This window comes from Chionomys nivalis, chromosome 17 (genome assembly GCF_950005125.1).
Source record: "Chionomys nivalis chromosome 17, mChiNiv1.1, whole genome shotgun sequence".
Lineage (NCBI taxonomy): Eukaryota > Metazoa > Chordata > Mammalia > Rodentia > Cricetidae > Chionomys > Chionomys nivalis.
The window spans coordinates 19030551-19174729 of record NC_080102.1 but is presented as its reverse complement, the minus strand read 5'-3'; the positions used below and the strand labels follow the sequence as shown (position 1 = coordinate 19174729).

Sequence of the window (144179 nt, the reverse complement as noted above, 5' to 3'; positions counted from 1 at the left end):
CTGAACAGGAGAGGAGAGGGTGAATTTGACCGAGAGTGTGGCGCATACCCTGAGAACCAAATGCTTTCTGCTTTTTCTGACCTTGGCCTCCCAAACTGGTTTATCAGGAAGCTAATGGTGTATTCCGGGGAGAGCTTTCATGGCTAGGGAAGGAAAAAGACACTTATCTGCAGTTCTCTGGTACTCTTGGAAACAGAAAGGAAAGTCTGTGGCAGTGTGGGGAGAAAGCAATCTGCAGAGGAGACAGGATTGCCCACAGTGCATCTCTGGGGAGAGTCATCCAGGTCTGCATGTGTGTTTATTTCCTTCCTGGAAAGAGGCAGAATAGGTTAGTGATAGGTTCTGCTCTGGAGTTATTATGGGTAAAATTACAGGCCTATAAACCCAGGGATTGAGGGGTGGGACTCGGGTATCCTCCTAAAAGAGATGTCAGGAATTTGTATTGAAAGTGATAGTCATAGTGTCTTGCTGGAGCCTTTGCTGTTTGCTGTTCAGGAGGAGAGGTGACCCTGTAGAAGAACCTAGTGTGCAGCTTCCCCTGTGAACACAGCCTCAGAGAAACAGAGGCCAGCATGGCCTATGGCCTTAGTTAGACTATAAAAACTTGAAGTTAATAAAAGCCCTTTTCTGGCCTTTTTTCTGTTGTTATGACATTAGCTTACATAGGGAGCTTTATGTGAATGTTAATTTATTACTTCTCTTGCTTTACTATTATGCTTTTTGTCCTCACCCTGGGAGGCAGGCAAGGCAGGCAGTGGTTGAAGTTGGTCATTTTATGGCTAATGGAAAGAAACCTGAGAGATTAAGTTGCTCAATGCATGCAGGAAAGCAAACAGCAGAGGCCGGAGGAGCCAAATATCGTACACCTGTTCTCATGCATGACTTCCTTTGGCACCTAGGAACCCTGCTGGTCACACAGACACAGGGCAGTGCTCATGAGCAAGGCTCTTTGTGGGTGGGGTGGGAGGGGTTGAGGAGTAGGGTCTCAAGGATGCTGTGAAGTTATGATCCTCCTGCCTCCACCGCCAGAGCACTAGATTTTGGGTGTGCACCTCCATGCCTGATTCATACAGTGCTCAGGACACGCAAGCACTCTGCCAGTTGAACTACACTCTCAGCCCCAATAAAGCTATTTATCCAGAGCTTGAAGTGGGTCTGAATTCGGATCCAAACATTTGCTCACCTTATAACCTGGAGCTGGTTTAGACAGGGGCACTTTGTGCTATAATTTACAGGAACACATTGGTACTTCGTTCCACTGGAAGGAGTCTGCACATGTGTACTAAGCCACGGTTTGTGTGTTGTGAGTTAACTACATGTTATCCAGAGGGCAGCTCAAGAGGAAAGTGAGACTCGGTGGCCTTGGGGTATGGGAGTCCTCCCCCTGCTACTACAACAACAATGACAATGACAACGACAACACCAACAATAAGGGAAAGAAAAATCTCAGAGAAAACCCACTTGACCGGAACAGAATATGAAATATATACCTTTTCTATCAAAGATCGTTAGCCCCCCCAAGCCAATATTCCAAAACCTCCTCCATTTCAAAATGTTTGTGTATGTGTCTGTTTGCCTAACCCTTAGGCATTTCTGAGATCTGACCATCGCACCCCGCCCTTCCTCCCCAATTATGAATTAGAAGCATTCAGATCACGAAGTTGGGCTCCCACCAGGGGGATGAGACACAGTTACCACCCGTATCAAAATAAAAGCTATATACCTCTTGCTTGTTAGCTCAATTTGGGTAGTGACACACTCTTTTTGCAAAAAGAAATTGCCTTTCCAGATTTGTTTGTGCATTTCTGTTTTTCTTTAAATTTATTCATTTTCATTTTGTGTGCACGGGTGTTTTGCCTGCATGTTTGTCTGTGTGAGGGTGTCAGAACCTCTGGAACTGGAGTTATAGACAGTTGTGAGCTGCCATGTGGGTGCTGGGAATGGAACCTTGGGTCCTCTAGAAGAGTAGTCAGTGTTCTTAACCACTGAGCCATCTCTCCAGCCCCTTGTGCATTTCTTTGTATGACACACCAAGAGCATCCTTTCCAACAAGAGGTACTAATCTTTGAATTGGTATATTGCATTTGTTGTCAGGGAAACATTTTTGACCACTATCTCATCTTCCATTATAAGAATGCACAACATTTTGTGTAACCAAAGTGTTATTCTTGGAAACCATTTTGTTTCAGCATCTTTGCTCCTCTAAACTTTTGTAGTAAATGTCCTTTTAGTTAAATCATTGAAAATACTTTTACTAGGATGGACTGAAAAGTAGAATGGTTGGTCAAAAACAACATAATTGCTTTCCTAAGCTATATGGTTCTTGTAGACAAATTATTCTTCTGTTTACCTCTTAGTGAATGCTTGTACAAATTTCTTGGCATTAGGGAGCCTTTTTAAAGGTTTACTTTATGTATACGTCTATATGTATATGTTGGTGCCTGCAGAGGCCGGAAGAAGGCTTTGGATTCCCTGGAACTGGGTTGTAGAAGGTTGTGAATTGCCATGTGGATGCCAGGAGCTGAAGCCAGGTCCTCTGCTAGAGCAGCAGATGATCTTAACCCATGAGTCATCTCTCCAGACCCCATAATTTTTCCTCCATGTGTGCACAATATTTTACTTATAAAGAGTTTAAGAACAAGTTGTAGAAACGATGCTTTCTTATCCTACACCTTCAGTATATACTTTCTAAAATAAAGACAGTTCTCTTACAGAATCACAGCAGGTTATTCATCTGTGAAAATTAAAATGAAATTACTTACATTTTTTATTTATCTACTTTCTATCAACTGTCATCTATCATCCATCATATTTTCATTAATTCTTCTACCATGCCCTTAATAGAAAGAGTAAAAAAATCTTGGGCCATTTGTTGCATTTGGCTGTCTCATGTCTTTGGATTCCTAGGATTTTTTAACATGTTTTTTGAGACAGGGTTTCTCTGTGTAGCCCTGGCTATCCTGAAATTTGCACTGTAGACCAAACTGGTTTTGAACTGAAAGATCCACCTGCCTCTGCCTCTGCCTGTCGAGCGCTGGCATTAAAAGTGTGTGCCACCACTGCCTGGGGCTTCTTGAGTTTTGAGTAGTTCTAGTTCTTTGCCATTCCTGACACTGACATTTTTGAAGAGTATGGGTCATTTAGCATAATGCCTCATTGCGGAATTGGTTTGGCTGGCATTTCCCCATGATTAGATTCAGGTTATAGATTTCTGGCAGAAATACAACAAAGGTACGTTGTGTTCTTTTTGGTGAATGAGTTTGAGAGGTACATCATCTCTCTCTATTTCTGTGATGCTAACCTTGGTCAAGGTAGACAACTCTTCCCATCAGAAGTTACAGTCCCCTTTGTAATTCATGATTATTTTTAGTGGACAGCTCTTTGAGACTATATCAAAACCTTCTTGCTCATCATTTTTTAAAATTTTTTGCTCATTTGGGTTTAACATTCAAATCAATAGACATTTAGGTAAATTATGAGAGTTGCAGATGATAGTTTTATAATTCCATCCATCATTAGTTGATTTTATAATTTAATTGAGATTTTTTTTCTGCCCAACTTATTTGTTTGGATTGTTGTGATGCTCAGACTGTCCCAGGTTCTCAGACTCCCAGATGGGAGCATCAGAGAAGCCACTTCTTGTATTTCTTACCAATTCCCCCTCATCTTCATCACAAGACAGGGTGTTCTAGAACATTTGAGCTAGGTGTCCACGATGGGACTTAAAGTTTCTGACTTTTCATCCAGCCCTCTGGATCATGCAGACCCCTGGATCCACAGAGCAGGGGACTTCCCTAACTCTCACCCCATCTGCTGGACCCCCAAGGCCGACAGTTTGCCTTTCTGTGAATCTATTTCCTCTGAGAGCGTCACATTCCCCAGCCAAATGTGTAGTGGGGCGGGGAGCTGCTAAGCAGCCACTCTGCATAAGACGGCCCTCGCAACACAGAATATTCTAGCTCTAAAACTGTTAGTGCTGAGTTCTTTCTATTGACTTTTGTCCAAATGCTACATTTTCCCACTAAAATGCAGAGTGAGAGAAGCAGGAAGGTGGCCTGACTCAGCCCTAGCCAATCCTCTAGGGACATCCACCTCGGAATGGATACCCTAGCACATTTTTTTTTCATCCGATAATCTCCCACAGGTGTCTCTCATTGATCACACTTCAGTAGCTGCTCAAGGACAGGCAGTTAGCTAAAGTAGCCTTTAGGAGCCAGCTTCCTGGGGTACAGAGTGAGCAGAAGAAACAGGGACAGCAAATTTGGAGGAGGACGTGGGTTACCCTTCTATCTTCACCACTGAGGACAGTGCTATTGGTTCATTTATTTGTTTGTTTGTTTGTTTGTTTTTCAAGACAGGGTTTCTCTGTAGCTTTGGAGCCTGTCCTAGAACTAGCTTTTGTAGACCAAGCTGGTCTTGAACTCACAGAGATCCGCCTGCCTCTGCCTCCTAAGTGCTGGAATTAAAGGTGTGCGCCACCACCGCCCCGCTTCATTCATTTCTTCATCAGTTGCTTGGCTTCAAAGCTATCTTCTCTTAGGAGCCTTCCCCATGCTTACAGTTCACAGGTTCAGTCCATTATCATTATGGTGGGACATGACAGAATGTAGGCAGGCATGGTGCTGGAGAAGGAGCTGAGAGTGGAGAAGGAGTTACGTCTTGATTCACAGGCAGCAGGAAGTGATCTGACACATTGGGCATAGCTTGAGCAGAGGAGACCTCAAAGCCCACATTCACAGTGACATACTTCCTCCAACAAGGCCACACCTCCTAATAATGTCACTCTCTATGATGTTATGGGAACACACACACACACACACACAGAGAGAGAGAGAGAGAAAGAGAGAGAGAGAGAGAGAGAGAGAGAGAGAGAAAGAGAGAGATCAGAATCAGAATTCATAAAGCTGTATATTCTGTTCCATCCCCAAGCCATCATGTTAGTGAAGCCTGCCATCCTTACGTCCCTCCCAAAACCCCGTGACTGCTTCCTTTCCTCCAACTCATCTCCCACACAGTACCCAGGTGAACCCTTGAAAATGCAAATCACTTTCTCCTTTTAAGGAGAGCATCTCTGCAGAGTAATGCTCCAACTCTTAATCTGCCTTGATCTCTAGGTCCTGAGTGATCTGACCCTGAATTCTTGGTTTCTGTGTGGGTCACCTCCCTTCCTGTCTATCCCCTGGGCTCCCTATACACAGCCCCATGCAATTCCTCTCTGGCCTTTTGCATAGATTGTCCCCACTGCCTGGACAATTTTCTTCTGCTCTCTGAATAACTCAGACTCCAGAAAGTGTCTGATACTCTAGAAATACTCCAGAAAGTATTCTGATTGGATACAACTTCCTTCAGGAAGTTGAACAGTCTCCATAGTGAGGTTTCCCACATCCTTGCACTGTCTTGTGGGCACCTTGTATTTTATCTGCTTACTGCTTCCCCTCCTCTGACGGACTATGAGCCCTAGGAAGATAACCCCTGCCCTATCACGAGCACCTTGTGTGGAGCACACAGGGCTGTGTTCCTGTTGGGATCATTGTTTGGGTAGAAGAATGGAGAATGGTGGACTGTCGGTTTCATGTGACCTGGTGACTTGTCTTCAGAGACTCTTGCTGCCACCCGCCTTAGGGAGTAAAGAGGAGAAATGATGGGTGAGAAGAGAAGAAACAAGAGGGAAAATTACAGACAACATTAGCTACCAGAGCTTCCTGTATTCCGGCCTTGGGGACTTACTGCTGCCTTCAGTGAAGTTTTCCTGGCCCAGTCAGCCTTAGGCCAGCAGGCACTGTCCCCAAACAGGCAGAGTTGAGGTGGCATAGGGCAGTGGGAGAGTATGGAGCTCAGTTAGCATTAAATTAAGCAGAGTTTTGATGATCTTTAAACAGGCTGTGTCCAATGGGATCTGGACGAGCTATAGATGGCAAGTGGATGCAGACACCAGTTTCCTTGGAAACCGCAGATTGGGGTAGATGAGGAATGTTGTGTCTAGGAGTCCTTTGTCTGGAACTATTGCTTGGCTGGACAGCAAGATGGCCTTTTTGAAGTCAACATGATTGAGAGCTTCTGGGTGAGAGACAGATATTTCAATCTTCCTGGTCTCATCTCAGACTGTTGTTCTTAAGAGTCTCTCCGTAAGTGGGAAAGCAGCCGTCATAATGAGGGGTGTGTGTGGTACTGTGACTCACCTCAGCCAGCCACCCTGGGAGTCACTGCAGTCCTCAGTGCTGGCCATCTGTCTTATCTACTTGTCTGTCTGGCATGATGAAGGGCCAAGAACATTTTTGCTTTCTCGTTTAAGACCGAGTTTCCTTTTCTTGGGATACATGAGTGCCCTACCTGTCTGTCATTTCTGTAACAAGCTACCTCAAAATGGATGCCTTCAAAGGGGAAAATGCAGAGTTTCGCAGTTGTAGAAGCCAAGACTCAAAAGCCTGCTGAGGTCTCTGAGGAAGGGTCCAGACCTGCCTCTCTTCGAGATTTTGCTTACTGTCCACAGCTTTTGATGTTGGTTGCCTTGTAGACCTAAGCTGACCATCACAATTATCATTTTTTTTAAAAAGATGGATCTTGTGAAATTCAGGCTGGCCCAGAACTCACTCTGCAATCAGGACCAGCTTGACTTTCTGATCTTTCTGATTCTACCCCCTGAGTGTGTGTGGGCAGGACTTTATGTGTTTATTCTCATGCTGGTTTATGCTGTGGTGGGGATTGAACCCAGAGCTTCATGCAAGCACCCTACCACTGAGCTGTCTTCAGCCCCTTGGTCTTCATCTTGACGTGTTCTTTCTGTGCTTATCTCTTTACAGGAAGGTCTTCCTGTAAGGACATGGCTCTATTGGGTGAAAGACACACACTATTCCAGTATGGGCTCAGATCACGTTAGTCAATTATACCTCTAACAACAGGATTGCCAAGTGAGAGTAAGTAACTAGAACCTCAACCTGCCTTTCATGGAAGACACGATTCAACCGTGAAGAACAGAACAAATTTATTCCTAAGTTCCCGCCTTATGAGGATCAGGGCCTCCGTGCTACCCAGACTGGGAGGGGGATTTGTTTGGGAGTATCTCAGGAGTGCATTGGGATCTATGTTTCAGTTTCAACACTGTCCTCACTTGACTTTGCATGGAGAAACATACGGCACAGAGCACAAGCTCACCGCACACGCTAAGTCCTGGGTCTGCAAGATCACGTTGGAACTCCCAGATCTGGATTTGCTTGAGGCAGCAATTAGAATCCCAATCGGCAGCTGTTCCCTAAATACGTACCCAAAGCAGCAGCGACTCTAAGGATGGGAAGGAGTCAACCTGGGGGATGGGTTTGTGGAGGCTGATGAGCTGAAGGTTTAGTCCTGGCTGCTGTGGAAACAAGAATGCTGAATCCATCCACCACAGCTGTGTTTATAATGTACAGGGCTAGATGTGCACAGCACATAAACCCTGTAGGCTTTCCTCATCTGTGAAGTGGAGCTAATGTCTCCTATACCATTGACTGGTAGGAGAATTAAGGTTAAAACTGTGCCTAAGGGATTGAGGAAGGCAGTTGGCATGCATCAGGGCAGAATGAATAGTGACCAGAGAGGACACAGGCCCAACCTCTGAGAAGGAAGCTCTGACGGGAAGACAGTCCCTCCTGTCATCTGTTCTTTTCAGTATGGAGTCCCCATTAGGTGGGAGTATGGACAGAAGTAGGTACCCTAGTGGCTCATGATCAAGTGGAGGAGACAGTAAGGCAGGTTTCAAGGTACTGCCAATCTCATCTAGATCAAGAGCTAATCTTAGGGTGGACCCAGGTACCGAATGGAGCAGTCTAGACCCCCAGCTTGCTCTAAGTAGGCTAAGTCCATCCCCCACCACATGATGTCATGCTCCCAGGCTCCTTTCTCAGTGTTTTGTTGGAAAGAAAGCAGATGAGAGCCTGTGGGGGCCAGGTTTTATACATCACCCCTCTGTTGTAGAATTTTTTTTTTTTTTTTTTTTTTTGGTTTTTCGAGACAGGGTTTCTCTGTGGTTTTGGAGCCTGTCCTGGAACTAGCTCTTGTAGACCAGGCTGGTCTCGAACTCACAGACATCCGCCTGCCTCTGCCTCCCAAGTGCTGGGATTAAAGGCGTGCGCCACCACCGCCCGGCACTGTTGTAGAATATTAAAGATGTGTTACATCAGTTTATACTATGGAACTTTTGTTTAATGTTGCAAAGATGTGTTCTTTTATGTTGCGTTTGTTTAACTCTGTGAAACTGTGTTACTTTGCCTGTCTAAAACACCTGATTGGTCTAATAAAGAAGAGATGAACTTCTGATAGCAGGGCAGGAGAAAGGATGGCCGGGTTGGCACACAGAGAGAATAAGTAGTAGAAATCTGGGAAGAGAAGATCAAGGAAGAGGACTTCAGGGGCCAGCCACTCAACTACACAGCAAGCCACCGAGTAAGGAGTAAAGAAAGGTATACAGGATAAAGATAAAAGCCCAGACGCAAAACATAGATAGGATAACTTTAAAAAAAAAAAAAGCTGGCAAGAAACAAGCCCAACTAAGGCTGGGCATTCATAAGAAAGAATAAACTTCCATGTGATTTATTGGACAGCTGTGGGGTGGGTCCCCCAAAGAGTCAAAGCATAAAAGAGTAACCAACAACATCCCTCACCCAACCACCACTGGTAACAAGGCACTGTCTTTCTAGAGACCTTAACAGTTTGTGAAGTACTGTGTTAAATACCATGACCAGATGACCTCATTTCAGTTTGCAGTCAAACCCTTAGGGCTAGGCCAACTCTGATACAAGCAAGGCCAGAACACTGGGCTGCCCAGTGAAGACACTGACCAGCTCAACCTTCCTTCCTTATAGACGTAACAGTGATGGGTTCCTCCACAGTGCCCAGCTCACAGTGACACCAGCGTCTGGGGAGCCAAATATTCACAGTGCCAGCAGCCAAGACCTTCAGCTGTTTTTCTTTTTGGGGTGTGGGGGAGATACCCAGTGTGACCCCAGCTTTGAAAGAGACACCCCCAAGTACTACAGAACCACACACATTGCCATTTTTTTAAACATTTATTCCGATGCCACTTTGAATGGCGCAGTGACCTGCGCTGATGGAGAGACATGACACCACATGAAAATGACGTGGGCACCAGCTTCTGGCTCATCCTGATCCTGGGCTTTGGGAACAATGGAATCTCCAAAAACATTTGCCTCCCATCTTCTTTCCCACTCCTACACACTCTCGAGCGCAGGGCCTGGGAAAGAATAGGGGCGAGGAAGAGGGTGGCTCAAGCTGTGATAAAAGCAACAGAAAGACTTCTCATTATCTCACCCCAGATTTCATCATAGAACTTCTTTTTTGGATAATTATAGTTTGTTTTCTGCCTTTTCCCCGCCCCACGGCACAATGGGGGCTCATAAATAACAATGTGCTGGGCTTTCTGCGGGATCTCCGGCACCCTGTACTGTGCCTGGCACTCGGGAGTTCATGCTGAGTAAATGGAATTGAATGAATGACTGATTGACAGCCGTGGTTGTTTAAATCCTGACAGCGCCGAGGCTTATGATCCAAGCTTCTAGATTCTCTCCTGGAAGTTCTATTCACAAAGTCTGGCCTCAAGCCCAAGAAAGGGCATCTAGAAATCTCCATGCCTCTGGAAGGAGCTATAAGAAATGAATCACTTTGGTGCATGTGTGGGAGGGGGGTTGGCAGTTGGTGGCCACAGATAAGATAGGGACTTTTAACAGAGTACATTTTTTCATGACTTTTATTGTGAGTGGGGCATTATGTGCTCATAGAGGAAGAACAGTTTTAATTGAATATCACAAAAAAAGTTAAAGCCCAGTAATTTTGATTTGAGCCAGGATTGAAATCACCCCTGGAAACCAATTATTTCAAAAGAGTCCAAGTCCCAGACAATTTCCTAGCTTCGTAGTGATCCTTGGGATGGTTTCTTGTTTAGCCAGTGGAGGGAAGGAGGGAGGTCTTCGGGGTTCTCAGACACACAAATGTGGGGTTTTCTGCTCTTTTTAACTGTGTTTGTCTGGGCCATTGAAGGGTGATGAGTTCCTCCCAGATTCTAGTACCAGTGTGTTAGGCTAGAATTGCTCCACCATGGCGACTTCCCCTCCACATTAGTATGCTCTGGACTGTGTGGACAGAAACAACCACACGGTAACTAATTCTACAAGTGCTTATTCATTTACCCCATGTGGGGAGGCAGAGCAAGGGGGCCGGCACCCCGAAGGTATTCAGATCAGCTCTGACTCACATGTGTCTGGCTGGGCTCAGATCTTGTCTACTTACTGTGTGAACAGAGTAAATCTGTCTTAGAGCCCCAGCTTCTTAAGCAGAAAACTGGTGATTGTAACAGTATATACCATTTAGAGATGCAAATCTCAAGTTTGAGGAAGCATTTTCTCTTTTTTTTTGGTTGTTTCTGGCAGGGTAATATTTACAACAAACAAACAAATCTGTATGCGTCGTTTGAAACCCTCCTCAAAAATTGCTAGTGTTGGTGAGATGACTCAGTGGGTAAAGGTGCTGACAACCCGGGTTCAATCCCTAGGACCCACATGGTGGAAGGAGAGAACTGACTCATAGAAGCTGTCCTTTGATCTGCATCCGTGTCGTGTGGCCAGTGCATGCTCTCTCTCTCTCTCTCTGGAAACTTTTGGGTTGGAGAGTACAGTGAAGCCGAACACCTCTCTTCCAGAAATGATCATGCTCGGTTCCAAGGCTGGGCAGCTTCAGGATACAGCCATAGGTGGAGCACCAAAGTGGCCGGCCTTGCAGAAGCAGGAATCAGAAACTCTTGTCACATCTGGACGCTTGATGTGGTCAGCAAATGGTGCCGATGTCTGGAAACCCTCACTGTCCACTGTGACAGCACCGCCAGAGCAGCATGGAGAGCTAGCTGCTGGAGGTGGTTGTCATGTGATCACATCTTCTCCAGGGTGGCACTGAAGGCGTGTGAACAGTGGAGCAGAATTAGGGTTTGAGACAGCCAGAAGCAGCATGTAAATCTACTGCAGATGCCAGCATTGTGGCATTGGAAGTCTGTATTGCTGTCATTATACCCAAACAAATGGAAGAATTCTCCTGTCAGGACTCAATCCTTTAAGTCATGTATAAAATTACAAATGCAAAACTGTTCTTTTTATGAAAATTGGACAAAACGCAATTTATGAAAGTGTGTGTTTTTCAAAGCCAAGGGAGTAGTGCCTGTAATATCTCATGGTTTATGCCTCTCAGGGGACCAGACTGGTTCTCAGTGTGTGTGACACAGCATGTCCTGATGAAATCTAAGGACATCAGATGCTGTAGCCTGAAGAAAACAGTGCACACCAAAGACACAAGGCCCTAGCTATTCTGAGAAGTCCCCTAGCTACAGAATAGGTATCCATCCCCTTTATACCAGAGTCTAGATAGCTAAAGTTAATAAAATAGGAAATAGTATATATCAGTCAGCAAAGTGAAACACAGCAGAAATGAGAGACCGTCACTAGGTCAGATTGAAGGGATTGGCTGTCCTTAGAGTCCCTGACTTAAGGACTGGAATAAAATACCCTTTGGAGATGAATGCAAATTATTATTATTATTATTATTATTATTATTATTATTATTATTATTATATGAGCTTGCCTAGTTGTTATGAAGAAAATGTCCAAAGACAAAGGTTATATTTATATATAAGAGGAAGGATAAAAATGCTAGGAAGAACTCTCTCTCCTCTCCTTCCTCCTCTCTTCTCCTGTCCTCCCTCTTAGGTTCAGCCCTCATCATCTTGCACTCACCCTACATGACTGTCCCTAGGACCCAACTGCAATGCGAGCTAATTATAATTTCCTAGTGACTAATTATAGCAAGGGACAGAAGACCAGAGGGAATTTCAGACTAGAGCTCTGTGCGAGTGTGCACGTCTGTGCCTGTCCACACGTGCAGGTGCACTCGATTTTGTGCTTAAGGAGATTAGTTAAAGTGCAACTATAAGAATGCTTTTAATTCACTCTCTGCGGTGACCAGTATCCATTCTTGATGGGCAAGAGACACTTGGCTTTTAAAAGAGACACTTTGTTATTAAAAGAGACACTTTGTTGTTAAAACAGACACTTTGTTATTAAAAGCGCCCCCATCCCAATCCAGAAGAGTGAGAGGCTTCGTGAATAGTAGCAGAACCCTGGTGGCAGAGAGACATGAGAGGTGCTCCCACCGCCCTACCTCTGTCTCTGTCTGTCAGACTAGGCACTCCAAGTTCGGGCCACCACACCTGTCACCTCAGGTACCCCTCCCAGCCTTCAATTTTAGCCTTTGTTGTCTTCCTTCTCCAGGAAACTCATGACCATGATAAAACCACTTCACAGTGATGTCTCTTACAAGGAACCATGCGAAGGTTAATTTTTTGAAAATGATATACAATGTTTATGTCTCTAGACTATCAACTGGAAAAATTACACTGACATCGAAGGCACAGATTGCTGCTAGTCTTGCATCATTTTCTATAATATTTCTGGATCTCTGAGAAGCGGCTGGCTGCATTTTTAGAAGCTTTACTGTATCTACCCTTTTATAGTAGCTGTGTGTGTCTGGAAACTGAGCCTAAAGAAATAAGATGACAGAGGCTGCGGAGATGGTCCAGTGGGGAAAGGTGCTCGCTGTGCGCATGCAGATCTCAGGTTGACTCCCTAGACCCCACAGAAAACTGCACATGGTTGTGTGTCTGTAACCCCATTGTTCCTGCAGCATGGTGGGGAACCAGAGACAGGAGGCTCCTGGAAGCTCAGGGTTAGCCAGCCTGGTCCACGTAGGTCAAACAACAACAACAACAACAAAAAACAAAGCAAAGAAGCAAAACAAATGCTGTCTCAAATAAGAGGGAGGGAATGTGAGGCCTGACTTCTGAAGTTGCCCTCTGACCGCCACACATGTTTTCACACACAAATTCAGCAAATAATGTAACAGGGACTGGGTGTGTAACTCAGCAGCAAAGCCTACCTGGCATATTCAAGGCCTTGGATTCCATCCTCTGCCCTGAAAAGACCATGATAAATGCTTAGCCACTTAAGCTACTTAATTCCATGCATTCATAGAAGAAATCTGTGGGAAAATACTAGGAGGATCTTGTTCCTCTAACACAGATAATTGGTTTAGTCAAGGCAGTGTATATAGGTATGATGGAATACTATATAGCCATTAAAACTGATGTAATCTATATTTATTTGCAAGAGACAAACATTCCTTTGAAAGCAGATTATGAAACAAGATGGCAGAGTTTTGCATCTGGGAAGACAGCACAGAAATGATCTTTTAAAATTATTATTATTGCTTTTTCTGCTACTCTCCTACTGAGTCAAACCAAGACTCTGCCCATGGTACACAAAGCCAATGAAGGAGACCGAATGGAGAAAGCTGACAGGCTGCAGATGGACTCAGGACTTAAAGGGCGGTTTCGCCATGATGCCCCTGTTGTTTTCCTCGTGTTGTCTTGATGCTGATTTGGTTTTTCCTCATATTTGTCAAAACTGAAGTAATGAAGCAGCAACCCATAAGCCCCACAGGCAAAGGTATCACAACTGTAGGAAGACCTTTCTCATTTTCTCCACAAGGCATCCCAGCGGGACAGAACACTTTCGCACCATGTCTTCCCTCCAAGGCCAGATGTCACAGCACAAACTGTAACAGCAAAGGGAGGGTCTGAGGCCACACCCTCCAGTTCTGTTCAGTTGTGCCCCAAACCCCCCAAAGACAGTGTCAGAAAAGACCAAGGAGGAGGCTTTGTTCCCATTTTATCCTTAAGGATGCCGAGTCCCCCAGAACATGAAGACGTTTGGCGTAGTCTCGTGGCTGGTACAGTTTCTGTGCTGCTCAGCTGCTTAACTCGGTGCCCTTCAGAGAAGCCTCTGCTATTACCACCAGCCTTGTTCTGGGTTATTTAAGGGACAGGAGAAAAATCCTCAGTCCTGGCCATAGGGTGGGGCTGCAGAAAGGCCTCACACATGTCGGTAGCTCCCCGGCAGCATACACAGATGGTCCCTTCATGTTCACAGAGTCCTTCTCCATTAGAAGGGGCTGTAATCAGAAAGGCAGCCACCATCAGTCCTTTACCTTCTGCGTTAGGAGGAGCTGCTAACAGAAAAACAGCCACCACCAGTCCCTTAGCCCTGTGTGTCTGTCACTGAGTTCTCTTATCTATGGCCTTTGCAATGGAGCTGTATTCTTATGTTAGGGGTGGCTATGCACTCCATCTACCCACAGATGGACAGAGGGAGGAGGTACTTCTTAAGCTTTGTAGAAACACTTGTTTCTAGGTTGTCTGGGTCCAAGAGACTAGCTGCCAGTTGAGTACAGAGGCCACCGTGTTGGGCGGAAAGAAAGCTGGCCCAGACTTAGCAAGGAAGAAATCATACTCCCTTCAGGGAGAAAGTGACAATGTTGGCAGTTCCTGCTGAATTTACAGGTGTAACTAACTCCTTGCCAAGTAAGACTCTTACTTCTTTTTAAGTTCATTCACCTAAGAGTTAAAGACAGACACCTATGAGAGATAACTCCATTTTTTTAAAAAAAGTTTTTATTTCAATGAATACAATAAAACTCTTTGTTAAAAGTCAAACAGTGGATTTCCAGTGTACTAAATTAGAAATGTCAGATCGTAGAAGAAGTCATAGATCAAATTCTGACAACCAAATCGCAAAGCTGAGCATCAGTGTCTTTGATCAGGATTGCCAGGGATGAATGAATGTCACAAATTTTTAAAAGCTTTGGAAGATTCTGATCCCCACAATGACAGATACTAGTAGTTAGAGTAATTCCTAATTGAATTGACACGCAACATCACACCGAAGGTCCTATCTCACTCAATGCATCGTGTTTAGCTTTCAGCAAAACACCATGCAACATGTCAAAAGTCAAGGAAAAGCAGCCTGATAAGATGAACATTAGAACCGGACTCAGCGACGATGGTTCAGATGTCGGGATGATCAGGCCTACAGCACAAGACTAAGTGTGAATAATGCTGCGAATGCTGATGGGAGAAGCAAGACAATGCGGGAGAACAAGTGGAGGGTGTGAAGAAGATGGCTCGGTGGGGGGGAAGGGGGCACATGAGAGGGAAGGGAGAAACTGTGCAGTTATACTGTAATGTCAAAGAAAAAGAGAAAAAAATGAAATGTAAGAAACTCCACTTTGATAGAAACAAACAGCAGCTTTGACAGACTCATCTGTGGATTGGATGTAGTGTGGGAAGGAACCAGGGAAGACTGGTCAATTCAAACTTTTCAAGCTTAAATACAGTAAGGAAAAATGGGGCAAGAAACACAGAATAATGACAAAGTTAGGATAAAATAATTTGAAAATCAGAATTACACAATGGACTAGGAGGGATAACTGAGCTAGCAATAGCAGGGACTTTTCAATGCTATGCCCAGACACCAAATCACAGATCCAGGAAGTTCAGAGAGCAGCAAGCAGAATGAAGCAAGAAAGCGTTGTGTAGTTTATCATCCTCAAACTACAGAGAATTAAAGATGAAGAGGAATCTTTGGACCAAACCTGAGGATGTTAAAATATGCCTTGTATATAAAATACTAGGAATAAATATCAAAAATTTATATATAATAATTGCAACAAAATTCCCATCAGAACCCTTGCATACCAGAAAAGAACAGTGTTATACAGTGAGAGAGCTATAAGACAAACCCACCAGTGCAGAATTCTTACCCAGTGAGAACTTGGGGGAGCAGAGACTTTCTCAGCAAGTCAAACAAAAATGTATAAAATTCATTACCAATAAAAATTTCCTGCAAGAAACAGTATAACAGACTTCACAAACAGTTGAAAAAAATGTTGTATCGTTAACTAGAAAGGGAGAGAACCAGAGAAAGAAAAAGCAAAGGTAAAAGAAAATATTTTATTGACATTTAAGTTTTATTTTTAGTTATGTGGGTATGTGTCTGTCCCTGCGTGGGTATGTGCGCCTGAGTCCAGTGCTGGAGGAGGCCAGAAGAGAGCGTTAGATCCCCAGAGCTGCAGTTACGGGCAGTTGTGAGCCACCTGCTGTGGGTGCTGGGGGCCAAACTCTGGTCCTCTGGAAGAGCAGTACATGCTCTTAACCACCAAGGCGTCTCTCAAGCTCCTCCAACGAAAGTATTTTATTTTTCTTATTTTTAATTTATCTTGAAATAACTGCTCGTTTAAAGAACTAATAGCAATAGTATATAAGATGATTATAGCATATGGATAAGTAAAATAAGTAACAACTGTATCTTAAGGAATGGAAAAAATTCTTTATTATAAGGTATAATAAGGGGGCTGGTGAGATGGCTCTGCAGGTAAAGGCCTTGGCGCACAAGGCCTCAAAACCTGAATTCAACCCCCAGAACCCACATAAAGGTGGAAGGAGAGCACCGACTTCGCGAAGTTGTCCTGACCTCTGCACCTGTGTCATGGCGCAAACCTGCTCCTCCACGAAAGTTTAACATTTTTTAAAGGTGCCCACAATGCATAGGAAGTGACATAGCATAAGCTGAAGGTGGATGCAGAGTATAGAGTCGTTTTGAAAAGTATAGGGTCAACATTGCATTGTACAATGTTAAACAATAGAATGGCACGGAATAAGAACCGAGCATCGCTTCTCCTGCATCTCACTGCGCGGTTTCTGGAGAGCAGCCATCGCTAGCAATCTACCGCGCACCTGCACGCAGCGTGGAGCAGCTCACTCCGTGCTTTTTTTTGTGTGTGTGTGCCTTATTTTTCTTCACTCGACATTTTTAGGGACATTCTTCTTTGCATATTTAATAGAAGGATACCAAGTCATGCTGGGAAATCTCTCGGTTGTGGATGGTACAGCCAGAGAAAAACAAAGCACGGAGAAGACAGCCGCCAGGTGGGGTACCCTTGTTGAGGGTGTGAGTGAAGGAGGCTGGGGTCTGAGCGAAGTTTCTAAACACCTGCTTTAGGATTTGTTAATTCACCTCTCTTATCTCACTCAGTTGGCTTTTGTCTCTCAAAGCTCAAAGCTTTGCGCTACTTGAACTGGCTTTTTGGAGCTCATTCTCTTACTCAGCCTAGATATAGCGGGCAGGGCCTTGGTCCTACCTTGAAGCCGAAGCTGTGTGTGATAGACTGTTGACTCCCCATAGGAAGCCTTACCCTCTCTGAGGAGTGGATGGAGGTGTGTGGGGGAAGGTGAAGGGAGCAGGAGAAGGAGAGGGAGTGGGAACTGGGATTGGTATGTAAAATTTCAATTACACAATTTTTAAAAAGTTTTGTAATGTTTTAGTGAAGCCCTTTGTGTGTGGTGATCCGCTAGGAGTCTCTCACCTCTGCTGGAGTTACAGTTAGAGGCAGTGCAGACCTCCTCCATGGGAATTCCTTGGGAGGACTCTAGTATTGCTGGAGGTCGGAGTTCTGGATGGAAAGTGGGAGGGACAGAGGATACAAAGTCTCCAGCTGTCAAAGCAAGGAGCAGCAAGAATACCTGGAATTCAAGGGCAGGATGGAGGGCTGAAGCTGAGCAGCAAGACAGTGGGGTCTCTTCAGCAAATAAAGGAGCCACCCAAGCCCTTAGGGCTGGATGTGTGGAAACAGCTGCTCTGCGGGGCCCTCTGATGTCCTAAAGTCCCCCCCCCTTCAGAGAGGCATTGTTTTCCATGGGCGTCAGCCAAATTACAGTGGGGTTGACAATGGTTGTGCTTCTATGACGTTGCCAGGAACAAAACAAAACGCTCAGCTCTCTGTGCAGGGAAACCTCACCGCCCACCACGTCACAGAGGGGCAGGGCACTCGCACACCACATAGAAAAGGCATATATGCAAACACAGCTTGGGTAATTAGTAGCTTCAGGTTTCCTGGAAAGCACATGGTTTTCGATTTAGTGGGTTGACAGGAAATAGTCTAAATCACTCTTTGCCAAGCAGAGGGGTGGTAGAACAGAATTAGCCAGCTAATTCTGTATTTTCCCAAAGAACTGATAGAGCCAGATTTTTTTTTTCAGGGGGGATTTCCAATTCAACTTTCAATTTGTGTTTTAGACTTTCCACACACGGATCTGCAGAACAGTTGTATTCACTCTGGAGAAAGTAAAGGAGCCTTAAACCCACAATGTACTCTCTCATTTTAATTTTAACATTGGAACATCACCAAAGCCGGTGATTGTACCAACCCTGGGATATTTTTGAAGACTATCTAGCTTCTAGAGCATGTAGTTTTACTTGTGACATCATGAAAAAAATGCTGAATAATTAACAAGGGTTGGGTTTTGGGAAATCTAAATGGGCTGACCACAAGGCATCTGTAGGAAAGAATTCCGCTGCCTTTTTGAACAAGGGTCTGCTGGGACTTCCTGTAGTGTCTTCTCATGCCGGGTGGAAAGAGAGAGGGGAGTGGTAGTGTCACATGACAGCAATCTATTGAACACCTGCTGGACACCACCCACTCGAGATTGATCTCTTCTGTCTTCTGTGGTTTTAGAGGGGGCCTTTTGGGACTGGGCTTTACTCAGGTGCTGACTATTGGAAGAGGCCCCCACAAGGATGATATCACCACAGTGAAGACGAGCTTGCCCTGTGTGTCCCTCTCCTTTCCTGGTATGAAATCTGGAAGATAGAACAAACTAATTACAGAGAACGGGTCCGCCCCCTTCTAGCCTCTTCCCAGTGGGATGGCTACAGTCATGGGCTGAGCAAGGACTGGCCTTCCTTTTACCTCCACCCAGTTCTCCTGCTGTGTCTCTGATCCTGCTGGCCTGGCACAGTGGCTATAGATCAGAAGAAGGCACACAGGGACGGAAGCCTGGCGTCCTCAGTGTCTCTTCCCTGAACACGCCTGAGTGTGCCGAGGGGGATGACCTATGTCCTGAGTCTCGTTTTTGTTTTGGTTTCCGTTTCGGTGTATGTTGGATTGACACATCATAGATGCATTTATTTATGGGATGCGGCATGATTTCGAATACAGTCAAAGCAGAGTAATTATCACATTAATCACCTTGAATGTGCTACGGTTTGGATGTGAAATGTCTCCCATGGGCTAATATCTTTGAACACTTGGTCCTCAGCTGGTGGAGCTATTCTGCGAGATCGTAGAACTTTTGGGAAGTAGGGTCTGTTCTTGGAAGAGGATGAAATGGAAAGATGGGCATAAGAGGTTGGGAGGGATCTCACTTCTCTGAGCCCCAGCAATGCCAACATGAACAGCAGGAGACACGGCTTTACTGTGCCCCCTTTTAAGACCTGGAATCCAGACAGCTTCCCTCTCCTCCACACTCCAAACTGAAAATGGCATTGTACTAAAATGCAAATTGAGCTAAAATTAATATACTTCTCTCCCCCAAGGGCATCTAACCCAATTCCTGAAGCAAACAAATTTACATGATTTTATCCTAAGAAGAAATAATCTTTTAACTTAAAAACAATTGAGCCTCCTAAGCCCATATCTTTGCCCCTCTCCATTGTTGTCTGTGAGCTGAGTTGTACATGTTGGCCAGGCCTTATGATGCAGGAATGTACTCAGAACACCTCAATGGTCGAAGCAGGAAGTGTGCAAGTTCAATGTGTCAACTGCTCAGTAAGACTGTCTCAAAACAAACAGCAAAAGGGACCAGGGATGCAGTTCACTTGCCTAACGTTTGTGATGCCCTACGTTCAAATCCCTGTTAAACAACAGCAAAAACAATTGTGTATATGAGTATTATTATATTATATATCTTTTCTTTTGGTTTTTTAGATGGGGTTTCTCTGTGTAGCTTTGGAGCCTGTCCTGGAACTCATTTTGTAGACCAGGCTGACCTCGAACTCACAGAGATCCACCTGCCTCTGCTTCCCAAGTGCTGGGATTAAAGACGTGCACCACCACCACCCGACATTATATTATATATCAATTCAAAATTAATTAGTCAAAGAAGAAACAAACATAAATCAAGGAATTGAATGTATAGCAAATACTGTCATGTCCTCTCCCAGCAGAGTACGTTACTGTTTTAATACGTGAAAACCATTGTATGATATAGTTGCCAGATAGAAGCCAGTTTTTATCTCATTGTCTCCAGTCAACAGCATCACAATGTCTTAGTATCGTGTAATCATCAGCTAGGTGATCTGATAGACCATGATCAAACTTTCAATGACACAGTCTGTGTTCTCTTACCTCAGAAATCAGAGGGAAGCCCCCGTAAGGGCTCTGAGTACTGTAGAAATCATAACTTGTGTTACCATTAATCTTGATGCTTTGTACACATTAATGAAATGTTAGTGGGGAATGCACATGAAGCAGGCTGTTGTGCTTTGAATAAGAAATGTTCCCCACAGGCTCGTATATTTTAACACTTGTTCCCTAGCTGTTGGCACTATTTGGGAAGGTTATGGGATCCTTAGGACAGTGGTTCTCAACCTTCTTAAGGCAGTGACCTTTTAATGCAGTTTCTCATGCCGTGATGACCTCCAATTTTAAATTTATTTTCGTTGCTACTTCATAACTGTAATTTTGCTAATGTTATGAATTGTAATGCAAATATTTTGGGAGACAGGTTTGCCGAAGGAGTTGTGACCCACTATGATTGTCACCTTCTGTTCATTTTGATCAATATTTTCCTCACAAGTATTTGTGATCTTTATATACACACATATATGCACATATACACACATATATATATTCACACACACACACACATATATATATTCACTTAAGTTTATTATGCCTCCTTGGTTAATTAATAGTCTTAATAGTATTTAGGATACATGCTTGAGTGTATGTGTGTGCGTGCGTGCATGTGTGTGTGTGTGTGTGTGTGCAGATGCACATATGCATGTACTCATGCAGACAACAAAGGAGGACATCTGGTGTCATGTTCTATTGCTCTCCATTCTAATCCCTTGAGGCAGGGTCTCTCACTAAACCTGGAGCCAGGCTGGTAGTGAGTAAGGCCTAGTGATCCTTCCATCTCTGTCCCCCACAGAGGTTACAGGGTCACGTATGATCCACACACTGATTTTTTTTTTTTTTGTATGTGGGACTAAGGTTCTGAGCTCAGGTCCACATGCTTATGCCGCAAGTGCTCTTATCTCTTGAGCCATCTTCCCACTCCTATGGTGAGTACTTGATATTTAGAAATGGTTCACTTCATCTCTAGAAAAACTGTTTATTTTGATACTTTGATTTAGCATGATCATACCAGTTCTCTCATGCCTGATGTGTCCTATAGTTTTCTAATTTACATATATATAATATATATTATATATAATATATATATATATATATATTTGTAGAGATAACCATAATTGGACTTTGGTTTTTTAAAATACAATTTGATATCACTGTCTTTTAATTGGAGTATTTGATCTATTTTTATTTAATATAATTATGTATAGAGCTGAGATGAAGTTTAATATTTTGCTATTTCTGTTCCATTTGTCACATTTATTTTTGGTTCCATTGGGTCTTTTTAAAACTAATCTAAAGGCAGACCAACTGGACCAAATCTAGACTTTTCTTTTTTACATTTTGTCAGGATTTTCTTTTGTTCTTCAGTGGGATGGTTGGTCAAACACAATCCGGCCAACAACTGCTGAAAGTAAAACTTACCATTGTCATAGAAAAAGACCCATCCACACATGGCGCGCCCCAGCTCCCCCGGGAGATCCAGTCAGTGTAACTCACTGCTATACAACATGGCTAAGGTCCTGGCTTGCATTAAGACTCAAGATCTTTTATTGACCTGAAACTCAGAAATACTTTTCTCCTTTTTGTGTTTGGGGGGTATTGCGAGAATGAACCCTGAAAACACTGACGTGGGGAGGGGCGTTGAGGCAGTCTCATATCTCCCAGACTGCCTTGAGATCTGATTGCTCTGCTTCTCACGCACAAGGGCTGGCATTCTAGGTCAGCACCAACACATTCAGCTTCAGTTGAATATTTTTCTGATATTTTTTTGTCTCTGTGGGATAAATCTGCTTCGTCAATCATTATGTAATAAAGCTTCCGAGTCCATCAACCATTTTTATTATCAAGGAGTCTAACTCGTTTGGTTTAATCACAATATGTAATCAACAGCCAACTTAATTTGGCTCTGCCTCTCTCTCTCTAAATATCATTTGTTTGGGCTGTAATTTAGCTCAGCATAATACAGATTTACAAAAGCCTCCGGTGACATTTTTGAAGATGAGACTTGAATCATCACCTGTCATCCAGACTCATCAGCTTGGTCTTATTTATGTTGTTGTTTTCTTGGGGTTGGAAGGAGAGGTATGGACTGAGTTATTTATTGGTCTTTAATCCAGTTGGATTTGGGAACATGTGGAAATATACAAGCAAATTTAGTTTTATGCATCTGCAAACAACTGTTTATCACTCTGGAGACTGAAATTATGGCTCATTTTTAGTTGACAAAAAGAGAATATAATTCAAAAAAAGTATCTAAATGGAACTAAACCTAGAAGGAGGATTAGGAAGCAAGACGCTAGTGGAGAGGGCGGAGAAGAGGGTTAGAGGCTTTGGGAGACCAGATTTGGAAGGAAAAGTCAAGCAGGCTGTAGTTTAGGAGAACTGAGTTGTACCTCAGGGTTTGGCTCTGCTGTGAGCCTCTGGACTGGTTTCAACTGTCATTCAGAAGTACAACAAGGAAAGAACAGGAAAGAGTTCGAACAAGGCCATGCCCAAGGGAGGTAGTTGGGAGATCTCTTTCCCAGGTCACTCAGAGTGTGGATAAGTGGTGGCTGTCCCATGCCTCCTTTAAATGGACTCTCAGGCTACCGAACACCTGCAGTCTTCCGTCTCTGTATTTCTAAAATGAAGACATCAATGAAACCAACCATCTAAGTCCCCAAAGTTCAAGACTTGAGAAGGGTTTTTAAGGATTAACCCAATGTTAGGAGTTGGAAAGCCCTTGGCTGTTGATGCAGGTGGTTGGCTGCATGTGTGTGTGCCGATGTGCATTTCTCTGGGGAAAGGGTCCTTCTTGCTTCATTACATTCTACAATACTTCAAGAGACAGTGAATAATTAATCATAGTAATTATGTTAATTTGATAGCATCTTGTTGGATCCTTCTGTGTGCTATATGAACATACAGAAGAGTAAGAGGTCATGTGTGCCTTTGAAAAGAAACAGGAAAATCAGCCAACTGTCAGCCAAAGTCGAATTGAATCTCTTGGGATGGGTCGAACTGAGTCAGCGTGGGATCCTGGCCATAGTTCTGATGGTACCTTGTGTGACATTCACCCTCAATTTCCTCAACCCCCAAATAGCATTAAAAATGTATCTTATTAGTGCTTGAGATTGTTTATTCAAGTCACACGTGGCTATGTTGGATATGAGGAAGCCATCCATGAATGATCTTAGTCTGCCCCTGTGGAACATATATGCTGGTTGATATTGTGGCTGTTGGTCCTGTGGGTCAATGTGACAGAATGGGGAGACAGATGGCCAGCACCCAGTGGTTGTTTTCTGTACCAGGGATTATGGGGGAATCTTCCAGGAGAGTGAAGAACTGCTAAGAAGCATTTAAAAGGTTTAGGGTCACATGCATGAGAGATTTACATTGCTATGCCTAACCTGTGGATGCAGCAGTCAAGCAAAAAGAGGAGGTTTGCAACTTACAAATGTACGCTGTTGGATAAAAGATACTTGAAATACTTTGGGATCCAGAATGAGCCCCTAACTCATGATTGGAACTTAAAATTTAAACACAAGAATTTTCAGGAGAGGCAGCCATGTCTACCATAAATGAATAGTTAAAGAGCTCAAGTCATTTTTTGGTATACAAAATTGGATTGCAGAAGAATTATGGCAAAAAAAATCCACATGCACTGTTGTGTTATTTGTGACCATGGTCGTTGAGACGGATGTGATTTCCATAGTAACTGAGCATTATCTGAACCCCTGTGAGATAGAAGGCACTATGCTAACCAAACCTTAGGAAGATGTCTCCACCTCTTTCCCTCGTCACCACTGAGACTCCTACAGTTTCATGGTGAGGGTGCCGTTGCCATTGTCTATATAGTAAGAACACGGACTTCAGAACTGTTGAGTTACCTGCTGAAGGCCACGCTGTGAAAAAGCACCTTTGCCCAAGTTCCCATGTCATTCTCTCAGTTTGCAAAGTCCCCTTTCTTTTGACTCCAAGATTCACAGACCGTGATGCTTCAGAAAAATAGAGTTGCCTTTCTCAATTGCCCTTCACGAACCCGGTGTGCAGAGACTCCTGTTTCTCTTGATTGCAAAGGACCCTCTGCTGTGGTGGAAGGCATTTAAGCATTACCAGCGACTGATGCTGGATCTGGGTAGCCGAGCAGCGGGAGGAAGGGCAGAATCCCAACTGTTCAGCTCCTGAGGATTTGAATCAGGCAGAGAGATGGACATGGCTCCACTCACATACACACACACACACACACACACACACACACACACACACACTCTCTCTCTCTCTCTCTCTCTCTCTCTCTCTCTCTTGAGCTAATTATCACAGGAGTCTGAATAGAGAGGGAAACATCTTGTCCCAGAAAGAAAGACATCTGTGGCAGCAAGCTCCGCTGTCCTGCTTAGTTTTTCTTTTTTAAATCAGCTTGACACAAGGTAGACTCATTTGGGGAAATGTTACCACCAGATTGGCCTGTGGGCAACCCTGTGGGGCATTTTTCTTGGTTAATAATTGATGTGGGAGGGGGGCATTCCACAGTGGATGGTGCCACCCCTAGGCAGGTGATCCTGAGTGTATAAGAAAGCAGGCCAAGCAAGCCGTGGGGAGCAAGCAAGCCAAGTGTTCCTTCAGGGTGCTTGTGATTGCTTCTGGGGCCAATTTTGTCTTGTATTGTTTGTGGGGAAAGAATTTAAATGTTGTTTAAAAAGATAAAAAGCATTCTGAAATGCATTTAAACCATAAAAAAAAAAAACAAAGGTAGGGACTCATGTCAACTTGGGAAGCAGGTATTCTTTTTTTTTTTTTTTTTTTTTTTTTTAAAGAAATCTGGTTATCTTTAGAACTGGGGCTGCATAATTTGGCAGAACATTACTTTGTTTAGTTTTTCTTTGCAGGGCAGGCCATATGTGATATCCTATGTATAGAACACAAGCCATGGCTGACGCCAAAATTATTCTTGCTTACCAACTCCATCTCACACATTTCTGAAATGCTTCTAAGGCTTCTGCCACCAGGCTTTGTAGCATCTGGATATCTTTTGACACCAAGGAGAAGTTGATGGACTTTATTTCACTTAGAGGGATTACCAGATAATTTTCTTGTTTGCGTTATTAGCTATTTCAATGTTTTGCATCGTTTTGTTGAGAGTATACCTTCCAGAATTCACCAGAAAGCACCTGCCCTTCCATCAAAATTTATCTAAAAATAATAGTCCTCTTTCCAACAATGCCAGAAATTTATGCATTTTCCCAAAGCCTCATTCTTGGAACACATTCGTTGTTCACTGCCTTTCTTGGAAGAACCATTATTTGAAGATAAAACAGTAATTTGGGGGAAGCTTCTAGAACACAAATCCTATGATAATCTGCCCTTGCATGCTTATCTCTGCTCTATATCCACTGCCAACTTATGGGAGGCAATAAGTATTTTTAAACAAACAGAGGTAAGTTTATGTTTATTAAATTTTTACATTAAATACTACATACTTATTACAAAAGCTTTGAGAGAAATAGAAAAATAGGAATGCAAAGAAAAGATTACAGTGCTTAGATAATCACTATTCATGTTGGTATATTTCTCTAGACATAGATGTGTATATATTTATTTTTACAGCATGCTGTACATAGTTTTCTAATAGACATACAAACACTTACTTCTAATGAATCTAGTACATCTGCCCCATGGCATCAAACATTCTGACTTCCCCATTAAGGATGGATGTACATTACTGCACTGTGGGAATGAGCCACCAATGATGTAGCCAATCGAAACACTGCCAAGACAGCAAGCTCCTATTTCTCGACACTTCAGGAACATGTGACCTACAGTTGCCAGAGAGCATCCAGAGCCAGAATTGAATGACCGGTGCTCAAGTCTAAAGCCACACGGCCTGTCAATCAACCGTAGAATGCATGCCTGGCACGCAGCAGGCTTTAGGTTCGAACACCAGCACTACAAGTTGGTATTCTTTAATGTCCCAAAGCATACTTTCTGTTTCTTGATGGATCAGGGACATTCTAGAATGATTTTCTTTGTAGATGTAAGCTCCCTTGCCCTTAGAAAAGTTACAGCTAGCTATGCCATGGTGTTAAAATAGACATAAGAAGGCAAGCATGGAGGGGCGTGCCTGCAATCCTCACACTTGGGAAATGGAAACATGGAGATCAGGAGTCAGAGTTATTCTTGGCTGCATAGGAAGTTTGAGATCAAAACAGACTATACCAGGATCAATCTCAAAGAAGGAAAGAAGAAAGAAAGAAAGAAAGAAAGAAAGAAAGAAAGAAAGAAAGAAAGAAAGAAAGAAAGAAAGAAAGAAAAGGAGGGAGGAAGGGAGGGAGGGAGTGAGGGAGGGAGGGAGGGAGGGAGGGAGGGAAGGAAGGAAGGAAGGAAGGAAGAATAAATCCATAGTTGTGATGCTTCTATTGCCAACAGGGGAACCCCAACTTAAACTTAGTTTCCCCATTGCTACCCTAAATGATCTTTGGTGACAGGAGGAAGAAAAAATTATGGGGGCAAAAGTCCTGCAAGAGATCAAAGCCAAACATCCCAGTTCTTTTATTTTCTCACAGTGTCTGAGAAAAGAGGCTCTCATTTCAACCCCTACTGTAGATAGCATGGACCACAGGGACTGTGCTTTGGAGGCCAGAAGTTTCCTTTCGAGACACACTGATACCATTTGTCAAGAGAATGAGCTATTATTTCTCAGACCGTTTCTAACATTCTGTACTTGGGACTCACGTTAGGACCCGGCTCTCCTGCTGACCGGGATGAGCAGAGGCAGCGTTGGTTATTCATATTGTAGTCATATGACCGGTGGGGACTCAACACTTGGTGGGAGGCTGTATAGTTAGCAAATCAGCATTCCTACTGGGTGGCAGCGAACCTGCCCTGACCCCCCATATACACACCATGATAGCCCATATATCTTATGACAAATTATAAGCACTCCATTTGGAAAGTGCCATAGAGCATATTAAAGTGAGCTTCTCATAGTTCACGCCTGCTACTGCACACGTTCGGTTGACTTTGAAGGTAACCCGGCTGCATCTTGTCTCTAGGGGGGAATTTCAACAATGAAATATTTTAGATGATCAATATACATTTTTGTCAAACCAATTTGGCAGCCTGAAGTGAACGTGTCCTGTAACTGTGAAGGGGAAGCCAAGTGATATTTGGGACATGTTAAACAGCTAGTAATTTGCTAAATACTTTCAGTCTATTTATGAAGACATTTTATTTGAAATATGATGTTCTTAATAAAATCTTAGACTCAGAGTTTAACCTTTCTTAATAGAATCTAGTACATAAAGAAAAGTTTCACTGAGGTCAATGTGAGGTCACTGTTGATTGGCCTGGATGAAAGAGTCATTGATTGTTCCAGGTTACTCATGAGCAATAACAAGATTTGGGACTTGGGGGTTTGAAGGATGATAGCAGGGACTGGGGCAGAGAGAGACTGCCGGAGTCCAGTCTTCCCAGAGAAAACCTGGTTTGTCCTGAGACACAGGATGGTTCCTGGGTCCTTTCAGTCTGTCCCCTTAGCATTTGCCATCGCACATGATCTTAGAGGGTAGCATAGGGTGAAAAGAGGTCTGTGCTCTGTGTTGCCCCTACGAGCCTCCCACGACGATCCTCCGGCTGATGGCTCCTGGCAGGGTGTAGATGAAGAGGACCAGGAAGACGATGAGGATGAGCAGAATGAAGGCGATGATGATGTACTTCTTGTAGTTCCGCCAGATGAGGTGGTACAGGCACTTGAAGGGGCTCACGAACCACGAGAAGGAGGTGTCTGGGCGGCTAGGGAAGAACGCAGGGAAGGGGTCACATTCAAAACCCAGGAGTCCCAAACTCCCAAGGTACACTTATGATACTGTCTTTCTGAGGACCCGTGGGAGAAATCTAAGAATAGGGATAAAAGGCCATTCTACAGTTTACCAAGTGGTCCACAATGACTCCTTCCTGGGGTTAAAGGTTACTCTGAATAAAACCAGAACCTCATTAGAACCCAGCCCAAAGGCCACACCTTTCATCCTCTCTCTGTCCCTCTACGACCAGCTCAAGTCCACCTTCTGCATGAAATCTACCCTAACCACCTCAGTCCATCAGGAATCCCTCTCATCCTGAGTTCCTGCCTCACCTTGATTGGCCCTCTTTATGAGCATAGTATATTTGTCTTTTATACTCTATTAATTATTTTATGAGTCTCCTAAATAAATGGAAAGCTTCTGGAAGATAGAGTTTATGCCTTATTTTTCTTTTTTACCCTCCAAAGTATTTTTCGTTTTCATTTTTTTTATTTTTTATTTTTATTTTTTGAGACAGGGTTTCTCCATAGCTCTTTTGGTTCCTATCCTGGAACTAGCTCTTCTAGACCAGGCTGGCCTCGAACTCACAGAGATCCGCCTGCCTCTGCCTCCTGAGTGCTGGGATTAAAGGCGTGCGGCACCACCGCCCGGCTCATTTGTTTTTTAATTGAAAAAAGTTTCTCATACAAATAGGATGATGATAGTTCTCCTCCTCAGCCTCTCCCAGATCCTCCCTGCCTCCCCACCCATGCCCTTTCTTTCTTTATTTAGAAAATAAACTAAAAAGTTGAGCCAGAATAAAACAAAGAGAGAAAGAAAGGAAGGAAGAAGAAAAGCGCGCACAGAAAGCCAGCCAGACACAAAATCTATAAAACACAAGATTGGAAACTGTAATATTACAAGCAAAAGACCAGTAAGACAAAAAAAAAAAAAAAAAAAAAAAAAAGTTCAAACAAAGCAATACGTGACAAAAAATTCTACAAAAATACCATTGAGTTGGTTTTGTGTTGGCCATCTATTGCCACTCATGGGGCCTGCCCTGAAGTGTGGTTTATATACCCAGTGAGGTTCCACTGGAAAAAATTACTTGTTCTTTTGCAAGCAGGTATCAGTTGTAGATGGCTTTTTGGTTAGGGATGGTAGCCTGTGTCCATATCCCCCTCTCAGCATTGCAACCTCAGTTTTACTCAAGCCTGTGCAGACCCTGTGTGTACTGCCATGGTCTTTGTGAGCAACGTAGGTTGAAATGGATGCTTCAATAAACAACTTGGAGGTAGTGAGTAACTAAACACCCATTATGTTCCTAACGTTATGAGAGGTGGAATTATGGATGCAGAGGGGATCATGCACCCTGGGTCTGGGGAAGAGACAGGGCAAGCATAATTCCAAATTCATTTTATACACTTATTTCCTAGACATTCAGTTTTTAATGGGTATGTAACCAAGAATCAAGTGCAATCAAGTATCATTTTTTTTTTTTTTTGAAAAATTCTGACTCTGGGCATTTAGTTTTTAAAGTAATGATGTGTCAGAAAGAAAATGTTTTCATCATTAAAAAAGAAAGGAAAATGGCAAAACTAAGTAGTTTATCTGCTTGTGTGGTGGTGAACAAGTTGATGATGGATGGGCACAAGATAATCTGGAATAGTGTGCTATTCTCAAAAACCCTAACTGGAACAGCTATAACAATGAAGCAAAAGTTTCTGATCAAGTGTGAGAGGGTTAAGTCAATCCTGTAAATTTGGTTAGAGAATCCCTAAGCAATTCCCATGCACATAACTCAAGGGAAAGGAAGGCTGGTGAGGCACATTACAGGTGCTTATTACTGCTCCGTCTGCAACAGTCTGGGATCTTTAGGGTGTTTTTCAATTAGAGAAACAATAAACTCCACAGGTTGGATGGCACTAACCTCCTGGCCCTGACTCCTGAGTTCCCTGTGCGGTAACAGGAGATGCCGGGGCGTTAGAAACCCCAAGGGGCTGCAGAGGCCCTGCCCTTGCCCCAGGTTCCCCACTACAGCCTAGTCATACTCACTTAGGCTTGGCCAGGGGCTCAGGCTCCTTCCGGGCTTTTCCAACAGGGTTTTTTTCAGCTTCTTCTGCTGTGACCAAGTGGAACTCAGCTTCAACCTTGCCCTGCACCAGACAGAAACACCAGTGTCTAATCACACAGACCTGTTGTGGCAGAACCAACTCTCCAAATGTGCCATCATGTCCGAGATTACCAGCAAGTCTTTTGAGAAGTATCTGTGGGTTTTGGTCTTGTGGGGGAAATCATAAAATCCCCAGGTGGGGCTGGAGAGAGGGCTCAGTAGGGAAAGCATGAAGACTTGAATTCGGATGCTGATCACCTACATAGAAGCCCGAGGTGGCAACATACATCACTCCAGTAATGAGGACCCGGAGACAAGCGGACCCCAGGATCCCACAGGACAGCCGGTGTAGCTGAAACTGCAAGTTTCAGGCCGAGTGAAAAGACCTTGTCTAAGGTAGAAAGTGACGATGAAGACACTCCAATGTCAACGTCTTCTCTCTACATATGCATACCTGGGCACACGCACCTGCGCACACGTGTGCACACACCTGCATTAGCCGTGTACACCATCACCACCACGGAGGCCCGTAACGATACTACCGCTGAGTTTTATGTATAGGAAGGGTCCCACGTGTATAGACAGATATATAGACACAGATATCCCGTGTGGACCACTCTGGTATCATTAATATGGGAATAAGTAAGCCTAATGATAGAAACTGCATGGTCATTAGAAAGGTAGCTAATGACTCGAGTGGCAGGCCTCTTGTACCAACTACTTCCTTTTCCATCATTTCTCAAGAGGATATTGGTGGCTGTGACCCTGAATTTTCAGAACAGCTTCTCTGTCACCCATCATTTATTGTGTGTGTGTGAGTGTTTGTGTGTGTGTGTGTACATGTGCTAATGGTATCAGAACTAACCTTCTATTTTAGAACCACCCCCTCCTCTACGGCAAACAGCCCCTCTGATTTGGAAGTTGTGATGCCAGGCGATTCTTTCAAACACCATGGCAAAGTTATTGACAGTGATGTAAATCCTGGACTGGAAAACTGCGGTGCAGAAATCAAGTCATTCTTTCTTGTTCAAGCCTGCGTTCACTACATGGCAGGTCCTCTGTAAGCCAGCACCGGTCCAGGCTCTGGGGACTCTGGTTTGCTGGAACTGCTCTTGTGGAAGAGACTGTTCTCTCCTCCTTGCCTCCTTAGATCGTGTGCACTGAGGTTCGAGGTGATGTGACAGGGAGGGGGCAGTGGAGCTGGCCGGGGACTCATGCGTCATAGAAGCATTTTAACAAATGCAGTCTCTGTCACAGCTTCTCTCTTGGGGTCACACGTGGACTAGAGATTATACGACTATTTGGTTGGTTTCTTATGCCACTCCACCATGTCCTGTGATTTAGAAATGTCTCTTAACTACATGAATATGTGTAGTCTCCCATTCCCATTGAGAAATTATGGTAACCAATGACCTACCTGCAAAGTACTCAGAAACATTTTAAGTCTATAGGAAATAAATAATATATAGCTTCTATATGTTAGTCACTCTTCTATACAATTATCAGCATATACTAATATACTGAATAGCTCAAATTGCAGTTGTACATTTTGCCTCTGGCTCATGTATTCTATTATCTCTGGGTCTGTCTCAAAATGAAGCAAGGTAGCTATTCTTTTTGTAGCTGGAGAACCGAAGCCAGAGATCAAACAAGGTTTCCAAGGATGTACATACAATAAGCCATCCAACTAGAATTTGAATCCTGGTTTGTAAGACATAAAGACTCCTGATATTTCCATGCTAAGGAACTGCCTGGCAACTTATCCATTCCTTTATTAGATACTGGATTAGAAGGTTTAAAATGGTCTCCTTGGATAATTCCATAATCTCTTCATGATCCCCACCTAATGGTGCTTGCCTCCTTGAGTCTTGATTTCCCCGTCTGTCAGCTACTCTAGAGTGGGCTGACTGTAACATCTAGAATGTGCTAACAGCAGAGTTAGGGCTCTGGGGAGCTCCTTAAGACTAGATGATTGGAAGAAAGCTAAGAAAGCAGCTTAAAATTCATGGCAAAGTGAGTAGTCTTATTACATAAGCAGCGCTTTCTTCCAGGCCTCTTTCATAGGCAGCCTAAACTCTGTTGAGCAGTGTTATGTTCTAAGAACTTCATCCAGTTGCTCTAATTTGAATGAGAGTCAGCTTGAGAGGTGCTAGCCAATTACCGAGTTCTGGAATTCTTAAAACAGGGTGGAAATCAACAGGGAACACTCAGGATGAGGGTAGAAAAACCATAGCAGCCTTTTTACACTCTATTGCTTAATAATAATAAGCTCAGCTCAGAGCTCTGTAACCTGATTGGTGCTTCATACACCTATGATCCATTTAAAGTACCCAGAAAAGCAGACAGTGTTTCCGTGTCCATGCTGCAGACAAAGAAAGCTTGGAGATGCTTGCTAATCTCTGTTCCACAGTTATGATGTGCATCCTGCGTCCACTCACTTCATGACTGTTTGTATGTCCAAATGACTCCTTGCTGAGAAAAACAGAGAACTTGGAGCAAAGTGCATGGCAGGAGGGAGAAAGAGGCAGATAAAAAACATGAATGAATAAGAGATGCGAGGTGAACTGAACTCAAATTATGAATTCAAATCTTGGTGCTCTCAATCAACCAAAGCAGCACTAAATGTTCTAGTATTCAGAAATGTTATTAGTATTTAGTGTGTGTGTGTGTGAGAGAGAGCGGGGGGGAGGAGTCAGAGAACAGCTCGCAGTAGACAGTCCTCTTCTTCAGTCCATAAGAGTCTTGGTAACTGCACACAGCTCCTCGGGCTTGGCAGCAAGCACCCTTACTCACCGAGCTATCTTTAATATCAATTAATAACTGTGCCTTTTCTGAAAAGCTAGGAAGGGATTTCGCAGTCTTTGCCATCATTCTGGCATTAGTATATGTATTTGATCCCAGTTTATGGACTGGAGATGGATAGCTTGAAGATGGCATAGAACAGCACAGCTCAGCATGGACAATAGTTGAATGAGTATAACCTAGCGATCTGCATTGAAACAATATGCCCTTGAGTGAGTGGCCTGTCCTTTCCAAGACTCACATTCTAAGGATGTTCGTAGTATGAACATACCACCTCCACCCTCCTCCAGCTTCAGGCACACGTAGGTGAGTCCCGCAGGTCCAGAGTGTAACAGGAAATCATAAAAAGAAGGCTGAGCACATAAATTCTGTCCTCAGCATAGAAGTAATTCATATTCATAATCAGCTATTATGAAAAGCCTTGCTTACTCCAGCCTCGGGAAGGCAACAGGGAAGGTGTGCCTGGCTCATTCTGATAAACACTGCTCCTTGCCTATCTCCGCACCCAGAGGGCTTCACTTCCTACTCTCTCATCAGTATTCAGCCGCGCACCAAACAGAGCTCTTAAGCTAATAATATCCTCCAAATGTAATTTAAAATCAGGGTTAGAAGGAAAGAGAAGAACCACAGACAGTTTGGAGTGATTACCCATTAACCTCATGACATCTGTGGATGGGAAAAAAACGGCAAGGACAGGTCCCTGAAGAGAGTGTGGATGCTCTGTACCATGGCTACTGTTTACAAACTTCAAACTTCAACAGGCCGGGATCGGCTATCAGGTAAGTGCAGAAGAGACTGCGTTCAGAACGGACACACCTTTCCCATCAATAATTAATTATTATTGCTCATTAAACGGCAACCCCACCGGTATTAAAGGAGTCATGTGCAAAACATATTCATGATGGAATGTGCATTGGTAAAGTACTTTTAAGGAAAAACTTCACGGAGAGTTCTGGCTTGAATCTGAAATGCCCCCCCTGGGCATTCATGTCTTCAGGGCTTGTTCCCTAGCTGGTTATGCGAAGCTTCAGGAGGCAAGCTCCAGACCGTCCATCAGCCTCATCCTCTGCTTTCTGGTCCACCATGATGGGAACAACCTTCAGCTCACATTTCCACCACTGTCTTCCCTGCTGTGATGGACTGAAACCTTCTGAAACCGGGAGGCAGTTTCAAATTTGGAGCAGCCCTCCTGCCTCAGCTTTCTGAGTGCTGGGAGGACAGGTTGAATCATCCTTCCCAGCACTATGAATAATATCAAAGCCTGAGAGGACCACAAAGAGCTGAATTTGAGAATGTGCCATAAGGACACCCCTGGGGCATCTAGTTCAGCCCTTGCGCCTTAGAGGCCTGGAGGCCGACACTGAAGAGACAGAAGGTGGCCTGAGTGTCCCAGCTTTGCCTTTACCTGAGTTTGGAATGATGTCACTTCACATTCTCCCTTTAGGATGGATGCATAAGGGGAAAGACAGATTTAAAAGACTTAATTCTTTCTGTTGATGACAAGGGGAAAAGGCCAGGCATTGAACCATAGACCTGAAGGGTCACGAGTTCAAGGCCCAGCTGGACCATATAGAGTCCTGTCAACAGCAAACAAACGAGATAAACCTGTCAAAAGGATTCTCCTCTCTTTCTTTCTCTTAGAGCATTTACTTTAGAAGAGCTATAATTATAAGTACTATCTCTTCTCTTTGAAATGTATACAAATGCCTTTGAAAAGCGAGTAGGCTTTATCCTTTAAATGCTCAGGCTTGTCTTTGTCAAGGGCTTAGGAACCACTTTATTTTTTATGTTTTAAATCTTTTGGGGAAGGCAAACATCAAGAAAGTTAACATCCTAGCCTGGGGCTATTAGGCTACCTGGGAGGCTGAAGTTAGAGTTCAGCAAAGCTGGCATGGACAATTTTGTGTGCATTCGAGTAAATCAGAGAAAAAGAGGCGTGGGGGACATGTGAATAAATCTACTGCTTCTTCTGAGGGGAGGTGGCCCAACTCTGTCATGTACCTCATTCCAAGTCCCAAAATGTCTCTTGTCATGATAATTTACATGGTATTCTCCCCAACCCCAACCCCTCTCATCACAACAAACCAATGGTCACTCCAGTCACTGGATTAATTTAGAATGAATTTGGACTAGTTATCATTTACCTAGAAACTAGGTACGGAGTGGCTTGTAACTGCTCGGCACTGTAACGACAGTGGGGTGGTGGGGATGTTTCTGTCTTTGTAACTGCTTGTGGTGATTGTCAGGTTAAACTATCACTTAGCATGTTGGCTAGTCTTATGTCAACTTGATGAAAACTAGAGGGATTTTGAAAGAGGAAGGACTGAGAAAACACCCCCACCAGACTGGCTTGTGGGCAAGCCTGTGGTACATTTTCTTGATTGGTTATTGATGAGGAAGGGCCCAGATCACTGCGGGTGGTGCCACTCCCTGGACTGGTGGTCCTGGGTGCTTTAAAAAATCAGGCTGAGCAAGTCAGTAAGCAGCAGTCCTTTCTGCTCCAGTTCCTGCCTCCAGGTTCCTGCCCTGAGTTCCTGCCAAGACTTCCCTCAGTGATGGATTTATAAGCCATAAGGTGAAATAAACCCTTTCCTCCAAAAGTTGCTTTTGGTAATGAAGCTTTTTTATTTTCACAACTATGGAAACCCTAACTAAGTAACCAAACTTTTCATCTCTATTCTCTTTGTAGATAGGTTTTCTAGTTCAGGAGTAAGTTTACATTTAGAGATAACATCTTAGCCCTCCTTGGAGAAGATAACTGATAATCTCAGGGCCAGGCTTGACATCCCTCCTGCACTGATTTTTTCCAGAAAGGGAAGTACTGTACAATGACCAAGACCAAGGAATTTAGGAGTGGACTGCTTGGGTTTAAACCATGTCCTTGGGCTGACATTAAAACTGGGGTCCATATTTGGAGGTGAAGGAATGAGGAAATTACACCAGCCATGTTGGAGCTGTGTGATGACCTCCCTATGCCTGCCTTCCTTATCTACAAAATAATAAAATCTGGATAAATATAAATAGGATTATATATAAATATCCCTATATAAGATATAATATATTATATGCATATATGTATACATATATAATATATATTCCAAGGCTTAGCAGGTGAATGAATTTATAACCGTTAAGTGTTTAGTTCTATGGGAAACACTGACGCCCACACAAGTGACACAAAATGGAGACTAATGATTCGGAGCTCCATCACTTCGGTCCCATCACTTGTACGTGACAGAGACTCAAAGACAGGCAGGCTGTGGAGAAAACCAAAGGGAAGCTTGAGTTCTTTGTCGTTAAAGCACACTGGCTTGGGAAAAGAAGAAGCAGGCTAGCTCTGTGACTAGTTGGAGAGCTGGTGCCCTCTACTAAACACGACCATTTGAGGCTGGTCTCTGCAGGGGCAGTGATACAGAGGTCAGAGAGCAGAGGAGGGGACTCAGGCTTCCACAGTAACACGTGATCCCCACACTGTCGGTGCGTATTTTCAGCCCTTCACAAGCTGTCGGGCACAGCCAACTGTTGTTAGCAATACTTGTCACTGATACAGACAGACCACGCTCCGCCATGTCAGCAGGAAGCTAGAGGCTGCTTTTCTAGTTTGTCTTCCCAAGGGACAGCAAGCTCCTTGGAACCAGCATCAGCTTCCTATTCAACAATCAGGGATACCCCTAGGGAAGCCCTGTCAGGAGGACATTCCTTGTAACTACTGAGATAAAATGAATAGCGGATAGAATAGCTAGATGACCCATACTCAAAAAAGAAAAAATGAAGCCTCACATTAAAAAAATAAGACACATGTAATTAATAGCTCTTAACTTAATAAAGAGCCTGATCACAGATTGCTGAAGTCCATTATCTTGGTCAGTTTACCAGAACTATTGTCTGCATATCAGGCCCCATGGCCATCTTTTCAAGAGAAGAAGATGCTTCAGAAAGAGTAGATACCAGGGCATCAGGCCAGCAGCTTCCAGAGGCTCCCTTGCTTACCTCCACTGAATGTAGAGCAGAGAAAGGCTAGCAGGGGAGAGTCCTGCTGCCTGCCTCAGTACCTTGGTCCAGCCTACCTGACCACTCTCGTCCACAAGCCCTCTGTCCCTACAAAGAACCAATGGGGTGAGGGGGTGGGGTTCAAACAATGTAAAATAGAAACACCCTGCTCAATAGCTTTCAAATATCATGGACTCCAGTCATAGGTGGTCCAATATGAACCAATATGGGCCAATATGGACCAAACTGGCCGTGCAGAAGAGATAGAAAATGTCCCTACCAGCTAGCCCCCTCTTTTGGAAGTTGCAAAAGGATGGGCTGATGTTAAACTGGGGTCCATATTTGGAGGTGAAGGAATGAGGAAATTACACCCGACTTGTGCATTAGCCACGGTTTTATGCATAATTTTGAGAAACGTTTAAAAAAGTAATGCCAGGGGCATGAGTTCAGGTGAAAAGAGGGAAAATCACCCCAATGGAGACAGCTTATAAATCAAGTAGGCTGCGATATGAAAGGATTATTAATGCATTTATAAAGCTTTAGAAAGTCTAGCTTCTTGGCAGAATCTTTGCTTCAAGGGCTCTGAAAAGTCACTTCAAAGCACTTAACTGGAAGCTCACAATGGCTCGCTGAGAGAGCTCAGGGTCTCCTGATCACCCCACTCCCCCACCACCAGCAGCCCACCTCCTACAGCCGTCCTTTACCGTGAGCTCTTTGCTTTTGGCAAAAGGCCACCAGCCGCGTACGCGCTTTTGTTGGAATATGGAGATCTTGTTCTCCTCGCTTGCGTTTTCAAACTTGGACAGATCGCAGGCTTTTGCAGATTTGGCTGCCCGAGGGAAGCTGTTGAGATTCATCTCCAGGGAGCCTGCGAAGAGATGTCCCTAACAGTTACGAAGGGCTTTCCCATCACTGTGGATCAGCACAGACTCCTACGCTCACTGCCAGCCATCCCCTCAGCCTCACATTGCACGAGAGATGTGCTAGCTAGATGAGTAGGTATAAATGGGATGGACCATGTGGCCCGCCAAGATTAATATCACGGCAGCGGGTAGACGGCAGAACAGAGTGTCATACGAAACTTTAGGCTTCAGTTTGGAGGGATGTGACTACAGGGCATCTTCCCGGCTCTACATGGAGTTCCCTGGATTATGGGCCCAGCTTGGTCAGGTTTGTTGTCCTTCAGTACTGATCTCCCCTGTAAGAGTCCCCATACAGCATCTTACAGGTCACAAAGTTCTTTCGCCTTTGCATCTATCCTCTAGGATAGAAGAGGGCCTCCCAGTTCCCTACAGTGTTGCTTCAAGGTAAGATAGTATCATAAAGGAGTTGTGTCTCACTTTGACGACTTTCCTATCATAAAGTAACATTTGTAAAATGTGAAACTTTAGAGCATGTACATCAGCTTTATATATTATATATTTTATCGTATCACCAAACTGGCCATGGCTCTATATAGTAGTGCTTAGGCCTAGCCTGCCCGAGCCTCCTGCACGTATAAATGTGCGTCTTAAAGAAATAAGATTTCCCTCCCACATTCTGTTTTGCTTAGTGCATCTCCTTCAACTTTCCAAATCACTGATGGTTTCAGCATTTTCGTGGTGGCAGCGTTGTTGTTTACTGAGTGTCCCTATGTATGAGGACCTGTAGTAGGCTCTTTTTCTTAAAGATTTATTCTATTACTTTATTTTACATGTTTGTGTATGTACTTGAACATATGGATATGTACCACAGCCGTGCAGGTGCCTGTGCAGGGCATCCAGTGCCCTGGAACTGGAGTTTCAGGTGGTTGTGAGCCTCCTGATGTGGGTGCTGGGAACCAAACCCAGGGTCCTCTGCAAGCGCAGCATGTGCCCTTGACTGCTAAGCCACTTCCCCGGCCCCTCTGGTTGGTCATAACCGATCAGTAATGAACTCAAAAGTTTCACTGTTTCTAAGTGTTAAATAGAGACCAGCTTGCCTGAATGTGTTAAGTGCCTTTCATATGCACAGACTATAATTTTGTCAGTTCCCTAGTAATGGCTTGTTGGACTGCTGATTTTTTTTTGTAATCACAAATAGCACTAAAATTATTGTGCTCATAAGAAAGTCAAACTCAACTCTCTAAAAGCTAGGGCGACATTCTTAGCATTAATATGTGCTTGAGAAGGCCACGGGCTTACCCAGGAAGTCATCTGAGGAGAGTCTTTCAAAATCCCAGACCTGCAGCACCAGCACGGCCGGAGTCTTACACTCCATCTTCTCCAGGGAGAAGATGTTCTCCCGCTTGGTGATGACCATCTGCTTTTCAGCTGGAAGATACTGGAACGGAAACAGGAAACGCCAGTTGAAGTTCCCTTCTCCAGTCAGGGAATTGTAGTGCACATCCGTCTCCTGCTTGTCGTCCTCCAAACCCTTGATCCACCTGCAGAAAGAGAAGGAGTGCGTTACTCGGGATCAAGAGTGAAGTAACCAGCCTGTGCCACAGCCTCCCGTCGTAGGTAGCTGGGTTAGACCCGAGTTTCCATTTGGATATGAAAGAGAAAAACTAGGATCAAAAGGAAGACATTCCAAAGCAGGCTGCGTGAGTGTCTTTGATTGTTTATAGATCAGACACTCTGCGCAATTAATATAGAAAATAGGACATGGATGTGTGGCTGGAGCCCCTGTCGTGCTGGGAGTCCTCTTTGTAAGGACTGCCGTCTCCACTCCAGAGTTTCAGAACAAGATTACACTGAAGTCTCTAAAATTGGGTGGTTAGACCTGCTGTCGTGGCTGGGACTCAGATGTCTCTCCTCCCTGGCTCTGGGTCCTGACAGTGAAGTGGGTTTGAGTCACTGTGTACAGGGATAGGAGTGTATGTCAGGGAGTAGATGGGCTGCCCACAGCCATTCAGCTTCCAAATTCTGTCTGCATCCACTCACATGTGGCCATAGGTCAGTCATCTGACCTGTTCATGTCTTACACTGTCTGTAAATATTGAAGCTGACTGGGGCTTCTGGTTCACAGGGCTGAGGAATTACATAACACACCTCTTAAGGACCTTGGGGACTCAGATGATCTGTGATGTTCTTTCTTCTCAATATTATCCATTGCTTTTCCTCCATGCTAAGAGTAATGTAAGCTATATGTAATATGTCCCCCTAGTCCTTCATCCATGGTTAACTAACTCAGAAAACAGGTGCTTTTTATTCAAACTAATTGAGAATTCAAACAACTTGTTTTCTTTATTTTTCAAATGACTTATGTTCATTATTTTTCATTATGTGTATATGTGTGTCTGTGTGTGGGTAAGCACAAGTGTGTGCCAGTGTCCAAGGAGGCCAGCGCTGTTGAATTCCCTGCAGCTGAAGTTACAGGTTCCTCTGGGATGCCAGATGTGGGCACTGGGAACTGAACTCAGGTCCTCTGGAAGAGCAGTATGTGCTCTTAATGCTGAGCCATTTCTTCAGGTCCCAAACCACCTGTAGCCCCCCCCCCCCCCCCCCCCGGGGATGATGAAAACCCTTCTCTTCACAGAGGAGTGGTACCATTTGGGTTTGGACACACTTAGTTAGCTAAAGACACAAGGAAATGACAGTGAGATAAAACAGTGGGATAAGACAATGCCCTGAACTATTAACAGCTGGATGGAAGGACCCTGAGCTTCCAAACCCTGAGAAGTGAGAAGCCAACGTAGGAGGAAACAGGAAGAATATACTGCTGCCCGGTCAAGAGAGAGAGCGTGCCTGCAGGAGGAGGGGCAGCTATGCCAGGGGCTCCCTAGAGCACAAGAAGAGAAAGACTAATTACAAAAACAAATCCAGGTGAACCATTGGAATTAGCAATGGGGGCCTGTGTTTGTGCTGTGCTGGGGAGGGAGCCAGGCCCAGGCAGATGAGAGATGAGGGAGAGGAGAACAAACATGAACACCTTTCTATACATCTTAGTGGCCAGGACTTGGAAGCTTCTGAACTCTTCCAGAAGCCTTCCATAAAATAAATAAAAATGCCACTCTACAGAACACATTAATCTTTCCTGAATGTGATTGGAAAGCAGTTTTAGACTATTTGAATTCCGTTCTTCAAATACTATTCTGCTACTTCAATTACTCCTTCTTTGTCATAATTCATTCCTCTATTCTCATTCTGGAAAAAATGAGAATTTTGAACCACCAGGCTTTGACTGCCAAGTGTACTTAGAGTACAAGGTGCTTCTTGCTCAAGAATGGCAGAGGACTGTCACCATGAGGCTTTGATCAGTTAAAATTTGATTCTGTCCTCATCTGCTCCCTGACTGGGACCTGAATGGAAGCTGACCCCAGTTATAAGCGAGATATTGAATGCTTCACCCCAGGGTCCTAAGTGAGGATCAATTTTCAGTAAATAGTGCCAGCAAATGGGAAGGCCTAAATTCCAGCCTTCGCATTAGCTTTATGATCTGCTAAACATACGGCTCGTCCCTCTATAACACTCAAGTTGCCCTGCCTGTTTCAGGTGAAAGGTAGATGTACTTTAAAGGACACTTAAAAGACTAGTCATGCAACATGTAACTGAAAGATAGTTCAATAAGATTTACCCACTGAAAATATTTTTTAATAAAATAATTCTAGCAAAATGAACAAACAAGACAAAGTTTTCACACAGAAAGATGACCTTACCTAACTTGAAACAGGATGGGTCCTTTTGTGGAACATGGGTAGCAGCTCCCACGAGGCAAGGCACAGACTGGCCAGAGATTGAAGAGGGGGAGATGGAGAAAGGAAGAATGGAACTTGTGGGGGACCTTACCCTTTGACATAAATATCACTTGACTTTTGACCCGTGAAGATATTCTCGTCTTCTAAGATGACATCTTCAGTATTCCAGATGGTCACCCTCAGCTCATATCTGGGGTGAAGAAACACAGTGTTGGGTAAACGACCTTGAAACAGAGCCAAAAAGCATTTAGTTTCTGGAAGCCTTGAGTTTGTTGGGTCCATTAGCATCAGCACTGGAGGTTGGTCTGTCAGAACCATGTAGCTCCACTGGAGATCTCAGGTTCACCAGGATATAGGTAGGGCAGGGTAGCTTCTCCTTCTATGGGCCAGCATCATCCAGATGAAAAGCTTGAAATGCAGAAGCCTCTGCTTCACTCACCTCCATCACAACCCACACACCACTGTCAGCGGCCAGGTGGAGAACGAGGTGTGAATGCTAGCTAGCCTGTCATCTCCCATCTCAAATCCTATCATCTCTTACTCCAGGACCATGGTCTCCTCCCCTTGAGATGGGCAGACTTACCCTTTGGGTTTCCTTGGTGAAATGTCAACAGGAGGTCCAAGCTGAGGTGTATCTTTGGGAAATATGTCTACCCACATCTGTAGACGGCCCTTGTCAACAAAAGAAGATTTCCTTTAGCTTTGAGAGAGGGCAAGACGTGAAAATCGACCATTCATTGTTTTCAAACATCCTTTCAAAGAAATGGATGTTAGACATGATTTGGTGTCTTTGATACATGTGGCCTATTTGTTAACAACAATAGAGGCATCTCTCTCTCTCTCTCTCTCTCTCTCTCTCTCTCTCTCTCTCTCCTTCCTTGTTTCCATTCTTCCTCCCTCACTTCCTTCTTTGAGCTAGACCCTCTTATAGCCTAGGCTGATGGTGAACACATTATGTACTTAAAGCTTGCCTTGAACTCCTGATACAGCTCCTTCTACCTTCCAAAGTCTGGAATTAAAGGCTTGTACTACCATGCCTGGGATAACTTATATTTTTTATTAAGAATTTACTAATGCATGAGTTAAGAGCCAAGGACAGGCAAGAACACCTTCATTGAGCCTCTACCCTGCAGCGGACATGCAACGTGCACTTCATGCACGCTGTGTCTTCAACTCTTGCCCATCAGTTAAGTTTCAAAGTTTCTCAAATGTCCAAGTTCTTCCAAAGGACTTTGATAATTCAAATTATAAAAATGAAAACAAAACAAAACCAAAAGCAGCACTTCTCAGCTAAGTTACAGACCCCTTGAACTCTAGTAAACTTAAATATCATGCCAGGCTCCTTAAGACAGATTTGGGAGTTCAATGGACCCCTTTTATCATCTTCCCAATGTAGGCACATTTAATAAACCTTTCTCTGCTTTTCACTGTGACTTTGATCGATTTGCCTACCGAGGATGTGTCACCAACCCAAACTCCCTTAAGCTCTGGCCTTCATAAATCTTGGAAAGCTACCTGCTCCAGTCCCGGCTTATCCTTGTGGTACAGCGGCCGTGTTTCTATGTGCTCGGGAACCAGTTTACACCCGACCTCAGGGATGTCCTCCCAAGAGTGCAACACCTTGAGGGCCAAGTGTTCATAAGACTCCACTATCTCCTCTGCAGGGAGCAAAGACAAGGAAAGAGGCTTGTTAGATGCCGTTCCTCCAAAGAGTGAGGGCTGTGGAAGCTTTCTCGGTTCTTCCTGTAACCATCTATTCTAGAGATACTAGGGGATAGGAACAAAAGAAAATGGAAAACAGGAAGAGCTGGAGGCAGCATAGTATGAAAGAGAAAGACTAAACAAGGACAGAGACCTGAGATGAGTCAATGGGTAGAAGACAGAGACAGCAATAACACCCTGGAGTGGGGATTCGGGACACACACACAGATACACACAGACACACAGACACACAGAGACACCCACCCACCCCCCCACACACACATTCAACCAGATCCCTGGAGATCTCCCAGGCCAGAAAAGATAGATGCCAGACACTAAAAAGGGTATGCTTGATAACACCATGGTGAGAAGGCCTAGAAATCAGGGTGGCCTTAAATAAAATGGGGTACAAGGTGTTTTTGTGGATGTCTTTACTTTCCCTGGGATCTCCCAACTATAAACACCTGTGCTTCATTCCACCAATGGAGGTGATTCATGATTTAAAGGATAAACACAGTCGTGAAAAGAATATCACAAAGCAAGACAAAGTTATTGAAAGAACAAAGTCTTTTGACAAAGCTCATTATGGTAAAAATTGGATACAAGATAATTAAGCCTGACTTTATAGAAAGGACCACAGACACAATTGCCTGGTGGCAATAATTACATTAGTAAGAGCTGACAGAGTTAGACAATCGATGAATAAAATCTTTGTCTTAAAGTTTAATCCCTCAGGAACTGACCTTATGAACATAATTTCAGATTTTTAGTGGAAAAATCCTAACTATTCAATCATTATTTAATCAAATGTAAACTTTTGACAAAATAATTACACCACTGCAAGAATATATTATGAAAAATTTTTTTTCAGCAGAAATCCACATCAGCATGCCACCAATAACAATAAACAGCAATAACTCCGCAGGCAAGAACCTGCACTGTGTTTTTGGGTACAAAATAATGAAGTAAAAAGAAATAAAATTGGTAGACGCCAATGGTGTGAAGCAGCCTCTACCACCTTAGCTTGACTCTGCAGTAAAAGCGTGGAAACCAAAATTGTGTTGTGCCATTAAAAATACCTTCCCCCCTCATCCCAAATCTGTGGTAGCTTCTTTGGGATCTTCAGGGTGTGTCCCCTGATACTCGTGGAAAAACATGCATCTTTTGATGCTAAGACAGTTGGGTACAGCACTTGTGGGGTAGTGGCTGGTACCCAGTGTTTTGCACTGTATAATATTCACTGAAGGCTGTTGTTTGCTTTACACATTTGCAAGTCCTTAACAATTAATGCTCACATGCGACAGAGTTAGCAGAACTTTGTGAGTGCTTGTCATTAGTCTCCTTGATCTTCCGTTTTTTCCTTCTGAGAGCACAATTACTTTTGTAATCAGATGACTTGGTGTCCCCAAGCCTTAAACACTACTAGAACCAGCTGTGTTCTTGCCAGCCACAAGGTCACCAACCACAAGCACTGTGAGAAGGCAGAGAAGAGAGAACCAGAGCGCAGTGCTTATGGGAATGCGGGAAAAGTAGGACAGCCCCAGGAGGCAGTGTGCAGACGCCTTCAAAGGCTAAAGTTTAAATTGTTTAATTCAGAAATTGTACCCCGAGCACATACGCAAAGGAGTGAAGTCAGCACATGGAGATGGCATCTGTACCCCACGTCATTTGGAGCAGCCAAGAAACAAAAGTCACCTAACCGTACGTTAACTGATGAACTGCTAATGAAGTGTGGTATGTGTGCACCATGGAATAGTATTCAGTTGCAAAGGGGATTAAAAATCCTACCATTCATGACAAAACAAAACAAAAAAACAGCTGCCATCAGCAGATCTCGGCCGGGAGTTACCAGAGTCTTCCTCTGCGAAGGCTGTTTTCCCGGAAAAGACCTGATTGCCGATCTGTATCTTCCCAGGACGAAAGTGCGGCCCGTCCAGCTTGTTGTCTTTGCAGAGCTTGGTTAGGATCTCTGTGGGTTTAGACGTGTCCCTCCAGGCATTGTACCCTTCTCTGAGAAGCGGAGGAAGGACAGATGAAGTGAGGCTGGTTGCCCTCTGGGGGAACACCCTCTGAGACCCCCCCAATGAAGGCTCAACTCAAGTGTGACTGTGAGGTTTCCTTCATAGCGGCTCACCCATGTCTACACCTGGGCTAGTGTGCTTTTGGCCTTGTTCCCCTTTCTCCTCTTTCTAGTCAAGCATCTTTTCATATATATGAACAACTTGTATGTCAGACAGGGCCTGTGAGCAGCTTGACCTAAGATGGCTTGCAGGAAATGTCGAGTTTTATTTTTTAAAAAAGTGATAACTCTTCTTAAAACAACAGCAAAGTGAAATTCGCTCCGGCCGGTCTCTTTTTCTGCTGCTGTGGGGTCCAGGCAAGTTTAGCTGCTGTGTGCCACTTAAGAGCAGAGCCCAGCTTGTTACCTCACTGTCTCTCCTCCTGTCCCCTCCCTTCCATCATACAACTCGTCTTAAAGACTCTTGTCTCAGGCAGAAGGTTTTGAATTACACAATGAAACTACAATGAATGTCTATATTTTCCTAGCTGTAATTTGTAAGATTTTTGTTTAAAAATTATAATCAGATTCAACATACTTAAAAAAAAATTAAGCTGGTAGCCTACATTTAAAACTAAAGTGGAATTGCTAATCTTTGTAAAGAATGTTGGTTCTACTCTTCCTTCAGTTACAAACTCCCCCAGCGAGTTCTGGCGGAACTGCAAAGCTCTGGAAACAGCGGGCACTAAGCACATACAGCTGTTGTTTATAGAATGCTCAGACACTGAGGTTTGCATTGTATTAACCCTTCATGCTTCATCCAGCACCACCCCCCAGGGAATCCCGACCACCCGACGCAGGTGAACACACATGCACTCCACAGCTTGGCTCTCTACTCTTGAAGAACCCACCCTGGGTTTTTAATCAGAGCTGCTTCCCCAGTCAGTCACATTGGCCCTCAAACACATGGAACAATCTCCCCAACCCAGCTCTTCTGATATGGCAGACCAGATCCCCGCAAGACTGCGGCCCTGGGACACCCATCGAGTCTCCAAGGAGAAAGAGCTTACATTTCATACTGGCTCTGCAGACCGCAGATGGCTCTGTGTTTGCTGTAGAAACGGTTCTCCAAGTCGATCTTGGTCTCCCCAATGAGGTCGTCTGACCCAATCATGTCATGGTCATAGATCAGGACGGAGAGCAGGGACTCATTTGGGAAAGTGGCTTGGATTTCAAATGACCTGAGTCCAAGCAGAGGGCTGGGAGTCAGCAGTGTTTGGCAGTATGGAGCTCCACTGGTCCATGCCCAGGCTGGACCAGAAATTCAGTCATCACTAACAGGAATCTGTGTACTTTATTATCCAGGCACAAGCAACTTATGGTTCCACTGTCAAATTTCGATAGACAGTGATCTGCCTTTTCACCAGCCATATCTGAGAGTTGTTTATTCAGGACTTTGGTCTGATTTTCAATCTGATTTTGGACCTGAACTTTCTGGCTATTAAAAATCGGGGATGTTTCTTAATGTCTTTCACCGTCCTTGGATGAAAATGAGAAGGAACAGGACTTCTTTACAACACAGTGTTGTGTTTAGATGCAAGGCTGACCATACAACACACACATTTCACTTCCCGGTTTTTAGCTCAGACCCAGTAAGAATATCTTCATTCCTTTCTGTCACTGCTTTATCAAGGAACACCAGCTGGAGCTCTCAAAAAGAAAACCTTGCTGATGGAAACAAAGAATTGCAGGCTGTCTCCACAAGACTAAGCACTTGAGAACAGAATAGCATCCTCTGCTGATTTCTGCCACGCTGGAGCATGTGCTCGGCCTACAGAGACTACATATTTAATGGCTGTTGCTTTGAGAAATTTATATGCTTTGAGAAATCTATATCCAGTCCCTCTACTTTGTAGATAAGGAAATCAAAATCTAGAGAACCTAAGTGAGGAATCATAAATCAGCCCTTCCAGGAACTTGTGATGGGATCCTGAGTCTAGTGTAACAGAGACTGAAACCCATCTAGGAGACAATTACCACCACCATCACCCCCCACACAGTGAGAAAAACAGGCGGTTCACAGTGCCAGGGATTATAATTGATGGAGCCGGCTCTAAAAGGCCCAGGCTGCTCAGGTGCTCTTCCGGGATGAAATCCAGGTGTTCTTCATCTGTTAAGCATGGTAGTGCCTTCAAATCCTGGCTTCTAGGTTGCCATGGCTACTCTGGAGGTACAACAGGAAGCAAGCACCCAACATCCATCACTGAGTTTTGCTATTACCGTGGCAACCACTGAAAAGGGCTTAATAAGGGCTTGGCGGACCCTGGCAATGATGACAGAGGATGTGATGGATCTGGCCTTCTCATTAAGCTGTGCTCATGGTTTAACCTTGCCTGAATTTTAACTGGAGCTCTCATCCAAAGGGTTTGTGAAACCACTGTACTAAGATTGGATTCCTGGTCTCCCTGGAACTCCTAGGTTTACATCATATGGCAGCTATAATGCCATTCTATGTACTTGCTAGAGGAAAGATCACCACATGCGCAAAAGCTGAGGCAGTGAAGGTGTGCAGAGGTGCAGAGGTTCAGAGGTTCAAAGCACAGATGTCCCACAGTTCTTTTGTCCCTTCATTCACTTTCTAACTTCTGGCGTTTGACACACAGCCACTCTGTGACAGACAGGTCCTAGGAGTGGAATAATTTCTAGTGGGTGAGGCACACAAGAAAGTGACAGGAGATGGCAGGAGCTGAGGTGGAGTCACAGGCAAAGAGTTGTGGGCGAGGGTAGATGGGCACAGAGAGACGTCCCTTCACCTAGAGCTAGACAGTAGACAGTTCTCCTGTTGCTAGACCTGGAATTCAGCCCCGCCCTTCCCTGTTTCTACATGATATGCAACAGTGTCGTAATCCCCCGCTCATCTTTCCCTCGGTAGTCACAGCATCCCTGCAGACTGCAGAGAACCTGACACAAGATGGATTCTCCATAACTGGTAGTGGTGTGTGTGTGTGTGTGTGTGTGTGAGAGAGAGAGAGAGAGAGAGAGAGAGAGAGAGAGAGAGAGAGAGAGAGAGAGAGAAAGAGAGAGAGAAAGAGAGAGAGAGAGAGAGAGAGAGAGAGAGAGAGAGAGAGAAGTTCTTCGGGGAACCAAGAAACTGGGCAGATGAGGGCCCAGCTAGGACCAAGACCTGTAGAGGGAAGTGAGCCATCAGAGTCAGTGGGCTATTTTAGTCACCCAAGTTCAGTAATTGGGGAGCCCATTGTTTCCAAGGCGATAAAGATTATGGGAAACTTTGAGAGCTGGGAAGAGCTGCCAAAGACGGTGGTCACACTCAGCATTAGAAGGATGCAGTCCGATCAGAGCTCCCCATCAAATGAAGGACGTTTTGTCTGGGTACCTACTCTTTCACTCGCTCATTCATTCTTCCACAATAAATGCACATGATTCTGTGCTTAATGTGTGACAGGCGCTCGCTGTCTGCAGTGCTGGGGAAGCAGCAATGGCCTACACGAGTTCAGGCACAGACAGATCTGAGCTTCTGGTAGAGAGAAGAAGATGGCGAACAAACACACAAGCAAGTAGACCTATGCTGGCAACAACGAAGGGGAAAGGGAGGCAGCTCAAGGAGCCAGGGTGTTAGCAGAAGGGGCAGTGACATCCTCCTATGAACACCCCAGCAGGTGGTCCCATCAGGAGAGGGGTCCCTAAGTCATGGGTTAGACACACCGCCTTCTGGGACATAGGAGGATTGAGCCAGGAATGTGTGTTTTAGAGTAACTATGAAAGATGAATCCCACCAACCATCTACGTCTGGAGAGACTGTGAAAGTAGCCCCGTGAAGCTGTATGCAGGTGGGAGGCACATCCATCACACAGACCTCCGACTTTCCAGAGCCATAAAATCAGGCTGATGGAGCAAGTCTAATTTACATCTAGGAAACCGTAACGGCAAAAAAATGTAGCCGTGATTATGTAAGTGGCAGATCGCACTAAAGGTCATCTCTTGATCAGAGAAACAAGGGCACACTTCCCTGGTACTGTCATTTTAATCGTTCCCATTAATCTAGACAGGCTAGGTCGTTCATTGCCTCATTTCCTCAGCAGCAATAAAATCTAGGAAGCTGATGTTAATCAAATGCCATGGGGTCCAAAGCCAATACAAATAGATATATGAATTTATAATATTTCTGGTGGAGATCTCACCCTGTGCTCTTAGTTCCTCAAGAAAAGGAATTTAAACATACTTAAGCTAATGCTACAGTATCCAAGGAGGAGGGGAAGGTGGCGGATGTGTGTTGAATGCTGACTGTGCTATGGATGTTTCACAGGTTCTTCCGAAGGAGTCTAGAGTCAGGTGTCACTGCCGCTTTATAAAAGAGGAAAGCTCCAAGAGACAAAGTTAGCTTCATGAAGCTCCAGAGTGTACACAATCGTGAAACCCAGGTTCCAAGATCAGTGGTAGCCAGGGCCCAGACTCAAAACAGGAGACACGTATGATATGCCATTATAAGGTCAACTGGGTGTGGCTGGAAGGATAGCTCAGTGGTTAAGGGCACTCGTTGCTCTTGCAGGAGGACCTGGGTTTGCTTCTTATAGCTCGCATTTTTAGCTATTTTCTTTTTCTTCAGCTAAAGCTCATTATTTCCAATCAAGTTTCAATGCAGTATGAAGCAGTGGAGGTCATTATACTCTGTGACTTTCATAGACCATTGCAGTGAAAATCATATAATGTCATAAGCTAGGCTTTATGAATTAAAACTGCTTGTAGCTCAATATGTGAATTCTGTAAACAGTTACTGGGCATTTGATCCATTATTTCAAAAGTAATTTGCTTTGGAAATTTTTATGATTATGATCCTTATTACTCATTTAAATAAGCAAGCTCTCTCAAGCCTAAACTCATATGCCCCTCTTGGGTTTCAGTTTTGAATATACTTCTTAACCTCTTTGTATCTTAGACGTCTTGATTGTAGGAAGAAAGCTCTCAATACAGAACCAAGAGGTGGCATCTATGACCCTTCAAGGTACTTTTAAGACCTAGGAAATAGACACAAAACTACTTGCTTAAAGATAACTACATACCAAATCCCAAATAGGAAAACTTCCTACATTTTGTGGATATTTGGTGGCTGTTATCAAGAGCACAAGTCAATATTCAATCTTCAGCTGCTATTTTACCTAAGACACCCCTCCACGGGCACCCCATTTCTGCCCACCCTTCAGGAAGACAGCAGCAGCCAATGCAAAAAGGACAATACAAAGCAACTGGGATGGCCACTGACCTTCCAAACACTGGATTCAGTTGTTTGGGGATGTATTTGTCCCGGTCTTTGATTTCTGTTTTGCCAAGTCTGAGGACAATGTAGGGGTCTGATTTGCCGTCTGGATCTGCTGGGCTGAGATTAAATGCCTGGGGAGGACAAAGAAAAATGACTCTAACCCAGTGGCCTCAACCACGGCTGCATGCGAGACACTTGGGTGCCAGGTTCTATCTTGAGATGTTCTGATTTTCTGGGTCCTGAGCTTTGGAACTTTTCAAAGTTCCTTAGATTTTTAGAATGCAGCCTAAGCGAAGAAGCCCTGCTTGACATCCTAGTCTTGCTGATAAAAAGAACCATATTGGCATCATCTTTGTCTGCTGCCGTCGACCCAGAGGAAACCAGTCGTTGGCTCATGGCAGTGAGGAACACACTGGAGCCGGAGGCAGAAGACATGAGCCCGTGTTCTAGCTCTAAGTAATCATGTCATTGTGGGCGAGTTATTTTGTTTCTGGATCTTCCTGTGAAGCCATGGCCCTAAAGACCCTGCCCAGCACCAGGGGTTCTCAAAGTCATTACCCTGTGAGTCTTGCCTTTAACCATGGTCCCTGAATGATGACGTGTTTCAGCTCATGAAGCCTAGTGCCAGGCTGGCTGGGCCTGAGGCTGTCAAAAGTGGATGCGGTGGCTTCCATGGTAGGGGGCACTAAGACATGGCATCAAAACTGAGAAACTCAGAAGTGAAGAAAGCTGAGAAACAGCCCCACATTTAAGACTGTCTCCTGCAGACAGAACAGGATAAACATATCAAGCTACATGTTTAAGAATGTTCTCTAGAGATTACTGAGAGCCAAAGTTTGTAAACAGGTCACATGCCAAAGCACAATCGAAACAAGTCACTCCCCTGTTTTCCCTTATTGAATCACTGACGTTTAATTCTCTACAGCAGTGAACTCTAATACAACCTGTGTGCTTTGCTACTCCTTTGTTTATTTTTTAATTTATTTTTTTACTTTTTAATTTTTTTATTTTTTGGTTTTTTTTTTTTTGAAATCCAGTTTCTTTGTGTAGCTTTGATGCCTGACCTGCAACTAGCTCTTACAGACCAAGCTGGCCTCGAACTCACAGAGATCCACCTGCCTCTGCCTCCCGAGTGCTGGGATTAAAGGCGTGCGCCACCACTGCCCAGCTCCTTTGTTCCACTTGGAGCTAGGATGTGGTCTCCACGAGAATGAGAGTACTGTCCTGTTCATTGCTTTATCTCAAGGACGCGGAACAGGGTCTTCTTAATATTTGTTACATAAACAAGTGATCTATACACTCAAGAAACAGCATCTGGCCACCAAAAGAAAGAAGTCCTGTACTGATCTGGAAAAATGTCTTGCTATCTTGTGAAGTGAGAGGAACACAGTAAAAACGTTCATTTCTTTTTGTATGCATTTTTTAGTTACTGTTTAAACACCTTTTTAGTATTTATTAAATTATTTTAAAATCAGTGGATTAGATAACCAGCTAATTGTGGTTAGATAACACACACAATTGCTACTAACAAGGTCCATGCCAAACACCGGCTCTCCATCCTGCAGTAACTTTCTTGCTAATGAAATCTAGGTCAATCTTCTTATTCTGTTCATTCAAGTCCTCCATGCCCTCAAACTGCAACCCAAGTCAGACCTCCTCCATGCAGCCCAGCCCTAGACGAGAGAGGTGCAGCAGGCTTACATCTCAGAGCGCTGCAATCTAGTGAGAGAAAACGGTGGGGGCCGGAAGTGGAGCCAGCACAGAGGACTTAGCAGTTCACTAGATTCATTTCCTGAATTCTCTGGGCCCTTAGTGTTCATATGAACTTTGAGAACCTCCAGAGTTGGAGAAAAAAGATCAATCACCAAACACAATATTTTTCAAACTTACTCGAACACACACACTGTTTCTTGAGGAATGTATATTAATCACCTCCCGGTGTTGGGAACTTGCTGAATGATGTTTGAAAAGGCTATTGTAGAGCATCCTGTAGGCAGGCATTTATTATAGGTTGCCAGCACTGTGTGAGATTTATCATAAGCACTGCCACACTTTCCAGCTAGACTGCTTTTATTGAGGCCAAGACTCCAACACAACACCCCTGCCACATGGCTGCGAAATGATACGGAGGAGAGAAGGGCACCCAAGAAGTGCACGATCAACGCACAGGTCATTTTCTCTTCTCATTAATTGTTTTTTGTTCTTGAGACAGGTTCTCACTGTGTGCTCGCCTGGCCTGGAATTCTCTACATGGGCCAGGTTGGCCTGGAACTCTACCTCCTGAGTGCTGGTACTAAAGGTTTATGCCATCACTTCGGGCAATTTGCTCTTCTTTTATGCTTTGTTAATGTTCCTTATAAAGGATATGAGCAACACAAGGAGAGGTAGCACTGAATACGATTACTACAATCAAAGAGCATCACAAAAATCAAATCCAAGCAACAAGTTAAAGACAAATCCATGACCCACTAGGATTTGTATAAGTGAACATCAAGTTCGATTTTCTACTTTCCCTATAAGTCAAAAGTTTCATAACTAAAGTTTTGTGACCCATTATCAAAAAGGGAACCCTAGAGAACATAGTATTCTGAGTTTTTTAAAAAATGAATTCAAAGCCGAGAAGGGGTGGCATGCGCCTTTAATCCCAGCACTCAGGAGGTAGAGGCAGGAGAATCTCTGTGAGTTTGAGGCTAGCTTGATCTACAAGAGCTAGTTCTAAGACACGTTCCAAAGCTACATAGAAACCCTATCTTGAAGAACAACAACAACAAAATTTATAATGAACCTTCTAACTATAGTAGTGCGTTAGCAAAGCCATGGGGGGGGGAGGTCAGTGCCTTGCTGGGTCCTGGGGACATTCTCAGGCTCCTCCTCACACTGTCTTCCCTGGGAGTACTCTAATTCTAAATTTGGTTCCCTTCTCTCTTAGTAGTAGCCAACCTAACAGAGTTGATAAAGCTGCTCAGTGAAGCCCTGTACACCAGAAGTGAAAAGCCAGGAGATGCCATGTTCCTGAACAACTTTTACGCCCTATAAAGGACTGATCTGAGTACTCTTACTGCATATGTTGAAGTCTAAAGGTATAGGACCTATGGTTGGCTATAGGTAGGTGACTGAAGTCATTAATGTCACGGGAGTGGAACTGTAGATTTCAGACTCTGCTCTTTCTCCCTTCACATCCACAACCGCCGAGGAATGGCCATGTGAAGACACAGTAAGAAGGCAGACGCCTACAAGCCAGCAGACACCAACACCACCAGGTAATCATGGACTTACAGCTCCCAGGACTGTAATAAATACCTTTCCATTGTTTAAGTCCATTTGTGGTGTTTTGTTATAGCAGCGTGGGTAAGCTAATCCACCCACTGGCTTACCGCGACAATGTACACCCGGATCAGCACTTGAATGGGGTGATTGGGTGGAATTCCCTGCTGGATTCTCAGCTGCCCACTGTCCTCTGAGGTAGAATCCTCTGTGCTTTTGTAGATGCAGAAGGAGCCCTGGAACCACAGAACATAGGTCAGAAAACAGAACGGTTACATGACCCACGAAAAACCATAGTGAGCCCAGTGGTGGGAAAATGAGCACATCCCAAGTGTCTGAAGGACATGGGCTAGTGCCTCCCTTGTCACAAGGGAGGGGAGGTGTCCTTGGGTGTTATACAAACGACATGCCTTCGCACTTATTCGTGGTACACTAGTGGATGGGGTCAGTATGTTATTGAATGTGTTCATCACTGGGCCATCACATGAGGAGTGTAGCAGATGGGACCTGAGTGTTCTTAGCTGTGAAATGCTGTGCCCAGGCTTCCCTACTGTCTCCTTCTGTCCTGAGTACAGTGTCCCTCTTTCCAGGTACAGCAACTGAAGTGTTGGGAGGTGAAGTACATTGTTCAAGCTACAAGCTACTACATGCCACTAGCTAATATAACAAACCAGATTCAAATCCAGGTTGGCAAACCGAGCCACTCTGCTCATTTCAACACAAGGTGCAGCCTATTAAAGGTCCAGCATGCAGTGGTGAACTAGATATTAGGGACTGCTTTGTAAACTGAACCCCCAAGTCTGCCAAAAAGGGGGTCTGTATTGTTTGATTTATCTTAGTTTTTCAACTGGCAAGTCTGAATAGATCACGTACTTAATGTGTTATGGATGGAACAGCAAAGCAAAGGACAATGGTCCTTACAGGTAGTGACTATGTCTTTTTACATTCCATAGAGTGAGTTTAACTCACTGGCCACAAATCAAAAGTATCTCCAAAGACTGTGGTTGGTCCTTGTGGGGTTTCAAAGAAGGTGCTGGGTGGGCACTGAGGATGCTTCCCCTGCCCCTCCAGGTCCCATATCACAGCGCCATTGTTAGAACTGAGTTATGGCTGACATTTATGGAGAAAGACAAAGAATGGGGTCCTCATGGGAACCTGCCTTGAACTTTCCTATGACTCGGTCTCCATCTAGGCCGTGATCATCTTCTGTGGATTTGCCTCTGAAGAGTTCAAAGGTCTTCACCCAGTCTTCAAAATTATTATACTCGCTCTCAAGATCGCCATCGTATATCTGTAGAGAGAAGGAAGATGGCACTCAGAGGATGGAAGGTTAGTTACTCCACCACCTTTCATTCGCATTCAAGGTTTGAAAACAAACAAAATATAGACAAATTCTTCACCAGGATATAATAGGAATGACCTATTGATTTATTAATGTTGATTTATTCTTAGCAAGGAAAACATTTGGCTGAACACTCCTAAAGTTAACTACTATGCATTTTATAAAGCCCTTTGCACAAAAATTTTAATTCCAAGAAGCATAGCCAACTGAAAACATTTTGAATAGTTATTTATTTTTATGTGTATGAATGTTTTGCCTTCACATATGTATTGTCCTATGTGTATACCTAGTACCTGTGGAGACCAGAAGAGGATGTCAGAACCCTCTAGAACTAGAATTACAGATGCTTATGAGCTTCCAAGTAGGTTTTGGGAACCAAACCCAGATCTTCTGCAAGAGTACCAAGTGCTCTTAGCCACAGAGCCAAATTTCCAGCCCATAAAACATTTTTAAATGCATAAGTATAAACACAATAACCCTTTTTATGCTTAATTAATGTCATTGGCTATTAAATATAGACTGTAGTACTTTGGAAAAGTTGAAATCATTAATATTTATTAATTCTTAACACATTTAACATGACAGAATGTTTATTTTTATTATAATGCATGCACACATAAAATTTTTCCAAGTGGAAAATAATATATAGACTTTAGAAATGCAAAGTAGAATAATTCAATTTGAGGTTTAGAAATATAATTAAAATACTCAAATTTCCTCTCAAAATGACTTACCCAACTTGATCATCTATGTAAGTAATTGCTGTACTTCAAATTTTCACATCCCTCAGTATGCCTCTAGCTAATACCCACTCACTAATAGGAAGATTGGTCTGATGGAACTGGCTTTGGTGAAAGCTCCTGCTATTTTGAGTGCCCTCAAAATTGTGCTGCAAGAGGAGCCGAAGGGAACTTGTACACTGTAAATGACCTCCTGGGCTGAGGCTAAGCAATGTCCATTATACCCTTTCTGACTATAGGGCTGTGGAAAAAAACAAACGAACAAGCTTCCTTATCTTGGCTTGCATGCACGTGAGATTTTATTTCCCCACATCAGTGACTATAATGAAGACAGTGTGAGTGAGTGCATAGAAAAAAGTCACTACAGTTGACCAAAGCACCAAGAAACCCCACCCGTGGAGACCCTGGGGCCCACAGACCTTCAAGACAGCCAGATTTGGGATCCCATCATTTCCATCATCTTTCAGCTTCTTCTTGAGCACTTTGTCTTTCTTCTTTTTGGGGACATCATCTATATCCAACACCACCTCGCCTGGCTTGGCTTCTGTGGATATTTGGCAGAAATTATTATAGGATTGTTAACTGCAGGGGGTTACTACATACAGCCCTGCAGTTTGTATCATCTGTAAATACGGTGTTTGTGGCTGCCCTAGGGCCAGGCAAAGTGTTAAGTGGGCCAGGTCTAAAGGTATGTTACTTTCTCTTTCCCCCAGCTAGCAGAGAAAAGACCCTGAATTTGGATAATCCTAAAGCTTTTTGTTTTCCTTCTCAAATGTCCTCAGGGTCTTGAGAGTCACCTAGTGCAACATGAGGCTAAAATATGTTGTCTTATACAAGGTCATGCTAGTAATGTTATTTAGTAAATTTTAGCTGCATTGTGTAAAAGAAAAGTGAATAAAGATGGATGTTGAGCTCTGCTATTTCCAGCTTTGTGGCCTTAGATGAGTAACTCAACCTCTTTGTATCCCTGTCTCATGTGTACAGTGAAAATGCGATTGGAGATGTCTGGTCATAGGAGGAATGTGAAATGCAGCATGTTAGTTAGGCTCCCAGGGGTGCGTGCGTGCGTGCGTATGTGTGTGCATGCGTGTGTGTGTGTGCGTGCGCGCACACCACGTGTACATGTGTATGTGACTGTCCATGCCATCTGAACCATTCTTGGCTGCTTGGTGTTACTGCGGTAGTTAGGCTGTGACTTGAACTGAACTCTTGATCATTTCTCAAGCTGCTTTTGTTGGGTTTCTGCCAAGTCAGACCTAACCAGTCCTCGTGAAGTGAGTCTGGATCCTGAATCCAGATCTGTGCACTCAGCACTATTCACGTTCATCTTAGTCTGGGCCCGTGCGCCTAGCTTGATCCTATTTTTATCCTGCTACTTCTGTATGAAAGCTTTGCACAGGACACGAGCCAGTCATTCCAGGAATTAAACTGAATTACAGGCCAGCTCAGCTCCAATACCAACAAGATTTTCTTTTCTGGAACTGGGGGGCTGAACCCGAAGCTGGCCAGGCAGGTTCTGGAAGACCTTCGGCATGCATTGCCATCTTTATGAGGACAAAGAAGCTGAACCACAGCGTGTTTCCCACGACTCCACTTATTCTACTGGCCCTGTTCTACACCCAAGCACCCCCGAATAGCTACTCACCTGTGGCCCCTTTCTCCTTGAGGTTGTTCTCCTTTTCCTTAAAAAAAAAAAAAAGGAAATAAGATTATGGACACTGCTCTTTCTAAGTTACAAATCCTGAGTGCTAACAGCTCTAATTTGATTCCCCAACTGTCTGTGACCCCAGGACCGCCATTTTAAGAATATTAAATAGTCACCAAGAAGCCTCCAGAATGCAGCGTCACTGTGACGACATGGCTCCTAGCAATTGGGATGACCTAACCCTAGAAAATAGGTTTCTGTACACCCAACAACAGTGTCACCACGTGAAGACCATTGTTCTCTGTGACAGGCTCTCCTCAGCTATAGGGAGGACAAATCTATCTCACACTTCCCTGGAGCAGCCCACAGCCTGCCCTAGGAGTTCCTCCTGCTGCTATGGTGGGCCCTTGGGTGGGTACCAGGGGTTGAGGAGGGTAGCAGAGAGACAACAAAGGGTTAACTATTCATAGGAAGTAGAAACATCCATCCAGCAAAAGGAAGGGGAATGGAGGCAAGGGCTAGTGTTTGATTTGCTAATTCACTCTACACCGTTGTTTTTGAGCAGTTCTGGATGAAAATGCAGTCTCTCTAACTTACAGAGTCCCAACAGCCTCAGCTATGAGAGCATGTGACCAATTCTTACTTTTTTTACCCTGGTGTTGATAAATCATAATAAAATTGGTCCCCAAGCTGTAGCCTGAATTTCCAGGCCCATTCCCCACAGCTCTGTTGTGTTAGGACTTGATCCTTGTCTTAGTCCATGTTCATGGGGCTCTGGGGCTCCTCTGGCAACCCACCAATTATTGTGATTTGCTGGGCCAAGATCTTCCTTTACTTGGGTCAGTTCCCCTACAGATGTAGACTCCTGCCGAAGTCCTGCTGCTCTGTGGCCTGGGTGTCCCCTACCCTTGCTGCTGCTCCCTATTGAGACTCCTCTTTCCCGGGCAGACCTCCCTAAGTTTCTCAGGGATTAGAGCCTGCAGATATGGACTGTACTGAATACCCTTCAAAGGTTCAACAGAGCTTATGAACTACACCAGCTTCAGCCAGGAGGTCTTGTATCCGGGAGCCTTGGTCTACGCTTTTCCCTACTGCATTTAATAGAACCACATTTTTAAAAGGTTAGTTCTTTGGCAATTTTTTTTTTTTTTTTGTTAAGTGAAAACCAGATTTATTCAATGTGATCACATTGAGAAGACAGACAAAGAGACCCAGTGACCCCCTCAACCCCAAATCCATCTCCGGAGTTCTCAAGAGTTTAAAGTTTCAGTAGAGGCCAGAGCTATTGTTAGTATTCAGGCATCTGTGTTGGCCTGCCCTTGGGGTCCTGACAGGATCCATCCTCAGCTGCAGCCACTAAGAGCACCTCCTGTGCCTACTTGCTGTGTTCCCTTATCAAAGGTTGAGTTTTGACTCAGCCCTCACCCAGCTCCATCCAGATCTATCCCTCCTTCTCTTCCCTCCCAGCTTTGTGTCCCTTTCCCATCAAAGTGACCGCGTGATGCCCACACATCCTTGGATACTCAGCTCTCCAGGGACAACTTATACTGCAACCCTCCTTCAAAGGCTCAGGGGCCATTGTGGAAAAGAGGGGCAAAAGCATGTAATAACCAGAGCTGGTGGATGACTAGTCATCTACCATGAGAAAAGTACATATTCTGGACACGACAGGGCAGCTGCACATCGCATCTCCTGAGACAGCAAGCAGAAGGCCTGTGCAAGTCCAAGTCAGACCCTTTCCAACACAGAGAGAGGATTGGGAACTGAAGTTCTGCCCCTAGCTGAGGGCAATTGTTAGCGGCTAAGAGAGGAAGGATCAAAAATTTAAAAAGAAAAAAAGAGAGAGAGAGAGAGAGAGAGAGAGAGAGAGAGAGGAAGGATCAGGTTTCTCTAAGAATTTAGCCTCCGATAAGTTGACCAGACCACAGTGGAATACCAGACAGGATCATGTTTAAGCCCTCAGGCTCTTCATACTGAAACCTAAAGGGAGATGCATGACCTTGAGGGAGGAGGGAGAAGAGGGAGAAGACGCCATGTTCTCCCCGAGTCCCCCGACTGTCCCAGACAGGGAAGGCCTTACCTTCTGTGCTTTCTTTAGGGAGGCGTCATACTTAGACCACCAATCGATGACATTCTCAGCTGATTCATCTGCTATGGTCCTTTTTCTCCTTTTGGTGGATCTCCGGGAAGGCTTCCTGGGATCTTGCTAAGGGACGAGAGGCAGGTTACAAGTTGGACCTGGTTCGTTACATGTAGAAGCTAACTGGTTATCAGAGGAAGAGTGTATGTAGATGCCCAGTGAGAGGTGAACAGAGGTGTCTGTTGGTTTTGTGGTAGCATTTCTTGTTGCTTCAATAATTGAACATTTAACCATATCTTCAACCATCCTTGAATTAGTTCAGCCAGCAGTTACAAAGATGCTGTATACTGTGTTTGACTTTAGGGATACAGTGTGACTTCAACCCAAACCCAGAAAGCTCCAAGTGAAGTAGGGAAGATAGGTTGCTGGACCACGTAACATGGTGTCATATCACAGAAGGGGTGTCGGCGGCTGACAGCCTTGGGTCAACAAGCAGTAGGCAATTACTATGAAATAGGTGATTCTCAGTTTTCTCAACTGAAGATGATAACAGTAGCCTGCTTCACCGTGGGAAAGTTCTAGTGACATGAAGTAGGAACTCCACAGTTAGCTTCATTTCTTGTTTAAGAAGTGCAAGGAAGTGACAGCTAATGCATAAGAGGCGGGCAGTAGAAGAGATTTAGTTATAGGCAATGACTATCAATATATATCTCAGAAAGAAGGCCTTTGAAGAAGACTGGTGTCAGCAATTGGGCGTGTCCCAGCTGCTATAGCAGTAGAAGCCTCCCAGAAGCCCACTTAACTGAGAACGGAAAGTCTTTCTCCTCTTTAGAATTCAAAGAACACATCTTGGCCATGTCTGAACTTGTACAAAGGAGGCTCTAGATGTTTGTGCAAGTATTTCTGGATGGAGAAACCCTTGCCTTTCCAAGCTAATGAATTTAGAAGAGTTTCTGTCCCATTAACGATTACTGTCACATCTGACTAGCACTTTAATTTCATACACAGTAACTTTCCAATCCCCCAGCAGTACTTTGAGGTAGGCATCTCAATCTTCATTGTGAACGAGGAAGCTAGTACCCAGAGACGTGAAGTTGCTGGCTCAAGGACACATAACTAGTGGTGGTCTGGATTTTTCCAGTGCAAATTCCCCTGAGCCTGGCAAACAAGAAGCAGATTACACTGACTGACCTTGACTTTTTCATCTTTCGGTAGTTCCTGGGATACAGGTTTGTGCTCGGGCTCCAGCATCGGAGAGGAGTCAGGGATGTCGACTAGGGTGGTTGTCTGAGCCTGGGCAGAGTCCGGCACCACTGTAGGTGGTGGCTCAACATCCACATAGATGTGATCTGTTGGGGGATCCTGGGAGGATCCAGAAGACTCAATTGCTGCTAGTGAATCTGAAAAGGATGAATGAGAGAGAGTTCATTCAGCCATGGGACACAGCCGGCTTCCAAAGGCAAGCTCTTGACATTTCTAAGCCTTGTTTTCCTTACTTCTGGGACAACAGTAACTATTTTCCTGCGGGATAAAATGAGACCATCATTTATGGAATCTGTTGTATGATTAGGCAATCAACAAATGGCAGTATTAATTCTTCATCCCTTAGAGAAACTGTGGATCATAAAAGCCAACGTTTAGGGCACAGGTCCTCTGCATTGATTGTCTCTCCCATTATGTAGATCTGCAGGGACTGAAGTTTCAGAAATCATTGAGCTCCAGGTGTAGGCAGGACATGGGGCATACGATCACATGTGCTTAGTGGAAAGCAGGGTCAAACCCTAGGGTTCCATGAGATCCTGACTGGGCTGATGACGTCATTACGAGACATAACACTTTCCCACACTCGCCAAATGTCCTCTGCATTTCATGTTGCACAACTCAGCACTGATGGGTGTTTTCTGCGGTTGACAAGGCCTTCAGAGGTTCTCGTTCCTCTGGGTATGCCTTTCACCAGCAGAGCTAATCCAACAAACTCCCATAGGACACCCGCGCTGAAGGGGACACCCCCAGAATAGCAAACCCCCCAACAAAAGCAAAATTCAACCCTCCAAAATTGGATAGTAGGAGGTGAAGAGGAGGAGGTGGGGAGAGAGCATGGTGTAAGAAGCGGCAAAGTGGGGCTCCAAGGGAGTAGTAAATCAGCACAGTGCTCCAGAGCGCCCTCTGTCTGTATTCAGTGCAATTACACGTGCACGTTCCCTGAGACCCCTAGTCTCACTCCTGGATAAAAAGGCTGGAGAAATTCCCACACAGCATCTTCCCTTGGGAAACACACACAGGCACCTTCATTACCGGATGGTTGGTGAAAGCAGAGACTTGTGAAGAACCTAGGAGTCCAGGGAAACTCAACAGGAAAGGGAAAAGGGAAATACAGCAGATGCAATGGGTTGTCATAAACAGCTAACGAGCCCTTGGCAATGTGGAGAGATATTAGAATGTAGCATCGCTTGAAAAGAACCAAAAAAAAAAATGTTACAACACTATGTCATGTGTGTAGATCAAATGTGCATGAATTTACAAGAGGGCCTGAAAAAAATGGCTCAGCAGTTCAGGGTGCATAGGCTTTTGCAGAGGGCCTGAGTTAGGTTCCTAGCACCCACATCAAGTGGCCCACAGCCACCTGTTACTCTAGGGCATCTGGGTTTTTTTTCTGACCTCCATGGGTCTTACACTTGCATGTGTATGCTTGCACACCACACACACATACACACACACACACACACACACACACGCGCGCGCGCTCATGAAATCTGTTGATGAGAGCTCTGCCCTGGGGAGAGGTCTGGCAGGCAGGTATCGGAGGAGAGCAGACACGACAGAGAAGACCTGAATAGCTCAATGACGATGCTGCAGCATGGAACTAGGAGGTGTAATTAACTCTGAACACCTGAGAACCAAAAGCGGAACAAATTAAAATAATACGAAGCGTAAAGCCAAGAAAACTGGCAGAGAACAAGGGCTGGGGAGAGGAGCCTAAGGAATATTCAAGTGTGTCTCAGTGGAAGATTTGATTCCAACACGAGAGAATAAAGGTGTAAATTCACCAGAAAGGTCCAGCTGGTCACTGGACTGCAGATACCACTGTCCATACCCACAGATAGCTGATCTCTACAGTCATTTTCTTTTTTCTTTTTTTTTTAACTTGAAGTATATGAATTTTATTTAATCAAAAATTTAAAATTGAATAGATCAGAGAATAAAATCAAGAATTATAAATGGTAATCCATATAATGAAATATAAATATTTGAAAATTATATATCTGACACAGAAATTAAATCTGGAGTATATAGAGAAATGCACAGCCCTTAAAAAGAAAAAAAATAAATTGAAAAACCAGTGTATTTTCTAGGGAATTTATGGTTTTTCATCGCTCACATAAAAATGTAAGAGTAATTATGTAAACATAAATGTAAACATAAATTTAAAGAAAGGAAACCACAGGTAGTACAGAGGCTGTGACTCCAATTATGAAATACATAAAAATCAGGCCGACTTGATTTACATCTTAGAAGTCAGGGCAGTAGAAACCAGTGAAACCTAACTAATTATTCTTATCAATAAAAAATTGGGAGTCAGATATCAGGGTAAGAACCTGAAAAATCAGAGAAGCAGGGAAGTACCACCAGTAACTTCCTACCTCTCCCTTCCCTTCCTCCAAAATGGCCAAGATGCTTTCTCAGTCCTGCCTCACTACATCCTGTCTCCTATCTGTCCTCAATCCTCCATTCCTCTGTAGTTAATTTGTTTTCTTCCTCCAGTGGCTAGCTCTGAGCTCTGACTCCAAGCAAACTTTATTTGTCTGAACACAATCAAAATATCATACAATGAACCATTTGTTGTTTTAGAAATCTATAATCCCACCATTGGGGAGGTAAGAGCTGAAAGTGTAACAGGAAAGCCGTTTGTTTGTCCCAGCTGCCCAAAACCAAAATAATCACACAGAAATTGTATCAGTTAAATCACTGCTTGGCCCATTAGCTCTAGCTTCTTATTGGCTAAGTCTTACATCCTAATTTAACCCATTTCTATTAATCTGTGTATTGCCACGTGGCAGTGGCTCACCAGCAAAGCACGTCTATCTCCTCTACAGTCATTTTCACTCTGGCATCTAGGATGATGCTCTTCCTACCTGGTCTGGCCCAGGCTCCATCTGTCTGTGAGGTCAGGGCAAGGGGCTCTCTGGATTTACACAGAAACTGCTTCAAGCAGTTGATGGTGTAGGTGCCCACAAGAGTGCTTCTCCCGAAGGCTCTCCAGTCCACCACACAGATGCTCAGAGGTGGGTGCAGGAGCTCATTCTCAGGCAGCTCCTGCAGAAGAGGTGGAGGGAAGATGCCGCTACCTGGGTGGCTCTGCCTGCTCCGGCCCCGCGGGTTCATCTAGAGGCAGGCACAGCTGGATGTCTGTCTGTCTTCTCCTTGCCTTGACATTCTAGTCCTCAGACCAGCCCGGCAGTTTGCCTACACTCTAGGGGACTGTCTTCCCAAGTCAGAAATAAGTGTGAAAACTAGGATAGATATGTTCTAATAGCAATTCATGCCAGGTACAAATCCCTAAGAGATGTCAGTTGTGAAGCATCTGTCTCCCACTCCTTATCTCCATGGCAGCATTGTCAAGTCTCCTATTTGCTATTACTGTTTAACCAATCCCAGTATGTGAAACAAATGAAGACCAAGCCACGAGGCGTGAAGCTAAGTGGACAATGCTATTCACACTTGTCTGCCCTAGTGCCCCGAGAGGATCCATGACATCCACCATGGAGGGTTTCAGACACTACACACACTTTAGTGTCCCCTTTGATCATCTGGAACATGGGTCTGTGGAACTGAGTCGGCTGGACAAAGAAAACTTTTCATAATTAGTCCAAACCAGAGCACAAAATCCCCCCATGTATGCTGAAATATCGAAATAAATAAGAGCACAGTTGTCAAGAGCCATAACTTACACACGACAGCCACTGGCTTTCTGAACACCAGGGGCCTTAGTTAAATGTGGCCATCAAAGTAAATTTCTGTAGAGCATTTTGTAGCCAGCAGTTCTCAGAAGCAATGGGAGGGTTTGTTAAACCAGGGGTGTCTGTGCCCTGCTCTAAACATCTCTTTATTTGGTAGACTGGGCTAGACCTAATGCTGGGTATTTATTTCTCTTTGGGGGCATGCGTGAATGGGAGTGGGTGGTTATAGGGTACTGAACCCAGAGCAACACAGAGGCTAGGCCAGCACCCTGCCATTGAACGACATCTCCGGCCCTCTTCTTACTTTCCATTTTTAACACAAGGCCTCACTAAGTTGCCCAGGCCAGTATGGAACTCTCCTTGTAGCCTGTCTGGGCCTTGAACTTGTGTTCCTCCTGCCTCAGTTTTCCTGAGTAACTAGGATGGTAGGCCTATGTCATGATGCTGAGCTGAGAACGTGCTGCAGGTAAGGCTGGTGTAGAGGAGTTGGGGGTTGTGCTCCAAAGATCCCTGTCCAGGCAAAAGTCTTCTAACTTCCTTTGATTTATTGTACGCTCTAGACCTGAACATTTGCACATCAGGTATCCAATGTTTCTCATTCTGAAAGCCTGGCTTTCCATAATTAGGCTAATCATACAAATAGCATACACCTGAAATCTTGAAGCATCTCCCCAGGCTAAGTTGGTGAAGCAGAGGAGCCCAGCTGTGGAAAGGGGGCTGAGCTGCTGAGGAAGGAAAAGCCCGTACCACATCAAAGGCCTCTGCCTGCACGCTGAAATTGGGGTTGTTCTTGTAACTCTGGATCACGCAAGACTTCACGCCTCGTCCCCCACATTCAATGAGAACCTGTGGCCGGTCCACCGAGAGAAGCTGTACCTTCTTCATTTCTCGGACACCCCAGAAGAGGACCTGAGGAGAGGGGAGGGCAAAGCCAGAGAGAAGCCTGGTGTATGACCAATGGAGAAGCCAGGGTGTGACTCCTGGGAGGGACAGTGTGGTCTTCCAGCTGCAAACAATGCAGCTCATGGTAGACTCTGTCTTGTCTAGTTCGGCTAGTGAGGTCTTCCCTGGGTCATCTGCCCATCCCGCCACACCTCCCCAACTACGCAGGTGGCACCCCCCGCTCTGCGTCCTATGGGTCAAGCCTCTCCACTTCCTGAGCCATACCTCGACCCGGTATTTACTCAGCACTGGACGGATGTTGGCGGGAACAGGATAGATCTGTGTGATGTCTGGTGGGCCAATGGGAGGGAGACCCTGTAGTCCAGAAGAAGGGACCTGCCATATAAAACAGCCAATAGTGAGAGGCTGGAGAGACGTGAGGAAGGGTAACCAGGCTATGCAGCACCCCCCAGCAAGACATCTTTGTCTCATCAGGACCCTGCAGCACACCTAACCTTCAATCAACCATTGATGATAAGAGCACTGATTGGCAAACATTAAGTGAGCACTCGGGGTGTGCCATGATGTTTGCCAGACATAACTTCCAATAAGCTTACAGTAGACAATGGAGAGGCAACGCCCCCACAAGTGTATAGATGTTCACAGCTCGATAAAATGACACACAGAATTGCAACGGTGGATGGGAAGGGGACTGTGATCACATGTTGGGCTTCTGACACTTAACTACCCTCTGCCTTCAGAGATTCAAGAGATCATGGCAGCCCACAGTGCACAGCTATGAGATTTAATGGAACAGAGACTTACTGCTAAATCTTCTGTGAAGGATAAAGTAAAATCTCCTGAATGTGGAACTCAGGAGAAAATGGGTCACTTTTGTGCCCTTGGGCACAATGAAACGACAGGACAATTACCGATATTTGTAGAACTATCCCACAAAGAACCTACAGAATTCTCCTAAAGATGGGGAATTTCCCACAGGTAGCCCATGTTGTCATCTCTTCGGGACCTACCTTGCTGCCCATATCTGTCAAGGAGCCTTTCCAGACTGGGTTCCAGTTACTGTGGCCATTTTCCTGCCCTACGACCATTGACTGCATTGCGTTTCTCCATAGGCACAGCAAGTGTGGGAATTGGGTGAGCAAGTACAGGCTTTCTGGAGTGACCCTGTACGAGTCACTTTCCTTCACTGAGCCTCATGCACTGGGCTGGCCAACCCTTCAGGCCTCCAGGATCACATGCTCTGCCTTGGAGTCTGTGATTCACCTCCGTGCAACTCTTGTCTGCCCGCAAAGTCTACAGAGGTTGGCCAAGAGGACATCTGTCCTTACTTCCTCTCATTCTCCAAACCCTCAAGCAGAACCACACATGCAGTGGCTTCTTGACAAGTGTTTACTAGATGACTGAGACATTAGCTCCATCTGCCAGAAAGTGCCCGATTGCTCATCAAAACCGGCAACGCGCAAGCGTCCCCCATTTCACTGTGGCAGTCATGTTCTAGTTGGCCACGGCAGATGTGGTTAAGCTAATTACACGAAAGCCCAGAAAAAAGACAATCAGACGCTACAAATACCAAATAGGCTGGAGATAATGAAGCTGCAGATTGAGCCAGAAAAGGAAGCTGGCACCGGGAGGACAAGTACCCAGCTGCCTGGTGGGCCAAGGTGAGTGGTGCTGTCTGCCAGCATGGCCTCACCCAGAAGGCCAGCTGCTCCTCAGCCTTCACAGAGCCACACAAGACAAAGAGGCACAAAGACAGACACTGTGTGCTTTCTTTCTCTCATTTGTATTTCTATGAGTTTATATAGTTATGTAAAATCCTGTGTGTTTGTAAGACTTAAAAGTAGAAAGGAGACTGTCTAGGTGAACAAAGAGGATCATGGGGAGGGGAGCAGGGAGAAAGGGATGAAAGCATCCTTACGTAACGGTAGCCCTACACCGAACATAAGGAATAGGACCAAAACAGCTGAGACTGTGGTGGGTGAGGAGCTGCCTGTGGACATGCTTTGTATTCTATTTTAATTTGATATATAATAACTATGCATACTTATAATGTATAAAGTATAATAGCTTTTTAAAATAACATGGAATGATCAGATGGCATACCTGTCACATTTCTTTGTGTGTAGGGGTTGGATATTCCAAATCCTCAATTTCTGCTGATGGTGTTTGTCCTGCTGCTCCAGGGTATTAGGAATTACCCCTCCCACCCAACTGCGAACATTAGTCATTTTTCTCCACCCCACTCTAACTCTCCCCAGGCTCTAAGAACATTATTGGATATGCTTTTGTAAAGGCCTCGTGTGTGGGCTGCAGTGATGGTTCAGCAGTTAAAGGCACTTGCTTCTCTTGCCGCTTGGGTTCCTGCCACCCACAAGGGAGCTTACAACTCTGTATAACCCCAGTTTCAGGGGACCGAATGCCCTCTTCTGGCCTCCATAAGCACCAAGCAAGCAGCAGGTGCACGTACGTGGATGCAGACAAACACTCATACACATAAACTAAAAATAAAATCTTTTTTAAAAAAGGCATATTTTAAAAACTCTTTTTAAAAAGCGAAGTGTGTTTCCTTATCCCAGGAGCGCCGAGATGTCAGCCTTGTCAATTCTCCAAAAAACGCATGCATTTGTGATCTTAAGTATTGACCCCCAGCTCATAAGAGATCCCATAGTATGGTGAAGATGGAAAGGCTGATAGTCAAGGTGAAGTTTCTTCATAAGTAAATGGGTCAGCGTGGCCTGTAGACATGGTGTGCACTTGCTCAGCACATGGGGCCCTGGGAAAATGAGTCCAAGTGAAAATGAAGGTGAAATAACTCAACTCTGGACAACTGGAATAATGTGTTGTAAAGGACAAATTGCTCTAATATCCCAGGGAAGATGAAACATGAGAAACTCAAAAAGATCTGGCTGTACAACTAGGGCAAAGGTGAGGCCAGTGGGTCCCTGGCACAAAAATGGAAGAGCTGTTTCCTTTCAGGACCTTGCATGACCCTAATCCGGGCCCAACACATCTGTTTCCTTTCAGGACCTTGCATGACCTTAATCCGGGCCCTGCACATCTGGATAATCACAGATGTTCAGAAGCCTTCCTCCGTCATCCTCCACTCATCATCTAGCCTTCAACTGGTTCTCCTGCTCGGCACAGCAATGAAGGACCAGGCTTGAGCTCTCTAGCTGTAGGAGATGGGGAAAGTGACTTTGGATCTCCGACTCTCAGTCCCATCTCTGGCAAAACGGGGGACAATGCTCTCTAAGTCACAGAATCGCTGTGAGGAAGTGTGGAAAGGCATGTCCTGCTCTGACATGCTTTCTGACACAGAGAATTCTCTAGGAGGGAGGGCAAGCCGCATTGGCCCTGCAAAGACCAAGGCTCAACTTTAAGCTGTCTCTACTTGGATAGAGTTGGTTCTGGATTGCTTCTGTGAAGGGTGCACGAAGTCCTGAGTGAGTGTGTATTGTTGGCACGACCACCACCCTGGAAAGGATTCCAGTGCCTTAGGCTCATGGGAATGGCAAGGCCTCCTCTGATCTGAGTATAGATGCCAGCAGTGTATGAACAAAGTACCAAACACAGCTTCCTCCTCCTAGAGCCTACAGAGTCCAGTCCTCGTGTCTGCTCACTACATAGAACTCTACTAAGATTAGCCCACCTACATCTTCACTCAGCAGTTTGCAACAAACACCCTGGCTTCCTAGGCTGCTGTTGTGCCTCAGTCAGAGTGACTGACTATCAGTGGTCATGTCAGAGGAGCAGCAGGTGACAACTGACTTCAGGGGACCAGCCCATCAGCATGCAAAGCACTGTGGGAGAATCTCCGGTAGGCAAGGCTCCAGGAGCCTCAGCCCCCAGAATGTCTCTTGCTACTTCTGTGCCGTTGCATGTTTGCAGCTGCTATTTCTCTTTGATATCTGGCATGATGTGAACGGGTATGGGGAGATCCCGGCTGCCCTTAATGGAATGTGATTATCTCTTGGAAATATCCCATTCTACTGGGCGTTTTGACCTGTGGATTATTATAAAGATGATTTCCTCTTAAGATGTACTGTTTAAAGTGTTGCCCCCTCCCCCAGTAAAACAGGGGCTGCAGAGGAAAGAAAATAAGAACAATAAAAAGTCACACAGCTAGTTTCTCTATCTGAGGAGCTGCATAGACTGTAGCTTAGCTGAGCGGTTAATAAAAACAATTGTTTCCCAGAAGTTAACTTAGCTCAACTAATTTTAATCTTAATGTTGAAAGGTGTGTTCACAGGTTGGTGTACTTTGTAGCTGAAACAAAGTTTTAAATATGACTTAAGGTTAGGTTAAGATGTTTTTGCTAATGGGCTTGAGGTTAAAAAAAAAAAACAGGGAAACAATCTAAAGTTTAGGAAGGCACAGTTGAGTGAGGGACTCGTTAAGGTCATGGAACAAGAACCAAGTAGCCCTGTTATTATCAGCTGATGCGCCTTTCTTGCTAGAATGGGTGGGTGATCAAAGGTGATGGTTAATTCCTTGAACCCATGTCTGCCCTTAGCTTCCTGTTGATGAATGGATATGCACCCTGAGGATTTAAAGTAGAGATGACTGGTTCTTTTTCATATATAAAAGTTTAGACTTGTAATGCTTCTAAGATTTCACCTAAGATTACCTTTAGAGATAAACAATAAAATAATTGGTCCTTTGTAACTGCAAAATGCAGTCTATCAACAAAAGAACTGACTGAGAAAAATACCTTGCTTGCTTACACTCTGTTAATCTATAACAAGTTGCTTGGATATGAACATATGTGGGTCTTTGGAACAACTTGTTTTTCACCTGTAATATGTAAAATGTTTAATCATGCAAGGGATATAGAAAACATGTTTTTTACTTGTATTTACTGTAATCATTCACTTACAAAATAGAATGTAACCACATCGTAATTTTTATACTTCCTGAGAGTTTTTCTGGGGTAGGTAAGCTGTAAGGGAAAAAAAATAAAGCCAGTTAGAAGGAAGACATCAAGATAGACAGAAGGGATACATCTGGATAGAGTTAAGAAAAGAAATAAAGAAAAAATAAGAAAAGAAATATATATATATATATATATGTATGAGAGAGAGAGAGAGAGAGAGAGAGAGAGGAGATAGGACAGAGAAAGACCCTAAAATAAAAGTGTGTGTGGTGGGGGGGGGGGCTGGAGAGATGGCTCAGCAGTTAAGAGCATTGCCTACTCTTCCAAAGGTCCTGAGTTCAATTCCCAGCAACCACATGGTGGCTCACAACCATCTGTAATGAGGTCTGGTGCCCTCTTCTGGCCTTCAGGCATACACGCAGAAAGAATATTGTATACATAATAAATAAATAAATAAATGAATAGATAAATATTTTTAAAAAGTGTGTGTGTGTGTTCCTGTTTTCTCTGACCCTAGAGAGCTAAGTTTGGCCCTCTTGCCAGCTCCAGAGAATTAAGTTTTACTCCCTCAGAGAGAGAAGTCAAGTTGCGGGATAGTCCACCGATGTCCCCTCAAGCCCGAGCTGCTGGGGCTGGTCCTCACAGCGTCGATACATGTCCCACCCAGGCCTGGCTTTTCTCTGCATGTGTCTGTCGGTTCTCCCTTCTCTGTTGCCCTAATTACATCAGTTCCAAAGCTGTGCAAGGTGAGACACTGGTGGCTTAAAAATAACTTAGAAAATTAAAAGGAAAAAAGAAAAGCTAAAAAGTGGAACTGGGCTCCAATTTCACTGCATATTGTTATGTGCAATGTCCACTGTGCAATAAAACATAGAATGTAAGGAGACAGGACAATGTAGTTAATTGTCGAGAGAAGCAACAACCATAGAAACAGATCCCAGGGGACTTAGGTAGTATCATCATCAGATACAAACTCTATAGTAGCAATATTTACGCTGCCCAAAACAAGACATGACAGAGGATGTCAGGAAAGCTAAAGTAAAAAGGAAGAAATGGAAATTCTGTGACCACACACAGAGCCACAAGAAAACCTTGGTGAGTGCTCACCTTTTCAAGAAGCAATAATAAGAATAATACACATGTCTCAGAGAAGAGAAGCCCAAAGGCAGAATAGAGTCTTCAAAACACAGAGGGAAATTGTCACCAACCCTGGCAAACAAAAAGATCTCAGAGGAAATATATTGGGCCCGAGTTCAAACAGCAAATGTGTGTGTGTGTGTGTGTGTGTGTGTGTGTCCCAGCTAGACACACACCATAATCACATGGTGACACTGCAGCAGATCATGCTTCCCAGGAAGGAAATGTGAGAACAATATCATCACTGTGCCAACATGATAGCCACCAGAGGAGGCAAGAGTCTGTGATGAAGCTGACAATGAAGTCTCCCGGGGCCTGAGCAGAGTGTTCTGGAAAGTCTTAATACTATGCTAGAATCTTCCTTCTCGTTCTCTGGACCTGTCACTATCTTATTTCAGGAGAAATAATGGCTTCTACAAAAATTCAGATCATTAGATCACTAACTGATAACTTTAGTGCATAAAGAACACACAGAGATGCTATGTAAGGTGAATTAGTTCGCTTAGTTTAGGCCCCTAGTGGGCATGGTTGACTGAGCAGCAAGCATGAAGGAGGAGACTCTTACTTTGTTCAAGCCAGTAGGACTTAAGGAAGAGACTCTTACTTTGTTTAAGTCAGTGGGACTTGAGTGAAGGCAAGGACAATATAGCTTTTCTTTGTTCTATACCAAGAGACAAAGACTAAAAATAAATTTAAAATATAGACAAAGCTCACATGATGGTAAGTGAAAGCTTCCTGAGAAGCAGCAGGATTTAGGAAGGCAGACCTGCCACATAGGTTTATAAACACTGTACACTGAACAGCTTCAGGGGGTGCTACTCATGGAATTAGGTAGAAATGGCCCTTTCTTGGGATGTGTAGTGAACTCACGCGGCAGTAAGACAAGAGAGCACTTTTGGAATTTAAAAAGCATGGTAGACAGATAATGGCAGCAAGATCTGTGTTTTGTCTGCTTGGGAACGTTCCTCGGGAACACACCCACACATAGTAGACACTGAATAAATACATGTTTGAAAGTATGAATCCAAGAGTAAAGCGATCCTTGTCTTCGACAAACCAACACAGTGACAAAGGAGGCAAGGGCTGTTTCGATTTCCTACAAACAATGGGCACGCATTGCATAGACCAAGAGACAAAGAGCAGGATGGGCCAGGAGCGAACATCTGAAACAGAGCGGGCAAGCCTTCTGGAATCTTGATGATTCTCATAAACCAGCAAATGCTCTGCAGGAGTGGAAGTGGGCAGAGTGGAGAGGCATTTCAGAACGAGTTAATGAGTTATCTCGGCATGCCTAAGAGCAGAAGTGTAAATCTATGAGATCCAGGAACCGGCAGTGGGCGGGCATAAAGAGCCTGCAGTGGCTGCAGGGTAGGTAGGACCCATATGTGACCCCGAGAAAGAAGTTTGAGAATAACTTTTGATAGAGCTTAAAAGTCGGAGAATTTGATATACGTAAACGGTCTAGATTCTTCTCTTCATGGAATGTTAGCCATTACAATAAAACCAAAATGGTTTTGTGGTTACATTTGGAAATACTATGTTTTGAAAAAGATATTTTAAAATGTTCTTCAGAGAGCCTTTTTACGGCAGCAGATATTTCAAATTCCCCTGAGGAACGTCCCAAGAAGCACTTCTCAAACTCTGTTCGCTGCATTTGGAGGAACCAGTGTTTAAAAACAACAATATTCGGTGAATAGTCTCATAGGTAAGGAGCAGGGAGCAGCTGAAGATGCAGAAGAGAAGAGAACATGATTAACTCATGTCCTGGAAGGAACATGGAGAATGATGCAAGCAGGAGGATGACTGACATGAGAACTAGAAGAGACCAAGGAACAGCAAAGATGTCAATCAGGCATGGAAGCAGCTACGGAGCTGGCCAGGCTATGGACATAGGTACCATGTGTAGAATTATGTTGGCTTTGAGTACTTCAGCCAGAGGGACTGGGCTAACAGCCAGGACAAACTAGGACCAGAAGAGAGAGGGGCAGTTGTCGTGGGTGGCTGATGGAAACAATGGATCTGATGAGTACACAGAAGAGCCATGCCACCAACTCCTGAGTCAGGGGAATGCCAGCATTGGAAGCAGGGAAGTCATCCACAGATGCAAAGAGGTAGCAGCTGCGACAAATGAAGGCATTTCCAGTACCTGTGAGCTCAGCCTGCTTGAGCTCCACCTGCTAACACAGTCACCTGATGACCAAATCGCTTTTTGAACAAGTGGTCAAATGAGAAGTCCTAAAGAAACCCTGATGGATGGCATCTCCTAAGCTCACCTCTGACGATGCTCCTCTCTAGGTCACCTGCTGGGAAGCAGCAGGTGTCTCATTAGTGTGTCCAGTTCTGAGAGGAGGTGGGTAGGACCATGGCTGTCAAATGGCAGAGCCCTCGGGTCATCTTTAGGGGTCAATTTGTTCAGCCCCTTACTGAAAAACTTCTGGGGAGACTTGGAGGCTTGAGCCAGGAGCTCTTACAAAGGCAGCTGTGAGCTGGGAAGAGCAGCTGCCTAGACTTGGCTAACCTGGAAGCTGGCATTCTCGTGTGTGGTATGTCAGACCAGATCTAGTTCTCCCAACTCAGTCATCACAGCCCTCAGTGGTCCCCTGCTCTAGTAGCCTTAGAAAGAAACTGGACACAGCTTTCCTTGTTTAAAGGAAACTTTGTGTGGCTAGGTAAAATAAGTAAATTTAAAACAAATTAGTTAAACAGAGCCAGGTGAGATGATACAACCAATAAGGTGCCTGCCATGCAAGCGTGAGGACCTGGGTTTGACTTCCAGCATCCACTAAAAAAAAAAATTAGGGTGTACCTGCCACCCCAGAGCTGGGGAATGGATGACAAGGGTATCCCTGGAGCTTGATGGATAGCTACTCTAGCTGAAGGTAGAGTGAATAGCCCCGTCTCAAAAAAAGAAAAAAAGAAAAAGAAAGAAAGAAAGAAAGAAAGAAAGAAAGAAAGAAAGAAAGAAAGAAAGAAAGAAAGAAAGAAAAAAAAGTAGAGTGTGATTGGGGAAAACATCTGACATCCACCTCAGGGCTTCACACATACACATATGTGTGCACATGCTCTTGCACACCCACATACAAATGTGAATGCTCACAAATATGGGCACACATACACAAAACAACCTATACACATATGCAGACAAAAACTCTAGTGCAAACAAAAGTCTTATTGGAATATGTAATAGGAAACAATTGTTAAATTTCCCCACTATTTAGATTTGGAGGGACTGAAGTTCCAAGAAGACATGGAAACGCTTTCTTGGAGTCACAGAGTCTGAAGCCTGGTGGGCTCTTGGGAAAGGAAGCTGTCAATTGATGCACTATTATAGAGGAACAGAAAACAAAGACTTCCCCTAGAAGTGGGAAGAGCAATTAGGGCAGAGCTGCTTTTGTCGGGTTTGGTATTGTTTGGTATCTGCTTGGGCTTCAACCAGAACAGCCTGCTGACAGCTCACGACTCTTCTCCGAGAAAGGACTGGTTTGGAAGGCTGCCCTCCGTTCTGACACCCACACTTCTGAGAGGTACACAGCTATCTGGCTACATATGGTTTTGCTGGAGACCACTTGTTTTATCACCCTAACATCTAGAACCTAGTGTTTGGCTTTCTAGTTCTGCTTTCCTACCCTGCTGGACTTAACTGCTTGAGCCAAATGAAGCCAGTCCTTGTATTCCCAACACAGTACCCCTAGTTATCCACACTCAGTTTTCCCAGTAGGGTTCACTCTCCAAAGCTGCCATTCTTTTCACAGAAAGTTTTTCCCTGGGTGACTCAAGCAACCAAGTCTCTGATTGATGAATTTAAGAATGCGTCATTGTAGCTGACTGTGACTTCCAGGCTACAGATAGAAAGATAATTTGGGTTTGAATGCAAGTATGTCTAACCTAAATCTGTCCCCTTAATAATGAACACAGTCTCAGCTTCTTTATCATTTGGATATAGGAAGGCTACTGAGTGTTTTGAGTTGATCTTGTATCCTGCCACATCACTGAAGGTGTTTATTAGCTGTAGGAGTTCCCTGGTAGAATTTTTGGGATCACTATTGTATACCATCATATCATCTAAGAATAGTGAAAGTTTGACTTCTTCCTTTCCAATTTGTAGCCCCTTGATCTTCTTTTGGTGTCTTATTGCTCTAGCTAGAACTTCAAGAACTATATTGAATAGATATGGAGAGAGTGGACAGCCTTGTCTTGTTCTTGATTTTTTTTCATGATTTTTTTCATGGTTTTCATTTTTTTGATGGTTTTGAGTTTTTTTCCTTTTAATTTGATGTTGGCTATTGGCATGCTGTATATTGCTTTTATTATGTTTAGATGGGTTTCTTTTATCCCTGATCTTTTCAAAATCTTTATCACAAAGGGGTGTTAGATTTTGTCTAATGCTTTTTCTTTTTTTTAATATTTATTTATTTATTATGTATACAATATCCTGTCTGTGTGTATGTCTGCAGGCCAGAAGAGGGCACCAGACATCATTCCAGATGGTTGTGAGCCACCATGTGGTTGCCGGGAATTGAACTCAGGACCTTTGGAAGAGCAGGCAATGCTCTTAACTGCTGAGCCATCTCTCCAGCCCCTTGTCTAATGCTTTTTCAGCATCTAATGAGATGATCATATGGTTTTTTCTTTCAGTTTATTTATATAGTGGATTACATTGATAGATTTTTGTAAGTTGAACCATCCCTGCATCACTGGAATGAAGCCAACCTGATCATGGTGAATGATTTTTTGATGTGTTCTTGGATTCCGTTTGCCAATATTTTATTGAGTATTTTTGCATCAATGTTCATGAGGGAGATTGGTCTGTAATTTCTTGTTCTTGATTGAGTCTTTGTGTGGTTTTGGTATCAGGGTAATTGTAGCCTCATAGAAAGAATTTGGCAATGTTCCTTCTGTTTCTATTATGTGGAACAATTTGAAGACTATAGATATTAGCTCTTCTTTGAATTTCTGATAGAATTCTGTGCTAAAACCATTGGACTCTGGGCTTTTTTTTTTTTTTGGTTAGGAAAGTTTTGGTGACAGCTTCTGTTTCTTTGTAGATTATAGTTCTATTTAAATTGTTCATCTGGTCTTGATTTAATATTGGTATATGGTACCTATCCAGAAAATTGTCCATTTCTTTTACATTTTCCAATTTTGTGGAGTACAGGTTTTTAAAGCTGAGAAAGAAATCAGAGAAATATCACCTTCACAATAGCCACAACTAACATAAAATATCTTGGAGTAACACTAACCAAACAGGTGAAAGACCTGTTCTACAAGAACTTTAAATCTTTGAAGAAATAAATTGAAGAAGATATCAAAAAATGGGAAGATCCCCCATGTTCGTGGATAGGTAGGAGCAACATAATAAAAATGGCAATCCTACCAAAAGCAATCTACAAATTCGGTGCAATCCGCATCAAAATCCCAACACTATTCTTTATAGACCTCAAAAGACCAATATTCAACTTCATATGGAAAACAAAAATCCAAGGATAGCCAAAACAATCCTGCATAATAAAGGAACTTTTGGAGGCATCACCATCCCTGACATCAAGCTTCATTATAGAGAAAACAGCTTGATATTGGCATAAAAACAGACAGGTTGACCAATGAAGACCCAGGTATTAATCCATGCACCTATGAACACCTGATTTTTTTTTTTACGAAGAAGCTAAAATTATACAATAGAAAAAAAAAAGCATTGTCAACAAATGGTGCTGGCATACTGGATGTCAGCATGTAGAAGAATGCAAATAGATCCCTACCTATCTCCCTGCACAAAACTCAAGTCCAAGTGGGTTAAAGACCTCAATATAAATCCAAACACACTGACCCTGATAGAAGAGAAAGTGGGAAGTAGCCTTCAATGTATGGATACAGAAGACCACTACCTAAATACAACCCAGTATCACAGACACTGAGAGCAATAATCAATAAATGGTATATCCTGAAACTGAGAAACTTCTATAAAGCAAAGGACAGTCAATAAGACAAAAAGGCAGCCTACTGAATGGGAGAAAAATCTTCACCAACCCCACATCAGACAAAGGACTGATCTCCAAAAATATAAAGAACTCAAGAAATTAGACACCAAAATATCAAATAACCCAATTTAAAATGGGGTACAGAACTAAAGAGAGAATTCTCAACAAAAGGATCTCAAGTGGCCGAAAGACACTTAAGGAAATGTTTAATTGTTGACTCCCCATGGGAAGCCTTACTCTCTATGAGGAGCGGATGAGGGATGGGATGGGGGTGGGGAGATGGAAGGTGGAGGAAACAGGAGGAGGGGAAGAAGTGGGGAATGGATTTGACATGTAAAAGGAGAAAAGATAGTATTTTTAAAAAATAAATTAGAATTAAAAAATAACACTGTCTAGTCCTCCATTTTGGTTAGAAATTTGTCTACATGGAGTCTAGATTCTGATCTGCCATGCTGACCACATTTTGCCTTCTTATCCATTTTAATTTCTAAAGTCAATAGTTGAAACCAAAGATCTTGTTTTAATATCCTATAGCATAGAAATCTTATTAATAATTAAATAATATGCACGGACTGCTCTGTAAAAGACAACTTGGGAAAATTGAAAACATCCTACATTTTTAATCAGAAAAAGCTACATTATAACAAGTGGTAGGTATGAGATTCAGTCATACCTGGATCCCATGGGATCCAGTCCCTCACCTTCATGCTTATTCATGCTGTATGTGCTAGGAATACCTGTGAGATTCATCCCCATGGTATCTAGTCCCCCCCACACACGCTCATTCATGCTGCATGTGCCAGGAATGTGTGTCTTCCAGTTTCTTTATCAAGTGAGTTGATTTTCATTTTGTTTTGAATTGGGATTTCAGAAAATCAGGTTTTCCTATAGAAGATGCTATTAATCCCATGTCAAGTTTGGATTGTAACCCCACTATGATGACATTTGGAGGTTCAGCCATAGAGAATCCTCATGAGTGTGAGGATTATAATAAGAGAACAAAAGAAGAACATTATTCTCCCTGCCACATGAGGGCACAATGAGAAGGCAGCCATCTATAAATCAGGAACTGGGCCTCCATCCAATACCAGATCTATCAGTGCCTTTTTGGAATCCAGCCTCAAGTGTGAGAATATCCAACAAACAGTGTTTGTTGTTGAAGATGTTCAATCATTGGTATTCTGTCCTAGCATCCTGCAGGGAAGAGAATAGTCTGGCATAATCCAAAGGCAAAGTACCACCAGCACCTGGTGCTCAGAAATGTAGGGTCCAGGAGAGGAATTGAAAGATGAGAGACACCACAACCATAATGTCAGGCACATGGCAAGTACCCCACAAATGACCGATGCCTTCTTTTTTACATCCTTAGATGGTTTGACGGGATTGAGGGATTCTACCATAGCTCAAACACTGATGCCCAGTCCTTGAGGGTCTTTCATTTTATCATTCTGGTTTGTGGTGCAGCAATTCTTGGAATAACTCGTGATATCAAAGTCTTGAATGTCAGCTTCTAGACCCCCAGAAGAGACTCTCACAGATATGGGATAACAGGGATGGACCAGGAATTGCCTCACTAAATAGCACATCCAGGTGAGCTACATCTCTGGCCAACCAAGGCCAAAAGACAGCTGGTTCAGATGCCCTGGACCCTTACCTGAAACAGCTCAAACACAGCAAGAAGATCCCCTCCGGAGAGGTTCCCACAGAAGATGGGGTGATAACACAGCTTGGGGGGTTCATAGTCCTGGTCAGCCAGTGTCACAACTGGAGCAGCCACCGTGGCACCCAAATATTCTGGCTTCCCCTAGAGAGGAAAAGAGTTTTTGATTGGCATCTACTTAGTTCTGACCAGCAGCATCAGCAAAAGTTGAAAGCATCGGCTTTCCCCTCTTGTCTTCTACCAAGAACCTCCTCCCCAGTCCCACCCATGGCTGGGGGGATAGAGGGTACTCTCCGGCTCCCAGCAAAACACTAAGAAGATATAACTTTGGGGCCTCACTGCTCCAAGACTCCTTCTATGGAGAGCTTAATTAAAGTAATCAACCATGATAGACCAGAAGGAAAAAGGAAAACCCAAGATAACAACAGACATTCTACGTCTCTATTGTGGACAGGATCATGAGTTTTAGACAGAAGTAAACCTGAGTCTGTGGTCTCTATTCTGCCTCTTCCTAGCTTTGTGACCTAAGCCAGGCACTCAATCTTTCTGAGGTTTATAAATAAAACACTTATCTCTGTCCATGACTTTGTAAGAAGTAATGTAATCTTATATATCATTTGTATTATGTGCCCAATCCATAGTACTGGACTATTGATGCTGATGGTCATGGTCATGACTGAGGTCAGGATGTTTAAGTGAGGGCAGTAAAAAGGGGGAAGTACCCATGTAAGTATGTACATGTATGGGATTCAAGTTCCTTTAAGAATTATTTGATGACACCTGCCTCTTCCCCAAGCCAGCTCTCAGGCCCGTGCTCCTCTGAGAGAAGCAGGAGCTATAGAAGCTGCTCTACTTTGCTCTTCATCTCTGGAATCATGAGAATATATGTTTCATATGGGTAAGACTCCCTGCTTTCTTCACATTGCATCCTTGAGCCTGGGAACCCACTGAGTCTGCTGGTAGACATGATCAGCTTAGTCCAAGGACAGTGCCCAACTTCTATTTTGTTTTAGGTCAGGTTTCAGCAGCCATGCTACATTCCTGTCTTTGGATTCACAAGCCAGAACTTGCACTGCCTCCAGGGAAGGAGCTGGAAACAAGGCTTTGGCTCAGCCACACTTGAAAACAAACATAACTGCCACCCATTGGGAGAACAGATGGAGTTAGGACAGCCTGGTATAAAGTGAGTGTTCTGCTCAACAATTAGTTTGCTAATCATTCTTAAAAGGTATGGCTAACTCAAAGGAGCCCTGGAAATGATAGAGTGAGCATAAACCCAAGCGAACAATTTGCCAAATGTAAAAGTGTTTCTTATAGTGCCAGTCAACACTCAGGGACCCCAAGCTCCTGGAGAATGAAAGTTCTAGACTGGAAACATGGGCCAGGAGAGTTCAAGTCTAATAATCTGATTGCCGTATTTTAGGTTCAGCCTGGGGACATGAACACAGTCTTATGCGTGTCTCCACATACTTCTCCAGGAGAAAAGTACAAACTGTCTGTGCTGTCTTTCTTTCCAACACAACCCTTTTTCCTTTATATTTGAAAGCATTAGCTTGATTTTTTTTTCTGTGAAAGAAAGGGCATCGTTGAGTGGGGATCTGGGACGAAAATGGAGAGTGATGCAGTAGCAGTGTAGCAGTAATAGTGTAACAGTGTAGCGGTAATAGGGAAACAATGTAGCGGTAATAGGGAAACAGTGTAGCGGTAATAGGGAAACAGTGTAGCGGTAATAGGGAAACAATGTAGCGGTAATAGGGAAACAGTGTAGCGGTAATAGGGAAACAATGTAGCGGTAATAGGGTAACAGTGTAGCGGTAATAGGGAAACAGTGTAGCGGTAATGGGGAAACAATGTAGCGGTAATAGGGAAACAGTGTAGCGGTAATAGGGAAACAATGTAGCGGTAATAGGGTAACAGTGTAGCGGTAATAGGGAAACAGTGTAGCGGTAATGGGGAAACAATGTAGCGGTAATAGGGTAACAGTGTAGCGGTAATAGGGAAACAGTGTAGCGGTAATGGGGAAACAATGTAGCGGTAATAGGGTAACAGTGTAGCGGTAATAGGGAAACAGTGTAGCGGTAATGGGGAAACAATGTAGCGGTAATAGGGAAACAGTGTAGCGGTAATAGGGAAACAGTGTAGCGGTAACAGGGTAGCAGTGGGTAGCAGTACAACTAGCAAGCTAGGGTAGCGGAAAACTCCGAAGATGTTGGATTCCTTTTCAAACAGAAAACAGACAGCTAAGATGGGACGAGTATTCCAAGGCAGAAGAGTGGAAGCGTATTTACTTTGTGGGTAAAATCTGCACTGCATTCTCAACAGGGAAATTAAACACATTCAGCCCCAATTTACAGCAGCAATGGAGGGGTAGAGGGAGGGGAGGCCATGCTCCCAGCCACCAACTGTATACGAAAGAGTAGACCCAGGAGTTGTACGTTCAAGTCCTGACTCTGCCTCTCTCTGTGACTCTCAAGGAGATACTCAAACTTCCTCGATCTGTCCTCCTTTCTAGAGAGCAAGAAGGGCAGGACAAAACTTTCATTTTTCCCATGGTCCCTTGCGAATCTCATATCCTGTTTCCTCTCTGACCTTGGCCCACCTCAGGGCTCTTGGGAGCACAGTAGTGAGGAGGCTATGGAAAATCTTTTCAGAACAACTTTTGTCCTTTATAGATTTGAGCTTCCTGAGGAGCCAGAGATGTCAAAGAAAAGAAATAAATCTTTGTCATTCGCTATAGACTTCTCCACTTAGAGAAGAATGCTTGTCATAGTCACTTAAAGTCACCAGTCAGCTTTGGAGTTGCCTGAGGTTTCAGAACACAAATGTCTTTGGAAAGATTTGGTTCATCACCAAGGAGGGCTGTGATGAATACGTTGTTGCAGGGCCAGGCAGCAGAGAGGTAAAAGAAGTGGCCCAGTTACAAGGATAAGTCATGAAGATGCCCATGTAGTTCCCTCCCGCTAGGTAAGAGCAACACAGACCTGTTTGCAAAGGGCTTGGAGAAGGTCTGTAACAGCAGCAACATGGGACCAGCTGGGGGGGGGCTGTGGTAGCTGTGGGGTGGTTTTAGCAAGAATCATATCCCTATAGAAGTGAACATTGACTGAATTTTGCTAATTTGATGCACTTTTGATTATAACATAAAGGGAATTCTAAATAACAAACCGTAAACAAAGCAGTGACTATCATCAACGTGGTTCTGTATATCATAGTGTGCTATGGTGAAAGCCACCACTGGGTCCTGAGGGCTCAGTGTCAGGATTTCATTGACCTTCAAGTCAGTTCACGCAGTAGAGCATTCGGAAGAAGGGGCAGCTGGTGTCGCCTGGTGACACTTACCACCGCATCACTGTCATAGAGTTCCACCACCACTAGGGGCGGGGACTCCGCCAGCTCCCTCTCCTCACCATGTAAAACCAACTCATTGAAGAGCAGCATCTGGTTCCAGGTAGGAGAGAGGGTCTGGGAAATGACCTGGAAGGAAACAACATGGGAACCATTTAGCTGAATTGCTTGTTCAACAGAAACCTGGAGGACAAGGAGGACCCGTGGCAACTGTTTATTAAATACTAGGGGGTACACAGTCACAGTCTCTGGAAGACTTTGTATTGATGATGTTTTATTAGGGGAGTACTGATTAATGTTCTACTTGCATAAATATCAATTTACCATGGTGCTATGATGACATCAGCTGCCCTTTATTGAGTGATTATTGTGTGCGACCTATAGCACTGTGCATGGAGCCAAACCTTAAAGTCATTCTGGGTAGTTATTTACATACATGTTAAAGACCATGGAACAGGTTCACATGTCCAGAGTCTACAGATGATGAACGGAAATTCCATCTGAATCATCCGCATTCACCAGGTAAATACCACTGACATGCCCACTTTAGGGATTCCCTCCACTGTGAATGGGAGGATAAAATATAATCTTTTCATCAAAGGCCCTAACACTGACTTTCAAACCTCATATACTTTATGTAGAAGTCTACAGCTTTGTGGATATGCATTGACTACTTTGAATAGACCAGAATCTCCAACACCATTTGACATGACATCTTTCTTTCACAGGAGTTGCTGTGGCAGCAAACAGTGACATTGGTAGAGGACTGTACCCATCATACAGACGGAGAAACTAAAAATCAAGGAAGGATGATAACTTGAAGATTTGGTCCAGAACCATCAGTGTCTCATTAGAATTGGCCCATAGCTTCCTTCCCAGGCTGCTCAAGAGGAACCTTCAGAAGGGAGAGTTATTTAAATTTGAATTCCCTTCTCTGTTTATTTGGGCATTTGGAGAGAGGCCAGTTTCACAGACAAAAGGCTGAGTTGTCTGCAGGGTAGGTGATCCTGCATCTGGGCAGACACTGCCCCATCAGTATGTGGAGTCCATGGTCACAGCTCTCTTCCAAGCTGTGCAATCTAATGGGTTTCGCAAGTGAGTGTGTTTAGTAGTTGCTGGATCCTGGGGGAAATTTCCACAGCACCTCAGAGCTGCACCCTATTTGCCACTCTCAACTCCAGGAGGGCTGGAAGGAAGAACTGGCCTGCACTAACCCTCAGGCTCCCATAAAACCACCTGCTCAGTCACACATCCAGCCAGCTCCAGCTATACTGTTTGCATGGTGGTTCCGAAAGAAGAGCTTTATTGCTCTTTATGTAAGCTGTAAAAGTATTGCGTGCCTGCAGTCTGCCTCTCTTCTTGAGTTTTTATTTTAGACTATTTTATGTCTCAGATATAATGAGGCTTTAAAACGCTTCTGAAAAATCTGACTTTTCTGATATAAAAAGACCAAGGCTCAACCGACCGATAAACAGGTGTGACCCTGTTGCAATGCAAAGTTGTAATGCCTTGTGTTGCTTTGGAAGAGACAGGCGAGCCCTCTGCAGTGTACACCTGACTGACAGTGTAATGTCAAAACTGTCAATCATCCTCACAGCGTCTTCTCGACAGTAGTGTTTATCACTTCCTCCCCACATGGCTGGAAAGGCTGAATAAGATCCCAGAGGCCAGCATCCATCCTTCATTCATTCATCACGTGCCTACAGTGTGCTAGACTGTATCCTCTGCAGAGTGGAAGCTTTGTGGTCATTTTCATGGATAGAGGAGAGTGCACTCACCTGTCCTCCACATTGCCGTCGTGTGTAAAATGTCACCTGATCACTGTAGAGTGCTACTAAATGACTCACCCAAATAAGAGTCTCCCTCGTCTTTGATCAACTACCCATGATTAGCCTTGTTTCTTAAGGGCTTCCTTAAGAGGCCATGCACTGAACTGAGTTTAAGGCATCTTTTGCAAGTTCAGGATAAGAGTTAACACTGCAAACCTTAGTCAGGGGTCCTGAACAGAATATAGCAGAAGGAGCAAAAACTCTAAATGGAATCTGGGCTTAATTAACAACCCTGGGACCAGCTTGCCTAGATGACTTAACTTCTCCTAGCCTGAGTTTCCCTTCTTTGAATGGACTAACACCCATCTTGTCTGAGGTAAGGAATAGTCACTGTCTGGCATACAGTAGGTGCTCAGTAAATGCTTGCTACCCTTCCTATATGTACTCCATCTCAGTCCATATTTGCTTATGAGTGAGCAAACATTTAGGACTGGGAAGTGGCTCAGGAGTAGAGTACCTGTCTAGCATTTGTCAAGTTTGGGGAGTACAATTCCTTATAACACACACACATACACTCCCCTAAATACCTTCTCGATGACAGCCTTGGTACACTGGCTGATCTTGCCTAACCATCCACATCTTCAGGAATATACATCGGTCTCACTGCTGGGAACCATAGGCTTAGCAATCTCTACCATCTAAGATGCTCTACCCTCCTCTGTCTGTCAGGTCCTCTCACACACATCTGGCCCCTCTCCTCATAAGTTCTCAAACCCTTTTGCTGTAGATTTCTCCTCTTTCCCTTTATCCCTCAATTTTTATTTCTCCACAGTGTCTGCAATGACTGGACATCCCAGACCATCAGGTCACTTTGTAAGGGACCCATGTACAGGCTGCCCTTTAGAGGCTGGCTCTTCTGCACGCCAGGTGTGCTCAGTCCTCCTGGGAACCAGTGCCAGCCCACACAGGTTTTATCTGTGAATGAATACCAGGCTCAGCTGGGCTTGCAGGGCCTCAGACTCAGCTTTCCCCAGTAGAAGTATGGAGGAGGCCTGCCAGTCACAGGCCAGGTCATCCGATGTAACCCAACACCCAGACAAGAGAAGGAAACCTGGAGCTTTGTATCCAAAACCAAGACAGAATGGCTGGGCAAAGGTGACCTCGGAATTGGAAAGACCTGGGTCTCCCTCCTAACCCACCGTCTCCAAGCTACACAATCCGTGACTCTTACTCCTTTATCTCCAAGATGGGGACAGAAGAGCATGTGTCCCCAAGTTACAGTGAGGCTGGTAAACAATGTACACAAAATACTTACTGTTGTGTCTGGCACGTGAGAGTCTTGAATAAGTGACAGCAGTTATTATTAGCAAACATTGGGCCCTTGATTCAAAATTAGAGGCAGATCCAGGGTTCAGCAGAACCTATTTTCCCTTTCAGATGATTATTTGATAAACAAAGTCCATCTGTGCCTTCGAGATATGAATCTAAATTAAACCAGTGTGTTGTATGGAGATGAAAGTCAGCAGGATTGTTATGTGGTAGGCCAGCAAGCTCAGACTCCCCCAGGGTCACTTCAGAGGGCCTGGGATTGCATGGTTGAGGTGAGTGGATGGCCCTGGGATCCACCTTCTGAGACTGCTCTTGTTTGGGGATGGCAGCTGCAATAGCACCCATCATGAACAGTCGGGCAGAAGCTGTTTTAAGCAGTTGGCATTTCATTTCCTCTCCTTTATGAGGGAGATGTATATGTTTTTATCATGCCTACCACAGAAGAAGAAACTGACACCTAAAGGGAATTTTGCTTAATGTCATCTGTCTAGTAAATATGAGATATTGGATTTGGACTGGGGCAACAGAACTCTACAGTTGTATATGTGTGTGTGTATGTTTGCATGGGATGCTCATGTGTACATGTGCATGTACACATATGCAGAGACCAGAAGGTGAACTCTGGTTTCATTCCTCAGAAGCCATTTGTCTTGATTATTTTTTTCTTTAGACAAGGACTTTCACTGACTTAGGGCTTGGCTGGCTAGCCAATGAGTCCCAAACATCTGCCCATCTCCATTCAACTCCCCAGCACTACACCACCACACTTAGTCTTTTTTCACTGAAATTCTAGCAATGAACTTAGATCCTCATGTTTGCCTGGCAAGCGCTTTATGGGCGAGCTCCCTCCTGGCCCCTTTCCAGGACCTATGTGCACAATCACTGTGTGTATGTCCTTATGTGCACAATCACTGCTGGTGCACATCCTTATGTGCACAATCATTGCTGTGCATGTCCTTATGTGCACAATCATTGCTGTGCACGTCCTTATGTGCACAATCATTGCTGTGCACATCCTTATGTGCACAATCACTGCTGTGCACGTCCTCTCAAAGACCAGCAAAGGGGGTGGTCCTCTGCCTTCTTGTTTCCGTTGGACAACAGATAAGGGTGGAGACACCTTCCTTCCAAGGTCTCTCTACACTGTCTCTGAGACAGAATGAACCATCTCTCCAAGTGGTTCCTTAGGCCTTTGCACAACCACACACATAGGACTTGGCACAGTACAGCAGCCTGTTTGCCTGGAGAGCCACATCTACGCCTGCATCGTGCATTATGCAGGAGGAGGGCCCACCCCACCCATTTTCTCCTAGAGTCTGTGCAGAACCAGTACTCAACGGGCACTGGCTAAATGGATGTGATGTTGTTTCCCATCATGCTCTCAGTCTATGTGTGATAAATCAAAATAGAGTCGAATCCATCAGCCGGGCCATAGGGTTTGTCTTGGGGAAAATGTGTGCCCTCTTGGCAACAGCCATGTAATGGCTGCCATTCATCAGTCGTTTATGTACTTAACTTTTCCCTTCTTCAGAACAGCTGTGTTAGAGTGATAGCACTGGGACCTAGTGAGCTCTTTGGAGAAACACAGTTGCTGAGTAGACGAGCCAGAAGGTGACCTTATGTCCTTGTTTCCTCCCTCTCTGAGATAGCCAATTCTGTATGATCTTACCCTTCCCCAGCTGACAATAGGAGAATAAGCAAGGCTTTGGTGGGCACGACCTAGCGTAAGATACCCTCCTGCAGGACTCGTGGTGATGAGGAGCCCTTTTCCAACCTACTGCCTGATGTGTGAGACGGGAAGGAAGCAGAGCAAGCCACCATCTGCCCACCTCCTGTGACACCACGCCTGTCACCAAGTGGTGTTCTCCAGGGGAAAGGGGTTGAAGCTTAGCTTTGGAAAAGCACCCTCACTGCTAAGTGCAAAGGTTAGAACTTCCTGATCAGAAAGCTAGAGCCTCCCCGCTACCCCCACCCTAAGCAGATCCCCTGAGGTAATGACAGACTAAGTCTCAGGAGGGCTGCCTCGCTTGCTTCTCCTTTCTCATCCCCTCACTACTTTCTGTGCCCGGCACTCCTGCAGGTGCCAGAAACATGATGGGCTCCTCTTCCCGTTCTTCTTTTCTGCCCTGCCTTAGCTTTAAGACTTGTCCGTCTGCTTTAGGACAGTAGCCCAAGGGGACAAAATAGACTTTCTGTGCCCATCTTTCCTGCCCCACACTGGATTCTGAGTCTGGAAGACTGCATACTGGGAGATACCACAGGCGGGGAGAGCCTCATCTTCCTTTCTTTGGCTGTGCTGTGTATCTGTGCTGTGCATCAGCCTCAGCAGCAGGGGAAGAGGCTGGCGGCTCTCTGGTTACCTTTGTGGTCTGGCACTGTGACAGGAATGTGACTTTAGCAAAGGGATCTGAGAGTCCATTGCTGTCAGCTGCGATGAGGCCCCGGGCTTGGTACATGTGTGCTCTCAACTGGAAGACATGCTGGGCTGTGGAGAATCATGAAAGGGAAAACATGAATAGGTTTTTAGGAGTAGGGTGTGTGGATGTGTGTCTGCAGGAGGCAGGTGACCACACAACCACAGAGAGACTACAGTGGCAGGAGCTCTGCCCTCCTCTATGGCCAGGTGGAGAAGGACTGGAGCAGAGTCCCTTAGAAGAACACATCCCCCTGAGGTTTTGCCACACTGTTTCTTAACCATCATCACAACCATGTGAAATACGTAATTGTAGCCCCACTAATCGATGAGGAAAATGACCCTAAATGAACAATGTTCTTTCCCAAATGTGCAGAGACTAGATGTTTCTTCTGCCTAACTCCAAAATCCACTCTCCCACCTAAAATGTCATATTTTAGCAGGCTTAAATGAGCAGCGTAAATCCTTAGGAATCTCTTGTTCTGTGTGTGTGTCCACATGAGCTCATGTGGGCACAGGCATGCACAGGCTCATACACAGGTATAGAAGGCTGCTTTATCAATAGCTTTTACTTCAATAAACTCAATAGACGTGTTGAGTTATCCATCCACCTGTTCTACATTACTAGCCAATGGCATTTTGTGTGCCAACTAGTTTTGGTATCGGTCTCTAAGGCACAATTGTCAGAACTAAGACAGTCCTTGCCTTTGGGAGCTCCCTAGAGAAGACAGAAGATAAGATGAGAACCCAGATCACAGTGATGGGAGGGTGTGGCCAAAGGGCATGGAGGACAGCGAGCAGGAGTGAGCACGTGTTGCCTAGGACAGAACACAAAGGGACAGATAGGTTGGAGGAGGTCGGCGTTCAGTGGAGGACAGTGCAGCTGTCCGAGTCTTTGGTTTGTGGGTCCTCACCACCACTGGCTCTCCCAACTCACTTCTTATTTTCATAATCCCTTATTCCCTCTTGCCTTCTTACCCACCCATTTCCACATCTCTGAAAGGCACTGTATTAGTATAATCCAGGTCTTTGTGTCAACATGGGGACTTCTCTGTAGGAAGCCTTGTGTACTCATTGAAATAGTTCAGCTTACTTAAACGAAGGGCAGAAATGCCCTGTGAACAGTCAGTTCACTTCAGCAACTTCTAGGCATAAGTCACACATGTTCACACAGGAACTGTAAAATGGAGGCTGACCAGAACTCCTCATACGGCTCTTACAGGAGGCTGAGGGCTGAGGACAGTGCCTGGCACTAGAGAATGGCGTGAAGATGCTGGTGTGTTGTTCCTATTGGTTATGCCAATGCTGGCAGCAACGTGGGTATCATCACAGCAGGTATGGACAGGAAAAATGTGTGTGGAAGTAACGGCCAGACAGCGGTAGTCATGTGACCTCAGACCTTGGAGATGAATGGATAGGAGAAATGGCAGGCAGCTTTTAAGCATTTAAAAATAACATGTTAGAAGTATAACTAGCAAAACAGCAGGATCTCGAGAATCTAGTACATTGTGGGAAGGGAAAAGGCAAAGTAACACAAAACACAGCAAGTTGTTCCTGAGAAATAAGAGGACGTGCACACAAGAGAACAGTTCAAACACGTTCAAATGCAAAGGAGCTGATTCTAGGGGTGGTGGCTCTGTCTTCTGAGCAGAGCCCCTCAGGATGGTAGGGTCTGGTAGGCAGAGATGCAAACATCAAGTGGCTGTAACAAGGATATAGGATCAGTCCATTAAAAAAATCAGTAACAGCAGGTCATTTGGAAACAAAAGTCTTGGCTACTTTGTGTGGAAGTAAGGGTCATAAACAGAGATAGTCATGTGACTCAGACCTTGGAGATGTGCATGAAGTATTGGAAAATGCAGTAGGCCATGTGGGACTCCTGAAGAGGTAGGTAGGTGTGTGTCTGTGTGTGTGTGTGTGTGTGTCTGTGTGTGTGTGTGTGTACAGGAACAGATGTTAACAGAGTAAGAGATCAGGAGAATAAAAATCTAGATCAAGCTATCAAAGGACATAAGAGATGTAAAGATGTCTCTAAGGAGACATCAGCATCTCCTGGAGGTGAAAGTTTGAAAGGCTGGAGTACCCCACACTGGTGGAGGGATTAAAATGAGGACTGGGGAAGACTTTGCTGCCCTGTGCAGATGGTAGAGAACTTGGCTCTAACAGACAGGGTGTGGTGGGACAGGGAAGGCAGGATGTCAAAGGTAATTCCTTAGGTGGCAGTTAGGAAACCTGAACATTTCTGTCTCTCTCCCCTGTGCCACTGTCTGGCTTACATGAGGACCAGCATGGAGCCTAAAAATGTAGCAACCTTCTCAATCCGCATTCTAATCCTGCAGGCAATTAGGAAACTTGAGCTGTGCACATGGCCCAATTAAGTCTGTGTCCGTTCTTACAGCGCAAGGCTCTGCAAACTCCGAGCACGTCAGCGGAACGAGAGAAGTGTTTCTTTGGCGACTCAGTTCTTAAGCCCTTCCTGTCTCCATAGACACCAATTAACTCTAATGTTGACAGACTGGGCTCTGCCAACATAGAGTCTCTTAAAATGACAGCAGTAAACAAAGCAGGGAACAGCAGATGTCACGGGGACACACTGACAGCAGTCAGCTGGGAGACAGCCATGTGTTACTGCACATCCGAGTTCAGCAGTTTTCTCAGGAAGACTTGGGAAGGTCCTGTCCCTGGAGAGAATGCCCACCAGCTGCCCTTGAGATGACTAACCCTGAGGTTTGTTAACAGCTCTTCCAGTAGGTGGCACATTGCACAACCAACTCTAGGAGATGCCATTTACTTGATCTACATTTCGGGTTTCTTTATGAACCTTGACTCTTCCCACTTCTGATCCTTGGAGTAATCTAGCCAGATTCCTCATGCTGTAGGGGTCAATGTCCTGTCCCCTGTGGTTCTTAAGGCCACATCTGGATGCTCTACTTGAAGTTGGGGTCACCTCTTTCTCTTCTCTACACCCCCCGCCAGGTTTTCCACCAGGCCTTCCATATATAGATGCAAGGTAATTATTTGCTGAGTGGCTATCCTCTGGAGCATAAAATTCACCAGTTGGTATGGAAGACGGCCAATGTCACCAATGACAGTGCTCAGCAGAAGGTCATTAGGTGACTCCATGAAAACGACAGGCTGCATGGCACCTCCAGAAACGCCTCTCCTCCCCTCTGAATTATTAGTAGCTGAAACAGTGGACACATCTGGGCCTTTGGGTCTGTAAAGATGCTTGTATCTAGAGAACAGGAGTTAACTTGATGTAGGTGTTATTTGCCCAAAGAGAAGAGCTCTCAATGGTTGAACAGAGGCAGATAAGAAAGCGTGTTTGGATATGATTTGCCCAGCGCTTCAGCGGCTGAGTGATCTGGGCAATTTCTGGGTGTCTCAGAGATGTACTCTCTCCATCTGTGAATTAAACGATCTTCCCGGGATTGAGTGAGCTCTTATGTGTAGCGTATACGACATGGTACTTGGCACTCTGTGTTACGTATTTTCCTCAAAGATAACACACTTGTGTTGACATTGAGTGCAGAATCTATGAGCTGAACCACTGCACACAAATTTCCAGAACGCTGTCTTCTCCTACTACAGAACCAGTATTAAGGTCAACTGACACCAAAGGATGTCACGTGACAGAGGAAGCATGGTGTGCCTCTACTCCAGTGTGCACAGCTTTGGCTCAACTCAAAACTCAAGTTCAGTAGAACGGAAGAAAAACTGCCATCTGCTCTGTCTGGATCCAGCAGCTGGAGAAGCCCAAAAGTCAGTGATTTGAAAACGGAGCAGAATGCAAAAGTATATTAATATATACTTTAATATTAAAAGTATATTAATATTAATAATGTAATTGAAATGTGTGTTGAAATGTGAACTTAATGATACTGACAAAAGTAACTCTATGGATTAAGTATTTTCATAAATATGCAGCCTTTCTATGAAGAAGCAGCCAAGCCAGGAGCTGGGCTAGAGAAACGTAAGGACCTCACCCATACCAGTTTGCCCTGGGACACTGTAAGGATACGGACGAGCTTCAGACCTCAATGCTATGCAAAAAGGAAAACAAACTGCCTTGCTTTTCGTGAGTCACATCAAAACAAGAACTTTCTGCTCCAATCCCAACTCCTTTGAATGAAGTCCATCTACGAAGAGAATCCACGCTGCTCTCGGTCTATTCACAGAAATGCATAGAGTTTATTCCAGGTGTAATAAATGTGACCTCACTTTCCATTAAGGAGGGGAGGACACTAGGAATTGTACTAAAGAAGGCAGAAAGTAAGGGAGGACACTTGGCAATTGTACAAAAGATGCCAATGGAGTTGGTCCCAACTAAAACACCACACACGCACGAATGCTGTCCCTACCACTGTTTACACAGAAGCCCGTTAAGATGGTTCCTGCCCCCTTTGCCCTGTGAGCACTGTACCTTGGTATAGCAGGGCTGATGGAGGGTGATGGGTGCCAGATGTTTTGGAGGGCATTTCTGCTTCATAGCCCGCTGGCAAATTGTCCAAAATGGCATTGGAGTATCTGGTGGAACCCAGCCACAGATATATGTCAACTTTTGCCTGGACAGTCCAGCCAGCCGGTCGTTTCCCAGGAAGCTGGGGAGAGGGGATAAGGAAGGCGGTTTTAGCACCAGAAGGCAAGCATGGGCCCTGTTTTTGGGAAACAGGATCCTTCCTGGACACATACCTCAAGGTTTGTACAGAGGTCTTATCCCCAGGCTCTGTTTGTATTATAAAATTGGAAAAAATATGGCCCCAATTACCACAATGTACAACTCCGGAGGATGACAGGGGTAGGGGCCTTAGCCTTAAGCATACCCTCTGGAAATCACTGCCAGGTCCTGGACCACTTAGGCCTAACGGGGGGGGGGGTGTACTTATTGTCCTGTTTCATGGATGAGGAAAGGTAGACTCAGATAGACTCGTGTCTGTGTCCCCTTAGTCTTTAACTGACACCCAAGACTGGAGCTAGGGATTGATGATTCCAAATGTAGACTCTTGCTCTGAGCCCACAGTCTGCCTCTTCGCCAAGCTTTTCAACTCACCTTGCCTTCCTAGGACTTTGGCTATTGGGTTGCAACCGGGATTTCTGTCCCTTGACCATATTCAGAAATGCCTGCACCCCCCTATCCCCTGTAGTCCTGCCTGTTCACCCAGGCCCTTTTGTTTGGCAGACATTTCCAGTTCCTTCATCCCCCTTAAGCAGTGTGACTTGACACTCCCTAAGTTCTCTGCTTCTTCTCCTGTGATGGCCTCAGATGTAATAGGCATAGGGTGTGGGGGAGGGGGAGTGCTTATGTGTGTGTGTGTGGTGTTGTGATGGGAGCAGGAAGTGATGTGTGGGAGCAAATATATGTGTGTGTGTGGGTCATATACCCAAGACCACGAGGACACAGATGGGTTCATCCAATGTGCCTCTTCTGTTTCTTACTCAACCGGTTTGGGATCTTCCTGTGCCTGCCTGCCACCACCTCTGATGGTGTTCAGGACCTCTGATAAGCAGAGCTGATGGCACTTAAGCCGAGTCTGAGCAGAGCCAATGACACTTAAGGCACAGCTACTTCTCCGGATCCTGTTGACTCTTGTAAGTGCCTCTTCACGGCGAGTTTTGGAATTGCCTCTCAGTAACTTCTCTCCGACACCGAGTTCTTTCCATGGAGGAAGTTACCACAAGTCAGGACTTGTTCTGACAACTTCCAAAGCATCCACGGGGAGGTTTTGACTCCAAGTTGAGTATGGCTGTTTGCCTTTGGAGCTTTCTCTGAAGGTTCCAGAAGCAGATCTGCCACAACTCAATCAAACAGCCATTGCAAGTGCCCCTGGGCTTCAGCCAATGGACTAGTTCCAGGGAGGTGCATCATAGACTCTGAGGCTCAGCCCAGTCCTCCAAGAGCTCAGATCTGGACACTGGCACTCACTCAAATGAAGGATGGATAATTTTTATTATCGTTTTGATTGGATGAATAAGCATCTAACGGATTAATGACCTTTGGGTATGTCTGTGAGAGTGTTTACATAGGATTCAGCGGTGGGGAGGAGGGTAAGACACACACTAAATGCCCGGCTTCCCCATCTTGTGAGCTGGAATCCCAGAGTGCATAAGGAGAGGAAAAGATCTGGGCCACAGCACTCATCTCTCTTCTTCCTGCCTATGGACAGAATATGACTAGACTAGCTACATCATGCTTCCCCTACCCCGCCTTCCCAGCAGGCTGCAGCAGACTGTGTGGCTTCAGACTGAGAGCCTAAAGCAAACCGTCCCTCTTGAGCTGTTTCTTGTTGGGTATTTGGTTATGGACACAAGAGAAGTGGCTAATACAAGTGAGAAAAGAGAGGCAGGTGGTTCTCAACCTGTGGGGTCACATTTTAGATATCCTGCCTAAAAGATAGTTACATTATGATTCATAACCGTAGCAAAGTTACAGTTATGAAGTAGCAAGGAAAATGATTTTATGGTTGGGGTCACCACAACATGAGGAACTGTGTTAAAGGGTTGCAGCATTAGGAAGGTTGAGAATCACTAGTCTTTGGGAAGCAGAAGGATCATCCACATTCCATTCTTTCTTTAAGATTCAAATGCACAGCTCCCTGTACTCAGCTTCCATCTTCCCTTCTGCACATTCAGAAGTAATAAATGAGAAATTTCAGAAATGTGTGATCAATAAGGCTTATTACAATATTGATATAAATGTTCCATTGTATTTATTGTTACAAACTTCTGTTTGTCGATTAAACTTTATTATAGGTATGTGTTTCCAGGGAAAATAGTATGTACACTGTAATTGCATGCCAGCCCCCCCCCCCACTGGGTGTCTTGAACACTCTCAGTGGCTAGGAGGGCACTACCACACTTACGAGCATTGGTCAGTACTGTAGAATAGGACCAGTCAAGAAAGCATCCCAGAAGGAGGAAGGAATGCACACATAGATATGGTAGTAGGAGCTCATATTAGTGAGTGTTTGTGCTGCACCAAGAATGGTACAGAAAGCTTACTGACCAGAAGAGCTCACATCAGTGAGCATGGGACCACTGCAGAGGAGTCGGGATTTAACCCTTCGGAAGAAGGATGCTGTTATTTACTCAGCTAAAAAAATAAAATAAACTGACTTTCTTTTAGGTAAAGTGATTATTCTCTAACCTAAAAATTTTTTAAAATAATAATAAAATAAATAACCTTTCTTCATAATTTCTCCAATTATTTGAAAACTTGTTCAAGCAGATAAATATTTATTGAGATGACTGAAGGTCTCATTCAGTGCTATACTGTTTGATCCACATCTGGAAGGCCCTGGGGTTTAGTTTAGGGCATGGAATGAAAGAGAGGGAGGGAGGAAAAGAGGAGGAGGAGAGGGATGGGACAAAGGAAAACACGAATGACTATGTGTCAGCCTAAGAGTATTTTGTTGTAGTAACAGCATTTCTTATGCTATTTGTAGCCATCACTGGGACATCAATTCATAAAGGCAGGGGTTTTTTTGTCTGGTGTGTCACAGTGATGTTTCCAAGTCTTCAAAAAGAGTGCTTGGTGCTGGAAGAATGCAGCAAATATTTGTTGAATAAATACTGTGATCCCCAAAATAATAACGCTTGACACTCATTGAGAACTTTCTCTGGTCTAGGCCCTGGCCTAACATTTCTTCCTGCAGAATTTTCTGTCACCTGCATGTCATTACAAGCACCGTTTCACTCGGTCTCCTAACAGTGCTGCAATACTTTTAGTGAGTATATTTTAAAGATAAAGAGGATGAATGTCGGGGAAATAAACACAGTTATCTAACATCACAGAACAAGACAGGATTAGAGTCAAGGCACACACGCTCTGTGCAGCTCACACATGCTGTGTGTGTCTGTGCAATGCATTGCACATGCATTGCAATGCTGTGTGTGTGTCTGTGCACATGCATTGCAATGCTGTGTGTGTGTCTGTGCACACGCATTGCAATGTTGTGTGTGTGTACATGCATTGCACATGTTGTGTGTGTGTGCACATACATTGCCTGAGCATCTAGTTAAAGTGCAGATTCTGAATACAGTTCCAGGGTAGCATTTGAGCTTCCCTACTTCTTTCTCTTGGTGTTGGCCTGCTGACATACAGACCATAGTTTTAAGTATTTAAGTTGTGTGGCTCTTAACATACTATGCTATATTCCTCCCAAGTAGGCTGAAATTCTTAATTCTTTAATGAAAAGAGAAAGCAAATATCATCACCTTCTACTGATAGTAAACAAACTGTTAAACTGTGTGTCTGTGTGTCTGTGTGTGTGCGTGTGTGGTGTGTGTGCTTACTTACAGTGAGAACCAAAAATCAACTCAAATCCTGTGGAAGTATTCCACAGGGTCGCTGCTATATTCTAAAAGTTCATAACATAATGAATTTTCCACCCAAATGAACAAACAAAGTCCCACCAACATTCACAAATCAGAATTGCTCTCACAATCCAGGTTGATTTATTCAACCTTTTGAGACTAGACTGGAGAGTCAATAAGAACAATAAAGAGACTACTGAGGGTACTAAAGAGGTGAGTGAACAGCCACACGGCAGGACACCCCACTCTCTAGGACCTCCTTTGAATGGAGAAGGTTAAAGACAGCCTCTGATATTTGGGATGAATGACTTGGGTTAAAAAAAAAATGTTGCCCTTTCTTCATTTACAATTCATAGGAGCAGATTTTAAAAGTTCTTTTACACACAGGACTGAAAGAGATAAGCAAAGCCACCGGCTTAATAAGAAAGGAAAAAAACAAAACCTTGCTTCACTGCTGCGTCAAATTCCAGCAAGGGCAACTTCAATGAAGAAGGACTCACTTTGGCTCATGACTTAAGGGATGCTGCAGTCAGTGCAGCCGTGGGTAGAAGGTGTAGAGGTGGGAGGGCGAAGCCGCTGTCCATCAGGTCCCTTCAGGTCCAATCAGAAATCAGAGACCAGAGATGCTGGTGCTCAACTCTCACCCCCTTTTCTCTTTTCTATTCGGTCTGAGACCCCAGCCTGTGGCATGGCGCCACCCGCACTTCCCGCATGTCAGATACTCCCATCGTCCATTCTAAATCCAGTCAGATTAAGCACCGCTAGTTCTGAAGGGGATAACAACGTCCTCTGGGATGCTGGATGCCCATTGTGTGAACACGGCATTTGTTGAGTGATTTACTCTGCGTGAGCCACAGGTGTGTGTCCTTTGCCTGAATCTACTCACTTAATCCTCACAGCCGCATCCATGCAGTGGAAGGAAAACAGAACAAACATTCTTCAAACGGATGAAGAATATCAAGAAACTTGTCGTGTAAATATTTGCCCAGAATTCTGTGATGGGTTGAATTATGTTCCTCCCAGATTCATCTGTTTTAGTTCTTAATCTTCAGCACTCAGATTGCTACCCTATTTGGAAGCGGGGTCACTACAGATGTAATTAGTTAAATGACTGCGCTGGAATAGGATGGCCCCTAAATCGAGTATGACTATAAAAACAACGCTCTCTCTCTGGCTCTGGCTCTCTCTCTCTTTTCCTTTCTTCCTTCCTTTCACTCATTTATTTTTTATCTTGTTTTTTTCAGCACTGGGGGTTGACCCTAAGGCGTTGCATGTGTTAGACAAGCTCATTCCACTGAGCTGTATCTCCTCCACATGTCCATCATTTCTTTTTAATTAAGAAAAAAAATTAAGACAGTATCTCACAAAGTTGTTCAAGCTGGCCTTGAACTCACTGTGTAGCCAAGGCTGGCCTTGAAATGCCACAGATTCTGAGTATTTGGGATTGAAGGCCTTCATCATCAGGACAGACTTCAATTTAAGCAAATATATTAATTGTATGTATGAATGAGGTTCATTTAAAAATATAGACTAACTCCTGTGAAGAGATGCCTTGGAAAATTTATACAGAAGAAAATGACAGGAGAGCCAAATAGAGAAAATGTCCAGTCTCGCTAGCAATCAAAGGAGTGAAAATCTAAGCTAGAGGGTTGGGCATTAGATTGAGAGAGAAACCTACATGTGTCTGAAGACCTGATAATTGGAAAGCTAGAAGAATGCTCTGAACTGCAGTTTAGATCAAGAAACCTGAGGTCTCCCAGCTGTCCCCTGTTTCTGTAAACACTGGAAGGCGTTCTAGACATGCTAAAATTCTAAGCCACTCAGGATAAAAGGAATGGGTCGTCCTTTGGCCTCAAGTCAACTTACCTTGAGAAAGTGGGTTTTGATCTTCCCACAATGCTTGCCCATCTGCTCTCTGACTGGGGAGTAGAGCAGGTCTTTGGCAGCAACGCGGGTGTATGCTACTCTCTTGTTGTTACTGAGCATCCAAATGAAGACATCCGGGATAGTATGCTGTGGCTGTGTGGAGGTGAAATATGATCAGATAGGTTGGTATTTAATGGATGTGCTTCTAGAGTTTACCTATCCCCCCCAAAAAAAAACCTTCTTCAGCAAACAGGAGACAGATGAAAAAAATGTAGGTATTTAAACATCTGTACAAAGTAGGCAGTGAAGTGTCACTTCCTTGAGAAGAAAACATTTTGGTCATGCAGTAGGAATGCGAGTGGCTCCCACTGTGCTTGCTGGGCCTGTGTTGGGCATCTTTGATATACTAAACTACATTTCTTGATTTACTAAACTAATGCTTTTCTACAGATTCTCACTGATTCTTTCTGAATGTAGATATTGACTTGACTTCAAAGCATTAGATTTCTTCAGATCCGTGTAACATTTCCGGAACGTTCAAGTGAAAAGACAAGAACAAAAGTGAGCTAATGCCTTTGAACCATTTCCCAGTTGCTTTTAGGAAAGAGAAAACAAATCTAGAGGAACTTTGTGCCGGAGATCTCATTGCCAAATAGCTAACTTCCATTTCAGCCATTTGGAGAAACTCCACTAAACTTTATAGAAATTGAAAAACTGAGCTATGCAACAAGAAAATACAGGTTTTCGTTTCAAGTGTTCCATGATTTTATGTTTGAAATGTACATTTCTTGACCAACATAACTACCAAAATAGGAGGCATAGTGCTTTGAGCTGGAAGTAGATGCTCTGTCTTGCTGACCCTTGGCATACATATTTGATACTGAAGAGGGGCATCCATTCCTTCTAGCTGATGTGGAACCAAAGGCAAAGGTAAGGGACTCCAGCCAGCTCACAAAAATGGCTCTGGCAGGCCTTGCCCTTCTCTCCCATTCCCTCAGCCCTGCTAAAATCCATCAGATTGCATTCCTAAAGCTAGCTACCAATGTCTATTCTTTTGTTTAGTCTTCATCCTAAGACTGACTACCAAGGTCCAGATAACAAAGTGCTGAGGTCCAGCAATCAAAAACTTCCTTTGGCTCACCTAATTAACATGTCCAAATAAAATTAAATGCTTCATCCTAATACAGGCTTTCTCCTTCTACTTTGGTAAACTGCTGTTTGCTTATTTGCCACGTCTGTCTCCAGAGGCAGTCCTTTGCCCCTCTATGACAAACATCCCTGTCCCCTCTCCCTTGTTCCCTTCCCCTTCTCTCCCTTCCTCTGCCTCCTGTCTTTGTCTCTTATTCCCAGTCCTGCATCCCTCTGGGGTAAGTAAAACTTTTTGTGCTGAAAACTTGGTCTTGAGGATCCTTAGCCAATACCTTTCCTTTCAAAAGAATTGTCTTCCAGACACACGGCTGGTTAGTGACAGACAGGAAGACCCAACCCCGACTCAAACCTTCCATGTTCTTCATCAAATCCTCTTGTCTACTGTTTAACATTTAAACACTTAATCCGCTTCCAGGGAACAAATGCTCAGAGAAAGAATCGTGATGTTCAAGAGCCAACGGAACAGAAAATTCAAGTACCTCTCCCCAACACCATCCTCACAACACCCAAGGCAGGAAGGGTGTCCATACCTGTAGGCCTCAAAAACAATTCTGTATATGATGCCTTTTAAAGATCATTCTAGAAGACACCAGAAAACATTCCTTACAAAATTCATTATTGAACATGAGTTTAAAATCTTTTATGGTTGAAAACCTATCAATGTCCCCATGATCTTGTTTGGAGTTCTTGTGTTAAGGGACATGCTTTTTATTCTGCTGGATACTCTGGCTCTATGAAAAATCAACATACTTATTTATGTTTGATTTAATTTTAAAATTTTTTCTTCCCATCACTAAGCAAATGTTCAACTCATTCACCACCCCCACCCCGGGAAGATTTCTTCCCCATCTTCCCAAAGAGCTTGTCTGAAGGGTTGATTACCTCATCCACTAGAAATCGAATCTTCTCCACAAAGCCCTGGGCTTCACTGATCATCTCCGCAAGAGATAACTTTTTCTTCTGTTGCTGAATGACCCCTTCGGCCTCCTTGAGCATTGCACCCTAAAAAGAAAAAAACAGTTGGTGTCGATCTTTCTAGAAGTCTGGGGAACAAACATTGCTTTATGGCTGGAGTATCCTGAAGGTGTTTGCAAACTCCATACAAGGACTGTCCTGAGTCTGACATTGTGCACATTGACGACTGACTAGAAATTACACAAGATTGTGGAGACGGTAGAAACCTTCTTTGATAGATAGATAGACACTGAGATCTAGAAAGTGCAGAAACTTGTCCAGGCCTTATGCACACGAGACAGCATCTGAACTAAACTTCCTAGTGTTTAATAATAACTGCAATAATGGCAACTAAAATTGTGTCCAGTTGTTACTCTAGGTACTCATGCACTATTCTTTCATCACTCATCTTAGGAGGCAAGACATACCGACCTAGAGATGAGTCTAGGGTGGTGAACTTGATTAGATTAAATACCATGTGCATTAATGAGATACAACTTCAGGTGTGCACGTGAGGGTGTCTCTGTAGAGGTTTAGCAAAGAGAAAAGATCCACCCTGAATGTGGGTAGCATCATCTGTGGAGCTGGGAGCCTAGACTGAATAAACAAGAGGAAGCCCACTGAACACTACCATCCCCCACAGCTTCCTGATGCGTGGAGACGTGAAGAGCCCCAGCTGCACGCTCCCACAACCACAAACACTACTGCACCTGCCCTGGCGTGATTGAGCGTTATCCCTTCAAATCCTGAGCCTAAATAAATTCTTCCTCATGTAGGTTTGTCCACTGTGGCGAGAAAGGAGACAGATACAAGGCATTATGGAGAGGGTGCCCTTGAGGGTTCGATCCAGGACGGACAGACAACAAGCAGACAGAACTCTGCAGAGAATATGGGATGGAGAGAAGGCACAGACAGCATCTAGAGAACCAGAGCAGAAAAGTCTTACAGATGATGGAAGCCAGCCACCTGGGACATCTCGAGGGACAAAAAAGAAGTCATCTGGAAAGAAAGGTGAAGGAAGGGTTTGGGCACCTGTGTTCACTCTCTAGAACTGGATTAGCTAGTTGTGATCTCTTTTTTTTAAAAAAAGAATCTTCCTGAATCCTGCTCCTATCTTTAAAATGCCCCTCCCATCCTGCCACCAAAGTCAAACACGGAGAGGTTTTTCTTGGCAGAACTGTCACATGCCACAGTGCCACCCAACTGTCCCTTAGAGCTATTGCTGAAATTGAAAGTTCAAGGTCAGGTATTTCAGGACCCGACTCGGACTGGCATTTCTCGGCTGTCACTCATTCCACAAGGACTTTAACCATCTACAGGCACGGTGCTAGTGGGCCGTAGCTCCCTGTCCTCAAGAAGTACTAGCAACGCTTAACACGATTCTCAGTGGGAACCCGAGGAGGGAGAATTGTTACTTTTATTTAGCTACTTGGTTTGTGAGAGAGACATCAAGGTAAAAGAGTCTAACAGCGTAGCCCTAAAAAAGAAGTATATGGACATTTTGGGCTGTATGTGTCTCTGCACCATGTGCAATATGTGCTGAGGCCAGCAGGGGGCAACAGATCTTCTGGAGCTGGGGTCACAGACAGTTGTGAGCCTCCACGTGGGAGGGTGCTAAGAATCGAAGCCATGTCCTCAGAAAGAGCAGCTTTTTTTCTAATCACCCAGCTATTGAAGTGGAACTGCCGGGCTTCCAGCTCATCGCTGTGAATCCTCGATAGACGCCAGTTCCGTTCCTACCAACACACGCTCTTTCCCACTGCTGCCTCTACCTCACAGAAAAACGTGTTATTTAAACCTTGTCCTTGTCTGGCCTGCGACCTATGTGTCATCCGTGAGGTTTATTTTTAAACATGCTTTAACTCTGTTCAAAAATATAAATAGCTTTTCACATACCAGCTCTTGCCAGCAGAGCGTGAGCCGTTTCTTATCTAACGCAGTTTGGTTCAACATCTTCGGTTTCTTTTCTGCTTCAGAGATATAGGCCCTGAAAGAGAATATCCGTTTTGCAGCCTACTTAGTGAAAACCCATTTGCGTGATTCCAGAGATTTGAAAAAATATCCGCTTTCTGCAGCACAACGGAAAGTTGATAGAGCCACAGAACCAAGGCTTTTAATTTAGGTTTTAACAGTGGGGTGCTAACATTTCCAACAGATAAATAAATAAATACGGAAATGATACCCAGACCCTATGTCTCTGTTAGTTTGGGGGAATTTATGAATTTTACTTTTTTTCAGTACATACCCATTGTAACTGCTATCAAATCTCAGAGCAAATTTGCATGAAATAATACAGTCCTCTGCCTTACATATTTAGAGCAAATAACGGCTTTTCTAAAATGTTACATATCAAACAGATATTTTAGAATTAAGACTGTGATATGTGCCCATCTTCTTGAAGAATATTATTTTTGGAGATGAAATTTAAAATGTGTCAAGAAGGAAAACAATAAAGGCTTTGGATGCAATTCAAGAAGAAATGTATGAAAATTTGCAGAAGTAACATATTGTCTTTACTGATTACTTAAAATCAATGGTACTTCATTTGCAGAATTAATGTTATGCAAAATTAGTGGTGATATGGGAGAATATGGAAAACATATGCTACTGTAGAAGTAACTGGTTATTTTTTACAAACTACCTGATAGGACCTATAAACATTCTAACACAGAGATAATTTGATTAAAAAATTACACTAAAATTCTTGTTCTTTGCAAATAGGGGAATGATTTTGCAAGAATGTATTTTCTTTAATGATAACATAAACAGAACAATGAAATGTGGTTAAAGGCCAGTTGAACTTGTTATGATCTACCTATGTGTGAAGAGGCCTGTGCTGTATTTCTGAGAGCAGCAGCGACCTGTCGGACAAATGTCCGCTATTACTGGGAAGAAATAGGGTTTTATGACTGGGGTATGTGAGGATGTGTGTCTACAAAGGCAGGGGAAAAAACCAGTCCAGGAGGATAAATCAATCTCTTTTCCCTGAAAGCAGCAATGTAGAGAAAATGGAAAGTGTATCTTTTAATGTCATATCCATAACAGAAGTATAGGATATGGAAAATAGACATACATGTTATACAATGTGTATGTGATCCTTCAGCAGTGAAAACCAGCACAAAGGAAACCTACAGAGGGGACAATAAGAAGAGCGACTCCTCACCCTCTGCCTGGTGCCTGTTGGAAACCCTGCCAGACTCTCTGTGGGGATACGATTAATGCTGTATTTCCTATTCCTTTTCACATAGAATAGGAGAATTATATTATATCTGGAGATGGGAACCCACTCATTGCATCCCAGTATTTACTAGAAGAACAGGGAACCCCACCCTACTCTCCAGGATGGATCAGTCCAAGGAGACATGCTACCTCTCCAGGATCTCCCCTATCACACAGAGGCCAGTGGGGATACATTTCTTCCGCATCCAAGTTGAGGGGAGTAACAAGGTGTGTGTGTGTGTTTTATTCATTCTCCACCGTTCAGAACCAGCTTGCTCTTTGACTGTGCACAGCCTCGTCACCCCTCCACGGTGAGTGGCTCGTCCTTGCTGTGCAGGAGACCACAGGAGACGAAGAAAGGAGCAGGAAGCAGGAATCCCATCTGACTTCAGATCCTTCCTGCTTTCTCAGACCTGCACCTACCAACTACACAACCACCATTTTAGCCATCGACACACATGCATGTTTTTTCCAGTTGACTGGAAACATGAAGAAAAAGAGGGACCGTTAATTATCGTCCTCAAGCAACCCCCAATGGAGAAGAGCTATTGAGCTATTACTTGCTTGCCAATACTTTCCAACATGAGAGGTGAGGTTCTGAAAATTTTTAAAGATGTTCCAAGGAAATTGTAGGTGGCACTTGGCTCACAGCAGGCCTAGTGATCAATATTGTTTTGTATTGAAAAATGAAAGCAAATAAAGGCAGCACAAACAACACATTTATTTCTTTGTTTACATATGTGTGTAGATTATATGGAGATAGATACATACACACAAATGCACACACACAGCAGACTATCTGGTGTATCTACTGCCTGACTACTGGTTTTTACCTTTGATATAATTTCATCTCCATTTGCTTTTTAGTAATTCTATTTTTAGCAAATGCTTCATTTTTGCTTGTCTTGGCTGAGTTAATTTAAGAGATGGTCCAAGTTGCTTCCACATGGGACAAGTTGCCTCTCAAGGCCCTGAAAGAGCCCCTCCTATCGTCTTTGCGGCTACAGGATCGCCCTGCTGCTAATGCCGGCTGCACTCAGGACTGGGTTCAAAGAGGATGTGTCAAGAGCAATTAGATGAGGCTTCAATTGAGACCCACTGTGATTTCCATCTAACCGACGTTCTCTCCAACGCTTCTCATCTGTGCATCGTGGTGAGAGCAGCGTAGATACACCTGTGCATCACTGGATGGAGGATGACCTCAAATCGAAAGCTAGCAAGGAACTGAATTGCCCATGAAGCACTGAATCCCATAGCTAGCCACGTGAGTGATTGGGAAGTGGACTCCGCCTGGTTGGGCCTAGAGAGGACATTAGTCCCAGCTACTCAGGGAGTCCTGTGCTCAAAAACGACTCCTGCATTTCTGTAAAAAAACTGTGACAAGCCCCTAGATGAGGGTAAATTGTTACTCAGCAATAGGTCACTATACCCTTTCAAAGTCTCTTATTATATTGCCTGCCACCTAAATAATAAGTCCTTAATTGGGTCTTTGAAGTCAATTAAGTAGCACTTTGATGTAGCATTATGTTTCTAACTGCCACATAGTTGCTGAGTATCGACCATCTTTGTTCCATAAGGAATCTTAGCAGTTGGTCAGTCTGGTTTTGGATTCTCTCCTTTGGCTTATATTGCTGTTGTTTAAGTACCAGGAGGGGATACAACGCTGTAAAGTGCCCACCCAAATACATGCAAGAGCAGCTGATTTCTCAAGGTCACTAGAAGCTGAGTCCACCGGAGCCGCCTGGGGTTGACACCCACCTGCTTTGACTGATGAAGTCACAGAACACGGTCTTCATCTTCTCTTCCGGTGCCTCCTCTGAGACCTTGACCAGTTCCTTCACTTTTTCTATTCCTTCTTCCTGAAGACAGACCATAGAGCTGTGGGACTTGTGGAGATCCCTGATCGCCACATCCCAGAAACAACAGTTGCCTGTCTTTGTCGCTGTGGGTTTTGCGAGGCAGAAGGAGCCCCCTCACTTTCTTGAGCTTAGCTGGAAATCGCTGCGGCATTCCCACTTTGAGTCCCCCCCTTTCTGTGGGTCCAGATGAGCCTTACTGTGTTACTCAGAGCCATTGAGTCCCAGATCCATTCCTACTTAACTAAGCAGCTTTCTGTGTCTCCTACCTCGTGGAAAACCTGATATCATGAGAAATATTTCCCAATTTTAAACTTTATACATAATTATAAAAGATTTCTAAGTCAATATTTAAGTCATCTTTGGAAAGTAATGTAACCCCACTGACATTAAAAAGCGATTCTGAGTATATCAGGCTTGGGGGCAGGGAACAGGGTAGGTTGGACACAAGAGTGGCTATATGCTGATAGACCTAATAATTTTTCATTTTTCTTTGAGCCAGAATTCTAGGATTCTGTTCAGCATCCCAGAGAAAAGTGGGATCTGTAGGGAAATGCCAATGTTCCTCCTGCTCTGCTAGACTTTACAAATGCTGCATCTCCTGCCACCTGCCAATGGCTGGCACCTGCTCAAGAACTCGAGAACTCGAGCTCCGTTCTTTGTACCTCCGATAAACAAAGAACGGGCATCACAGTGGAGTAAGCAGGCTGAGGATTTGGGATCTGGCTTGGCATACCTGGGTTCAAGTCCAGGCTGCCACTAACTGGTAAACTAATCTCATTATACATAGTTTCTCGTTTATAAAATGGGAAATTAATAGGAACCATCTATACCACCACCATAGGGGGAATAAACTTAGTCATAGAAGCCGTGAAGGGCTGTTAAGACTGAACAGGGAATTAAAAGAGAGCATTAAAGGCTATTGCAGCCTCTAAGGAATATCTGGTGTGTTCTGTCATTACTCTTAGGGATAAACTATATCTATTCTGTCTGAAGAATTAACAAGGCAGCCTTGCAAAGTCTGTGTCCTGCACATTGTGTGAGCCTAGTCCTGGCCTCTCTGGCTATTTTCAGAGTCCAGCTCCCCAACGCCTAGAATCCCACAGCCAGAATTGCTTTGCTTAACAGAAGTTGGCTTGTGCAGCTAAGAGGAGAGAGATAAGCATTCTCTCCTTAGTGAAGCTTCTAGTGGACTAGGAAGTTAAAGTGAGAGCCATCAGGTGAGCCTGAGGACAGTGAGCAGGGGATTAGAGGCTGTCCCTCCCCATGACCTGTGGGCGGGAAGGAAATATGACAGCAAGGAAAGGACTAGTTGAAACCAGTATTTGTCACCATTGTGAGGTTTCTTCCCCGCCTGCATCTGGGAGATGAGGAACCAGCCACTTGTTCGGTCCCGGAAGAGCCAATGGCAAAGAAGGGATTCTGATTTGGATAGTTTGATTTCAATTCCGGGTGTTTTGCAAACCGTTCTCATTCCTCTGAGTAATGGTGATAAAAGCCATGAAATAAATACAATAGCCCCAATTCAGGGATGTTTCACCTGAGGTGAAGACCCTGGTTGAATAGAAAAGCATATCTTTATCCCCGTTCCCCAATAAGCCAGTGACGCCACCTACCAAGAGCTCAGCCATTTTCCCCAGCATGTTGGACCAGTGCAGTCTGAATGTCTGGTCTCCCCAGGAACTGATGAAGGAGACACAGGGCTTCTTGGCACCAAAAGGCAAATAGTTGTAATTTCTGTGAAGGCACATGAGGTGTGGAAGTCAGGTATAATCAGTGGTTTTCAAGCAATTCCAGATGTTTGTTTAGACTGTATGTATCCTGCAGGGGTGCAGAGAGGTGGGGACAAAGCTACTACTGCCATCCTTAGAATATGATTGGAGATCTGTGGACAATGAGTGATGAATTAGGTACTACCATGGAAGGGATTGAGAGCTGCCACCAAACCAATGCCGAGATCCCAAGTGCTGTGGAAACTGGAGGAGAAAGAGTTCAAAACCACTCTCAGCAACATAGCGAGTTCGAGCACAGTCGGGCTACACGAAACTCTCAAAATCAAACAGACAGAAGACATTATTCTCAGACACAGGGTAAAACTTAGAAATCATCACCAGTGTGTAGAATATGTTGGGCAAATCTTCCTTAAACAAGGCTTAAATCGATAAAGGAAAAGAACAAAATGTATATTCTGAGCATGTTGTATATATTACTAATGGGGATAAAGGCATACATCCCAATCTAAACCAGTACTTGGTGGCTTAGCATCATTCTTTCATCTGTTTGTCCATCCATCCATCCATCCATCCATCCATCCATCCATCTATTCATCCATCCATTTATGCATCCTATACTTGGTGGGCATTGGTGTCAATAATACAGGTGACTTGCTTGGCTAGCAAGTGATAAAATGTATAGCCCACCAGCAAAGATATGGAACCCCAAGGAATGCCTGATGGTGGCCGTGGAATGAGTATCTTTTAATACTGATAGGAAAAGCTCATTAACAGAATTAAATGAAAGCCAGAAAATGATGTTGAAAGATCATTGATTAATTAATAAAGAAACTGCTTGGCCCGATAGGTCAGAACATAGGTGGGTGGAGTAGACAGAACAGAATGTTGGGAAGAAGGGAAGTGAGCTCAGACGCCATGCCGCTCCTCTCCAGGGCAGACACGATGAAGCTCCGACCCAAGATGGACGTAGGCTAGAATCTCCCTGGTGAGTCACCACACACACATGCATAGACATGGGCCAAGCAGTGTTTATATGAATACAGTTTGTGTGTTGTTATTGTGGGACATAAGCTAGCCGTGCAGGAGCCGGGCAGGAGGAAAAGCAGGCCTGCCCGTCGCTCCTACTACAAGAAAAGATAGGACTGTTGTGTAGAAGGGGGTTAGGTGGGTGTGGAGGCAGGGTCAGTGGAAGAGGCATAGCCACCCGGGGAAGTTCCCTGGCTAATGACAGCTGTTTTAAGGGTCAGAGTTTCCCCAGTCCCCCTGTAATTTTCTCACAAGCATACAGACTGTAAAGAGAAGTATGGATGGAAGGCAGGAACAAAATGCTTAGGGTGGGTCTGGTGCTGACTTTTGAGAATGTGGACATTGTTTCGAGAAATCTATTTATGGTGGTTTGGAAAGAAAGGGACAGAGAGAGTGGGGAGGAGAGAAAGGAGCAATGAGAAGAAGAGGGGAAGGGAAAGGGGGAAAGGAAGGGGAGAGGGATGGGGAGGGGAGAGGGGAGGAAGGGAGGTAGAGGAAAGAAAAGCACTGTAGGGGGGAGAAGAGAAAAGAAAAGGGGAGGGGAACATGTTTTGTTATCCTCTCCAACAAAAGCTCTTTAGCCTGAAAGACTGGATGTTCATTTTTAGCTCTCCAACCTAAATTTCTCCAGAAGTGTGACAGAATTAGCAAAGGGCCCCCTGGTCTACTCTGTGAAAAAATAAACAAACCAGCAGGTGTCCACTCAGGAAAGAAAGTCAAAGAGGTTCTTGGCTGGAAACTGAAGTTGCCCTTTCAGCAAGAGAACAGCAAAGACAAAAAGTCAGAAACCAAACTACTCTCTGCTTTATCTCTCAAATCATTTCACCAAGAACCCGGCATCTAAGCAAGCAGCCACACGCTGTTGTACTTCCTCTTGGGTGTTTCTTTGCTTAGGTTAGCATGCGCTAATGGCACTCTGGGCCTCTGTCTCTACGGTCCTCAGAGTTTTGTTGCTGTGTCTTCAAGGACCAGGCAGTCGAGGCTCACTGTGTAAACCACAGTTCAGATGGAAAAGCAGCAGATGAGAGAGTGCCTGGTTGCCCATGGAAAGTGAAGACTGCCAGGATGAGCGACGGGCCAACAGAACAGCAGCTTGTGACAAACCTGCAATCCTGGGATGTCAGAGCCTCCACTGGGCGTCACCTACTCTGATTTAATCCTCACCTCTACCCAGCACAGACTGTGTGCAAACACTTTGTAAAAACAGAACTCCCAGAACACACACACAGTGGAATTTTATTAGGAGTAATGCGTTCATGTTTGTGTGTGCCCATGTGTGCCTGTATTTCTCTGTGTGTACATACATAGGACTACTGGAGATATAAAATCTTCCAGTGCCTCTGCTGCCTCCTTGGCTCACTACTATATGGACAGAGAGCCTCAATACAGGGAGTCAGAAATAAAAAGAAAGCTCAATTACACACACACACACACACACAGAGAGAGAGAGAGAGAGGGGGGGGAGAAGAGAGGAGAGAGAGAGAGAAGAGAAGAGAGGAGAGAGAGAGAGAGAGAGAGAGAGAGAGAGAGAGAGAAAGCCCTCAAACATCCCATCATAACTTATACCCAGCTGCAGCCAATTGCCCAGCAGCAGTAGCACAGAATCCGTCCAAGGGCACCTGGAGACCATGCTCTCTAAATCCTTCCCACAGGACACCCCCCGGAGTCCCACTGGCAGTCCACTGGGATAGCCCATCCAGGCGGAGAACGTCTGGGGATGCTGAGACCCTTTGAGTAGTCCCAGAAGGTCTTCCTGAGCTGCTGACCCCAGGTGCAGCTGACACTCTCAAGCTGTAAGTTGGAGTTAAAGCACAAGGAAGCTCCGGGTTCTTTCTGGTGTGTGTGGAGATGGGGAGCCAGGTATGGCTGCCTTGGAGCTAAAAAGAGCCCTCCAAAGGTGACCCATGGAAAAGGGACAAGGTTTAGAAAACGCAGAGAATATAAAACGTCAAGAAGGTAAATAACAAAAAAAAAAAAAAAAAAAAAAAAAAAAAAGAAATGGTATTTTCGAGACAGAGTTTCTCTATACCTCTGGAGTCTGTTTTGGAACTACTCTTGTAGACCAGGATGGCCTTGAACTCACGAAGATCTGCCTGCCTTTACCTCCCAAATGCTGGGATTAAAGGTGTGTGCCACCATGCCCTGCCTAACTAAAATTATTTTTATTTTGCCCTAGTTTGCCCTGTGTTCTTCTCTATCTCTGAAATCCCCTCTTATCTTGTAAAATGCCGTCTTCTCTATGACTGTCCCAATTCTTTATGTCCTCCCAGGTAGAGTTAGTCACCCACTCACTCTCTCTGCTCCCACAGCACCCTGTGTCCACAGCAGCTCCTCAACTCTCTGAAAACCAGATAGAGTGTGTCCAGTACAGGAATGGGTGAAGATGAGGTCTCTGCCCTCAGGTGATCAGTCACAGAGGCAAGAGAGACAAATGAAACCATGTAGCTTGGTGTGATTAGGGCTCACTAAATCCCTAAAGAGTACAGAAAGCTCAGTCAGACTTGGTACAGAGAGAAGGATCCTGAAAGACAAGGGAAGCCAATAGCCAAGGTGTGGGCTTGTTGCCAGGCCAATCGAGAAGCGTGTTCAAAATCCCAGGAGCAGCAAAGAACAGTATACCACTGGGGCTCTTTCAGGAACATTGAACAGCTGGATGAAAGGGGTATTCGGGGGAATGGTGCACCCAAGCCAGGTAGGGGTGTGTGTGTTTGCTTGTTTGTGTGTGTCTGTCGGTCTGTCTGTGTATGTGTGTATGTCTCTCATTTGTGTGTGTCTGTTTATATGTGTGTGGGTGGGTCATGTGTGTGTGTCTATGTCTGTCTGTCTGTCTGTCTGTGTGTGTGTGTGCTTGAACAAACAGCACATGCTGTTTTGAAAGGTTGGAGACCTTTTAGGAGGTCTCATTGGAAGAAGTGATCATCGGATGTATTGCCTGACTACTTTCTGTCCACTCTCTGCTTTCTGATAGTAAACACAAGGTGACCAGCTGCCAGTCCGTCATGATGGACTGTATCACCAGGAAATATAAGACGAAATAAGGCTTTCGCCTCCAGTTGTCATGCATTTTTGTCACAGCAATGACAAATACACAGCCAGAATTAAGGAAACAAAAAATACCTAAGATTTATACCGACCAGATCTTGTTGTTTACTGGCTTTGGACAGAAAGGAAAAGCAGAACTTGGGGCTAGAGGGATGGCTCAGTCAAGCGAATGTAATGTTCTTGCAGAGAACCTCACAACCTTCCTTCCCTCTGGCTCCACGGAACCTGATACCATATTCTGGACTCAGCAGGCACCTGCCCTCACACGGGCACATACCCACACACAGACACACATATGCACGTAATTTAAACTAAATCTTTTGGATATGGAAAAGAAGAAGAACTGAGAACCCCTGAGCTGTGAGGTAGAAGACTCTGAGTGGAGGGATCTGTCAGAGATGGGAGTCCAGGAAAAGAAAGAAGTCTGGGAGTGGTTTATAAACCACCCGAATGGGGCGTCTGCTCGGCCTTTTAGGAACAGGAGTGTCTGAGGGAGCAGACTGGGAAGTCGGTTCCTAGGGGAAGCGTCTGGGCTGAAAAGAGTGGAGGCCTGAAAAGCAATGATGTGGCCTTGATGCAGCGGAGTAACATTCTCTAGATTCCAGTCTCCTCCCGTGCAGAATGGGCACAGCAGTGGGCTACCAGGAGAATCCATGGCAGTAGAGATTACTCATGCAAATAACCCAAGACGGGGCAAAGCAAGACTCTTGCACGCATGTCTTTGCTTCTTCTCATCAACCTCCTGTGCCATGCTTAGCGGTGCTTTCTTTAAAACATCTCTATAATTTTACTCTTAATATTGGCTGAAAATGTGCATGAACCGAGGAGTCGTGAGGGTGAGCACAGACTCCCAGCTGCTAAGATGCTCATTTCTAGGGTCTCACCATCATTCTTTAGTTTGTCAATTACCGTGGCAAACTTAAGGTCAGAGATTCCATGTTCAATAATCCTACCGAGTCGAGTTTACTTGGTAGGGCGCTGACAAGAATGATAAGCATCAGCTGGGTTTGGGCTGAAACTTGAAAGCCTCTTCCTAGCTTCCCATGCTTCTAAGTTAAGAGTAAAGGGGGCTTCGTGTCTGGTAGCCATCGTGGCTGCTCTGCCGTTAGAGGGATGTATTGTTAGAGGGTTGAGGTTATAAGATAGAATGATGGTTATTCTTGCTCCCCCTATTCGTGACGTGTTCACAGCACTGTGATAAAATTTGCGTTTTTTTTTTCTTTTTTTTACTGAAAAGCTGAACAAAACAGTCCCAGGAATTGGTAAAATTCCCACCCAGCAGAAATTTCATTCTCACTTGCCCTGTTCCTCCTACCTGTTCCCTTCTGTCACCAGAGGCTTCTCTGGGTGTGTGGTGGAGGCCATGGAAATGGCAGAGTCGTGGGGCACATCTTTTTCTCCTTCATGCAACAGAGGAAGCACATCCTCTTCAGTCAGCTCAGCCGATTTCTTCTTGCTCCCGTGATGAGAGCCTCCATCAATCAGGTTCCCGAAGTTCCCTGCAAGAGATGGCAAAGGGAGAGTGTCAGCAGGTGGGATCAGCCAACTTGGTGTACCCACGCCCTCTCCCAACAAGGAAATAAGGTCTCAGGATAAAGGCAGAAACAACAAAGGACGGAGAACAAGAAAATTAGACTGAGGAAGCCAACGAATCTTATCTTATTGTTTGAAAAAGCTACACAAGTTGCAAATTGAGAAAGACAGTTAAGGAAAAGAAAATCCACTGGAGATGTTAAGTTTTTAGAGCCATGTTATTTTTATCGATTTTAACTTTATTACATTATTTTGGGTATGTGCGTATACTCATGAGCAGGTATGGAGGGCGGAGGACACTTGCAGGAGTCGGGTCCTCTCCTTCCACCCGGTCATCAGGCTCAGCAGCAAGTGCCTTTGCTCTCTGAGCTATCAGCTCTTCCAACACCTTAGTGTGTACTTCCTACCAAAACTCATCATGGAGATTTGATAGGTTACCATTGGAACCTTCTCAAAACTGTTTCCTCTCTAAGAAAAGACTTCTTGTCTGAGTACCCAAAGGCTACATCATGTGTTATAAAGTAAGAGGGAGTGGGTATTGACAGAGTTAGAGAATGGTGGTGATGGTGGGGTGGGGGTGAGTAAAAAGGGGTTCCAAATAGGGCCCCCTTGTGCTATACACATCTCCACATAAGATAAAGTCTCCCCAGCATTCACAGGGACTACACAGGTCTGTTCCAGTTGGGGGTCCTAGACCTGAAAGAAGTGGACATGGTTCCCCATCCCTAACCCAGAAGCAATCTCAAATTGATAACCACTTTCACACGAACAGTTCGTTTCCTCCAAGTAAGTCTTACTGGGGAAACAAACTAAGTACTCTTAAGGGTACTGTGTGCCCAGGCAGTATATCTCCAACAGAACGGGAGCTCAGTGGCATCATTGGAACTTCTTTGTATAATAATGACATGTCAGGACATTTTCTTTTCTTTCTTTTTTCTTTTTTTATTCACCTTACTATTTTTATTTTTATTTATATATTTTTCTTCTCATTTTTGCTCTACAGCCCTTTGTATGTTACAGCGTTTTTATAGTTTTCCTGAGCATGAGAATGAACAGGTCTCTGTTTCTCTGTGTCTTCTCTTAGACTCTTTTTTTGTTTTGACCAATGCTGATGTGTTAATTTTTGCTTCATCATATCATATCATCATACCATATCATATCAGATCAGATCATATCACTAATCCCTTAGAAGCCTGTTTGTTCTCTAATGAGAGACAGAAAGACGGTGGATCCAGATGAAAGAGAAGGTAGGGGAACTGGGAGGGGTAGAAGGAGATGGGATCATAATCAGGATATATTATATGAGAAAAAAATCTATTTTCAATAAATCCACAAAAGGTAAAAAACAAAACAAAGGCCTCTCTTGTCAGAACTAACTTTCACAGATCTAACAGACATCTGCACCCTGTGGACATGCAAACAGGGGACTCTGTGCCAGGTCTCCAGCTGTGTGGCCCAGAAGGAATGAGTCCCATGGTCTCCAGCTGTGTGGCTCAGGAGTGAGTCCCCTCTCTACTTCCCTCTACCCTGCTGCAACAGAACTGCTCAAATGTGACACTCTCTTCACTGATGCCATGAGTCCTTTCAGATGAGGTGCACACTAGCTAAGGACAATGGCAGGGAACTCTAACCATAGCATCTAGAGCCTAGGACGATGGCAGTGAACTCTAACCATAGCATCTAGAGCCTAAGACGATGGCAGGGAACTCTAACCATAGCGTCTAGAGCCTAGGACGATGGCAGGGAACTCTAACCATAGCACCTATAGCCACGGACGATGGCAGGGAACTCTAACCATAGCATCTATAGCCAAGGGTGATGGCGGGGAATTCTAACCATAGCATCTAGAACCAAGGACAATGGCAGGGAACTCTAACCATAGCACCTATAGCCAAGGATGATGGCAGGGAACTCTAACCATAGCATCTAGAGCCAAGGACGATGGCAGGGAACTCTAACCATAGCACCTATAGCCAAGGGTGATGGCGGGGAACTCTAACCATAGCACCTATAGCCAAGGGTGATGGCGGGGAACTCTAACCATAGCACCTATTGAACGTGTGATGTTTCGCATCAGTTTATTAAACTTACAGCTCTGTGAGGAGTTACTGCAGTTCCCATTTTATATATGAGGGAAACCAGACCCAGAGAAATTAAGTCAGTCCAAAGTAATGGAGCCAAGATTAGTCATCTAAGTCCCTGAACCCAAACCTATACTAATTACTGTTATACAAACAAATAAACCTATAGAAACTCATCTACTCTTTATGTGACATTGGGTAGACAAGAAATTACCATTCCTAGATGAGGTGTCCCCTGCCATCTCCACCAGAATATAATCACCTTCATGGAAGCATTGATCATTTATTCAAGAAATGAACACGTGTCTGTACTTACCAACAGAAACTTCAAAGCTGATGGGCTTGTCTCCAATCTTCCGGTCAATCATGGTCGCTTCAAAAAAGGCTCCAAAGAGTAAAAAGTCCTCGTATTTTTCTGGTACAATCTACAGAGAGAAAGAATTGCTAGACAGAGCTGGCTTCCTTTTCACACTAGAAAGCCGAGTTAGTGAAACTCATTTGGTCTAGTGTGATTCATTGATGCCTGAATCTCTGCTTCAGCTGGAAATGCCAGGTCTGACCACTAAGCAGACAAGAATTTATCATGGCCAATAATCTAAGTCCAAACGCAGCTAGCCACTGGTCTAAAATGGCACAGAATTACCCAATGAACTGCTAACTTAACATGCAAAAAAAAATTCTCCTTTCATGGCAAAAGATGAGCTTGTCTGTCTTCCCAAGATGCTGGGGAGGACCCAGCACAGAACAGGTTTGTAGACCCAGAAAAATCAAAGATGAGCTGCTGAGAGTCGCCTCACTAAACCCTTACACGTGACCTAATAGCATCGGGGGCTCACGTACATTTATTATTTGTTCTTTGTAACAACTTTGGGAGTTTGGAATCTGGACCATTCCCATTTCACAGAAAAGGAAACTGGAGGAATGGAAGCTTGTGTTGCTGAGTAACTTTCTCAGGCGCTCTGATCCCAGATCCTTGGGTCTTTGAGCTTCAAATGTGCTAACCTATTGCCTTGGTGCAGGCCCGGAGTCAAAGTGACTTCCTCACAGAATTAGGGAACTCAGACAAAGAGAGTAAACTGTTACACATGGGCAGAAAGACCAATCGATCCCATGTGTCTGCAGTGCTCTGCACCCTAAAGGCTGTTGCAAGGGATCCACCTGCCTGTCAGTCACAAATGCTTTTATATTGAAAAGGGCTGTTGAGTTATCTACTCTGGCATCCACCATTTACCTTTGTAACATAAAGCTCAGAAAGATGAAGGGGCTTCCAAGCCCACATAGCAAGTTAAGGTCAGCTAAGGCTTGAGACCTGGTCTTCACCAAGGCTGCTTGGTCAAGGAGCCCATGGGTGGTTTGAAAGACTGGATGACGGCAGGCCATAAGGCAGAAGTCATTTCACACTGGTTCTCAGCCTGTGAGTCACAACCCCTTGTCAAACCTCTATCTCCAAAAAAAAAAATTTACATTATGATTCACGCTACAGTTACGAAGTAGCAATGAAGGTAATTTTATAGTTGGGGATCCCTACAACATGAGGAACTCTATTAAAAGGTCGCAGCATTAGGAAGGTTGAACTCCATAAAACAATACTCAGTTCTTCTCATGTAGCTCTTTCTGATGTGGAACATGTGGACAACGTAGGCACAATTTTTCAGGTAAGATGAGACCTGGACAGGAAAAGGCCTTCTGGATCCCTGGCAAGTGTCTACCTCTGGGCTGGGCTCCCCTATGTCAGGCCCAGAGGAGTGATGTTCATACCTACCTCTGGGGGCACAGCGAAAGATTCCACCTCCACCTCCATGGAGTTAGTCTTGTCCGTAGCCTGCTGGGCTTTGCCGTCATCTGCTTTGTCAGCCTTGTCCTTGCTCGAGCCTTTAGATTTGGAGTCTTTGTCTTTGGAAGACAGCTTCAGCTCCTTCAGAGCCTTGGAGAACTTAGACTCCTGGGCCCCACCAGAGAGAATTTCCACAGCAATTTCCACCAAGATCCGACCCCTGAAGGCCACACCTTCCCCAAAGCCCTCATTCAACTCCTGGTAGTCATCCATCAGACTCTGGTTCCTGGGGGAGCCATACAAGTTAATCCAGGCGGGTCCAAAGGTGGGAAGAAAGCCTAGGGAGAACCCAAACATTGGGTATCTTAGTGAACATTCATGTATATCATATGTTTTATAAAAGTTGTATATAAAAATATATGACATACAGATAAAAAGAAAATATTTAAAAGGCATCCTCTCCAAAGACAATATTTTGCTCGGTTTCCATCTGGTCTTTCTTTTACATGTTTACTTTTTTCCCTGTGTACTACAGAGGGCACTATCTGCCATTTTGTCACCATTTAGTCATCAGATGTCTGTTTATTCCTAACATGAGTAGGCAACATGCTAGGTGTTTACATTAATATTTATACTGTAAACACTCTGAAGGGGATGCATGTGGTGTTTCAAGAATAAAGAATGGGTTGATGGGCACAGAGGAGCGGGGTAAAGAGGCTGTGAACCAGCTGCAAAGAGTAGTATGGAGAAGGGTCTACGAGAATAATTTGGAAAGGTGAGAGGCCTGGTCTTGTTATGGATTTTGCTCACTATCTTAGTGTACTTAAATGATGTGGGATTTCCCTATGTATGCTATGATTATGTTTTATTACCATTGGTTAATAAAGAAGCCGCTTTGGCCTGTGGCAGGACAAATCTAGGTAGGTGGGAAAACCAAACTGAATGCAGGGAGAAAAAAGGCAGAGTCAGGAAGACACCATGTTGCTGCCAAAAGAGAAAGACACCAGAAACTTACTGGTAAGCCACAGCCTAGTGGTGATACACAGATTAATAGAAATGGGTTAATTTAAGATGTAAGAGCTAGCTAAAAATATGCCTGAGCCATTAACAAAACAGTGTTATAATTAACATAGTTTTTGTGTGATTATTTGGGTCTAGGTGGTCGGGAAACAAAAAAGCAGTCTCCATTTACACCTAAGAATATTTTAAAGGGATTTTTACCAAATAAATAACGTAACCATGTCTCTTAAGACCATTATGGCTACCATGTGAAGGCTTGCCAGAATGGACTTGGGCAAACTGCTTTGGGACCCATTTTACCCTGAAAGCTAAGTTCACTGTAGCTTGGACTAGTAGGGTGGGGTGGTAGAGATAGTAAGAAAGGGATTTCTAAAATATTTCCTAAACATAAAACTGAAAAGACCCGGTGATTTTAACTTATGCCTGGCATTAGTGGTTTCTCTTGTTAATACAGAACACCTGGGAAGAACTATGACATCCGTGAGAACATTTGTGAGCACAGTGTCCCTTTATTTTTCAGTGTTGGGAATCAAACCCAAGGCCTTTCACTTTGTAGGCAAGTGCTTTTCCACTGGTCTGCCTACACCAATCCCACGCACGTTCCTTTGTGAAGGGCAAAACAGCAGATGTTTCTGAAGACTCGCCTGGGTGGGTCAAATTCCAGCTTTGGGACTTTTCAGCTGTGTGAGCCTGAACAAATTGTTAAGTTCCTTGTGCCTCAGTTTCCTCATCTGGAGGAAAAGCTAATAGTGCCTACATCAAGACTGACCTATCAAGATTAACAGGATAATATCCATTAAGTGCTTCATATGGACCCTTAGGTCATGCCCCTACTATTAGAAATAAAGAGGGAGTCATAATTTGCTTATTAACTTGCCCATAGTTGCCAAGTAAATGTGTTCATATATTCATAGATATCAAACCTCTTTCTGCCTAAATGTCTCTTTTCTCCCTGATTTCTCCAGACTAGATCCTGTCCTTCAGAGTCTGTTCTCCTTTGAGAGAACTTAAAGAAGCAGGGAAATTATTGTTTAGAAGGATAGAAAGAGTTTATGGTCCCCGGTGTCTACTTCTAAAACACAAACATATTTCTTTCTGAAAACCATCAAGAGGCTCCTAAAACGCTGTGAATAAAACAATGTTAGCATCTAGTTGAGAAACTGTAGATGGATGGGTGTTTTTTTTATTGTGCTGCTGCAGTATCAAGAAATAGACAACACCACATTCATTGAGGGCTTTCTGTAATGTCAGTCTGTGAAGGACGTAAAAATATACCAGTCTCTGCTCTTGGGAAATATCCATCTAGTTGAGAAAAAGTAAAGCAGTTAAACTAATGTCATCTCTACATAACATATGATTAGATATACTTAACATGTATATATATATATATATATATATATATATATACACATACATATGTGTGTGTTTATATTTTACCATTTAGTTATATATGTTTGTGATATGTGTATGTAGATACATATGTATATATGTATACTTGTCAATTGGCATACATTTGCAGTGCAGAGAAGGATTGCTATGAATTTCAGTGGGAGTTTATTTAGGAATTCTTGTACACTAATATGATTTTGGAAATGGAGTCATATACCAAGGAGGAGTTCTTTCCCTGCCCGCCACCTTCAGTACTTGGTGAATTATCTGAGGCTCTCCCAGCTCACTGAGGCAGCAATCACCCACAGCCCCTGCCATCCTCATGCTGTTGTGTTCCCATAAAGTGACTGGGGACATAATTTTTATGTAGGGGGAGAACCCTAATCACCGAAACATGCAAAAACTGTTCATACAGAACCAAACAAAGTCATGTATCAGAATAGATTTGGCCTGTAGATTTTAGTTTACCAAACTTAGGTTTTATCGTAACTCCATTTTCTTAAGAGAACAGTGACACACTCCAGGTAGCTTAGCAATGGTCATGGAAGACCTAAGACCAGAGCTTAGTTCCATCCACTGACTTAACCAAGCTGGCCACAGACCTCAGAACCATAAAAGGTGCTACCACATGCTTACGTGGCCCTCTCTCTTTAAAGGCGACTGTGGCTTTGAGACCTCCGGCCAAGGCAGACACAGGCAATGCTACCTTTATCTCCATCCTGCTCGTTGGAGATCTTCTTCAGGTCGATGAAGTGGGTTGCCAGGGCCACGTCGTTCATACTGCCCTCATCCCACACCTGGATTTTAACCCTCCGGCACAGGGGAGGGAACATTTCCTTGAAGACCACCTGCTCATGCCACACGGGGTCAGCACAATTCTTTTGCACCGAGGTTCGCCCCTAAAATGACAGCCAGGAGGATGCGAGCCATGAAAATAAATACCTAAAAAAAAAAATGCTTCAAACCTCCTGGGGATATAAAGCAGATATCAAAGATGGGCTTGCTTCCCATGACACCTGTGAAAATCTGCTATACCCCATTGACATTATTGATGATCTAGATGCTGTATGGAACATTGGGGCAAAGGTGAACGATTGTCCTTGAGAATTTCTACTTAACAGACCAGTGTTGGGGTGAACGCCTGTGTTAGGGATATGAGCTGTTCTATGCATCTCCAAGAAAGTGTAGACATAGCTAGACCCTGAGCTCATGCTTACACACGGACCCAGGTGCATGTCACATATGACCTTGAGTGAATCAATGCTGCAGCCTGGGCCTCAGTTTCGGGGTTGTAAATTGGAATGATGTCCCATATGGCCCCCAAATTCAACCCAAGATAGAAATTCTCCAGCATTCACTCCTGCTGCAGGAGGGACAAGGACATATTTTGAAAATATAAAATACATTCAAAGTTTCTTAGTCCAGGAAGGCAGAACCCAGCTTTGGCCATGAACCTAGGCCTTGATTCTTCCAATAGCCCTTGAGAAAGGAACAGAGGTATCTAGACATAGAAGAAAGACTACCTCGAACATTGTGAAATGGGTCAGGGGAGAGTGGTAATTATTCTACAGGGCCGAGGGCCTGGTACTTGCTTAGAGAAGTAGCCAGAGGTAAGGAAAGACATCTTTCTACCTGGCCCTAAGCTGCAACACATTCAGCCATAGCTGCCTTCCACAGTGTCTAGTGAGGCATGAGTGGGCAAGCCTTCTCTACTCAAGGAAGGTGAGAGTGGGCAAGTCTTCTCTACACTTCCCCTCTTGTGACAAGTTTTCTCTGGGCACTTTTAACCCAATTTAATTTGATTAAAATGCTCTGTATGCAGAGCAGGACATACTTGTCACTATTGGTGAAAAAGTTTCCTCACCGTCTGCCCAGCAAAGGACACCTCCACGAAGGGATCCACAAGGTCCTTGCTGTCACCCACAAATGCTTTGGTGACATTTGCCATAATGCTGGAGTTCATTTTGGGTAACCCTTCTGCTCGATAGAGCCTCACATAGAATCTAGCCCAGGGTCTCTCTGATGGAAATCCTTGAGGGATCAAAAGGTTCCTAGAAGGAAAAAAAAAATTTATATTAAAAGGTCTGTAACTCAAGAGTAGAAAGAAAGGTCAGGTGCCCATTGGTGGCAGGAAGAAAAATCTAGGTATAGAAAAACACCGGAATACATCACTAAACCAAGTTTTCTTTCTAGGTCTTTCTAGAATTTAACTCTTCCCACCTCATAAACCAGTGGTTGAAAGTATAATTCTTTTGAAGAAAAAACAGCTACATATGGATAAATCATATAATCACAGAATGACTTATCTACATAATGCATACACTTAAGACTCAGGAAATGTGGAAAAGGGCAGGAGAAATACCACAAGAGCCAGAGGAAAACTGCTGTGGAAGTTTTCTCTTTAAACAGCAACAAAAAGGACACAAAGTGGGAGGCATAGGGAAGAGGAGTTTTATGTGGGAGGGGTGGGAGTGAGGAGTGGGGGCTAAATATGAACAAGACATAAAATTCTAAAAGAATTAATAATAGTAATAATAATAACAATAGAATGGTTTGTCTAAAATAAGGTGTTACAGGGAAAGAAGTGCTCTTATCCCAGAATCAGAGCTTCCAAAAGAGTCACAGCTTTGAGAAGATATATTCAGGGGTCTCTGACAAAGAAGAGCCTCTGAAAGATGAGGCATGAGTTTGGCAGTGCTCATGCACCCATATGGGAAGGGATGAACTAAGAACACATCAGAAAAGTCATCCACCATGATCAAGTTGGCTTCATTCCAGAGATGCAGGGATGGGATGGTTCAACATATGAAAATCTGTCAATGTAATTTACCATATAAATACACAGACAGAAAAAAAACCCCACATGATCATCTCATTAGATGCTGAAAAAGCCTTCAACAAAATACAACATCCCTTTATGATAAAGGTCTTGGAGAGAGCAGGGATACAAGCGACATATCTAAACATAATAAAGGCAATATACAGCAAGCCAACAGCCAACATCAGGCTAAATTAAAAGAAACTTAAAGTGATCTCACTGATATTAGGGACAAGAAAAAGTTGTCCACTCTCTCCTTATCTATTCAATATAGTTCTTAGTTTCTAGCTAGAGCTATTGCTCTTATTGGACAACAAAAGGAGATCAAAGGGATACAAATCAAAAAAGAAGAAGTCAAACTCTCCTATTTGCTTACAGAAGTTTACATAAGAAACTCCAAAAATTTTACCAAGGAACTTCTACAACTCATAAACACCTTCAGTGGATAGCAGGATACAAGATTAACAAAAAAATAAAAAATCAGTAGCCCTCCTATACACAGATGATAAAAGGGCTGAGAAAGAAATGAGAGAAGTATCACCCTTCACAATAGTCGCATATAGCATAAAATATCTTGGAGTAACTCTAACCAAACAAGTGGAAGACCTGTATGACAAGAACTTTAAATCTTGAAGAAAGAAATTGAAGAAGACACCAGAAAATGGAAAGATCTCTCATGCTCTTGGGTAGGTAGAATTAACATAGTAAAAGTAGCAATCTTACCAAAAGCAATCTACAGATTCAATGCAATGACAATCAAAATCTCAGCAAAATTCTTCACAGACCTCGAAAGAACAATACTTAACTTCATATAAAAAAAAAAAACCCAGGATAGCCAAAACAATCCTGCACAATAAAAAAAACTTCTGGAGGCATCACAATCCCTGACTAAACTTTACTACAGAGCTACAGTACTGAAAACAGCCTGGTATTGGCATAAAAACAGACAGGAGGATCAATGGAACTCAATAGAAGACCCGGATATTAATCCACGCACCTTTGAACACCTGATTTTTGATAAAGAAGCCAAAACTATCAAATGAGAAAAGGAAAGCATGTCCAGCAAATGGTGCTGGCATAACTGGATCTCAACATGTAGAAGAATGAAAATAGATCCACGTCTATCACCATGCACAAAACTCAAGTCCAAATGGATGAAAGACCTCAATATAAAGCCGCCACACTGAAACTCATAGGAAAAGTGGGAAGTACACTTGAACGCATTGGCTCAGGAGACCACTTCCTAAATATAACCCCAGTAGCATAGACACTGAGAGAAACAATTAATAAATGGGACCTCCTGAAATGAGAAGTTTCTGTAAAGCAAAGGACATGGTCAACAAGACAAAATAACAGTCTAGAGAATGGGAAAAGATCTTCACTAACCCCACACCAGACAAAGGTCTGATTCCCAAAATATGCAAAGAACTCAAGAAAATGGTATCAAAAGAACAAATAATCCAATAAAAAATGGAGTACAGACCTAAACAGAGAACTCTCAACAGAGAAATATAAAATGGCAGAAAGACACTTAAGGAAATGTTCAACATCCTTAGTCATCAGAGAAATGCAAATCAAAACAACTCTGAGATTCCATCTTACACCTGAAGAATGGCTAAAATCAAAAACACTGATGACAACTTATACTAGGGGTAAAGGGAACACTCCTGCATTGCTGGTGGGAATGCAAACTGGTACAGTCCCTTTGGATGTCAGTGTGACAATTTCTCAAAAAATTAGGAAACAACCTTCCTCAAGGCCCAGCAATACCACTTTTGGGTATATATCCAAAGGATGCTCAATCGTGCCACAAGGACATATGCTCAACTATGTTCACAGCAGCATTGTTTGTCATAGCCAGAACCTGGAAACAACCTAAATGCCCCTCAACAAAAGAATGAATAAGGAAAATGTGGTACATTTACACAATGGAGTACTACACAGCAGAAAAAATAATGACATCTTGAATTTTGCAGGCAAGTGGATGGAGCTAGAAAACATCATTTTGAATGAGGTAACCCAGACCAGAAAGACAGTTATTACATGTACTCACTCATAAGTGGTTTTTAAATATAAAGCAAATAAAATCAGCTTATAAATCACAATCCCAGAGAACCTAAACAACAAAGAGGACCCTAATAGAGACATACATGGATCTAATCTAGATGGGAAATAGAAAAAGGCAAGGTCTTCTGAGTAAATTGGGGGTATGGGGACCATGGGAGAGGGTTGAAGGGAAGGGGAGAGGAATGGAGGGGAGTGGAGAAAAATATATCGCTCAATAAAAACAATTAAAAAAAGAAAGGGGTGGAGAGAGAAAAAGAGACATAAAGTAGGGCACACAATTTCTCTTTCAGGGCTCTGGATGGGTTTGTCTCACTTCTCTATCTGCTCGTCAGCATCGAAGATTTTGGGGTTGGTCTTTAAGACGTCGCCTTTCCCGGTTACACTGATGTCACACTTCAGGTAGCCCTTGGTGCCAGTCCTGATGTCCCCAGGGTCGGTAAGCTGTGCCCACTTGTCACAGAACTGATGACCTATGAACACAGCTTGTGAGTCGTATTCTTTGCACATGGGCAGTGACTCCCTCATCCCTTCCCACTCCTGCAGGCTCTTGGTCCCCTCTGTCATCTGTTCTAGATAGTAGCCATTCCTGGATATCCCCAGTCAGTCCCCAGGCTACCCCACTCTCTTTCTTTCTCTCCTCCTCCCTTCCTTCCAGCCCTCTTGTCTGACTTTCTTCTCCACTGACTGTGGATATTTGAGAGACCTTTGATCTAGAGAACCACACCAAAAACTCCCAGCTCGACAGATCAGAGAGTAAACAGAAGAACAGTAAGAAAGCAAGATGGGGAGGAGGGGCTCGCTTACCAGGCTGGTTGTATACTGTTCCCACATCCACTCGGAAAGAGCCAATCAGGATGCTCCCTATCAGCTTGTGATGTAAGACCTACAAAATATGGAGCATCTGTGAAAAGGACCCAGACTCCACCAAAGAGGCTCCTAGGACTTGACCCTTATCTGGGTTTGGCCTTGTCTGGAGCACACTAAATAAAATTGGTCATTAACGCACAGGGTCCTAAGTGACTTCGAGAAGTGTCTCATCTGTCCTTTGTCTAGTCGCTTTTCTGCTTATTTGCTGAAGGATGGATGGCACTCTCGGTGCCCCAAAGGTTTCTTTAATTGAATGGATCATGGTAAGCGACCCTTCAATGCCCACCTCTTCCTGCTCCAACTTGACCCATCCTTTAGTGGCTAGAGCCAATGTCACCTCCTCCAAGCATCTGTCCTTGATCTCTTGAGCTGCCACTGCTCTTTCTTTCCTCAGCCTCCAAAATATTTCCCACAGCTTTCTTGAGAGATTATCATGCACAGCCAGGAGCTGATTTAGTGCTGAACAATAGACTAAGCTCTAGACAGTACAGAGTGTGTTTGTCCTGATTAGAAGTCAGCAGAGTGTCCAGCTTGGTTACGGCAGCATGCGGAAAAGCTGGCATCACCAGGAGGAAGTCATAAAGGAAGTTGATATAGTTGGTACTATATCTAGAAGTCACAGTGCATGAGAAGCTGATGGAAAACCTGGAATAGTTTAATCTTCAATCCAGAAAAGGGGAGCTCTTAGGAAGAGGACAGTGTGACAGAAGTGTCCTCAAATTTTGGGAATGTCATATCCAAGAAAGGGGCCAGGTTCCCCGCATGGTTCTTAAGTAAGAGGTCAAGATTTCAACTCAATTAGGGATGCTATTTCTTGTGCTCATTAGAATCTCTCAGCAATGAAGGGCTCATTCTCCAGAAGTAGTGACATCCCTGTCACTGGAACCGGAGGGCCCCAAGAACTCCATGTCATCCTGGAGGAGCCTCTGAGATTCCTACTAACTATAAATCCTATTGTTGCCTTGATCAAGGGTAGTGTCCCTTTGTGTTCTATCTACTACGGGCTCATTCATAATGAATATTCAATGCATACTCAGTGAGTTAATGGTTTGTAAGAAGGGTGAGTGGCAGGCTCTCGCTGCTGCTTCTGAAGAGTTCTTTTTGTCAGAGGCAGTAAGAAAAGGTAGTCAGCTGACCTCAAGAAATGACAGCCATTCCTATTTCTCTCCTGACTCTGTCTCTGTCTCTGTCTCTCTCCCTCTCTGGCTGGGATTTTCCAGTGTCAACAGAGGGGAAGCAAGGACAGCTTGGCTTCAGCAGAGTTGCTGTTTAAGACTGCACACAGAAAGCTGTTCCCTGCCTCATTTTCTGTGGCTAACATGACTCCCCGAGGCCTGGTTTAAGTTCCTTTCATGGTGAAAATGTCTCTGTGAGAAATAGAATGTGAGACCCTCAAGTGGTTTTTCCAGTCACACAGGAGACCTCTTTAAGGCATATGCCTACTGGCTGAGGGCCAGGCAAGCCTACAGAAGTTGGCTGTCAGATTCCTAGGTTCCTGGAGATGTGCCATGCACAGCATGCTGAGGTCCTGGGTTCCTGGGCAACTGTTAAGGAAAATAGTCTATGGTACCACCAGGCCTAGTATTATACCCTGGCTGTCCCAAGAGCATCTAATTATAGTCACCCCTACCCCACCCATTTTTAATAATATCATTAACTTATTATTATGAGAATTTCATGCAAACATACAATGATTTTGATCATATCCACCTTCATCCTCCTCTGACCATCTCTTTCTGGAACCCTCTAGCATGTCTGCCTCCCAAATTTATGTATTCCCCCTTTTTTATAGCCCACCAAGTCCAGGGAATGCTGCCCATATATGCTTGGGTTTGGGGTCATCCTCTAGAACATAGGCAACCTGTCAGTGGCCATACTCGTAAAGAATAATGACACTGTCTCCTCCAGAAGCCATGGACTGCCAACAGTTCCTCAGCTGGGGGTGGAGCCTCCGGAGTTCCTTCTCCCATTCACACTGGAATTGTGACGGACTGGCTCTTACATACACAGTAGTTTCATTTTCTGATTGAATTTGAGGTCTGCTCCCCCGGAGAGTATTTATGCCTAATAATACAAGCCTGGTCAAGAGTCCGTGGATGGGGAAGTGGCAGCCCCAGAGCAGAACCTACTGCTGCTGTTTTGCTAAGTCACCATGTTGTCAAACTGCCTTCTCAATACTTAGGTTTGTACATATAAATCTGTGCTGCCCTCTGCCCTGGTCAGATAATGTTTTCGCAGTGGGCGGTGGTTGATACAGGGACCCATAGCTGTCCAAGTGCTGAGAACACATGACTACAAGTCATCTCTCTTTAGCACTGAATTCATTCTGGGCACACTGGCTTCCAGTTAATGAACCAGCAAGAAAACTGCATTGAACATAAGAGGGAGGGTTTTCCATTAAAACCTTTGATCTCTCCCCCTACGAGTCATTTAAGAACCACACAGCTGTCTTTTCCCAAAGAAGAGATGAGGCAGGCAAATCAGCTTTGATCCTATGTCTAAAAGTCTGTGTCCTCCATACAGTCCTGACTCTTGCCTATGATGGGGCTTAGAGGCCTGGTGACGAACTTCATCTGTAACCTAGCAAGTCCTCTAGGAGCTGCGACAGGGTCAGTGTCATCAGGGGACAGCTGCAGGGATGGCACCATGTCCAGAGAGCCTTCCCAGCTCTCATCCTTATCATCACACTAGAAACTCAAATGCTAAGAACGTTTTCCCGGCGACTTTCCATCCCTCGGGAGTCGTGTTCTTCATGTGCTCCTGGGAAGGATAGTGTCACACCGCCAGAATCTATGCCTGACGAGGGGACGTTGTTGACATCCAGCTGCAGTTAAGGCCACATCCCATAGGCATTGATCTAGTGTGTGAGCAAGTGACAAAAAGACAGGCCAGGAAGAGAACAGGAAGGAGACTTCTAAGACAAATGTCAGCCTCGCAGTTCCCATCAGAGTTGGTTTGACTGTCGAGGGAACCATTCCCCTCATTCTCCACGTACTTTTACATATAAAATATGAGTTCTGTTCTTTGAGAAGTATTTGGAAGACAGCACCTACTTACTCTCCAACTCTCACCCTACCACCCTCGGACACACCCAGCCTCACATCCGTCTCCATGGAAGAAGTGGCCACTTTCTGAGATGGAATGATAGACGTCATCGCCTGCCACCCACTGTCCTCTGTCGCTTTGCTGACTGGTGTGCAGTTGGTAATGGGCCCAGTCGGTCATTTCTGCTCTCGTTTGGGACAAGATGACTTCAGCATTTATACTTCCTCTTCCCATCCCTGCCGTCCATGTACCGGGTAAGCCTGGATAAGGCCCCCAGCAAGCCAGGGGGAGCTCACTCTTTCTACTTTGCGGTCTGCATTTGTGGATAAACTTCCACTCCCTGGAGAGGCTGAGGAAGGTCTGCACAGCAGCTAACTCCCCCTGCAAAGATCCCAAGGTCCACCCTCATCGGTAACTTTCAAGAATTCTAGAATACTTCAGTTGATTCCTCTGCTCATTAGGCATTATCCGTGATGAGATGAACATATGCGGTTCTACCCCAGTTTCTATTCCTGTTTCTCTAATTACCGTTAACTAGGAGAAGAGATGGTTGGGGTTAATTAGTGTAGATCTCATCCAGATAGAAAAGCATTACATTAGCATGATTAAAAAAATAACTGAAAAACGACAGTCAATGAAGATGTCAATTGTAACATATGTTTCGTATTTCCACATCCAATTAATAGAAGTTCACTGTCATTTACTGCTGGCTTCCAAGAGGCAAAGGTTCTCTTGAGGTGGTTCTCCTGAAAATACTCTTCAGGAAGTAGCTTTAGCCTGCTACTTCCACAGTCACTGGCCCATATTTATCCTCCCGAACCCAGGTATCTGGAACCAAGCTAAGCTATCCCAGAAAGTCCCCTGTGTCTAGAGTCCCCCCGCTTCCTTCCCCAGTACCCACACCTGCAATGGTCTACTTACTGAAATTTTGATGATCTTGTCGAAAAGATGCACTTGGGGTCCAATGAAGTCAAACACAAAGTACTGTAAAACATGAAGTTCAGCTTGGTCATCAACTCCCAGTTTACGTCTAAGAAGCTTGTTGCTGGAGTGGGTTAGATCTGCATCTTTCTAACCCAAACCCGCTGCTGCTGCTGCTTAGACCTTATTGGCACCAGCAGCTCATCGTTTGATTGGCTTGTCATCTACTGAAGATCATTTAGGTTGTTTGCATTGTTTTATTTATTATTCTATATATTATATTCAAAATGCCACCAACTGTATTCTTGCATAGGATAATTATAATGATTCCTCTAAATTACACATAAGTAGAATTTTTGGATCATGGATTGTATGCAGGTAAAGTTTTGATAGTATTCAAAGTTCCTTCCTGGGAGACTAATAATACTATTAAAATTTTACATACACATAATCCGTGATCCAAAAATTCTACTTATGTCTATGAGTGACTTCTCTGATATTATGGCAAAATACCACGAGCAAGGCATGAAAAAGGAGTCTATTTTGGCTTACAGTTTCCAGGAGAAGAGAAACTGTCATTGTGGGGAGGCTAGGCTATGGGGCAGAAAGCTGAGAGCCAACCACAAACACAAGGCAGAAGGACAGAACTGGAAGTGGCACCAGGATGTTCATCCCAAAACCTGTCTCCAGCGTGTGTGTGTGTGTGTGTGTGTGTGTGTGTATGTGGACCAAGTGTCAAATATCTAAGCCTATGGGGGACATTCTCATTGAAACCTCTACACAAAGCATTTTACATCTGGCTTTTGCTGTGGCTTTCCCAACACCTGATATTGTTAGCTCTTTACTTTTTTGGTTTCTTATAAGTGAAAACAGTATCATGGAGTAGTTTTGATTTCGAGTGAACACATTTAAAACATTTCTCAGGATTTTTCTGTTTCTAACATTCTTGTAAAATTACCAAGACTAACTGTGGGAGGAATGAAAAATGATGAATTATAGAGACTTTTAGTATGGGAAAAATGATTAAATTCCAGAGTTAAAGAATTACCCTGGGGGTGGCAACATGGCTCTGTGGTAAAGGTATTTCTCTAGAGTCCTCAAGGTGGAAGATGAGAGCTGATCCTGTAAGCTGTCCTCTGGCCTCCATATGCATACCATGATATATGCACACATGTGTGCACATGCTTGCACACAGATGTAAGAATTATCTATATGGATACCCACATTTGCATATGGGAAGGCTGATGACCAGATTCATAATCCTAGTTATTTCTGGCTCTGGAGCCTTGCTTTGATCCTCCTAAAGAACAAGAATCTTCTATAGACGAGAGAGTAGAAGTTTTGTAGAGTCTGAGTCACAGCCCTCTCAAATGAGGTTGTAGAATTTAAAGATACAGAAGATGGGGGAGGTGTCTACGTGAGGTTATTGTATGGAAGAGGAACAGTGGGGTGGGCTAGGAAGGACTGGGACACTGCTGTGTCCTAGGTTCTTGACTTTGCTTTGAGGCAAAGATATAAAAGAGAGATAAAACTGATAAATTATGAATGAACATACCAGTGAGAAGAAGAAAAAAACTGACAACACCTTTCTTTCCTGGAGTAAAATAGACAAAATAAACTGCCATTGCTGTACTAGGAGGAGTACAGTGACTGCTGTGGTAGTCGCTGGGGCTGAGGTGTGGCCCCACCAATTCTTGCCTTGCGACTGAGCTCCCAAAGTCCAGTTGAAGAGTGGAAGGATGAGAATATGAGCAAGGAGGTCAAGACCATGATGGGTTCACCCACTGACACAGTTTACCTGAGTTAATGGGAGCTCACCAACTCCAGCCGGACTAGAGAGGAACAAGCATAGGACCAAACTGGTCCCTCTGAGTGTGGTTGACAGTTGCATGGCTGGGGCAGACTGAGGGGCCACTGGCAGTGGCACCAGGATTTATCCCTACTGCTGTACTGACTTTTGGGAACCTATTCTCTTTGGATGGACACCATGTTCATCCTAGCTATAGTAGGAGGGAGGGCCTTGGATCTTCCCCAAAGCAATGTGTTTTACCCTCTCTGAGGAGTGGATGGGGTGGGGTGGGGGAGTAGGAGGAGGGGAGGGAGTGGGAACTTGGATTGGTATGTATAATGAAAAAAGATTGTTTTCTTTTTAAATAAATAAAAGAATTCTCACCTCACATATGGTTTGAGCCCTAATGCTACAATAAATAAATAAATAAATTTAAGGATGATCTTGATTATATGTACTTTAATAAGAAAACAGGTATAATCTTTAAAGAAAATTTTCATATATCCACACACTATACTTAGTACTTATTTTGCTTATTTTTTAGAAATGTTTGTAACTCAAATTTACATGGAAATGTCACCGTAGTTAAATTCTTCACTCTGATCAGGATGGCTCTATGAGGGAATCCTTTGGGCTGATAAATCCGTTCTAATATTTGTTGCTTTCGGCTCAGTTACATTGTTGCGCTCTCTAAAGACTTCTACGTCTGCACCTGCTTTATAGTTAGCAAATATTCTCAACCCCACTTCCTCCTTCAACCCTTATGGCCTCTGCCTTAAAGGTGAAAAGTTGTGACAAATGTCCTTGGTTTGCCTTCTGTTCTTTTTCTTGGTTTCCTACTTGCTACCCTTGGGCTCAATTTAATATCATTTAGAGCCAAGACTTGCAGGCATAATTATAACTTTTGACAAGTAAATGGGGCTTTGCAGTTTTAGAGAATTTGCATACATGTTCTCTAATATCACATCTGTGCCAAAGAGATGAGGGAAGAGTGGGGATGGGAGACATCTGGAAGGCTCGGGGACAATAATGACGACGAGGAAAGGAATTAGCAGCATCCATGCGATTTGGAGGCTTTTCAGTTAATGGCATTATCCACACTGTCCCTGCCTTCCTTGTAGTTTACCGCTAGGGTGGTAATGTCTCTGCAACACTTCTTTTGGTAATTCATGTTGTCAGGCAATTTGGTGAGATTCAAGTTTAAATGTTTATGCCCTGTGTCAACAGTTAGACCATATAAATATATTGTAAGTACTAGCCAAAGGCGCAAAGTTTTAGTATCTGTAGATGAGAGACTTAACAGTCAGTAAATTATGGCATATGAAAGCAATGGAAAATTCCCCAGTCAGAAGTGAGCTTGACCTGTGTGACCAGCTGGACCCTACCCCAAAGCCCATTGTTTTGTAACAAGAACAAGGCCTAGGACAGTGGTACCGAGTGCTGCCATTGGGGCTTTGATTTGTATTCCTGTGTGTGCTTGGGAACTCTCTGGAAGATTCTTGAGTATCGTGAAAATGGATCTTCCCAGGGATGAAATTTAGGGCATTAGGATCCAAAAGGTAGAGGGAAATGAGGATTTCTACCCTATATTATTGTATACTCTGTCATATTTTTACCAAATAATGTTTTATTACAAAGAGACTATTTAGAAACTTCTCTCTTTGGGGGTCTTCTTTTAAAATTTCTACACATCTTAGAAAAACATAAGTGTTTTGCTTTCCAGCAAAGTATACTTATTTCAAATTCAGTAATTAGATTTTCAGTGTTGTTCCCGTACGATCTCTCTAACCTGCATTCAAGACTCACTGGATGTAATCTCAAGGCTTATGAAGAACGGTAATAAGCTCATAATAATAAAAAGAAGTGGTGCTCCTGTTTATTATCTTGTTATCAGCACCTTATGGATGTGGAGAAAGAGCTCAGATTGTGATGTGAATTTTGATGAGAGACCGGGAAAGAATGCTGAGGGGCTCCGATTGTCTACTTGGCAGAGGAACCCTTTGATGTCAGCAAAGGGAGGCGGGCCCAGAGGATGCTCTGTGACTTACTTCGTTATAAAACGGGCTGTTGGTGCCTTCCTTCACCGTACTTTGCTTTTTCTCATCCCCAATCTCAATGGTCACAACTGGGTCGATGTTCTCGCCTACCAGCTGGCGGGCCTCAGTGATGGTGACGGTGATCTAGAACACAAAGCAGCGCCCATGTGCCTCTGATCATTGCCCTTCATTCTCATGAGGAGAACCGGGGGATGCTGGGTAGGATGAGCTACTCACTTACTTGATAGTTTTGAGATTTGACCTCCCCTTCATGGATCTTAGTCAGCAGTTTTGCTCTATTAAAGTAAAGTTTAATATATTGTTTTATATTTGTTGATAATATTGTATGCAAGTATGAAATAAAAAATAATGTTACAGCAAATTAATATATCTCAAGTAAGAACATACTTCAGATGTGTAAGCCACGGTAACATTTTCCCAAGAGTTTCTAAGTGCCTTCACTTATACTCTATCACAGAGTCTCTCTATATCTTCTGGGAAATAAATATAAGTAGGCAAGTGACTTAAGATTCCTATGACTCAGTTTCCCTATCCTAGTAGTGAGGCTATTGATATCATTTATACCACAAGGCAATTGCTAGAATGAAATAATATGTATGCAGGCGTTTAATCTAGTGTCTAGCAGGAATTCTGGTAAATGCTAGCATTTTTTATATGTAAGGTTTTCCGTGCTGTTTGTGTTATAACCTTAGAGAAATAAGGATTCCTCAGAAAGTCAGAGGCAAAGAAGGGTCTAAGTAAGGATCTGCCCTTCGCCTGACTGGTTTCAGACCCAGGAGCTCTTCATCCCTTCTAGAAGATATAAAAGTTGTGAGTGTTGTGATTGCTTATGAAAGGATTGGGAAAGAAGAAAACTGGAAGGGCTAACAAAATGCCATCTCACTGAGTCGCTCAGTCCCAGGGGATCCATTTATCTGGACGGGCTCGGGTAATTGAAAATAGATGCGCAACACCTGGGCACTTAGCTATTGGATAATCATGGGCAGAGAAGAATCCTTGTTGCCACAGAAGCAGCAATGGGTGGGAAATGAACTGGGGTGTGTTTGATTGAATTCTGTTCTTCTGGCTTCCAACAGTGACATCGTTTCCTGCCTTCATTCACCCCACGCCTGCTGACTACGATTCAGCCCAATAGAAGATGCTGTAAGCTGTGAAAACAATTCTCAAGACTTTGGGATCAGACTGGTCTGAGTTAGAATATTTATTCTCCTCAATTTTAGGCTTTTGCTTTAATCTCCTTATTGGAAATAATAATTCCTCCGGGGGCTGATGGTGAAGAAAGCATATATATCGTTCACATGTTCATCAATCGAATGGCAAATTCAATCCAATTACTGATAATTTGAAACCTTGTGCTAGGCTTGGTTAAGAGTAAAATAAAGACTAATAGGCCATCATCTCTGCCCTTGTAGAGCTAGCAATCTCTCCAGGGGAAAGAGAGCCAAGGCTTATAAGGAAAGATCTAGATTGTAAGTGTAAAATGTCCTGTGGGGGTGTGGGGGTATGACAGAAGAGCTGTAGAGAAGAAATTCCCCAGGGCTCTGTGAGCAAGAAAGACCTAAGAACAGAGGTGGGGTCTGAACTAGTATTCATGGGGGGGGCAGAATTTCAGTCCATTTCAGCCCATGGGGATGCTCTGATCAAGGAGGAAGAAGAGGCCATTGCTCCTGGCTTCTCCTTCTGCTCTCCTCTCTTCTGTAAATGACCTGGGGCACCATGGAAGATACTCAGGAATAGCTGAAGAGCCTGCTCAGAGGCCACAGGGAGAGCACTGGCAGTTGTCTAGGTGCAGTGTAGAGAGAGAAGTGTGACATTGTGCACACAAAAATGTCATGTCTGCTTCTCAGTGTCACCTCTGGGTTTGTCCTATGACGTCCACCCATCTCCTGCTTCCTTCTAACCTTCCCCTACATATACCATGACATCAGAGCTTAGAAACACCAGCTCAGGGTCTCCCACCCAGAGAGCTACCAATTTTTATTACCGTTAGTAACTCATCTGTGTGGAAAGAGAATGGAAGGGCCTGATAAACTGCCCCTCATCAGATAATGACAAAAACCACAGACAGAAAACACCAGTGACCCCCGTTACTGACTTCTCTCCTGGATCTGCACCTTAGTGTCCAATCCTGCTCCAACACAGGCTGCCCCTGTAATTTGCATTGGTCAACTCAGTGCATCAGAAACGGCCTCTGCCAGCTCTGAGCCTAAGTCTCAAGAGACCTCATGCTCCCTCTGTCCTCAACCCTGCTGTGGCCAGCACTGGAGTAAGCTCTCTGCCCTGCAATGAGCGCAGTGATCCTGGCACTAGATCAGCCTGCCACCAGCCCTGAGCTAGAATCACTAAGCTGCCAAGCGACTACACACATGTGAATTTGACAACTATGTGGGGCCACTAAAATCATCTAACCTACCCACAGACGCAAGGACAGTCATAATGACTTCTATTAAGCCACTCATTTGCGTGGCTTTGCTTTGGTTTAGTTTCACAATCCTAGCCAGCTGGTACGGCATGCAGAAGCCAGTTTCTTCTGACTCCCCTCTGGTAGTTTAAGAAACACCTTATCTTTGGGAGAAACACAAACCAAGGTAATCACTGTGAACTAAAGAGCAGGTTAAGGGTCAGCTCCCAAACCTGCCTTCTGCTCTTGTGCTTTTTCCTGACCTCCCAGAAACGGAACTAGAGTCATCTAAAGTCTGAGGCTAGTGGGACCAGAATTCTGCTGAAGGTTGGCACTCAGAGAGAGAAGCTGAGTGGACACAGAACTCTCTTCCTGCTTTAGACCTTTGGCTCCTGGTGGACAGTAACTGTGTCTCCTCTCTAATTCTCCGAGAGCCTGGCACACCCAGGTGCAAAGAGGGTGGGCTGACCACCTGTAAAAACACCGTACCTCCTCTTTGGAGGAGCCGAGGGGCCAGGAGTGATGGAAGCGTCGCCATGAATCGCATCTCCTTCTGGTCCTTCCTGGTGAGAAGGTCCGTTCTGCGGCGCTTCGGAGTCACTCTGACCATCTGAAGACACAAACGAAGGAAGAGAATCTCGTTAAATCAAGGTGAGGTGGCAAGCAAGCCTCCACTTTGTGCCTACCACCGTGGGAGGCCCCATAGCCGTGGCCGTTATTGAATTTGATAGTGTATTGACAGAAAAACCAGGCAAGCAGACACATGTGTGTGTGTGTGTGTGTGTGTGTGTATACTTGTGTGGGTATTCATATGTAAGAACAAATAGAAGGTTCAAACAAATTTACAAATTAAGGGAATCTATCCAAGACCTTGACCAGACAATCTCCAAAGGAAATGAGACAGTCAGGAAACTGGAGGCAGGATCCCAGGTGAGTGTCATTCCTGGGTGTGCTGGCCAGGTTTGAATGACACATGTGTTGTGTAATGGTGGGGCCTCATCCTTGGACACTGCAAATGGTATCCCTGTAGTGAAAACAGAGCAGGGCAGGACCACAGAGATTAGACTGGATTAGCAGCTGGGTCCTAATTGCAATCACAGCTATCCTCACCAGAGGGCACAGAGGGAGATTTTAAAGACAGCTGTGTGACCCTGGGGGCAAAGATTAGATTAACCAATGTCACAAAGTGAGGAACAGCCGGGCGGTGGTGGCGCACGCCTTTAATCCCAGCACTTGGGAGGCAGAGGCAGGCGGATCTCTGTGAGTTCGAGGCCAGCCTGGTCTACAAGAGCTAGTTCCAGGACAGGCTCCAAAACCACAGAGAAACCCTGTCTCGAAAAACCAAAAAAAAAAAAAAAAAAAAAAAAAAAGGGAGGAACAGCACAAATTTGTCCCTCCAGCTCCCCAGGCCAACTGTTGACAGTCTGGTGGTCAAATTATGCCACAAGTGGGAAGTGGGAGACCTAACAAGTGTGAGGCCCACTGAAAGGGAGTTACGCCACCAGCGGTATGTCTATGCAGTAGAGATTGGGACCAGGCATAAGTCTCCCCCACCTTTCCCAGCCTTTGCTCTACCATGAATTCCCTATCATATTCGGTCCATCTATTAGCCAAAAACAATAGGGCCAAGCAATCATGAAGAGAAACCATGAGTTAAAAATACTTTTCCTCCCTATTGTTTAGGTCTAAAACCCAGAAAAAAGGGCTAACTGAGGTGCCTATTAAACATTTTAAAGCAGACCCGGCTGCCACGTTCTCCCAGCATCCCTCAGTCCCTAGATGTTACAGGGTATGATAGACTGGCAAACCTGGCTCCCTACCCTGAACTCTCCAACCCAGGGGCTGGGCTGCTTTTTCCCCCCGGCAGCTCTGCCCTATACAATCCAGTCACTTGGGCTATGCTGGTCCTTCCTACCCTTCACCCTCCTGACTCTCCCTTCCGCCACTCCCCTCAAGGTCATGTTCACTCTGGACCCTCCCAGATAGGAGCAGTCACGGCCTCCTTTTTATTATTTTTTGTTGTTGCTGTTATTCACTTATCAGATGATCCCCTCAGGGGTTTGTCACAGTGACAGAACACTGACTGAACAGAGGGAGGAGGGAGGAAGAAAAGTTCTTGAGATTTTTGACCCAGGGATGCTGAGTTCAGGCACCCGGGCTTCATAACTGCAAAAGAATAAATGTGTGTTGTTTTCAGTTACCACATTACCTACTCTAGAAAGGACAGCTTTCTAGGAAACCAGAGGAAACAAAGTTGTCAGCCCGTAGCAAACCCAAGTGAGTGGATGTCAGTCGTATCCTTAGATTCTTCCCCTCTAACCCAGATTCTGGTTTAATTCATGGGAACATTGCCTGGATGTCAAAACGGTTTCAGTTCCCCAGGTGATGATCAAAGTCCCTGCACACAAACATGCCACTTACTTTCTCTTGGTTCTATATTTAAGGGAGGCTGATGCCTGCTATACCAGATAGTCATTAAGAAGATAAATAAAACAGTATCCCCGCCCTGTGACTGCCACAAGGAGGTGGCTTACATGAGTCATGAAAAATTCCTGATTATTTTTTTTCCTTCTGTGAAATGAAAACTGAGGAAGGAAAATATCTCTAAAACATTTTAAAGCACTCAGGATCTTTTTTATAGATGTAATTGTATTTTGAAATTCTCTCTTCCTCTCTTACCTCCTTCGTGTGTGTGTGTGTGTGTGATGTTTAAATAATCTTGTCTTCCAGGCATCACTCCATGAATCAAAGCAGTAGAGATGATGAAGGAAAAGGTCTCAAAATGACAGAGTATATGCCAAATGCTCATTTGTTTCAAGCCTTCTGGGTGTCATTTTGTAGGGCAGAGATGAAGCCTTCCACAGGGCATTATCTTGACCCTGTCCCAACAGCCCAGTCACTGTTCCCAGGGCTGATGAGACTCAGCTTTAAATACATCATCAACTGAATTATTTCTAATGTATTCTCCAGCTTCAGCATGTTTGGGTTCTGAGTTTAGCCAGACAACTCTGCCCAGCAACCTTGAATCAGAAACACTACCGAGTCTTACGAATATAGAACTGCTGGCATAGGGGCAAATGTGCAGTGAACACCCTTAGGTACTTCAAAAAAGCAAGAGAACGTGCAAGCTTAGATGCTAGAGAGGCATCTAAGAGACCGCGGCCCCTGGACCATGGCGTGAGGGACCCCAGAAACCTCAAGGTGGACAAGTCACCAGCTGCGCTTCTCTAGCAGGAGGAGATCTTCACAAAACAAAAGGAAGGATAGCAGTGACTTCTCTTAACTCCTCCCAGTGGCTTCCCATCCTACTTAGTAAACAATCTGAAGTTCGCACCTGGCTCAGGGTGGATGCCTTCTTCAGTCTGGCTTCCACCAGCTCCTCCTGACAACTGGGCCCTATCACCCGAGGCATTCTCTGTTCCTTCTGACTTAATTCTGACACAACCTCCTCTTTATCCATGAGATTTATTCCTCACAACACACACACACACACACACACACACACACCACAAACCCTAGCTTCCCAAGAAAAACCAAGAAGGAAGGACCAAAGATTCTGCTCTGACACCCATATTTGTCCCTTCCCTCCAAGGCCAGCCCCTCCCAGCAGGATGGATACCATTTACTTTCTAGGAGGGGCTGATGGACGTCTGCCCTGTTTGTTTTGTGGGCTGAAGACTCTAAACAAGGACTAGTCACAGGGCTAGTTCCCCTGGCATGCCTGTTACTGACTGCTCTAACCTCCTCCCTCCTAGTGAGGAAGGGGTTACTCTCAATCAGAGGCCATCACACGGTCAGGAACGCCCAGGCTCCATATCAGCCTTTCCACTTACTCATTCGGGGCAAGCCACTCACCCACTGACACCTCCGTTCTGAAACACAGACCACAACCTACTGCTCAGGGTCATGAACAATGCATGTCAAGTAAGAGACACTTATTAAATATGTCAAACGTGTAAATTCCATAAGGTCCTGAGGGAAAGGGAACATCTCTTAATCAATCAGTGTCCCCAAGACTTAATTTCAAGGACCAGGAAAAGATCCAGAGCCTTTTAAATCTTCCATCCGTATTACCAATTTGATTGAATAAACAAGTATTTCTTTTAAGTTCTTAGGATAGGAGAAACAGGTTATGTATGCATGCGTGCATGCATATATGTGTGTATGTGTGTGTGTGCATGCATGCATACGTGTGTGTGTGTGTGTGTGTAGAGGTCAGAGGTCAACTTTGGTGTCTTCTTCAGTCATTCAACATCTTGACTTTTGAGACAAGGTCTCTCACTGGCCTGGACCTTACTGATTGAGAAAGGCTGGGTAACCAGTCAGCCCTGGGGATATGTTTGTCTCTACCACCCCAGTACTGGGACTGCACACCACCCTAGTGGCTTTTCCAAGTGGGTTCTTAGGTTCAAACTCAGGTCCCCACGCTTGTGTAGCAAGTTTAATGACTGAGCCTCCATCCTAGCCTTCCTATTAAGCTTTAGGCATTGTAGCCACTGAAAAGATACTGTGCCCCCTTTCCACCCAAGGGTAACTCTTAGTCATGACCACCAACATCGTAGGATGAATGAGTGGCCATCGCTTTCTCTCTAAGACTGCGTTTTACTCAGAGAAAAGAGTGTGGTTAGGTGGGGCTTCAGGCTAGAGGGCAGCTATGGAGGATGACAGTGAAATACTTCCAGATTCGTGAAGATGGGTTCTACCCATCGCATTATGTGGGTCTAGATATGGTCCAGAATGTCAGCCTTTAACTGGGTGTTATCAAAGCCACTAGGCAGATGTCACTAGGCGGTCACCCCAGACCTGTCCACTTGGAAACCGCAGATCCAGTTTGATTTCATCAGTGCTGAGTGTCTGCCCAATGGGAGTCTTGGTCCTCACATGGCAGAAGGAATGACCCATTCAAAGCACAGAAAGTCGGGGAGCCTGGACTGATCTTGCAAAGCAGCTGTTTCCCAGCAGGCTCCCCAATGCTCAGGGCAAGCTGACTGACAGGCATTCTATGCAGACAGACAGAGCCCTCATCAGAAGGATCCTTGTCCTGCTTGGTTTAGGCACTACTGTTGCTATCTTGAAAGCCCTCTTAATTTCTTAACAATGGCTTTACATTTTCACCCACATACCCCCGCCTGACAATTCTACAGATAGCCTTTGCCACACATGATTTGTATTCTCTCTATTGTCTCTGGAATCTTGGGTGTATCCTCAATTCTTGGGGCAATCAACTTTATTACCACAATTATTAACATAAAACCACCTGCTATAACACAATATCAAACCCTTGTTTGGAAAAAAGAAGTAACAATCCCTGCCGGTAAGAGGCATTAAATGAGATACAAAAGCACTCTCCCATCTTACTTTGAGAATCCTAACTTTTGTTTTGAAAAATGTCCTTGATCCCCTCCAGGATGGTATGGGGTCAGCCTGGTTACCAGTGCCCTGTCCATTTGATAATGACAGACTTGGAACTCCTGAGCCACTTATCCGGTAAAAACCGAAGGCAAAAACTGAGCTTGAACCTGTCATCACTTTCTCAGATGGCCCATTCCATGGTCCAGCAGGTGTCCACCCCACCCCTGTTTGTCGATGATGTTGGGCCTTGGGATGATTTCCCTGAGGCCCACAGTCGTGTTCAGGAGAACCTGGGAGTCAGCAGGCAGATTACTGCTCCCTGTGCCATAGACATAGAATCCCCGACCTGAGGCCCTTTGGCCTGTGTAGTGAGCAGTACCCCACCTCACACCTCACCTTGGGCACCCTTGTTGGTGAGGATCAATCCCTTCTCTGTTTTATCTTTCTTCTTCTTTTTCAGCTTCAGTCCAAACATTCCTTTCCTGCAGAGAAGAACAACTCATCAATACAGTCATGGAAACGAATTATCACCCCTGCTGGGAGAAAAAAAAGCACGCAGAGGCGGTAGGGTCCTACTGGCTGGTCAGCCCCCTCATCTACCCAGAGTAGGGGTCAGAAGACCTCATCCATCTCCAGGTTATCCTCCTTGTCCAGAAACCACTGCACACGACTGGGGCGGGCTGGGGTTTCTAATCGTGCTACCCGAGCACCTCTCATGTCTTCTGGCTTGCCCAGGCCAGGTGCTATGATAAACTCTTCAGGAACAACATCATTTGCTGATGGCGGCAATTGTCTCCGGCCTGAGAGGGTGGCAACAGTGTCGTCGGCCACACAGCTCTTGGAGATCTGCTTAGGCTCACAGTCCACTGTGACTGCTGAGAAACCTGAATCTCCCAGTCCTCTTGGCAGCCATCACTTGGCCGGAGCCAGGCCCTCACACTGCTTCTAAGGTCGTGGAGCTCTGGTATCCATGGAGGCCAAGCCATAAGCACATTGCTCAATGGGCGCATGGTGTGTACCCAAAAAGTGAGCCTAGTGGGGACTTTGATGGCTTCTCATTTCACACATGTTGTTTTGGGCTGCAGAGTGTCCCCTGAGCAGGGAAGCAACCCCATTTCTCTCTCCCCCGAGTGCACACTTCCTAGACCCTGGGCTTGCCTGTGCTTCTAAATGTGGGAGCAATGAGGAGGTGCGTTCCATGGTCAAGGTCACCTACTCCGTAGTCAACGTGTCTGTCTGTCATCCCAGTGGGGTCTTCACAACCTCAGACAGACCCTGAGCTCTCCCAACTTCAAGATCCCCATATGGGTAACAAGGTAATAAATAAAAAGTACATAAACTATAAATTGCTCAATGAGCATTTGATATTAATAGCTATTATTATTGTTCTAAGAGATAGTATTAAGACCAACCAACAGAAGAAACAAAGATCCATTTTATCGATGTACTTATTTATCTCTCAGACTTAGGTGAGGAATTAAGGTACCTGCTCACTAATGCTGAGCTGTGGAATGCATTTGATCAGGAGGGAGAGAGTTCCCTTCCCTGGAGGTCTACAAGCCAAGGATGCTCTTAAAGGACCGTGTGTCCAGGACAAGTATCACAATGGAACTCTGACCCAGGGGACTTGGGGGTTGTTGAGACTGAGATACCAAGAATGGGCTTCGGTAGCACCCAGATATGGACTGGACTCCTCCCTCCTTGGGAAAGTCAGAGCCCCATGTTCCTCCTTTGTGTAATGAGATAAACCAGGGTACCTGCTTCCTGGCCCAACTGGGATGGAATAAAATGGAGCAAAGTAAACAGAGGGCTTACGCAGGGCCTGGTAGACAGGAAGTGGCATGAAGTGCCCTCTGGGAGGGAGTGTCATCATTCTAAGTTCTCTTAGGATCGCTCCAGAGAACAAATACATGGGAGACCTCCCCTTTCTGGGTTTTAAGAGAACATTCTTAGGAAAAGCTTTAATTAGCATCTTTTCAAAGGGTAGTACCAAGCAGGGTTTGGTACTTTCCAAACCCTGAACCAAAATGTGCTCCCCAAGAGTTCAATGTCATGATTGGCTCATGAAGACAGAACCTCATATCCCCAGGAACCTGGCCAGTCTCTACTGGCTGCTTGTCAAGGCTGAGTTATTTCCATCTGCAAAGGGAAGTTGCTGCTAGTCAATGGCAGTGGTGCTGGAAAGAGACCCAGCACACACAACATGAATGGCTGGGCATCCCGGCTTCTCCCAGAGATGCCCATGACTAAGCAATGGGCATGGCTGAAGGGCAGAAGAAGAGAGGAATACTCATCCTTTGGCTCAGGTACCTCTTCTCTTTTGTAACAACAAGCGCTTGCCCTTCTTGACCCTGCTGTCCATTGGAGTCTCCTAAGGGTTTGGGTCTTAAAAAAAAAAAAAAACAGAAACAATACTGGTGTCTTGAACTACTTGCAGAAAGTTTTACTTAACCCAGGGCATGTGGGGAGTTCAAAATCTCTTATCTACAACTCAAATCCCTGCGGAATAACTAAAGAAGTCTTTTGGGAATGCCCCAGGCACTTCAGACAGTTTGCTCCTCACCTATGATAATGATAGGCACACAGCGCATCTGCCTGAAGCAGTATGACAGTCATCAAGCGTGCTCCTGGCACGAGAGAGTTTCTCCGTGAAAACTGAGAAATGCTCCTCCACCACCCTGTGTCACCCAGGGGCAGGGAAGAAGTGTGGCATGCCTGTCTCCACTAGTCGTGGCACTGGAGGACAGAGCAGGAGAAACAGGATCTGTGGGTGCTGGAAGGTGAGGCTTCGGGAGAACCTGTGTGACTCTGGCTCTAGAATTGGGGACTGGGTACTTAAATGAGTTTTTAATTCCCCAAATGACACAAAGACATTTCTCACTCAATTAAAAATGACATTAAAATAGGAGGTATGTTTGTAAAGCGGAAGAAGACTAGCTACAAATTACTGTAGTATCAATGAAAAGATGACAGAGATTTTAAGTTTTGTACTTATAATGACAGAAATACCATTTCATATGTGGTCTCCTAATACCCCTACAACATACCGTGGAGTAAGGACTGCTGTTACCATTTCTCCTAAAGAAGAATTGGGGGTGTCTAGTCAATACATGGGAACCAGCTACCAAATCAGGAGGACCGATGTGGTAAGCCTCCATCATGGCCTCCCTCACACCAGCCCTCTCCTGCTTGGGGATTATTCTAACAAGGAACTCCAAGAAGCTGAGACCTTCCAGGATCTCTGATGGTGCCTCCCAGGCCACCCCAGGAAGAGTCAAGAGACACACAGACACACCCATACCAACCTGGTCTCCTCAGGGTGAAAGCTACCATGACTCCGATATCTGTGTCCAAACAAGAAGAATGTTAAACACGGCCTGGATTAGACTAGCTTCTGCCCATCTGCTTGTAGCTTTGGTGAAAAGCATCTAGAATGCCAGGCACAGCTAGTGTGGCACCAAGGAGGAGGTGCTGGACTGGCATTAAGGGGTTTTTTAGTCACTTTCTAATGATTTCATTGATGGTGATCACAGAACTCCTCCAAGCCCCAGGCTCGTCTTCGGAGGGCAGTCCTAAGTTACCTCCACTTCCCAAACTGGCTCGTCATGCAGACAACTCTACTGAACCTCCTGATGAACTTCTTAAAGAGAGCCAGAACCATATCTATACGTAGGTAATTTCATATCTTTTTTTATGACTCCAGAATTAGAAAATTACTCGAAATTAGAGTTGTATGGTTTTTTGATTGAGTCACCAGGTTTTCTTTCAGCACCAGCTTTTCTATCTTCAGTGCAGAATAGAAGCAGCTTGGACCAAATGGCCAATACAGGGATAACTGTGTCGATGGTATGACCTGTGCAGGTCTATGCTGCCTCCTCTCTTTCTAAGAGGCCATAGGGATACAAGTTGCTCAGGTATCCCACCTTCCAAACTCTCAACCACAGCCTCCAATATAGGAAAAGAACAAAAGCAAACCCAAGCTAAACACTGAATTTATCTCCAACACCTTTAAAAGTCAAACTAAACATAATTATATTTTGTTAGAATTTTGTTATCAAG

General features: G+C 44.3%; 1 protein-coding gene across 1 annotated transcript; it reads right to left on the bottom strand.

The window, feature by feature from the left end:
- Nucleotides 1-27704: 27704 nt before the first annotated feature.
- On the bottom strand, nt 27705-140595 carry Fer1l6 (fer-1 like family member 6). The gene is made up of 40 exons (XM_057792116.1): nt 140517-140595; nt 135258-135378; nt 132588-132642; nt 132359-132490; nt 128522-128584; nt 124493-124571; nt 124002-124158; nt 120668-120854; nt 119510-119702; nt 116383-116732; nt 114937-115045; nt 112322-112505; nt 106822-106942; nt 105108-105208; nt 102027-102117; nt 100059-100178; nt 98028-98180; nt 92272-92449; nt 87796-87920; nt 82332-82466; nt 78987-79136; nt 65612-65722; nt 65192-65353; nt 63620-63800; nt 60678-60895; nt 59487-59612; nt 57407-57443; nt 56181-56305; nt 54839-54970; nt 53790-53915; nt 50419-50546; nt 46211-46381; nt 44991-45151; nt 42956-43098; nt 42024-42112; nt 41532-41630; nt 38946-39187; nt 37488-37651; nt 29934-30034; nt 27705-27891 (listed from the first exon to the last, which is right to left on the bottom strand). Exons 1-40 carry the CDS (start codon nt 140593-140595, stop codon nt 27705-27707), a joined length of 5586 nt encoding a protein of 1861 aa, XP_057648099.1.
- Nucleotides 140596-144179: the final 3584 nt, after the last annotated feature.

Excerpts from the sequence above, each read along its gene's own strand:
- Fer1l6 (XM_057792116.1), bottom strand. The coding sequence starts at position 140,595 with ATGTTTGGACTGAAGCTGAAAAAGAAGAAGAAAGATAAAACAGAGAAG. Across the intron at positions 124,572-128,521 it reads ACAAGATCATCAAAATTTCA|GTCTTACATCACAAGCTGAT; the intron begins GTAAGTAGACCA and ends CATATTTTGTAG. Across the intron at positions 41,631-42,023 it reads TCACCAAGGAAACCCAAAGG|ATATGAGCTGAGGGTGACCA; the intron begins GTAAGTCTGCCC and ends TCTTCACCCCAG.